General features: G+C 35.7%; 6 protein-coding genes, 2 long non-coding RNA genes and 3 pseudogenes across 17 annotated transcripts; 7 read left to right on the forward strand and 4 right to left on the reverse strand.

The window, feature by feature from the left end:
* Positions 1–8256: 8256 nt before the first annotated feature.
* Positions 8257–12299, forward strand: LOC108211364 (serine carboxypeptidase-like 42). The gene is made up of 10 exons (XM_017382949.2): positions 8257–8802; positions 9131–9238; positions 9356–9448; positions 9644–9736; positions 10159–10244; positions 10423–10701; positions 10800–10933; positions 11394–11486; positions 11581–11698; positions 11888–12299. The coding sequence occupies exons 1-10, from the start codon at positions 8571–8573 to the stop codon at positions 12053–12055; spliced, it is 1404 nt and encodes a 467-aa protein (XP_017238438.1). The 5' UTR covers positions 8257–8570; the 3' UTR covers positions 12056–12299.
* Positions 12300–12432: 133 nt separating this feature from the next.
* On the reverse strand, positions 12433–16767 carry LOC108199636 (probable inactive leucine-rich repeat receptor-like protein kinase At3g03770). 4 transcript variants are annotated; one of them, XR_010291330.1, is made up of 5 exons: positions 16639–16767; positions 15028–15258; positions 14698–14831; positions 14272–14511; positions 12433–13855 (listed from the first exon to the last, which is right to left on the reverse strand). XR_010291330.1 is itself a non-coding variant. In XM_064092117.1 (4 exons), the coding sequence occupies exons 2-4, from the start codon at positions 15041–15043 to the stop codon at positions 14425–14427; spliced, it is 237 nt and encodes a 78-aa protein (XP_063948187.1). In that variant the 5' UTR covers positions 15044–15258; positions 16639–16767; the 3' UTR covers positions 14178–14424. The 4 variants fall into 4 exon arrangements, 1 of the variants encoding a protein (XP_063948187.1); XR_010291329.1 differs by lacking the exon at positions 12433–13855 and adding an exon at positions 14120–14140; XR_010291331.1 differs by lacking the exons at positions 12433–13855; positions 16639–16767 and adding exons at positions 14120–14140; positions 15465–15934.
* A 322-nt stretch (positions 16768–17089) lies between these two features.
* Positions 17090–22297, reverse strand: LOC108199962 (uncharacterized). 7 transcript variants are annotated; one of them, XR_010291335.1, is made up of 5 exons: positions 21751–22164; positions 21168–21409; positions 20600–20918; positions 20138–20180; positions 17090–20065 (listed from the first exon to the last, which is right to left on the reverse strand). It is a non-coding gene; the product is annotated as an uncharacterized LOC108199962 (long non-coding RNA). The 7 variants fall into 7 exon arrangements; XR_010291334.1 differs by lacking the exon at positions 20138–20180 and adding an exon at positions 22174–22297 and having other exon boundaries at positions 17094–20065; positions 21751–21917; XR_010291333.1 differs by lacking the exon at positions 20138–20180 and adding an exon at positions 22174–22285 and having other exon boundaries at positions 17094–20065; positions 21751–21923.
* Positions 22298–29119: 6822 nt separating this feature from the next.
* Positions 29120–33114, forward strand: LOC108210970 (pentatricopeptide repeat-containing protein At3g09040, mitochondrial). The gene has a single exon (XM_017382439.2). The coding sequence runs from the start codon at positions 29216–29218 to the stop codon at positions 32294–32296; it is 3081 nt and encodes a 1026-aa protein (XP_017237928.1). The 5' UTR covers positions 29120–29215; the 3' UTR covers positions 32297–33114.
* Positions 33115–33853: 739 nt separating this feature from the next.
* LOC108198915 (putative transcription elongation factor SPT5 homolog 1) lies at positions 33854–45099 on the reverse strand (annotated as a pseudogene).
* A 1886-nt stretch (positions 45100–46985) lies between these two features.
* On the forward strand, positions 46986–47996 carry LOC108218285 (zinc finger BED domain-containing protein RICESLEEPER 2-like). The gene has a single exon (XM_017391189.2). It carries the CDS (start codon positions 46986–46988, stop codon positions 47994–47996), a length of 1011 nt encoding a protein of 336 aa, XP_017246678.2.
* Positions 47997–67284: 19288 nt separating this feature from the next.
* Positions 67285–68691, reverse strand: LOC108199304 (uncharacterized). The gene is made up of 3 exons (XR_001802375.2): positions 68480–68691; positions 68139–68367; positions 67285–68043 (listed from the first exon to the last, which is right to left on the reverse strand). It is a non-coding gene; the product is annotated as an uncharacterized LOC108199304 (long non-coding RNA).
* A 12926-nt stretch (positions 68692–81617) lies between these two features.
* On the forward strand, positions 81618–82073 carry LOC135153017 (uncharacterized). Its single transcript, XM_064094606.1, has one exon. It carries the CDS (start codon positions 81618–81620, stop codon positions 82071–82073), a length of 456 nt encoding a protein of 151 aa, XP_063950676.1.
* A 3897-nt stretch (positions 82074–85970) lies between these two features.
* Positions 85971–86825, forward strand: LOC135153031 (uncharacterized). Its single transcript, XM_064094670.1, has one exon. It carries the CDS (start codon positions 85971–85973, stop codon positions 86823–86825), a length of 855 nt encoding a protein of 284 aa, XP_063950740.1.
* A 27106-nt stretch (positions 86826–113931) lies between these two features.
* Positions 113932–118156, forward strand: LOC108199148 (subtilisin-like protease SBT1.1; annotated as a pseudogene).
* A 218-nt stretch (positions 118157–118374) lies between these two features.
* Positions 118375–124767, forward strand: LOC108203789 (subtilisin-like protease SBT1.1; annotated as a pseudogene).
* Positions 124768–144179: the final 19412 nt, after the last annotated feature.

A 144179-nucleotide genomic window follows, 5' to 3' on the forward strand; every position in this document is an offset into this window, starting at 1 on the left:
AGGTGGACGTGAAGGTCCAGCTACAGGTGGGGGTGTAGGTGCCGTGGGTGGGGATATAGGTACAACTCCAGGACGGGGTGGAAGTCCCTCAACCGTCGACTCAGAATGATCGGAATGAATCGGGGTACTGGGGTCTGACATACCTGATAGTCTGAAAATCAAAATAAACAAAACACGTATAAGAATCTGTATCCACTACCAAAATCAATCCTAAATCTATTACGAATTATCCTCAACCTCTCGACGTTCGATCTACCTATCACTCATTTCTAATCCTAATCTTCTACCCAACCTAACAATCTAGGCTTGTTTCATTGACTTATAACCTGTCGCTCTGATACCAACCTGTGGCGCCTGATACCAACCTGTGGCGCCCTCCAAACCTGGGTCAGAAGTTTGGGGTCCACAACATAATATAAACCTGTAATTAACATAATATGTGCAATGACCCTTAACCATCCACGGATCGCAACAGGTTAAAGTATAAAACAAGCCACAACATAACTTAATTATTACAAACCCAAATCCCAAATATAAACTTAAATCTTACAAAGTATCGTTCTTACAAAGCTTACACGTCACAAGTGTCCCATTACTCAAACTAGTTTATATATATATATATATATATATAGCCAAGTGCTGCTGATAGCTCCCTCCGTCTCTCAGCCTGGAATCCTGGCCTTACCACTAGTCTGAGGGTCATCATTACCAATCTTCTCTGCCTTCACTGGAAAGAACATAAAGTATCGCAAGAGTGAGCTAACTAGCTCAGCAAGTATATCAATAACAATTTTAATATGAATTATAAGCTGATGATAACCAGTGTCAAAAGGATCAAACCAAGGTATCAACTTCATTCTGAGATATCAGTTAGAATTGGATATTCAGTTTTATTTTTAAAAACAAAAGGTTAGGCTGCTGATCAGTCAGACACTAACCCCGAGCAGGCCCCGCCATGCTCTATCACTGGATCCAAGGCACACATTGGCCTAATGCGACCACTCATCTGGTCTGACCACTCATTTGGTCCACATTTAGAAAACTATCCAATTCTATAACAATTTAGATGATTAGCAATAAAATTCCATAAAACAGAATTATTGACATCATAAATAAACTTAGAAGCAGAATGCTATTCAAGAGTATCTCCAAGATATTTCAAAATGGGAATGAGGAATAACTTCATGGGTTGTCAAAGAATCAGATATAGCATGATTGGATTGTAAAGTATATCAAAGGTCATTGTTTATATGAAAAAGGGTTCTAGTTTTACAAAATGATTCAAGTGTAAATGGATATCTTCAAGATCAAAGAAATTTAGGTTACTAGAAGGAAATAAACAATTGTAAGGTATATGTCATATCAGGTATCACTGGGTCTTGATCAACTGGTTGAGGTATCGAGGGTATGTCATTGAAATGAAATGAGGTTCAAATGGTAATCATTTAGAAGTTTTGAGAATTGAAGGTTTACAATTGAAATAGGTTGCGTAGCAAGTCTCAGCGAATCTGGTCGAAGGCTCAAGAATCAATAGAGTAAACAATTCATGCCATAGTTCAAAGATTCTGGTTGAAGGTTCAAGAATCAATAGGGGAAACAATCTATGCTATAACTCAATGGGTCACAAGGCTTAATCAGAAAGCTCACTAAGTAATCACAACAAATACAATATATAATTGAAGGAAAGTCTCAGGGAACTTGCCTTATATTGATGATCTCAAGTTTCAACTACACTTGCTCGATATACTATTCTATTGCCACTTGCTTTCCCTTTCTACGTCTTGCTTCCTCTGCTAATCACAACAATTATCTATCAATAAGTGATCTCATACTATTCTCATCATCACACACTCGAAACGAGCTTCAATCTACCCTTCGTTTTACCCAAATCCGATTTACGGATTGAAAAATATGCCCAAAACAATCATATAATGTTCACATAGATACGTAACACATTAATCAGATAGCACATAACACATATCACATAAGATATTCAATAAAATTTATCTTTCAAAGAAGGTTTGAAGTCAAAAGGAGTTTTCTGGCATTTAATATGGATTTTTAAACATTTTTCGGAATTAAAACGAATAAGAGAATCATTTTATAAATAATAATCAAATTTGAATACTCGAAATCAAGTCCGAAATCATTTGAAATTAATTAACGGACCTCAAACATATTTTAGAAAAATATTTCAAAACTCGAAACTATTTTTCGGAATTTTAAAATCAATTAAAATAATTAAATCTAATCAATTAAAATTAATTAATAAATAATTTAAACAATTAATCAATTAATGTTTAAATTAATTGACTAATTATAATAATTAATTACTAATTAAAATTAATTGATAAATTAAATCAGATTTATTTTTGAATTAATAAATAGTTAAAAACTATTTATGAAATTAAAATAAATGATTTTCGAAATTAAAATTAAATAAATAAAACCTTTTAAAATATTTTGAAAGTCCAGGGTTTAAAACGTAAGAAACGAAACCGCAGTACTAACAGTGTATCGTTTTCAAAAATCAGGGTACTAAACTATAATTCGGCCGTCGGCCAACTTCCACCCGCCGGAGACGGCGTTTGAGGCCACCTCCGGCCACCATCTTCTCCAGATCGACATACCAGACCACCAAGAACATGAATCAACAACTACAGTTGCCAATAATTGCCGGAATCAGCCGGACTTCGGCGAAGAAACTCGCCGGCGGCGGCGAGTTTTCTTGCCGTCGCTCTGGCCGATTCCCGACTTCTCCACACTCAAGCAACACTGCAATCGACTCCTTTAAGCTTGAGGAACCCTATGGTACCGTCAGAACTTACCCAGATTCACTAAAACGAAAAGCCCTAAATTCAATTAAGAACATTCATGCGACTTATAAACCCTAACTTTGAAATTCGAAAATTAACCACAACTTTGAGCATGTTATTGAACTCTAAATAGCACATATGATATACCAAAATGATCAAAATTCAATTATCCACAACATGGAATCATCAAATCACATAAACAGTATCAAAATCAAAAAGCCCTAATTTAATATAATTAAATTCGAATTTAAAATCCCAAATCCGAACCTACCTGATGTTTCTGCACTAAAACTGATGCTGGATTATGATTCTACACCTAGAAACCTTCGATTCGAGTACTTGAACGCCAAAATCCGAGTCTGATAACGCCTTCAAATCTTTGTTTGAATCCCAAGAACACGAAGAACACTCTCTGGATAAACCCGTATTTAACTGATATTATGATTTCCCGAATGAAATAAAATACGGTTAAGACTATTTATAGTTACGAAAAATTAATACCCTCTTGGATCATATATGACACGAAAATACGATGTTTAATAGCTTAATACTAATAAAGCGGGTCCAATCGGTACCGGTTTTCGAGATAATTATTAAAACGGAGCTTTTTAAATCAATCATTAGTATGCGGGTCCCATTTACACGTATTACGATAAAAGAAATAATATAATAATCAAAATATCTGGCTTTCACGTATATCGAGACAACCAGATAATTATCGGTAATTAAAATGCCCGAAAAGCTCCGCCGGACCGACTCCGGGGAAAACCGTACTCCGGATCGAAAAAGTCAAAACATGAAAAGTGTCCGGAATATTCAAATTAGGCTAAAGGTGAGTTTTGTTGAAATTTTCATGAAGTAAAATCTCGATACTGTTGCGGGTTGACGGTTTTCGAAAAATCAATATAATTAATAATTAAATATGATATACGTAATTAAATCCATAAACCAAGTATAAAATCATACAACAATACATAAATCAATATGAAAATATCTAAATAAACTATATTTTGTACTGAGCATATTAAAAATTAATATTCCTCAAATTTGATCGTATACAAGCAGCCATATTAATAGGACAAGAAACAATTAATTCACAAAATTCATATAATATTTACATAATATTCATTAATCATTAAAATAATTACACGGATAATCCCAGATGTTACAGAAACCCTAGGGTAAGAAATGTGCAACAATTTGAATGAACAGTTTTGAACTTCACATATGGTGAAAATGCCTGAATGCCTGAATGCCTAAGCTAGTAAAAGTTCGTTTCATTACATAAAAACCCTTAGTCTCTACAAGGAGCATCACATGATTTTGAATACAGAAATATAAACAAGTTGATATGCCAACATTATGCACCTGCACACAATAAGTTATGCAACATATAGAATAAAAAAAAGAAGCAGAAAAGACATACTCATGACTAATGGGATATGAGTACTGGCAATGACCCTTAATGAAGTGTCCAGGTTAATGTAGATCAATTCATGTGCTTTTAAGAGTCACTTCTAAACTCGCTTATAAAGTTTTGAGGAAAAGATCAAACAGTGATTTGCTCATATCTTTCTGTCTAATCAACTAAAACATAAAGTCATGGCTTTGCATATGCACCAGGACCATGTAGACTTTTTATTATTTGACATGTTTTTTTGCTCAGGGAACTATATATACTCAGACCTCAGTCTAATAAATCAAAGAAAAAGAAGTAGATCAGTTTTGAGGCCTGGTTCGGCTGTCGGAATCAGTACAACTGATCTCTAGATTTCTGTAACTCAATTTAGCTAAATATTAAAAAAAACAAAGAAACTTTAATATTTGAGCCATAGTTATAAAGACATCTAAATAGATAATAGATAAATAGATAGGGTACTAATAGATAATAGATAATTAGACAATTGAATCATGACACCGGAAGGGATCTGATGATGAAAATGATGACGATCTGAAACTTTGGGCTTTGCTTGAACTAGACATAAAAGGAGAAGCTTCATTAGATGCAGAAAGAAGCTTGCTTTTTTGCTCCAAAGTAGCTATATTGGACTGAAAAAGGCTTCCTGGCAAAGTGCCCATTCTTTTAAAAAATAAATGAGAGTAACAAGTAATGTGACAGATTGTAGAGTTAAGTACAGGCGTTATAGGTGGGTGTATATATACTAAAGGCTCTGAAACTGATGCATGCTAGCAGGCAGTAGTTCACATATATTTTGAAATCTATCTACAATCTACACAAATAACAATAATAACTCATATTTGAAATTGAGTACTACCATGCAACATTAGTTTATTATAAATGGATAGATAAATCTAGACAGAGTCGATTTGCATAATTTGTGTTTTTAACTGTCTAATTTTATTGTTATCATGTTAATTTACTTCTGCAAAAATGTGATTGTAGCAGTTGCGTCGGAATCTCTTTCCAATACTTGTAAATCTAAATAGGTATATGGAATTTGACAAATGTGTTATATGTTATGTGCTTGTATTTTCTTCTATCTTCATGAATGTAGTTTGTGTCTTAGAAAATTCTGATCGAAAATATATTGTCTTACATTTTTTTTCATCTTTAATGGCTTGAAATGATTGTATGTTGAAAAGTTAAAGCCTTTGGAAGTTGCTTACAGTTTTAATGAGTTTGGATTGCCCTTATTGTTGAGTACACTATAAAAGAAATACATTAATGTCGACACATGCATGGAAGACTTTTGTTATGAATATATATGTTGTTGAATCTTTATCTGCTTCATGTCTTTGTAGACATGTAGTGATTTCAATGTCAAACCAATGGTCATGCTCCTGGGTGAGTACTCAGCTGGCAAAACTACATTTATCAAACATTCCTTACATTTGATTGTGTTCCGCTAGCCATTCGATTCTTAATATTCTTGTATAATTTTCAATAATCATTTAGCTCATCATCAGAATTCTCAAGATCTTCACTCACATTTTCACTCTCACTACCGGTGCACTCAGCATCAAGTTCATCTGCAAAGTCAGATTCTTCACTCCCTACATCACTACCCTCCAACCGAAGCTCATCCCTATCATAATTTTTAGCTGCAGTTTCAAGTGGGATTTTCGTGTGTTTCACTAGGAACCTCAATAGAATGATCCACATATAATTCAATCAGCCTAAAAGGTAAACACAAATTAACCATGTCTTTTATAGATGCATCATCAAACAACAACCTAAACCTATTTTTTAGACTATGACCAATTGACATTCTGAAAATAAAGAACACTAATTAGGGTTTTAAGTTTTAACATGATCAACTACCATCATTCTACAACCACACAACAAAATAACAATGATGTAAAACATGCAGATAAAACACATATAAGCCACAAAAACATTTCCCTACAGCATAAATAAACAAAGATACGACACAAAAATGCAAAGAAGATTAGGGTTTTCAACCTGGTTATGATTTGGTATTGATGAGGCTTGATTTGGATTAGGGTTTATATACGATTCGCTCGGAATGTTCTTGACGCTTCGTCTCTTCTCCGGTATGAATCAGCAGTGTGTATGTAGCTACTGTGTATTGACGTATGTTTTTATCCTTGTTGTTTACTTTCTTTCTTTCTATTTTCTACTTTTTTTCTTTCATTTGTTTTTCTTCGGTCTTTTTTATTAATGTGCCACGTCAACATCCAATTTGTCATTCCGTCAATACTCCTGTTAGTTTTAATTTAAAAATTAACAGCAATGATGAGTTTGATACCAGTAAGCGAGTTTAATGAGCCACTTGAAACCCCGTGGAGATCACGTGGAGATCAGTGACGAAGTTGATATCATTTGTCTACTTTAGTGATGAGTTTGATAATTAACCCATTTTATAATAGATATTATTTATATATAATATATTTAAATTTGTAAAATAAAATAAAATAATATAAATACTATTGTGGTTCGGTTCGAGTTGATTCAATTTTAAAAAATTTAGAAAACAAAACCAAACCAAAATATGGGTGCGATTTTTATTTGGTCTGGTTTCTTTGAGGTGTGGTTTTTACTTGGTACTGTTTCGTACGATTTTTATGATCTCTGATTTTGGTTTTCGATTCATTTCCTTTTTTTCGTTTTGATTTCAGTTTTTAGTTCTGTTTTTACTCATCCCCACTTACTTTTTGTTTCGTGTATATAATTATAAATGAAAACCTGAGATTACAATATTAGTTGCCACATGCGAATTATTAACAATAAATGTATAATATTTCTTAGATTATCTCAAGATGCTTATTTGAAGTTTAAATAATATACATTTTCATATTTTTATATTAGAGAAATTCATTTGGCATTGTTGTATATTTGACTTTTCCGTTTGCTTAGTATCAAATCGTTTTGACATTCATGTGATATTATTTAATTGTTGACACTGTATCGTAAATGTCCTTTGACTGAAGTGAATAAAGTCAGATAGTAATAAGCGAAAAAGCCAAACATATATTAATATCAAATAAAATCTCATTTCAAGAATATCAAATGAAATTTTCCTTTGTATTATGACAAATAAAAATAAAAATATGTTGAAAAAACATCATGTTTAATACAAGAAATATTAAATCAATTATTTTATTTAGTTCTCGGGGATATAATCTAAATTAATTTAATATTTCAAAAATTATTTATTTTATTCGTGAGTATTAAATACATTTTTTTATCGTATTCATTATCGGCCATTGTTGCAATCTACTAGGAACCCGGACATAGTTGTATAATAACGGGAACAAATTTATTTTATATAATAATATATTTTATTTGAGTTAAATTTTATAGGGTTCATATTTATTCTGGAGTCTTGAAATATTAGTCATAATCTTTTAATTTCATATATTATTTATCATTTATAGATATTCTTGAATATCATTATCAATTAACCATTCACCACTTTCAACTTTAATAATTAATCTTTAAGATCATTATTTTGTTTATTAATTATATTGTAGAACATAGCATCGTTCGATATATAAATGTGATTGCTGTGCATGTTGATTTTGTTGTAGAACATTATTTTTCAAATTGTCAAATATCTAAAAATATTCTATAAAAAATATTAAAATTGGAACCACTATCATATTTCATTTAATTTTAAAGAACGAGGACTCCAATATTCTCACTTTTAATAGACTCCATGTAAATTTACTTTATTTTACAATTTTTTGAACTTATATCATCAAACAGCTCTCCATCCCCTTAATTATATATATTGGGAAATGAGGACACAATACGTATTTTAATATTATGTATAAATTTTTAACTTAATTTTTAAAAAATTGAATAAAAATATAATATTTAAACTTTTATTCATAAAATTAAAAATATATAAAAAACCATATCTTACAAAAATATTAAAATACATGCCGAAAATGGAAACAATTAGTATAAAACTAGCGGAGGGGAGTATAACTTTACTTTATTCATAGTCTATGCAAAAATTTAAAAAGGCCCGGAATACAGCCGAAGTTAAGGCTCCATTTATGACAAATCTCACTCATCTCGCCTGCAACAAACCTGTCACACTCCTTAACGGCTCTCTTTTTTCTTGAACTGCCATTGTTGCATGATTACATCACACTTAAACATATTACGTATTTGTATGTTTCTTTAACTTCTTAAAAGCAACTCCTTCACGTGTTCCCTCAGACTCTTTGAGACTCATTCTCACTACACTTTCAGTTAAAAAGGGCTAGTACTGAAATTCTGAGAATTTATTGTTAGACTTCATTTTCTTGGATTTTGAGAACATGGGTCGTCTTATTTTGTGGTTTGTTGTGTTGGGTTTTCTTGTGTTAGGTAGTTATGGATACCCCGAAGAGGATCTAGTGGTGAGTTTACCTGGTCAGCCTAGAGTTGGGTTTAAGCAGTATGCAGGGTATGTTGATGTGGATGCTAAGAATGGGAGGAGCTTGTTTTACTATTTTGTTGAAGCTGAAGCTGATCCTCATCTTAAGCCTCTTACTCTTTGGCTCAATGGAGGTGAGTTCAATGTCTTTTTGTAGTATAGATTTAAGGTTCCTATATGGGTATATATTTGCCATAGACAGTGACGGAACCAGAGGGGCTAGCATAGGCCTTTTAGTACATTTCTTATTTTTTGAATGATTTTTGTTTGAAATTATGTAAAGTTTTTGATAAGCCTATATATATTTGATTCAAGTTTAAACTCGTTGTCTAATTTTCATGATTAGTGATAGTAGTTAGGATTTCAGTTACTCAATTGTCTCTGAATTTGGCTTTGGACCATGAGTTCATTTAGTTCATCCTTGATTGTTGCTGTGAACTAGTTTGTAAATTTTGTTCACAGGCCCAGGTTGTTCCTCGATTGGTGGTGGTGCCTTCACAGAATTGGGTCCATTTTATCCTACAGGGGATGGGAGAGGCCTTCAAAGAAATTCAAAATCATGGAACAGGGGTATAATTTAGCCAATATATATCGAGAAACAAGACCCAGATTATTCAATTCCTAAGCTAATGTCCTCAGACTAGATAATGTTGATTTGCTTATATAGATTGTTTATGCTTGCTGTAGCATCAAATCTTCTGTTTGTTGAGTCTCCAGTCGGTGTAGGATGGTCGTACTCAAACAACACTGCAGATTATACTCGTGGGGATGCTGCTACTGGTAAGAAAACTATCAGCAAGCTAGTTTCTCTCATTTTATCAGTCTGATTGATGTTTCTTCGGTATATTAGCATGAGAAAAAATTTTGGTCACACTAACCATATATATAAGTATAATTGTGACAACTTTTAGTTGCTCGTTCGTGTGGCTCACTTAGAGGCACATATTTTTAACATTATTTGATTGACTTTTGCAGCCATGGATATGCACATGTTCATGATGAAATGGTTGGAGAAGTTTCCAGCTTTTAAAACCAGGGATTTATTTTTGACAGGAGAAAGTTATGCAGGTATGATCTCGAAAAGGGTACTCAAGTCATAGAATTTTTCATTGAATATAAGTAGCATTAGTTGCAATTTATGGAAGTAGATATTGACCATTTTAGCATTAATAGCTGGCTTCACCTGTATTTCCATGTTAACTCATATCAGAAATTCATGATATAATCTACTAGTTATTTTATGTTGGTATGATCTTGAAAAGGGTCAATTTATTGCACCTGTTCTTATTATTTTCTTTCATGCTTTAAAGGGGCAGATGGAGAAGTAACACTGTGTAACTTGTTTAATCAATAATATTGAACTGCCTATTAGTTTTCCATCTATTCCCCTTGCTAGAAGAACAGTCTCTGAGGATCTGAATGTATTAATTTACCAAGTTACAGTTGACTGTGTAAGAAGTTTGATCAATACATCTCACCCCCCATTGCAGGGCATTACATTCCACAGTTGGCTATTGCTCTTCTGGATCACAATGAACATTCAAAAGATTACAAGTTCAACATTAAAGGAGTGGCTGTAAGGAAAACACAAAACCCAAATATCTATGTTTATTGTTTCCTATTTAATACGACTTCCAACAATACTTCTGTAAAATAAGATTCCTTTGTTCCCTCCAATTTTTTGTCATATTTCTATCTTATAATTTGAAGTATGGCTTGCATTTCCCTAACATATATAATGTGCTATTGGTTAGATTGGCAATCCCCTCCTCAGATTAGATCGCGATGTACCATCGACATATGAATTCTTCTGGTCACATGGTATGATCTCAGATGAAGCTGGTCTCGCTATCATGAACGAGTGTGACTTTGATGATTATACCTTTGGCAGTCCGCATAACGTAACAGATGCATGCAACCATGCTATATCTGAAGCAAATGATATGATTAGTGATTATATAAACAATTATGATGTGATTCTTGATGTGTGTTACCCATCAATAGTACAGCAGGAGCTGAGACTAAGGAAACTGGTAAACCTCTCCTTCCCTCCATTCCCCACAATCCTTCGAATAATTCTTATCGGCAGGAATTTATTGATAGATTCTGACAATGGATTATGCTACTGCAGGCTACCAAAATTAGCATCGGTGTAGATGTCTGCATTACCTATGAAAGAAGCTTCTATTTCAACCTTCCTCAGGTTCAGAAAGCTCTTCATGCAAATCGGACCAGTTTACCATATCGCTGGTCTATGTGCAGCAAGTAAGTTCACTGGGACAGCATATACAATTAAAAAATTATGCAATTTGAGTGGTAAAAACATGTAAGATGCCCGCAGCAAATGCCTTCCATATTCTAACAATTGTTTGGGTGCTTTAAGAATCAACACATTGTGATTAACATTCTGGCTCTGAATCATATCAGCTAAGTTAACTTGTTTAAATTACATCAATACAGAATTATAAGAAATATGTTTTGTGGTCCTGCATTATAAAGCTGATAGTTCTGTTTTAAGCAAACGTCTTATTGGTATAATCAAGTGTTAAACTGGCACAAGGCTCAATATGTGTGTATCCATATTTTGTGTACAATTTTAACCTTTAAGCATGCGTAGCCCGAGCTATATTCGTTGTTGAGTTGTTTAAAATTTGCATGCATAGCCTGTAGGGCTCTGTTTATATATAATAAGATATTTACTTCGTCGAGATGTTATCCTGTGTAGTCGGCTGAACTACGACGACAAAGATGGCAACATTAACATTCTCCCATTGCTTAAAAGAATAATCGAAAACCACATTCCTGTTTGGATTTTTAGGTAAATTCTTAACTGCTTCAGTAAAAAAGGATCAAGGTTGTATATTTATATGAGTTTATTATTATTGATAACACCATGATTGGATTATTTGTAGTGGTGATCAGGATTCTGTTGTACCACTACTTGGCTCCCGGACACTGGTTCGTGAACTGGCTCACGACTTAAAGTTCAATATTACCGTGCCATATGGAGCTTGGTTTCACCAGAAACAGGTAAAGTTTGTTCAACTTCGTGTAGCTAAGCCTTTATTAAGAACTTGTTTAAATGGATTGCCTAGGATCTTTGTTTTGCCATATGGTATATCAGTCTCAGTTTTGAACACTAAATTAAGTGTGGAGGCACGGATTTGCAACTAAACCATCGTATCTGTTAAATTGTTTACTCTCTTCGTTGTGGTATAGGTGGGAGGCTGGGCAACTGAATACGGAAATATGTTAACCTTTGCAACAGTAAGAGGTGCAGCCCATATGGTACCCTATGCCCAACCATCACGAGCTCTGCATCTCTTCAGCTCTTTTGTAAGAGGCCGGAGACTGCCAAATAAGACACGTCCTTCAATTGATGACTAAACGCAAGCTGAGAAGATCAAGGCAGATAGCATTCTGGACTTAAACAACACAGTTGAGTTATCTATAGTGATAAAGGCAGTATAAATAGTGATGACAGGAAAAGAAAGAACAAAATAAAGAACCTTTGTAGTTCATGAAGTAGAACTAAGAGGTTGCACGCTTATCTGGTAAAATGTAGACCAATGCTTTCTTAATTTACAGATAATGTTATTATGAAAGAGGTTTAACATCTCCTTAAAAGGCAGTTAAGTGTCATTGTTATTTTTTGTATCAAACTTGGGAGAAAAAGGATATTCATCAATATACAGAGTGGAAGAAAATAATTCTGGTGAAGCATTTGAAGTAATTAAGATTGATAAATAGATGTCAAAAACTTGAATCCTGATAGATCAGCTGCTTCAGATAGTGCAAATTGCCAAGTTTTTATCTTTTGCTTCTCCATTGTCGATATGAATATCACCTTGCAAAAATATCTGCGAAACTTCCCCTCTGATAACGTAAATGCAAAGGATTCACATGATAGGATATAGGACACACAATGTTTCTGGCAATCAAGAATTTCCACAAGCTTGATGAAGCGTAGTTGTTTGAGAAAACAAGTATACAGATACAAATACTTGATCCGTGCATTGCTTTCCATAGCCGTGGTGATATTTCTTCACCTCTAGGTAATTCATCCTCGTCTGTCTGCAATGAGATGGCCTGTAAAGGGGTTGCGAGTATCCTTGCCTTTGAAACTCACAAAAACATGACAGTTCCAACCCTGACTAGTAGTAGATGTATGTGGTCAAGTAATACTGGAAACTTGATAGTGGTTACTTGAAGCTCCGAGGCAATGAGAGCCTCGGAGCTGACTACATGCATTAAGGAGTATGCTGCCAGAATGGGACAATAGATTAATCCAAGTTTGACATGCCTGATTAACTGCAACAACCGATCATCAATGTAATCATACAAATGATTGCTATAGTAGTATTGCCCAATGATTGCTGTACTGAATGGCTGGATGTGCAAGGAAGGAGTTTGGACTATTTCATGAGTTTGTGCCCCAATCATAAAAGAGGATCGCGATTTCATTGATTACATGTTATCGTTGTTTCCGGATTCTCACAATTTCATACATGGACATAGGGCCATAAAATGACCCACGTGATACCGGGTACTAAACTTTGCTCATATTTTCTGTGCTTATTGTCTAAACTTTGTTGTTAGAGAATTGAGCATAACTGGTAATCTGGTATCAACTATCGACCACCATATCCTCTTTCACCTTTAGACCCCTCCAATCCTGATGAAGAAGAACCTGCTGCTGTATCTTGTTAGAAAATTAGTGCGTAAAATATATTAATAACTAGCTTTATAGCCCGTGCGAGGCACGGGCATGTTCTAGCAACGCTTCTGGTTAAAATTTAGATACTAGTCTAACCATATTTTTTCCACAGTAACATTTGCCTACTTTGCTTCCGCAGAATTACAAAGAGCTCTAGGTACATATATAAATGCACACTAACTTATCCATCATCTTAAGAAGATCAAAAAGACTTAATAAGTAATACAAAACAAGATATAATGGTCTCATATCATAACCTAATGAACATCTACTTGTTTCTCTTCATTGGGCGAACCAAATTAGACAACTTACTGACCATCTTATCACCTTGCCCCAGACCTTGAAAGTTACACTTTTATGTTCGCCAAGGGAAAACTAAAAACCAAGCAAACATTGAATGCTTGGATTTCTCTGTACTAAATTACTCCTACAGTTGCTTCATGTTCTGCCAGTGCATTCTTCATCACCTCCTACAAATTTAATGTTTTACAACAAATGTTATACACCAGAAGCTCGTAGCAATAAAACTAAACATTTTGTAAGTGGCCCCTAGTAGTTGCAGAAGTGATGTGCAGTGTAATCTAGAATTATCATTTGTCAGTTTATCTGCAGTCACTAACAATCAGTTAATTTCGGCTTTAAATGTCATATTTTCAAGTGTCTATTTTCAATTCTTCACCCTCTGCTTCTGAGAATTTTTCTAAAAAAAATGATACCAGGATTTAATATGCAATAGGTTTTCTTATACTTCCTCTCTGCAAAGAATAAGTTCTACTCAAATCAACAATATAACTGCTTAAATTTCACAGTAGCCCAAAGACAGGGTGATCGTTCAGTGCTCCACCCAAAGACTAATAACTCTGTAATATATAGCACAAGTACGTACCAGATATCCAGCCCCTTAGCGCCCCATTTTGCTCATATTCAAATACAGGAAATTTTCTGCTGAGAATGGAGTCATCCAAGCAATAATCAAAGCAGTGCCCAAGACCACTGACCAAATGTTGATGTCTTAATTTTGATTTAATTTCTATATGGTTCATAAAGCTATGATTCTTGTGTTTTTATTTATTTTAAGGCACCTAATAGCAATCAGGGAACCATCCTTCAGCTTCCCTATATACATCTGCAATCATAAAGAAAGTTATTCATACCCCACAGACAGAACAAGGATAGTGTAAATGCACTATTACATTATCATTGTGCAGAGGCTTTATAGAAAAATCATCGTAAAGATAATAGTTTTTGCGAGTCCATTTCATACTTAAAAAACCCTACAATGCTTCTATATGACACTCAACATCACACGCACCTGACTGTAAGATCCTTCAAGGACAAAAGTTGATGTATCAAAATTATTAGTTGCATCCTCAATGTCTTTCAGTGAAAAGGCTTGATAAGCTGGAGCACCAAGTGCTCCTAGCTTCATTGCTTGAGTTATGTTCCCTGTAGGAATGACAGGTAAAGCATTAATTTTCCCATTCGAAGTTATGTCTCTTTAACTGACAAGGAGTTCTATTTCCGAAAGGAAGAAAAAAGAGAAACTACTGTTAAATTCATAGAATGGCTTTAAGTTACTGGTGAGCAACATTATGTATAGTGAGTAATAATGAGTGAAAGTATTAGTAAATGTAACGCTTACTTGCATCTTGAAGCATTTTTTAAGGTGTAGCCCGTTGATGCATTCTCTTGTGGTAATCTTGTCGGATGTGATTTTACCATCCTTTTTTATATACTCTTTTTATTGTTAAGAAGACTATAACACTCGACCATCAGATACAAGGATCCGAGCATCGACAATCTTCTTTATGTCACGCTATAATCTTCTGTGGAAATCCCTAAACATCATTGATCCTCCAGACAGCACTATATTCTGAGGAAAAAAATCAGATATATATGAGTTAAGAAGTCAAAAATGGCATAAATAGTGATAGTAGACCTTCAGCGCAGCCTCATATAAACATGTAAAGAAATTTGATTACAACATGTACAATCATGGAGAATATGTTTAAAAAACAATAGTTTATATCTATATTACTTTCCAGGAGCCTCTTGATGATTGTTTCTACATATACATACCCATACATGTAAAATCCTGAACCAGCCCCCCTCCCTGATCTGCAAATAAATTGTTCATTAGCCTGACTTAATACTGATCAATATGAACAGACATGAATTACAGAAATAATGTGTCTTCTAACTCGCTTAACAGGTGATGAGGGATGACCGCACTTTCTTTTATCTGGTAAGTGGTCATACGCTCACTTTTGATTGGAATTAACAAAACGTTTTAACCACAATCCAGCTGGCATATAAATTACCCCCATATCTGGTATATATAGACCTCTGGATATTCACAGAATTTGAAGAACCTGCAGCTCTGCTGGCTTAGCTTATCTGGTTCCTGATACTCACACTCTTTAGATGTTGGCGAGCCATACACTCAATTTGTCCATTGTCAGTGTATTCCCTTGCTGACCAAAACAATCTAAGTTTTCTCAGCGATCTAAATTAGTAAAATATATGGATACTTTTCTCTTTTACAAAACTGCATTTTTTATTCACTTGAAAAGCAACTTTAGGTTTCCATGTGGTCTAATCATTCAAATTAGTTTATGTCAAGAAACAACTAAATCATGAAAACTATAGATACTACCTAAAATATAAAACCCAAAAACACATTTTCCATGAGAAAATACTGGAGTTTTTGGAACTGACGCACACTACAGGGCTTAACTTTGATGTGAAGTTGATTTTTTATTTTTTTTGGTGGCTACACATTTATATGATCAAGGAAACTTTACTGGTGATTCTTTTAGGTAGTGCCTGCTAATTGGAAATCCAATGCTCCGCATTTTAAATTCTGCAAGCAGTGTCTCACAAACATATACAGGGCAAGTGAATAATTTTTACTTTTGAGCCATATGCAAGAGCGTGCAAGTCTGGCAGCATATCTTAAACTTGATCAATTATCTGCCTATCATGTGGCTTTGAAGTTTCAAGTTGTTATGTTGGTAATGACTAGTCTAAACACCTAATTATCATCTTGTTAACTTGCCTGCTGCGGCATGCTTTCCCACAATACGGGGAGCAAACTAAAAAAACACCATGTGGGCTGCTTCCCACTAATAATTATATTAGAAAAAGGCAAGTAACTGGCTAGCGCAAAATTGCTTTCCTGATTTTGAAAATGCTAAGATCAAGCCTGTCATATTCCTGTTTTGGCAAGTCGATAAATATGTGTAAAACTTGCAGGATGAAATGATGAAACCCAAACCAGGAAGAACTACGGCACATAACGAGAGGACGAAGCTCGCGTAAGCCAATACCAGCCAGAACTTTATAACCGGCAGCAGAGCAAGCATAGCACGTTGAAAGATAATCTTTATACACTGTAAGAACACGCTGGCGCTGCACACAGGATCTGAGGCATGTCCGTAGGAATTCCCGCACGAAAACTGATGAGGGGCAAGAATGTAATCTGACACTGTTAAAAGAGGGGTAACAATGTAGCAGCATTATATATAATATATTATATATATAATAACTAGCGTAAAAGCCCGTACAAGGCACGGGTCTCTATTTCAAACTCGAGATTTCCATGATATTAAAAACTTTACAAGTCTGCTATGAAAATGTGGTTGACAAATTGTTGAAATGTATATAGTCGATCTAATTTTTTCTAGTAAGAATAGATCAACATTAAGCTTTTTTAATGAAAGTGAACTGATCTTGTAAAAAAAACTTTTGACCTTACAAAGACATGTTATTAATGCAAGTTCTTTGCCAAAAACATTTTAAACTTGTTCTCCAAAACAAGCTTCTAAGATGCAGAATATTCATACTGAGAATTTACATAAAGTCTTATGAGATTTTCGAGGTCTAGACATAGTAAACTACTAATACAAAAATGTTTAAAGCTAATCTTTCTCTATACTAAAACATCATCAGGTGCGTTGTTCCAAGGCTCCAACTTTTCAGCCTGTGCCAATTAACTTAGTAAACCTAAGCGATTATAGAGATTAAGCGTATTGGCTAGAATACAACCTCTATCAAAACATCTAGAAAATTAAATAAACGGCATATCTCCTCAGCAGATTCATCCTCAATCTTTCGCACAATAGCCAATAGCAGAACAGGTTTCTTTTATCCCAATGGTCTCAACTGCAAGTAGTGTGCAGCATTAACCAACTTGTAGAGGCTTAATGTGCTCGTCAAAACTCTTGCGCTTCTATCAAAAAAACAAAAAGATGTTAATTATAAAATACGTTGTATTACACTAAGGTTAATTTCAGGATAATGCAACTGAATAATAAAATACAATATAATGCAAATACAATTTAGATGGAAGAGAAACATATAACAAGTGCAAGTAAAAAGTTTAGAACGTGGTTAGCATTAAAAAGAAAAAACTGTGTGTTGCTAACTTCTTTCTACGATGAGATTTGAGCATGTTAGAATGATGAGATTGAAATCTAGTTCATATATGTAAAGTAGAATTGAGGAAGGAATCAGTATCATGTATAAATCTCCACATTGGTATTAATATTTTTATTTATTCTACACCCTTTTCCTCCCAATTGAATTCCTTGCAACAGAATACAAGATAATATACACTTGGTTCCTTATTTCTCAGACAATGGTTTTGAATCAGCCTGTAATTTATATAAAGCCTTTTTATTCATTTTAAGCAATTTGTAGATTAAATTCTAATGTTTAATTAATGTCTCTTCAAGTGGCAATATTTATAAACATACACATAGGGCTTAATATGAGACCTGGCAAACAGTTCGTGTCGTGTACTTTCGTGTTTTCGTGTACTTGAACCCAAACCCGAACCCAAACTGTTTCGGTTTCGTGTACCAGTTCTGGAACACGTACACGAACCGAATTATTTCGTGTCAACACGAACCGTACACGTAAGTACACGAAAAATTTCGTGTACCTTCCGTGTACCACGAACAGTCCGGATGAAATGTACACGAAATACACATTTGTACACGAAAGTACACGAATTTCACAATAAATCTATTATTTTTACGATTTTTCTGTGACAAACAATAGATTAGACATATAATAAATGCATAAGATAACAGAAATGAAATAACATAACTGAAATTGATTAAACAATATATATAAATAAGTATAATATATTTTTTAATTTATATTTATTTATTTATTTCGTGTACTTTCGTGTCGTTCGTGTACTTATATTAAAAACCGAACCCGACACTAATAGTAACATTTATTTTTCGTGTTCGTGTACCGAATATTGAAAACCAAACCCAAACTTTTCGTGTCGTGTTCGTGTCGTGTTTTCGTGTCGTGTACCGAATTGCCAGCATCATGCTGACAACAAGCAAAAGTAAAGATAAGTCTAACCTTGTTAGAGCTTGTGGGTAGTCTATGAAACTCAAAGAGTTATGTTTAACTCTGGAAGGCAGAGAAATGGGGTGGTATCCACCCCCTTTCATTTCATGAGCTATGTGCGGGCATAACATCGCAATTCCTTGTTCTACGTCTTGTACAGTACCATTCAAAGTTTAAATCTATATGTAAGACTTCATAGTCTAAATTGCAGAACAAAATAAAAAAACACGTAAAATCAAAAAATCATAAACTTAAACAACAAATAAATCATAAATAAAACAAGCAGACCTGTAAAACCGAAACGCAAACTAAGCTCAAACCAAGTACAATTTACGAAACCCGAAAACACAAGAGGTAATTACAATTTACACGCGCATTGATATAGATATATGCACATAAATAAACCCCATCAACTAATAATCACCGAAAATGAAGTTAAACATCAATGTAAAAACCCTTGATTACAATCAAATCAGAAACCCCAAATCCATCAAAATCAGACCCCATGAGTGAATTATAATTAATACACATAAACACATATACATTCGATGAATCAAAAACAGCTGACATGAAGACCTGAACTATTAGAAATGAGAACCAGCAAGATAAAAACACACACACACCAGTACAAACAAACACCATGAATTACAACAACGATACACACAGCTATACATTCAAGAGGGGAGTGAGAGTGCTTACTAAGTGGGGAATAATTTAGAGCAATGGAGATAAAAGAAAAGTGAGAATGGGATTTTAATTGAAGAAGAGAAGTTTATGAATCAGCTGTTTTTGTCGTTGCTGCTCTCTATTTCTTGAATTTCATTTCCTTTTATTGTATCATTTTTCTCTTTTTATTCTTTATATTATTTTGGATAATCCTTCCTAATCCCTGTTAACAATCTTACAACAAAAAACATGTACAGAGATCATATACCAGCAAGCACCATTGAGAAACCACAGATTTGAATTATCCAGTTCTTAGCCGTCTGTCGAAGTGTACTTTGACTTTGCCGCTGCCGATATCTACACTATGCTTACCACGCCCAGGAGGTCGTGCATGACAAGGAGAACTGAGCCAATAGCCATAGATTTGTGGATTTCCTCAGAAAGTGCGATCAATATTACATAACAATTAAATTTCAGAACACCTTCAATGTTGAAAATTTTCTAATATGACAACTCCTTCAGGATGCTGTTCATGTCTAGTTTGACACATTTACAAAACCAAACTTAAGTTACCTATGTGATGAAAAGCCCAAGAAATTCTTTCCTTGAGAAATACCCCAGCTAGGTTAGTCTAAGAAACATTTCTGCAATATACAAATAGATTAGATTAATCAAAGAACATTACTGTTAATTCATTACAAAAAATTTGCACTTACAGATTTGTAAGACTGAGACAGTTCACTAAAGACATCACATCTCCTGTTAAATTGTTGTTTTCAAGTCTCAGGAGAATATTTTGAATCAGAAATCAATAGCAGCACAACAGAGCAGTATTCAAAACAAGGTTATAAATAACTTTAAAATATATTTTATCTTAATTTTATCTGTGCGTGTGTGTTAATTAATTGATTAATTACTATTATCAATTAATTTTATCTGTGTAAAATAATTGATGAAAGAATTTTATAAATGAGGGGTCATAAGAAAGTGATAAGCGCAATTAACTTTAATAATTACTGTATAGACATTTAAATTAATGATATTTAACACTTAAACATAAAAGATGGATAAAATAATGATGTTTTGTAACTACATATTAAATAGGCATAATCAAAAATAATCAGCAATAGCGAGTAAATGTATGTTTGTCGGTAACAACACAGGCACAAACCATGTACCTCCGTTTCTCCAGGGAAAAATAGGTTGTCCTGCATATAACTCAGCAAGAATACAACCCAGAACTCCACATATCTAGCAGTGCCATAAGAATTGGCACCAAGCAAGAGCTCAGGTGGGCGGTAACAAAGGGCATCATTCATGATTTGTAAGTGGGCGAAATTGCTCTAGATCGCAATAGTTTGCCAAACCAAAGTCTGCTATCTTTTATTGTCCATTGTGGTCTAGCAAAAGGTTGGAACCTTTAACATCCCGATGCAATATGCCCTGACCATGACAATAGTGACAGCCACATAACAGTTGCTTCATGTAACATTTGATCTGCAAAAACTTTAAGTTTGTTATACATATAAAGATGATCTTACACTCACATCTCAATGATACACAATCTGAAATAAACCTATAATAAGGCACAACCTTACGCTAAATTTGTACAATATAAGAAATGAAAATTGAGGTATGTCTATACAGTATTACTGAACACACTGCCATAGACACACAAGTATAATGCATGTATACTTAATCACACACACTCTGGCATAGGCTATTGCACAAACTTTGAAACAGTACCTGAGGCTCTGTGAACTTTAGACCAGGCCGGGAAGCAAGTCCTGCAAGATCGTGTTCCATATACTCAAGAACAAGGAAGAAATATCGTGTTCTGATGGCTTAGCCTACTCAAGATGTTGATCTCCCTTGCCATGAAGCGGATATTTCCAGCCTCTAGATAGTTAAATTTTATTTTCTTCAAGGCGACAATCTTCCTTTGCTCTATATCCCCGGTAGACTGTGTTGTATTCCCCTTCACCAATCTGCGAAGGAAAATAAAGTTGATCAAACAAGATGTTTAGTCAGTTACTCAAAAAAATCAAAATATATCATCTGAATACAAATTTGTGGACAACATAATCATCCATAATGACAGCAAAGCATCACTAATCATAAGGAGACCAGTAGATGCTGTACCAGAGTTTTTTAATCTAATTTATCTTGGATAGCTCTTACAACAATTCATCTCATGCACACATGCCTCGACTAAAATTATAACTCGACAGGGTATCCATTAGGCTACAATACTAAGAATTATGTAATAATAAACTTGCCATTACTCTAAAATGCAATAATAAAAAACACGCAAGGAAAAGGAGTATACTTTCTCTGTAAAGTGAAAAGAATGCTCTTTTCTAGGCACCCATCCCCTGAAAGCTCCACCATCATCTCGAACCATCCATGAAGGCCACCCTGCCGCAACCAGCTCAGCTTCACCGCCTCTTAGAACTCCTCCAGAGCCCGGATGGAGCCCGCAAAAAGCGCGCTGAGCTGCAACTTCAGGTTGGCTAACAAGATTACTTTAGGAGTGTTTGGTTTTGTTTACTATGCAGAACTAAGAGGATAGGTTAGTGCCTATGCATTTGAATTCTAATATATTGTGCCCGGAACTGGGAAAAAGAATCTATATTTAATCACAAAACATATACCCTAGTATAAAAAGAGGAGTCTCTGTAATTAGTTGGTTTATATCGGTGTTTATGATCCTTAGAGTGATGAAAACATGAATAGAAGGAAAAAGATATACCTGCCGATCTTGAAGCATTTCAGCGTTCCATTTAGGAGAGGACACCAATACTAAATGCAAATTTTTGTGGGAGCGCTTTTCCGACCGGTTGGTAACGCCTGGTATGACTGTGCGACTCGGTGACTGTATATATGCTCCAGAGCTGAATATTTTTTGAGCCGAGAACTTATGATAGCCGAGGGTATTAGAGGAATTCTGTGTTAAATTGAGGGTATAAGCGTAATTTCATATGCATTTTCTTTGCTCTTTTTCCCCCGGTCCTGCTTTAATATATAGAAGTAGATATAATAATAGATTACGCAGAATCAAGGTCTCTGAAAGAAGACAAACAAGTGCTCAGACCTCTGCTAAAACTTATGAAACTGAGAAATATTGTGGAAACTATGCGCGATACCTCATGAATACGTGGTCATCGACATCGGATTATCATACAATTGAAGGTATGGAACTTAAATGACTTTCAAGAAACTGAAGGAAATGAACATCTTACCTCAATGGAATAGTTGAAGCAGAATTTTGAGAATCCTCCTCTAGCAAATGCATTGGAACAAGTAGCACTCAACATCATAACTACTAGGATTGTTGCGATTGAAAACAAGCACATATAGGTTTGAGAAGAAAGGGCTTCTAAGAAGAGAGCCGAAGAAGATGTAGTCAATGCAAGAGCCAAGAGATCAAGGAAGAATTAGTTCAGACTAGAGGAACAATGAAATGGCTCCTTGCATTTACTTTTGAGTTCTGGAAATTGTAAGATATAATCCAGACTGTACTTAATATTATTTCCTGCTTTGAGTATTATGCTATTTCTTGTGTCAGTTGAGTTATCCTCTTATAGGATTTGCTTGTCGAACTCTAAAAAATCAATATGGGGAGATTGTATAACATAATGTAACCCATAATATAATAGAGATAACTCAACACAGTAAAGGATACAAACAGGTTGAAGATCCGGGACGAACAGACACAGACAATCCAGCTAACTGAAACGAACACCTGTCCACTGAAAGAGGTTCATTAATATATTCAAGCCTCAGTGAAGAATAAAGTTCAAGATGTTTCTGTTATCGAAAGTTGTCTGTCAATTTAGATTCAAAAACCAAAAGATTCCAGTATCCCTATACTGATTATTCGTAATCAGTTTATTGAAGCAACAATAACCAGGATGGACTGATCAAGTTATTGATCAAGAAAGGGTAAAAGATCAACTTCCGTATTAGTCGTTTGTGAGCCAGACCAATGCAATAAATGTCAATACGTACGAAATCGTTTGATGTATATATTCAACGGAGAATTGATCGAGTCAAGCAAAGTTGTTCCCAGAATAAATCAAGTCAAACGTTTTCAAACAAAGTCAAATCGAAAAGCGGCGCCAAAGATTCAAATTCAAATACTACACTATTATATATAAATATGCTTTATTTATTTGGCGCCACTAAATTTAATCTCTAAATATATTAGATTGGTGCTTGATAGAGAGGTATATATGTATATGTGTATTTGAAGCGCTTTTATTGTCTAAGTAAGGGGAGTGACGCCACATACATTCAATGTATAGGCACTATTGGAAGTTTAAGAAGTAATATGCTAAGTCAAGTGGAATTACTCCACCATGTACACTCTTTGGCGCCACTCAACACTTCCAACAGCCTTTCCCTTGTACTGGCGCCACTCATATGATGGATAAATCTTTCTAAGGTAAACTGGCACCACTACACTCCTTGTAGGGGCGCCACTTGCACTCCTGGCGCTACTAGACACCTCAGGTGCTACTAAAAGGTAAATCAGGCGCCATAAGAGTTAACCACGGAACCGCTTGGTATTTAACTTGGGATTACTCAATCTTGGAGCCACTCAAGTTAACCAAGGATCACTCGTTAACTAGGGATCACTTGGAGAGAACATGGATCACTTGGAGAGAACCGGGATCACTTGGAGAGAACCAGGATCACTTGCTAACCACCCTTGGTCAAAGTTGAAATCTATAAATAGAGCATTGTGTCTTAATTTGAAGACAACTACACACAATTATAAATGTCACACTTCACTTATACTCTTAAGAGCTGGGAAAGAAAATCTGTTAGACGAGCGTATTTGTGAGTTGTTGTAGTCTTGTAGCCAACCTTGTATTGGATTTGTAGCACCCCTCGAGAATTATATCTATAAAGATTATTCCCTGAACTTGCCGTGTCTATTTGATTACGATTGAAGACGAACACAATCTGAACTATTCCGCAATCAAACTGAAAAATTAATATTTGGTATAAGACGTATTCAACCCCCCTTTTACGTCCACTTAGGACTAACAGAATTTATTCCTAAAAAATATTATGAGCTCTACCTCTTTGTCTATTCTAAGAACATCTTCAACAAGGTTGACTAAAATTGATTGGATAAATTGGAGCTATAGGACATTGTGTATAAAAATTTGAACATGTCAAACATTGTACTTCGATGGTATTGAATATATTGGTTAACTATATTTTAAAAATAATATGTTATTAATAATTTAAGATGTTATAAATAGAACATATGACTTCAATATTATAATAATTGATGCGGATTTTTTTTACATGTATCTTACAGGCCCCGACAGAGGTTCGACAAATATAGTCGACATTACGAGCAATGTAGCATTGGAGTGTTTTTTTTTGCATAATTTATATATTTTTTTATTTATAGTATGTATTAATAATTTTCAGTTAGGGGTTCTAGATGGTTGGACATGCTCTTGTTAGATTGTATTTAATAATCTAATAATAATATCTGGGCATACAAATTAAAGATAATTATATTTATTATGTTTATTCTCTTTATTGGGCTAATTAAGTGGTCTAGAATAAAGAGCTCTTAAATCATCATATTTGGCATGGACTTTGTAATGTGTAATACCCAATAGTAAACCTTATTAGGGTTAATGAGGTCTAATAGGGCTACTATATAAAGAATAATATAGGGTTTTAGTCCCCAAATCTATTCCAACCTCTACTTCTCTATTCCCATCAGTTTGAGCGATATACGACTAAAGGCGAATCAAGTTTGTGAAAGATCAAGTCTCACAATCTGGTTGATATCTACAGCTATGGAATCAGGCACGCTTTTGATATACAGTTTTATTGTGACCTTGATAATGTCATATAAGATGATCCTTGGTTAGACATATTTAAATTTAAAAAGTGGCATCAGAGCCTATCTTTATATATGTTGAACACAATTACTTCATCTAACGAAAACTTGCACATAACATCAGTACAAAACACAAATTATTAAAGAAGGATCTTGCTATGTTATGACATAACGTTTAGGACATATCTCAAAAGTAAGACTTGAGATAGTGTGACATAAGGAATATATGAACCACTCCATTATACAGACCTTAATGTTTGTATTGAATGTAATAAGCAAAGATAGATAAACATAAAGAAATTTAATGCCAATAGGAATACCGAAGTCTTACAATCGATACATACTGATATATATGATCCATTTCCTACGGCTTCTTGGAATGGTCAACAGTATTTTATCACTTTTATAGACGATTATTCTCGTTATGAGTACTTATAATTAATATCTATATATTTAACAAATAACCGGTAAGTACAAACAACAACGAATTAGATTTCTAAGATATTCGTATCCAAATGCGAAATTTTCAACAAATTCATATTTGATTAAAATATAATAGGATTTTAAAATTCCAAATTGAGTTCAACGCTGTCTATTGACAAACAATTTAATTTTGTTGAACACGAACATAAACTTATTCAGTAATGATATGAGTAATGTAAAAATATAGTATAATCAATATTAATATATAAAATAATCGATATTTTATATTTCTTTAGGTATAGGGCTGTCAGTGGATCGAATTTAGATCGGATCAGGCATGATCCATATCCTGATCCATTTAATTAACTGTATTCGGATTGGATCGGATTTCAACCGGATTTTTTTGGACATGACCCATATCCTAATCCGCAGGATCACGAATTTTCGGATCGCAGCTCCGCTCTATATATATTTTGAAAAAAAGTTTTAAAAAAATCCATTTCTTTATATTTAGAACTTTTGGATCGCATGAAAATTCAAATATATATTGCAAAATTAAAATTAAAATATGAAGTAATATAAAAACACTATACACATTAATCTATCCTGAAATTTATAACATTACAGCTTCAAAGGAACGATTGGATATCCTAGCGGTTAATGGTTTATCCTCTGTTGTCCCAGGTCATGGGTTCGACTCTGACTCATCTAAAGAATATCTAAGAACAGATAATCATTCGTAAGACTATAAGCCACATTATTCAAAAAATGTATACAATGGAATGCAATCAATGCTTCCTGTTGGTTGAACAGGAACTAAGCAGGCTTAGCCAATCTTAATTCCCAACATTTAGTTTGTGGAGTGCAAGAATAAAAGAGTTTTATTATCCCAACTACTATGTGCAGAATGTGAATCCCTCTAAATTTTTTTAATATAGTATATTAGTTAAATATTATATATATAAATATAAATAAATAAATATAATTCGGATAAGATTATTTCCGAATCGAATCATATTAAATCCATATACTATACATATCGAATCAGATTTTTTTCAGATCAGATTTTTTCGGACCAAATTTTATTTTAGGTGATACATATCTGCTCCATTAGCTCCTGGATCGGACCGGATATCCGATCGATTGACAGCCCTAATTTGGTATGACGAATCTCAAAATTATAGTTGAAACATGAATATAATTTTTTCCAACACAATAATAACAATTGTTGAACCCCATAGTAAGCATGCGTTATACTAAATTATTACTTGGGATGAATCGAAGCGAGTGCGAATCGATAATCGTGGATGATTCGAGTCCAACAATTATAAATTTGACTCGATAAGTTTACTGAACAATTATTGTTCAAACATGAGTTTGTTACTGAATCGAGTCGAGGCAAGTTTCTTAATAATAGACTTGGTTCGACATATATACATGAATCATAAAAAATTAAAGAATAATATTTGAAAAAATGGATATAATTTATAATATTGGAAAAAATGGATAAGAATATAGTCAATAAATATATATTTTGAGATGGTGTAATTAATTATCCCAATTTAACAATTTTTAATATATATATATATATATATATATATATATATATATATATATATTTATAGAATTATCATGAAGTTATCTTTAATAAATCGTGATTGATAAACTTGTGATATAAAATTTACGTATTTATTAGAAAAAAACACATATATTCTAATATAAAATCATATGTATATTTATATAACATTTAATGAACATAACTTATATTTGTTGAATAGTACATGGATGAATCTGGGATGATAAAATAATCTGATTCGATAGATATCTAATCCGTTGTGACTTGATTGGATATTACTGAACCTGATATTCTGGATTTGGATATTATGCGTACTGAACTGAAATCTGATTCGAAATCCAAAACCCATTCCAAACCCTGTCCAAACCCGAAATCTGATCAAAACCAGATAACTTTAGTAAACATATAACAATTTATAAATGGTCGCGATCCACACCCATTGATAACTGTGAACGAATTTAGTGACCTATAGTTTTTGTACCTTCGGATGGATATCCAATGATTAGGATTATATCATTCAGTTTAATACGTCCGGCGCTTTTTGATTATTGTACGAGAAAAATGACCATGTATAGCGCTTAGCGCTTGACGTATTCTCATCCCGCGGTTAAAAAGCGCTGAACACATTAAAATTAATGTTATAATTCATTGCTGGGTTACCACCACATCCATGTATGGCTGTGGACCAGGTCCCTAATATAAATTGAAGACAAATAATATACATATGTCTATTTCATGATTTCATTATTACTTAATTTTTAAATCTTTTCATTCTTTTTTAATGTAAATAATTTATCATATTTTGGCTAATCTAAACATAAAACTAGTGGGTACCCAATATAAAAAATGTATATTAAACTAGTCTCTTCCTAGCTAATCAAAAAAAAAAATTCAAAAAAAAAAGTCCACTGCCACGTCATCAGTGATTTTTTTATTTTTGTTTTCGGCTAGCTAGGTGGAGACCTTAATGATATACATTTTTTGTGAAGGTGCCCCTGGCGGGGTCCTTCAAATAAATGAGATTTTGATAAATTAAAAAAGTTCCCACGAATCTCATTTTAAGAAAGTTCTCATTTGAGCACGTGCCTACATACATATATAAAATATTGTTTTTAATATTATTTATGCTAGTACGAGCATATTGGACTTTGCAACATTGTTTCAGAATTTAAATACCTAAAAATTCTGAATCAATGAATTTGAATTTATATTTAATTTTAACACCTAAAAGTATTAGATTTGATTTAGGTCGTTGTCGATTGCCATCCCGGAATGAGCTTATAAGTTTATTTTCTTAAAGATATAAGGACCGTTTTAGTTAATTTAAAATAAGTTTCTTCTTGCTTAAAGTAAAGAAGTGGAGTGGAAGTGAGAAGTAAATAAATTAATACACTATAAGCTGTGAGAGAGCTTCTTAAAAGTGTTTCTACTTATTTACACAAACAGGTCAAAAGAAGCAGAAGCCAAAAACAGTTTCTGCATTTGTCAAACAAACATCCCCATAAATTTTAAAAAGTTATACTCCCTCCGTCCCAGTCATTTGTATACAAATGGCTGGGACACGGAGACCAATAAATTATGTAAGAAATGAGTAAAGTTGGTTGAAAAGTAGGTAGAGTGGTGGGACCCATTAATATTTAATAATAGATTTGAGATAGTGGAGGAAAGTAGTGGGTGTAATAGTGTTTATATTATTATAGAATAGAGATAGTGAAGGAAAGTAGTTGGTGTAATGATATTTTATATTATAAAAGTTTACTATTTTTGGAATGTATACAATTGATGGGACGTCCTAAAAAGAAAACTGTATACAATTCACTGGGACGGAGGGAGTAAGTGTTAAAATTAGGAAAACTTGGCGCTAAAAACAGAAACACACAACACAATTCTACAAATGGTGAACTAAATCGTGTCCGAGTTATGCGTCACGTAGCTACGCACATAGTTTTATTACCTCAAAAGCTAAATATATTTCACCATCAGAAACGTTTATTCACAACTCACCACGATCCTCATTTAACAAATATCGAGTTTTTGTTACAGACATGCTTACAACATTGCAAGCAATTACAGACCCACGTAGCGTTCGACCAATTTCCTGAGAGAGTTAAAAATTCTTTACGAGTGTGTAAATTAGTACATTGTCAAACTTTGAAACTTGGGTATGGTTTAGCAGGGAAATTAGGAAATGCCCTTGTTAGTTTCTATGCGAAATGTGGCAATTTGGAGTTTGCCGAGAAGGCGTTTTTGCGGGTTGTGAATAGAGATACATTGGCTTGGAACTCGATTTTGTCGATGTATTCGAGGCGGGGAATGGTGGAAGATATTGTGTGCTCTTTTGGGTCAATGTGGAATTGTGGGATGGTGCCTGATCAGTTCACTTTTGCTATTGTTTTTTCGGGGTGTGGTAGATTAGGGAATGTGGAGTTGGGAAAGCAAGTGCATTGTAATGTTGTTAAGATGGGGTATGAGTTTAGTCAGTTTTGTGAAGGTTCTTTGATTGATATGTATGCGAAATGTGGTTGTGTTGTTGATGCACGGAGAATATTTGATGGTGCTGTTGACCCTGATACGGTTTCTTGGACTGCGATGATTGCAGGGTATGTTCAAAGTGGTTATCCTGATGAGGCATTGAGTGTATTTGACGATATGCAGAAATTGGGTCGTGAACCAGATCAGGTGGCGTTTGTTACTATTATCAATGCATGCATGAGCTTAGGAAGGATTGATGAAGCTTGCCGCCTTTTTGGCATGATGCCTAACCGGAATGATATCTCGTGGAATGTGATGATTTCAGGACATGCTAAAAGAGGTTACGAGGTAGAAGCTGTTACATATTTTAGAAATATGACAATATCTTGTATAAAACCCACAAGGTCAACCTTAGGAAGTGTTTTGAGTGCAATTGCGAACTTGTCGAATCTTGACCATGGTATGCAAGTTCATCCTCTGGCAACCAAACTGGGGCTGGATTCTAATGTTTTTGTGGGGAGTTCGATGATTAATATGTATGCAAAGTGCCGTAAAATGGAAGATGCAAGAGAGATATTTGACTCATTGGATGATAAAAATATAGTATTGTGGAATGCAATGCTTGGAGGTTATGTTCAAAATGGATATGTTTATGAAGTCGTGGAGTTGTTCATGAAGATGAGGAATTATGGTTTTCAAGCTGATGAGTTTACATATACTAGCATTCTTAGTGCATGTGCCATGTTGAAAAATATGAGACTGGGATGTCAGTTACATTCACTTATTATTAAGAACAAGTTGGGATCAAGCTTATATGCAGGAAATGCGTTAGTAGATATGTATGCAAAAACGAGTGCTCTAAATGATGCCAGAAAACAGTTTGAACTCATAAGAAACCGAGACCATGTTTCCTGGAATTCAATCATTGTGGGATATGTGCAAAATGAAGAGGAAGAAGAGGCTTTCAACTTGTTCTGGAAAATGAGGTCAGCAGGGGTTTCTCCTGATGAGGGGTCATTGGCTAGCATACTCAGTGCTTGCTCGAATATTCAGTCATATGAGAGAGGTGTGCAGATGCATTGTTTCCTGATCAAGTATGGACTAGAAACAAGTCTATTTGCTGGGAGCTCTCTTATTGACATGTACGTGAAGTGTGAGGAGACAATGGCTGCACATAAAGTTTACTCGCGGATGACTGAGAGAAGTGTTGTCTCTTTGAATGCCTTAATTTCAGGATATGCTCAAACAAATATTGAGGAAGCTGTTCGTATATTGTACACTATGCTAGATCAAGAACTGAAACCATCAGAAGTCACCTTTGCTTGTCTTTTGGATGCATGCAATGGACCTTCGAAGCTGCACTTTGGGAAGCAAATACATAATGCAATCATAAAGGTTGGCCATTCTTACGGGGATGAATACTTGGCTGTCTCTCTTTTAAGTATGTATATTAACTCCCAGGAAAAGGCAGATGCAGCTCGTCTGTTTTCAGAATTACCCAGTCCAAAGAGTACAGTTCTATGGACTGTTGCTATATCAGGGTACACCCAAAATGATTCTAGTGAGGAGGCGTTACTCTTATTCTATGAAATGCGTCATCATAATAGTATGCCAGACCAAGCAACATTTGTTAGTATCCTCAGAGCATGTGCAGTTTCTGTTTCTTTGAGTAATGGCAGAGAGATCCATTCTCTTGTATTTCATACTGGATTTGACTTGGATGAATTGACATGTAGTGCCCTCGTAGACATGTATGCAAAATGCGGAGATATCACAAGTTCAGCACAAGTTTTTGGTGAAATGCTCAGCAAGAGAGATGTTATTTCATGGAACTCTATGATTGTGGGATTTGCAAAGTATGGGCATGCTGAAAATGCGTTGGAAACTTTCTATGAGATGAAACAGGCTAATATAAAACCCGATGAAGTCACATTTCTCGGGGTCCTTGGTGCCTGTAGTCATGCAGGTTGGGTATCTGAAGGTCGCAGGATCTTTGACACGATGACCGACTATTACAAGATTAAGCCACGAGTAGATCATTGTGCTTGCATGATTGATCTCCTTGGGCGATGTGGGCTTCTGGAAGAATCGGAGGCCTTAATTGAGAAACTAGAGTTTCAAAACGAGCCAATGATATGGGCCGCATATCTTGGCTCTTGCAAATTACATGGGGATGACATAAGAGGAAAACTCGCCGCTGAGAAACTCTTTGAGTTGGAACCACAAAGTTCTTCCGCCTATGTTCTGCTTTCAAATATATATGCTGCCTCAGGTAATTGGGATGGGGTCAATTTAGTGAGGAGAGATATGAAAGAAAAGCAGGTAAGAAAGTTTCCCGGATGTAGTTGGATTGCATTGGGGAAGAAAACAAATTTATTTCTTGCGGGAGATGATTGTCATCCTGATTCGGATAAAATACACGAGTTTCTGAAGGATTTGACAGCAATGATGAAAGAAGATAGTTATGCTGCTGAGGTTGGATCTTGTATGCAGATTGAAGGCGAAAACTCTAGCTCTACTCTCATGTGAGAAGAAACAGCCTATGAAGAGAATAGTTAACATACCGGAATGTTGTGCTTTCTATTTCAAAATCAATCCTGTAAAAAGGCTGGGCTTCTAATACGTATATTTTTAAACCTGGAAAGCAAATGCATGCAAACCAAGAAAATGTTTACTAAAAATATACGTAAAGATGTGAAGTTGAAGTGATACTTGATTTACAAGTTTCACATGATAGCGATATCTAGATTCACGGATCTTTAACAAAATATATCTATCTTTGATATCCTTTCCTAGTACCTGTTCTCTTTACCTGTTGGAGGCAGGAGTCCAGTTCCGAGACTTGGTTGTTGAGGACAATTTTTCATCAGGCATCTGCCTTTTTTTTTTTTTCTTTCTGAAAAAGTGAGTTAGGAATCGGGATTTGAGCTGGTGGAGATGTACGCAGTAGTTGTACTGAAGCTATGATTTAGCCATAGACATGGTGAACAGAATGTAGACACTTGACCGCTATCATGCCAAAGACGACCTTGCGGCAAATGAAGAAATATGCAGGTATATGGAGGTGGATGTAAAAAAGCAGCAGTTTGTTTTATTCTTGTCTTTAAGCTGTACTCTGTAGTCGACCCTGATCATATGCCTCTTAAGCTGGGGGCTCTGATACTGTATAGGCTACTTATTCTTCTCCAGGGTTCTCTCAGCACTACTGCTAGTGGTATATTTTTGACTTATGGTAGACTCGAACCATTGCATTCGTTAGTCTTTTACTCTTGATTTAGCTAAACCAGGAAACCAGTAAATTTTGATTAAATATTTCAAAGTACAAAAGTAGGAAAAATTCTCATTCATAGACTGTCACTTAAAGCAACACTCACTTTGGCGTATTTATCATCTGTTGTAAAATCTTTTCATAACGGCTTTTTCCCCCAACTTTTTCTCTCATATTGATATGTTGTTATGTGATTATTTTCAATGATAGCACTAATATAAATCCCGAAAAATCCAATTTTGAGGAAAATAGTATCATTAAAAAAAGTCAAAATCACATGGAGATGGTTAAAGATTTTCAAAATTTTTATTTGCTCTTTCGTGATCTCGGGATTAAGTGAGATTTGTTTATACAACTCAGAATATATAAACAAATACAAAAAGAGAAATGAATATGTAATAGAATTAGTGTTCTTAAAATCCCGTTTATTTCTTTAAAAAAACTTCACCGATTACATTTTGATTTCACAAACCCGATTTATCCAAAAATCTTCGATAAACACTCTATAAATCTTCAATCGGCAGGTCAATCGATTAAATCCTGTTACCGATATCTACAAACATGCATGGAATATATGAACAAATATAAGAGGGGTGAACATCATATAGAAAACACAATGTAAGGGAAAAAGTTAAAACAGAAGGAAAATAAGAGTGTTGTCTAATGTAACGAATGACAACAAATCTTAACATGCGAGACAAGTCTGTGGAAACTTAAAAGCATACTCTTACTGCAACACAATCAAACTCTCACTGTAAATAAGCTCCAAGAAACACCCACATATTCAACATCTAACCAATCTTCATTTTCTCACAAAACAATCAAATGGCCATTTCAACCGTCGTAGTAGTTGTATTTGTATCACTGGTAGGCCTTTGCCTCCTTGCATTTGTTCCGTTTGCAGTATTTTGCTTCCTCAAGTGCAGGAAGAAGAAAACAAGTCAAGAAGCTGATCACGTACACGTAGATGAACATATGAATATCAAGGAGAAGATCGTACAAGGACCTCTCGGAGGGAAAGCTGTGGTTGTAACAATAGAGGATGATGTTCATGTCGAAGAAGAGATGCGGAAAAATGAACAGATTGCACAGGCAATGCACATGAAATCAGCAGGTGCAGAGTCATCTTTCAGCTCAGGTCATCATCAGGTCTGAGTAGTTAAAACGATTGGAAGATTTGTGTACATTTATGTTTATTGGGAATGTATCATATGCTAAGTTAACATTTTCAGTTTCAGACATAAATGTTGTAATAAAAAGTAATGAATAACATCTATTTTCTGTTATTCACAAACCATCTGAAATTATGAGCACCGTTGAATATTTATATAAATCATCTAAAACATTACGCTTGTTTAGCCAAAATGGCCATGTCTAATATTTTGACCTCAAGATTATCATCAAGCTTCACAATTCCATCAGTCCCATCTACACCAATAAGCTTCCCTGTTGCCCCTTGATGAATGCCACCCATGATCTTTATTTTGTCCGACTTCCTTGGAACCACCACTTCAACTTCATCAGGGAAAACAGTAACTGCCTCTCCGCTGCCACTCGGGCCCAGAACCACCTTACAGGAACCATCCTGCAAGCACATGCACCGATGCTTTGTTAGGTTTTGCAAGAATGATAAATTTTAAATAGAAACTTGATAAGAAGAGTAAGCAATCGCCAGTGTAAGAATTACTGACAACTAAAAATTCATAATATGCTTATTACCAGTAAAAAAATGTTCCAAATCATTCACATGGAATATTATTATCTACTCCCTCCGTCCTTTTTTATCTGTCCATTTTGGAAAAAAAAACACATACCAAGGAATAATTGATTGTATGAACTTTTTCATTAAATACCTCTAATTAATATCTTGAAAATGGTGGAATACCCCTACTTTATGTCTTGAAAACATGAATTCAACCAAATTTTAAATAAGTCAAGCCTTGAAAATTGAAATTATGGAGATATATTTGAAAAACTATCATTAAATTAGTTTTGAAAGTATAAATGGACAGATAAATAGGGACAAATTTTTACTTCCAAAGTGGACAGATAAATAGGGACGGAGGGAGTACATCTCTTGGTCTTATTCATCTTATAATATTTTAAGTAATTTATCTATATTGCTTTCTTTAGTCTTTGGTCTGATTTCAGTGTTCTTAATTCATCCTCAAATGGATCTCATTTTGCTTCATGAGATACTGCTGTAGTGCTTGAAGTTTAAATCCATAATCCCTTTCAGACTTTCACTGAATAATAATCCACAACAAAATAACCAGTTGAAGGCACTTGTTAGTACAAGAAAAAGGAAAAAGAGATTTGATATGAGCGTTGGTGTTGATTTTGAAGACGATTCAAATATAAACATTAAAACGATTCAAATATAAACATTAAAATTATACTGCATATACAACGTAATAATATAAGAGATGCTGCTACACAATATATTCGTTGATATTTTTGCATTCATTGAAAGGAACCACCTATATCCAACTTCATATTGTTATTTTCACAGTAATCCTTAAGCATAGGATTGTAATTTAAAACCTAAAAAATTGTGATGTAAGCATGTACTGGAAGAGGTGCGTAATATTATACACAGTAACAACACATCATTTTGTATCATAACCAAAACAAGGACTAATAATTAATAGATCACATGAAAAGCCCATACCGAAAGCAGCTCTCGAACAACTCCTAGTGAAGTTTCATCAGCCAACCTCCGTACATTGACCAATATATTGGGCAAAATACGAGGGCCTTCCTGGTCGCCACCTGCCATATTTAACCTTTATAAACAATCTTGCACTTCCGACTATAAGAAAGTACATTTTACAGTACGTTCGGATTTACACAGGTAAACTAATTCGACTATATCCATGTCATTCTGATAGAGAGATTTCTTTACCAGTGCAGGGGCCTCTTTGTTTAACCTTACAAGTATTTATTAGCCAAAATAAGTTTAAAAGTGAGTCGGGGAGGGAGGGAGGGAGGGAGGGAGATCACCTAACACAGGCGACAACAGATTCAAACCACCACCTCCAGGTGTCATCGGTTGCCCACCAGGTGTACCAGGTAGGTATGCTGAACTTGGTGTCATAGGTGGTTGACCGCCTGGAGTTGACGGCAAGTATGGGCTTGGGGCATTGGCTGCAATGACATGTGAAAATAAATAAAAAAATATGAAGCGGAGTCACTTTCTTAAGCTTTATTACACCAAGTGAATAATCAGGCAATCTTATCTGATTACCATATGATAAGCTGCTTTCCCTTGGGGTTCCAGCTTCAGTATAACTGCCACTCGGAGTGTTGGCCCAACTTGAACCAGGTGTAGGTGCTTCATATGTTTTTGAAGGACTTCCTGGCTGTACATATAGCATGCACCGGGGGTATTACTGCTTAATGACAATTTAAAGAAAATTTCACTAATCTAACCACTGAATAATTAAACAAAAAACCTGATAGTGCGGACTTGTTCCCCAAGAAGCAGGATTTCCTTCTTCCCAATTATCCCTATTGTGTTTTAATACCAATCAGCAATTATTAGTAGAAAAAAAAAAAGACTTAAATTCTTTCACCGTTCACACAATAACATGGGCAAATATACGTGTAAGAGAATTACTTTAATGTATATCTATACATGAACATTAGAATTTGAAGGCACTAACAGAATTCAGAACTACAACCCTCATTTTCATCATTATCAGCCAGTAAAGCAATGAGTAGCTACTCAATTCTCCTTATTTCTAAACATCTACCTATCTTCTCTTTATTTGATTATCCTAATGTGTCTCACTAATCACTTCATTCAGTAACATAATCCTGACAATGAACTCTGTCCATACCATGCCAGCGTCTAGAAATTTATTATGAAAATCATAATGTAAATATGTCGCAAGAAATCAAGTACAAACCGTGGTGGACTCATTGGTGTGTAGGGATTCCAAGCTCTATCTCTCATTGGGGTCCTCATACCATCATGTATAGGTGTAACTGAGACCAAATTATATATGACGAAGTATACATTAGGAAATGATTCAAAATTCTTATTAAAAAAATATAATTGCAAACAGAATCAAACCTCCAGAATCTCTCATCGGAGTCATGTAAGGATGCATTGGTGTTCGTGAGGGATGCATAGGTGTCTCGCTCCCAGCACCATACCGTGGTGGTTCGCTGATAAATCATAATCAATAATAATTATAAACCTATACATTTTAAGAAATAATAACAAAGATGGGCTTTCATGTACCGGGGCGTCGAAGAAGTCACGATATCAACAATTGCATCACGATTAACTGCACATATAAACCGAGATATTAATTCCAAGAGCACAAGATAACCAAGCAAAACAAAATTTAATCTAGTAAGTATTAGTAACTAGCCTGTTACAATCTTCATTTGAGCCTCTAATTCAACGAGGACTGTTTGTCCTTTAACCTCCTTAATAATTCCTTTGCACCCCTTGAAGCTACCCACGTGAACTTTTATGGTAGTACCAATTAGAGACTGATGCCCTCGTCCACGACCAAACCTACCCCCAGCTGCAGAATAAAGTATTTTTTAGTAACAACTATCTACCAGCTTAATAATTGAAGATACACAAAAGCTATAGATAGGGCACCGCTCAACCGCAACAGTTCTGGCACCAATTTATATGAATTTAATTTCAATGCTAAGGAAAATATAGCAACATACAGTTCATCTGGTGGCCACCTCTAGGCATTTTACAAGGTGATTGCGGAACAAAGTGGTGAGTTTTAGGTGCAAATCTCGACGCTGGGTTCCCCTACAAACATGATATTAGAAAATAAGAACTAAACAACATACTCAAATATAGCTTACTGTAGATTTTATTGTCAACTAAACTTATAAGTTGCATACATTTCTATCGACATTTGCGCGTCCCCCCAACTACCATACAAGATTGGGACTTAGCAAAAAAATATAACCAGCATGCTCAAGATGGTGACGATCATATATAAACAAGATGCCTTTATAAATATGTTCAACAGGTCCTTGCTTCCCCTGCACAGAAGCAAAACTATGAGCATCAAAGGAAATTAGACATAGTATGACTATATATGTACAGGACTTGAGTCCGCTGTCTCACTTCAAAAGGTCCATCAAGAATTTTCACGATATCTTTAACTGCTATTATGTTTCTTGACGGATCCAGTGCTGAATTCTTTCTTTCAATCTTGTACTTGATATCTCTGAGTCTAACTAGTACAATTTTAGGTCTATGATACCCTCCCTTGAGAACCTGAAAATTTATAAATTATATACAAGAGCATTCTATCCCTCGTATACTTCCAGTACCTTTACATTATAATATGGTCACCTGAAAAGTTTCATTATCAACACGTATGATCACACCGAAGCTCATGTCACTGCAGGAAGATAAAATCGATATTTAAGCACTGTTTATGAATTAAATTTCATATTTTTTTTCTTTGTTGCAATATCTTACCCCAGCATCACTGGATCATGAAGCTCATAGTCTCCAATTCTGGTTTTACCCGATGTGACTTCAGAACTTGCCACGACATTATCAGAGAATACTTGAATCTGTAATTGAACTATATTGTTAAGTATCTCATTATTCATTCATAGGCAAAAGGACAACAATTAACAACAAATACCAATCGGACAATATCTAACACGTACCACTTCTTTAGTTGTGTCTGACACTATGTTGACCAGATGCCTCTCAACTGTCACAACCATGCCAGTGGCACCTTCAGTTGCACCAGATACAACCTTTACATGATTACCAGGTTGGAAGTACTTGCATAGTTCCTTTTCACTAACAGCTAGTGTTTTCTTCAAAATTAGAGATGTAGATCAATGACTCTGAACCCTCTAATATGATAAACTCATACTCAATTGTAAATACATGCCTATGGGCCATTTTTTATCTTTGTGCTAAAAACATATATTAAAATTAAATTTGTTTGAATAAAGATGTTCTGTTTTATCTATACCGGAAGTCCTTCGTCATATGGTTTGATATGAACGGTGCCTTCGTCAACTTTTTCAACCACCCCCTTCAAATTTTTGAGATCACCTTTTACAATTATAACTCTGTCCAGAGCCGTGCCTGAGATTTTATGTGCCCTGTACAAAATTTTAGACAGATGCCCTATAATTAAAATAAAATAATAAAGTAAATAAAATACAAAAATTAACTAAATATCTTCTTTTATATTATAATTTAAATATATCGAAAATCAAGAGATAAATTACAAGTACATAATTAATAAGATGTAATCATTATAAACAAAAAAACAATGACATAAACCTAATTTATATGTAAACCTATTTAAATTTTATATAAATATATAATTTAATCAATGTAATTTTATAAGTTAATATTTTTCATTTAATATGTAAACATTGCATGTAGTTATAAAATAAAATAAATTAATCACCTATGAACTGAATTACTAAAAAAATGATAAAATGTAGAAGTTGTCTACAAAACCCTAGTGTTCACGGTTGTATTATATTTTAATGAAATAAGTAAGACTAGCAGTCTATATTAAATTATTACGATTAATTTTAATCTTTAAGATCAATATAACATGTTTTAAGTTTACTTATAACTAGCTTATAACCCGTGCAATGCACGGGCGGTTAATATATTTGTTATTTTATTGTATATATTATAAATTTAATTAATTTTATAATATGTTTTAGTTAAAAAATTAAATACTATATTACTCGATGTTATTGAGAATATTGAGTTTTTTTAGTTAGAAAATATAAAAAGATAATATTTTAGTTAAAAGGAACAATTGGTTATATAAATAGACCCGTATCTCGGCCCACATATCGACCGACTGACCAAACTTTTAATGTTTCGGTATTATTGTGATGTCAATAGAGTATTTAAAAATATTTTAATTTTAGTTGAAAAATATTATCCATAATTTATTTATAATTATATATAATAATGTTATCTTTTTATATTATGTTGCCCGTATTATTTTAGAAGATCAGCGTTTTAGTTTGAAAACCTAAAAAGATGATGTGTTTTAGTTAAAAAATGTAATTGATATGTTGCTCGGTGTTAATTTAGAAGATTGAGTTGTTTTGGTTAGAACATATTGAAAAGATAATATGTTTGGGTTAAAAAGGATAATTGATTGTATAGATAGGCCCATAATTCGGCCCAAGTACCGACCGACCAAACTTTTAATGTTTATTATAATTTAAAGAGGCGCATGAAACCAAATACCGACCCATCGTACTAACCTAAATTTAATGTTTCGGTTTAATAGATAATAAAAATATACTATAACATGTTATAAATTCAAGAGCTCCGTGAGTCGAATACCAACCGATCAGCGTTTTAGTTTGAAAACCTAAAAAGATGATGTGTTTTAGTTAAAAAATGTAATTGATATGTTGCTCGGTGTTAATTTAGAATATTGAGTTGTTTTGGTTAGAACATATTGAAAAGATAATATGTTTGGGTTAAAAAGGATAATTGATTGTATAGATAGGCCCATAATTCGGCCCAAGTACCGAACGACCAAACTTTTAATGTTTATTATAATTTAAAGAGGCACATGAAACCAAATACCGACCCATCGTACTAACCTAAATTTAATGTTTCGGTTTAATAGATAATAAAAATATACTATAACATGTTATAAATTCAAGAGCTCCGTGAGTCGAATACCAACCGATTCACCAAATTCAACTAACTGACCTACCAAGTGAACTTTTTATTCTTGACTTTAATAGTGTAATAATATATAGTATATGATAGATTTGTAATATTTCTTTTAATGTAAGATCATTAGAGTATTTAAAAATAATGTTATTAATGTAGTTCGGTTGAATAATATCACATGTTATTTATTAATAATTATATTTAATGATATTATATTTTTATATATATGGCGCCCATGTTAATTGTAAAAACTCGGTTTTTTTAGTTAGAAAATCTAAAAAAGATAATGCGTTTTGGTTAAAAAGGCAATTACTATGTTGCCCGATATTATTTTAGAAGATCGAGTTTTTTTAGCTAAAAAATATATAAAAGATAATTTATTTTAGTTAAAAAGAATAATTGGTTATATATATAGAATTATAGATAGACCCGTAATTCGGCCCAAGTACCAACCGCCCGACCAATATAATAATACTCCTTCTATTTTTTATTATTTGACGTTTAGACTTTTGGCACACATCTTTACGTATAAATATGTCGCCCATGTATGTATTAATAAAAAATTAATTATTTAGTTGGAAAATTTATAAAAAGATAATATATTTTAGTTAAAAAAAGTACTTACCATGTTTCTCGTGTTATTTTAGAAAATTGAGTTTTTTAGTCAGAAATATAAAAAAAGTAATATATTTCAATTAAAAGGATTAATTGTTTATATAGATAGGTCCGTACTTTGGCCCAAATTAAAAAAAATAATTGGATATATAGATAGGCTCAGAATAATTGGTTATATAGATAGGCTCGTATTTTGGCCCAAGTACTGACCTACCAAACTTTTATAATATGTTATGAATTAGAGAGGTTCGGGGGTCGAATACCAACCGGCTCGCCAAACTCGACCGACCGACCAACTGAACTTTTCCTATTTCGACTTTAGTGATATAATAATATAAGTATAGTATAGATTTATAACATTACTTTTAAAGTGAGTAATGTTAATGTATTTTAATTGAAAAATATCACCGGTTATTTATTAATAATCATATATAATAATATTATAATTTTATGTATGTGTCGCCCGTGTTAATTGTAGAATATCTGTCTTTTTAAGTTAGAAAATCTAAAAAAGATAATGTGTTTTAGTTAGAAAGGTAATTACTATGTTTCTCTATGTTATTTTAGAAGATTAAGTTATTTTAGCTAGAAAATATAAAAAAAATAATTTATATTAGTTAAAAAGAATAATTTGTTATATATTATAATTATAATTATTTAAAAACAAAAAAATAAACAGGAAAAGGTTGCCTCAATCCGAAAGAAACCGGAAGAAGTAGTTGCGTAGTAAAAACCAAACACAGCCTAAAAAGTGTAATTTACAGAGAACAAAGCGAAGCTATTTGCAAGGTCATGTATTTGTTTTATGTTTGGACTTCTTTGTATATTTGGACTTGTCTATATTTTAAAGCCCACTAATTATAAAAATTCGTGTAAAAGCCCGCGTACCGACCGACCAAACTTTTAATGTTTCGGCTTTAATAGTATAGTATAGATTATAATCGATAAATAGTTAGCGTGTATTATTTTTTAAACTTTATTCTATCTGCACTTTTCTTTTTTGAAATGAAATTATAATTACTTTTTTTTCCAAGACTATATATTATGTGTATAAGGCACTAAAAAATGGGCCCTTCAAAATTTTGGGCCCTGTTCCGTTGAACACTTGGAACACCCTCAGGCACGGCTCTGACTCTGTCACCCTTCATAAAATGACCTTTCTTTAGATTTGCAAATAAGGTCGACAAACCAGCCATATCATCATCCCCATTTTCATCTGGTTGCCGAAATTTCTCAAGTTCATCAAAACTTGGTTGAATACTCGAGGTAGTTATACATTTCACTGATACAGTTTTGTATAAGAAACCTTCTTTAAACATCATGCCATTGATGTTTTCAAAATAGTCACCAGTCATTGGATCTCGCCTGCGCTCTACATGAATATGCATTTCTCTGTAGACAAAAGATAGCATTTTAAATATACAAAACTTGAGTAAAACCTGTGAGTTACTACTATGACTAACAGCAGTAAACTAACCTAGCTTCATCAACATTCATGAACCGTGGTGGAGGAGTAAACGTTTTCTTTTTTGGAACTTCTCTATTTTCCTAGAAAAGAAAAAAAAAACAATTGCTATATTATAACTACCAGGAACGACTTAGGGAAACATTTTCTAAAAAATTGAAATAATATATAAAAACATGTTTAAATTGGTAGTTTTTCAACACAGAAAATTTGAAGACAACATTTTCCAATCTACAACAACACGTTAAACAAATTAACAAAACAGCATATTGATGAAATTCATAGTTCTCCAGAGAAACTAGAAAATACTTTTTTTGAATTTAAGAAACTGGGAAACCTGTCACGGAGTTTAAGGAGCCATGTATCCATGTAGGTTGAACAAGTTACCTTCATATTGACTGTTATTTTAAGAAACGAACACAAGCTATCTCAGTCCTAAATATTCAATGATAAATGCCCTACCAATAGAAGCCTTTTGATCTGATCTTTTCCAATTAAACAAGGCTTTAACGTATGCTATTAATCTATCGAGTGACTGAAAGATTATTTAATTTATTATAAAAAATGGAAAGCACACACACCAATTTGTTTGCCAGAGCCTGTAGGTCGATCCTCGGAATTAATTTCACAGTAACCCTTTGCCGCACATTGTCCACTTCCACAACCTATGACCCAGAGAGTAAGCATACTATAGGTTATGGTAAAAAAAATAACAGTAACTATATAAAGGAAGGGCAGGGATGTTACTGGTACCTTTGCAAGGTCGCCCTTGTATGTACCAATCTTCATTCTAACCCAAGTGTCCTTAGAAAGTTCAATCGCTTTGCTTCTAACAGAAAGGACATCTGTCATCTCTTTGATGGGAACAAGAAGGATCTTACTACCAGTAAAAATATTGCGCATACCCTTGCAAGCCTGCAATGGGATGAATTTATTAAAAATTAGTTCATAATTATCATAAGGCCCCTAATACACTTCTGTACATACTGACATCGACCACTAGCAGCCTACCTCTGTAACATGCGCTTCTTTATCTACTTCAATATATATGTAATTTTTCAGGTGATCAAGTGCTATGGCAGATCTAATTTGCAAGTCAGGTCCTCTATCAATGCACTTTTGCATTAGACATACAGCTACCTCCCGCTCATGTCCAATCTAAGTAACCATAAACATAGACATCAATGAAACCATCATGCTGCAATGCATCATTTTAACCTGAAAATCATACAACCTTGTTAATCATACCGCACATTTAACCATCCATAACTTCGGGTCCCTGACAGATGGCAACAATGCTTGCTGCTCTACTTCCGTGGCCTCCTCATCGTATTCTGCCTGACTGGCCCTCGCATACCTTGCCTTAAGCTTTTCCATAATAGTATCAAGATCTTCTTGGTCATCCTCGCGGGGTAACAAAGGACGACGTTGTACCTGTCTAGAGTCCTCATCATACGGTAGATCAGTTCCATTATCCACAATGAAACCTATATATATATATATATATATTTATATATATTATTCGCCAACAATTAACAATAAGAAACAAAAACTTAAAAACACAAGGACACCTATCTTATTCTATACATACCTATCGACAACTTAATTCTATAGCCTCTCTACAACAATATTAAACTTCCCTTCTTTTCGAAACAATCCATATATACCACCATAAATCATGCATCGATTACAATCAATCAGTATCTAGCTAGCACTCGAGTCGAATCAAATAGCCATAATCCCTTATCAATTTCACCTAATTTAATTAGTAGCTAGGGTTAGATTAATTACGAATCCTTTAGTTATATTCGGGATCACATAAATAAATCCTACTCACTCACCAATCCAACCCTAGCTACCAATAAATCATGAAACTGAACCACATTGTGCATATAAATATAAAACAAGTCGGAAAAAGAAGCCTAACCATCATCATCAGGCCCCTCATCCTCAACTTCATCATCACTATCCACATCAGCATAAATGTCCAAAAAATCTTCCAAACCGGCATTCTTCTTCTTTTTCTTTTTCTTTTTCTTTGCACCGCCTTTACCGCGATCACCTCTCTTTCTTGCTTTGCCCTCATACTCCTCATCCTCATCATCATCATATTCTTCTTCTTCCTCCTCCTCATCATATCCATCTTCATCATCATCTTCCTCCGCTGCATCATCGATAAAATGTGATCGCGGACGCTTACGACTCGATTTGTGATCGTCGTACTCTTCTCCTTCTTCTTCCTCCCCCTCTTCGGGCTCAAGATCATCATTGTCATTGTCATCATCGTCGTGTCGCCGAGACATGATTCAATCACCAAGGTGGGTTTACGTGTAATGTGCACGAAGAAAGAAAATAGGAGTAGGTTAGGTTAGGGCACGTATAATATTAAACCCTAGCGTACCTGTTAATTAAATTTGAGGAATCAGAGAAATAAAATTTCATAGTATGGGGAGCGTCATTTGCGTTTTTGTATCAGGATGTGATGGAGGGAGTTTCGGTCTCGGATCACTCGTGGGCCTTGATACGTTCTCGAATTAATTTCGAGATTTGACTTCAAATTTTATTTGATAATTTTAAGTAAATTTTAGATATTTTAGATAAATTTAACAATCGTAAGAAAAGATTATCTTTTGACGAATGAGTGATTTTATTAAGACAAAACACTTGACAAAAAAAAGGTTATGAATCCGACAAAATCCTAAACTGTCAATTACAATCTGTGAATGAAATGACAAGTTAAACACACAGGGCGCGTTTGGATTAAGGTTGTAAATGAGAATCGGAAATGTGAATAGAGGGTATTAGAATGGGGGTTAATGGGAATAGGAATGCTATAGTAACCCAAGAGGTGGGAAGGGTATGATTTAACCAGGACTGTGCAAACGGTTCGGTTAACCGTTAACCGAACCGAAAAACCGAAAAAAATTCGGTTCGGTTAACCAAACTGAAAAATTCGGTTCGGTTTTCGGTAGGCTGATTTCGAAAATTCGGTAATTCGGTTTTTAAATGCGGTTAACCGAATAACCGATTAAATAACCGAAGTTTTTAACAGATATATATATATATATATATATATATATATATATATATATATATATATATATTTTATATATTAGTAATATAAGTAAATTATATCTGAGAAGCCCTTTGCTCATTTGCTCCGCCGCATCATTCGCTCGACCCTCATCTCATTGCTCACTCCTCAGCCATCGCACGTCCTCACGGCCTCACCCCTTCTCCGACGCCGACATCCGTAAGTCACTACTCGCCATCTGCCTTCAGCACTCAGCAGCTCGTCTCTGAAATTAAGGTACCCCTAAATTGATTTTGGTTTTGATTTCGATTTGCCCTAACCCCTAAATTGGTTTGGTTTTGATTTCGATTTGCCCTAACCCCTAAATTTCATTTATAAGCAGGCTATATATATAATCTGTATAAGCCTTCTTGATTTCGTATTTTCTTTAACCCCTTCTTGATTTGGTTAGTAATTTTGTTATTGTTTGTTTGTTTAGATGGAAGAGCATGATTACCAAGCCGAACTTGAAACCCTAACAGAAACAGTCGCGTCAAATCCGAAAAAAATAAAGGGGATGGAGAGGAGAAGTGGTGTATGGGAGCACTTCACCCGAATCAAAGATGAAACCGGAAATACAATTAAAGGTAAGTGCAATTACTGTACCAAGGAATTAAAAGCAAATACTTCAAGAAATGGTACGAGTAGTTTGCACAATCACTTGAAATCTTGCAAGTCATATAATGTTGAGGGTCATCAAACAAAACTAGCTTTTCAAAATAATAGCGGAAGTACATCATTGACTAGTTGGAGTTTTAACAAAGATTTGGCTAGAGAAAAATATATCAAGATGATTATTGTTGATGAGTTACCATTCAAGTTTGGGGAGAATTTGGGTTTTAGAGAATTTATGGCTACCGTGCAACCAATGTTTCAAATTCCATCTAGATGGACGGTTGCACGTGATTGTTTTGGAATGTTTGCTCTTAAAAGAAATGATTTGAAATTTTTGTTGCTTGAACCTACACAACGTCTTTGCCTAACTACGGACACATGGACAATCAAAGAATTAATTACATGTGTTTAACCGGGCACTTTATTGACAAAGATTGGAAGTTGCATAAGAAAATATTGAACTTTTGTCCAATTCTTAGTCATAAAGGTAAGGCAATTGCAATGGCAATCGAAGAGTGTTTGGTAGAGTGGGGAATTACCAAAGTGTTGTCTATCACGGTAGATAATACTAGCTCAAATGATGTTGCATTGCAAAAGTTAAAAGGTAAAATTGGTAATTGGGATACTAGTGTCTTGAATGGTGAACATTTGCATTTGAGATGTGTTGATCACATCTTAAATTTAATTGTTAAAGATGGATTGAGTATATTTGATGGATCAATTAGTAAGGTGAGAAGTGCCGTTAAGTATGTGAGACAATCTCCCGCTCGAGAGATGATGTTTATGGAATGTGCAAAATATGAGAGAATTGAGACTAAAAGATCTTTAATTCTTGACGTGGATACTAGATGGAATTCCACCTATCAAATGCTAGATGTGGCGGAGAAATATGAAAGAGCATTTGATAGGTATGATACACAAGATCCTGGGTATAAAAAACATCTCAAGTCGGGCAATGTTGATGGAAGGCCTACAAGTCAAGATTGGGTTACCATTAGGAAATTTGCATTGTTCTTGAAATTTTTTTATGATCTAACTTGCAAGATTTCGAGAACTCTTTATGTTACTTCTAACATTTTTTTGCATGAGATATATGCCGTTCATGCCATCTTGAATGAATGGACATATGGTGTTGATGGTCAAATGGTTAGTATTGGAAGGGAGATGTTGGCGAAGTTTAACAAGTATTGGGGTGATCCAACCAAAATGAACAATCTTTTATTCATTGCGGTGGTATTTGATCCAAAGCACAAGTTACAATTTATGGTGTATATGCTAAAGCACATGTATGGAAAAGAGGTAGGGGGAATGATTGGAAAGTCTTTGGAAGAAACATTGTATAAAATGTTTAATGAGTACAAAACTAAAATGTCTAAAAACAACGAAAGAGATGGGGCTATAGAGAAAAGAAGAGATGACAACATTGGCCAAGTGCATCCATCTCAATTGTTGAGGATGCAATTTGAGAAAGATATTGCAATGATTCAAGTGATGGGAGTGCATCGGATTTAAAAGAATATTTGAGTGAAAAACCAAAGACATTTGTGGCTTCCGATGAGTTTGATATTTTAGAGTGGTGGAAAAACAATTCGTCAAGATTTCCCGTTTTATCTCAAATGGCTCGGGATGTTTTAGCTTTTCCAATATCCACGGTAGCTTCGGAATCGGCATTTAGCACGGGTGGTAGAGTTCTTAATGATTTTAGGAGTTCTCTAACACCTAAAATGGTTGAAGCACTTATATGTGCTCAAGATTGGATGAGACACGCCGTAAAAGCTATAAGTGTTGAAGAGGATCCCGAGGAAATGAAACAACTTGATGAAGGTAAATTTTTATGATCTCTAGATACTAATATTCTGATATTCTGCATTAATTTTTATGATTTCTAGATACTAAATTAGAACTGTATTTGTAGAGATTAATGATGTTTTTTTCATGTTTAGCACTAGAGAAAATGAATGTTGATGCAAGTTCAACAACGGCATCAACCACTGGAGCAAGTTAGGCAACTTAAATGGTACATCTTTGCCTCTCTGTCACTTTGTGCAGTGTGTACTCTGGTCTCAGGTCTAAGTTCTGAGTCTTCTGACTACATTATATGAAAACAAACCACTGGTATTAAAACATCCTACATCCTGTTATGTATAGTACCAAGCATTAAACAGTTTGCCATATAAAACGATATGCACATGAGTCCCCTGTTAGGCTGTTACTGTGTGTCAACTTTTTTTTTTCCCCCGAGTGATTTTATGGCTTTTGTTCTGTTTCTTGTAAGTATAAACTAGCACCAGAAATCAACAACATAAGCAGCATTTAAAGTTAATGTATTTAATGACTGCTTTAGCTTCCTAATCTTTTATAAGAAGTTCGTGCATTCATTGTTTTTATTTGACTTGTAATATGATCAAATCAGGGTTAAATGTCATCTCTATATTGCTGTATCTTTTCTCCTGGAATAACACTGTTAATTGTTCGAACTCTAAAGGAGGCTTTTCTCTTCTGAGGATACTTTATTTGTTAAAAGCCCCTTACTGGTGAAAGATACTTCATGCAATAAAATCAGTTGGTAATGATTAATGGGAGTAGTCCTGTAATTATACAGAAGGAAAAAATCTAACCACTTTGGCAATGTGATATGTTTCTGCTGCTTCCTGATTGAGGTTTTGTGTCATTTCTCATTTGCCCCCTAAATTGCAAGATGCTATGATAGTTGATGTTATATGAAAATGAAATAACCATTAACCAGTTTATCTGATTCAGTGCAGAGCAGGCAGGCAACAAGCACGGCAGGGGACTGGAGAGTGGAGCCTGGACTTGGATGGAATTGGAGGACTTGGAGCAGTAGCATTCCAGACTTCCAGTGGAGTTTTTTAAATGCAAACTTAGACTTCCAGTAGAGTTGTTTAAATGCAAACTTGTGTAGTTGTGGTGAATGAATGTTTATCAGATGATTTTGGATTATTTAGTTTTTGAATTTGTTAATTTGTAACTTGTAATAACGATGCAATTCTGAATATTTTTCTATATTTTAAGCAACTTTTTTAAAATTCAGTTTAACAGTTCGGTTTTCGGTAAAAACCGAATATAAAAGTTCGGTTCGGTTAATAACCGAATAATTTTCGGTTCGGTTTTCGGTAGAGATTTTTACACTTTTTCGGTTTCGGTTAACCGAAAAAAATTTCGGTTTCGGTTAACCGATTGCACAGCCCTAGATTTAACCACATAAAAACATTCGGGTTCCCATTCCATAACATCAAATAACTAATCCAAACACTTGTTATAGGATTAAGGTTCCGATTCCCGTTAACCGGGCTCATTAATTATGAAACCAAACACCTACATAATCGTTTTGTTTTCAGATTTCTTAACATATAAAATATCAAAATTCTTTAATCTAAAAAAAATACTAAAATGACATATCGAGCAATCTAGCCTACATCATCTGTGAAACTAGTAGGATCGCAATTGGTTTTCACATAAGCACCATATGTAACCAAATATTCAAAAATATAAACACCATTACTTACACATTTTATGACTAAGAAACTAGCTGTAGTTCCTACTCCTTTCTTGCTTGCACATTTTAGGTAACATTTGTTTTCTTTGATTAAACAGCTCTGTAGAATGATTTCTTGTTGTTTAGCTTTCAAAACTGTTTGTACTTTTTATACTTTTTATTCAACCCATGTTACCATTGTCCTTTCACTGTATTGTTACTATCAGCTGATAATCTTCAAATATAGCAATTGATGAATCAATAAGTAGTTGTTGATAGCTCTATTGATTAGTCGTTGATGACTTCTTGAGATATCATTTTATAGTAAAATCTTCACTAGTCGTTGATGGGTTGCATAGCAGTTGATGAATCTTTTATTCTTTCTCCGTTATTAGTCTGATTTAGCCATTGATCTTCATTTCACTTGTGCAGTCTACATGACCTAGAATATCTACAATTTGACATCCTAATTACATATACATTGATAGAACAAAAACATTATCAGTTGATCAGTATATTCTACCAAATGTTAATACCGAAAATCACTAGTTTTGTTACAACACCTCATCCTCCGTTGATGGGTTATCTGATCAGCGGATACTACAAATAGTATGTTATTTGCATATCAACTACTTTTAAATACAAGTAGAATTACAATAAGTCACATATCATCAAGATTGACATATTACTAACAATATCTAGTAAGCTAAATAGAAACTCTCAACTAATGAACAAATGATTCAGATGTAGAAATATATATGATAAAATATTTAAGTTTTAGTGTCTTAAGTTTATAATGCAAATTTGAAAAAAGATGAGTTGAATAAAAATAGTTCTAGGGCTGAGTATTTGGTAAAAACCGAACCGAATTACCAAATACCGAAATAACCGAAATACCGAATAAGCTCGAAAACCATAACCGAATAGTGAACCGAATTTAATTCGGTTATTTTACCGAACCGAATTTTTTATTTCGGTTAAAACTGAATACCGAAATAAAAAATTGAAATTTTATAATAGGGAACAAAAACCACAAAAATAATGGGGAAAATTCACAAAAAAAATGGAGAAAAACATCACATCATTTAAAGTTTTAAACTAGTACATCAATAGCATCATTCCAGTAGTTTTGGAATTCTAGTACATTAGACTTGGAGAAAATATGCAAGTGGAAAACTAAAATCCAAGTATCCAACAAAAATAAAATGATTCTTTCATCCTTGTCGAAAGCAAGTCAGTGACAAAGCAATCCAAATCCTTGTTCAGTTGCCAAAGATGAATACCTGAACATGTCATTAAATAGTTAGAGCCATTTGCAGAATGAAAAAAGCAATAGTAAACTTATGACACTTGAATAGCTTAGCACCTGCAACCTATATACTCTGTGCCTGTTGAGGCATGTAGCAGAGCTATTAACATTAGCATAAACTAGCAAAGTGAATACAATTTATCTATAACCAAATCAAGATAATATAAGTCCATGTTATTGTTTGAAAAAACAAGTTGTATAAGAAAAAGTGAAAAAAAATAGATACAGGAAAAGAAGAGATCTACTTCATACAAAATATCAATATGCTAAGACAGTCCAATTTATTAACGCAATCAGTCCTATACCCAAACCTTGGTATGAAGATACGCCTCAGCTCAGCAATGACACGTTAATATAAAAATTAAAAGAAAGAACCACAACAATAGGTAATTGCAATTTAGGAAGCCAAATAAACCAAATGCAAACAGTAAGCTGATGAACATAACTTTATAGCAGCAGGTCTGCAGACTTTATAGCAGAAGAATGCCTCACATACCTCACTGCATTTCTTACTTTATCAATAGACTCATTGTACACTTGCAAGCCATCTTGAACAATCAAATTTAAAATATGTGCTACGCATCTCATATGAAGGTTTTCACAATCTAAGATTAAAGTAGGCCAAGTAGACATTTTTTTTCTTATAATTGTACTGTTCGCACAAAATCACGCAAGCGTACGTGGTCACAAGTAGTATAGAAATTCAATTCAGTTCGTACCCACAGAGACTGGTGTATTCAGAAATATGCACTTATGCACCAATGTATGATTATTATTCAATGCTCGGACAAATAACAATTTGGTTGGTTTTTTTTATCTAATTAACTAATTAAAGTCTAATTATACTAAGTGATTGAAATCGAATTACTAATGAGAATAAAACATGGGATTCTAACTTCATTATATACTTCATCCAGAGTTATGCCTTATCGATATGTGATGGTTGATAACTAATCAGATAACACGAAACTGATACACGCTAACTGTCGTTATACGTGCACCATACTGCTACACATCCACAATTAAGATAGACGGTAAACAGACACCAATTATGCTTAGACCCTAGATGTCTATAGAATTTGAAAACATAACGGTTGAAAAGCAAGTTATCTATCAAGATTACATAGGGCGATGCAAGATGGTTAAAATCACACCACTAATCATGTATATTAAATACATAATCCTATGTTCGCATGGCAAGTTCTAAATCAATATATCCACTGTCGCTTCAATAAAGATTAACACACAACTTAGATGTTAGCTACGCATCCAAGAAGAATAAGCACAACCAATACGAAGAAATCAAACATTCATCACACAATTATTTAAGGCAAATCAACTACTGAAATTCATATATAAATCCGCTAGAATCCCACGATAATGATTAGTTCATAATCGAACCACTCATCATCATGGGAATAAGAGTAAACATGGTATCGAATAGGAAAAACAAACTCAAAGTACTAGAATAAGAGTTAAGAAACAAATCCGAAATGAGCATCCAAAGTTACGCCTACTTCGAAGAATTACAAAGGTAAAAACTATGATATTCGATCTTGATCTTCTCCGTAGCCGTCACGTGCTCCTCAGAATGTTTTCTAGGTTATGTTTTAAGTCCCCCAAGCCTTTCTTTAACTTCCCCAGCGAACGGGCCTTCAAACGGATCAGGAACGGGCAAAACGGGCCTAAATTCGCGCCCAGATTGTGGGGCGGGTGCGCCACAGTGGGGCAGGTGCGCCAGTGGGATGGGTGCGCCACAGTGGGGCGGGTGCGCCAATTCAGCAGCCCGCTTCTTTGTCCATAACTTTTGACTCGCGCATCCGATTGCTTCGCCGTTTTTTTCAATGAAAGCTATGAATTCCCCCTTCGTCCTCCTCCCAAAAAACCTACACAACACGACACTAAAACACATCAAAAGCTTGAGGCCATTCCATCAATTTAAGCCAAAACGAAGGCTTCCAAGTGGATATAAAATCCACTTATCACACCCCCAAACTTAAACCGATGCTTGTCCTCAAGCATAAACACGCACACAAATACTAATAATGCAATGCATGAATGCAACTAAATGCCTACATCTACTCGAATCATGAAGTGTAATCCTTGTTAACATAGCATCCTCAGAAATATGCAACATTCTCGGCATTCATCTCTTTCACACATTCGCCATGTTCTATTCCACTACAAGTGTGAAGTGCATCGTGTGTGATAGCATGCTCTCTAGTGAAACAAAACAAAGACCATCAAACTTCAACAGAGTACTCACTATGAGCCGTTAATCAGAATCAGGTTTAAACACTTCTTTACAAAAGAGTCAACTACAAATTAGGGCCACTAAAGAATTCCTATGCCTCTCCTATTTTTTTTTCTTTTTCTTGCTAAGTCTAAGGTTGGGACGCTTCTCAGTGTAAGTAGGTCACGACCGCCATTCGACTTCGCTTATTCCCTTTTTTTTAATCAAGTAATTCTCTAGTAATCAAGGGTTGTGAAAAGTCACCAAGAATTTGCTTATTCTAATACATTTGCAGTTAATACCAGCACAAGTACATGGATCGTCCCTTTCACAAGACATTGCATTCTACCCATTGATCTCAAAGGAGTACCTGATAATTTTTGTTCTTTTATTCTTTTTTTAGAAAGGCATATTCATTCCTTAACTCCCCCAAACTTAAGATTTGCAAACTCTAAGTTCAAAAAGGGAATAACCCAAACTCTACGCCCGACTCAACGCAAAGACTCAAGAAATAAGTTAGTCTAAGTCTTATCTCTGGAGCATAAGTGTAATTACAATTTCCATACAAGTAGTTTCCAAGTAACAAGGCATCACATATAATCAAGACTACTAGCCAAGAAATTATGCACATAAAATCATCATCATAGGAAATCAACTTGGAAAACAACTTCAAGATTCATGCAAATTCAACTATATGAACTACTAACACATACTAAACACAAGCATATATATATAAAAAACTACTAACATGCATTATATGAGATAGATAATACTCTAACTATATGCATCATGCAATCTATATGAACACACACTACTACTAGTCCTTAGATTACCACCCACAAACTTAAAATCTTCAATGTCCTCATTGAAGGTGATAAAAAGGATCGAATGTGCCTAGATGGAGTCGGAACGATCACTCTTCTCACCCTCATCGGGTGAAGAGTCAGCCGGAGGATAAATCATGTTAGCACCGAACACAGGCAACTCAACGTCTACGCCCGTAGCACGAAAAGCAGTCCCCAAAGCCTGTGTCAAATCCCTAGCAAAACGGCTATGCATATCATGCATAGTATCCATACGCCTCGCAAGCCGCCTATACTGCGAATCACTGAAACCACTGCTCCCCATACCAGAGCGCTCCACGGGCCGAGAAGGGCCCGCTCTATCTCGAACTGGTGAAACCGGCGCTCGATCTGGTGAAGCTGGAGGTGGTGCCCTCATCCGTCTGCCACTAGCATCCCTATAACCCAATCCCCTAGAGCTGGGTATACCACCACCCCACTCAGGTAGCCGCTCTATAATAGCATGATCAATAGCAGCACCCGGCATCTACAACTGCTCATCAGCCGACCAACGAACACCCACTGCAGTACATAACTTAGTCACTATCGTCGCATGAGGTATGGCCACCCCAGTGCGACTCCTCGAAAATCTCATAATATTCTGATGGATGACATATGCAATATCCACATACTCCCCACTCAGAATTCCAAACAACAATATAGCCCGATCGACAGTGACATCGTGATGGTGTCCCGATGGCATAATACTATGGCAAATAAACAGGTTCCAAGCTCGAGCATACCTGTTCATAGCAGATGCAGGGAAAAAGACTCTCACATTAGTGGACGGATTGCGCTTCCACGTAGTACCCAGAATACACAACTCATAGACAATCTGATCCAAATCAATGTTCCTCTTTTCCTTGCGAACCCAATCATCCTGAGTTGGCTCCATCTCGGTACCCCCAATAAGCCCTTGGATTGTCTCCAAGGTGTAATCCACAGTCAACCCCCGAACTACCGAATACTCGTTCCGATCTGCTCGGGCATTGGCATAAAACTCCCGCACAATACTCATCGGCACCGGTCCCGGCACCTCACAAAACGACTCCCACCCCTATTTCGAATCATCTCCACCAACCCACCATCACCCGGTGAAGGCAAGAAACCCCTCTCCTTAGAAATTAGCTTACCCATAAGCCGAATAAACTCCATTTGAGCCTCCGGAGTTGTGAACTTAACAACCTCACTCCCCCAAACTTGATGAATCCGTGGATGTGGCTCGTGCACTACTACTTGCGGATCTCCTAGCTCTCTTGGGTGCCATGGGATTGAAGGTGTGTAGTGGTGGTAGAGAGGGTTGAGAGATTTGGTGAAAAGAGAGGAAAATGGTGTTGGATTGTGTATATAGGTGTATGTATATGGATGTAGTATTTGAATTAGAGTGGGAGCAAGTGGGTTTGTATAAAAGAGATGATTGGGGTTATAGGGGTGGATATAATTGTATGTATATGTATGTATTATGTGGAATTGGAAGAGATAGAGTTGGGGTATGAATGGGGTGATTTGGGGGTTTCAATTAGGGCTAGGGAAGGTATATAACTCCGCTGCCTTTTCCGCGTGCGTGCCCCACGCCGCTCACGCGGGTGCGCGAGTTTGGCAGAGATTTCGCGTAGCTTGCTCGTTCTTCCACTGGTGGTTTGGCGCGGGTGCCCTGCGTTGGCGCACCTGCCCCATTCCGTCAGTGGAATTTCACCCCAAAATTTTTTTAACTCCTTTTTTTTTACGAAGCAAAACATGAAAACGCGTGGGTTGCCTCCCACGAAGCGTTTGTTTAACGTCATTAGCTTGACGTGAAGTCCCAAGAATTAAATAATAGTGAGGATGGTGCTTACCGACTCGCGATTCACCGTTCCTCCGAAATATGGCTTCAATCTCTGTCCATTCACTTTAAATGATTCCTCCGGTATTGTCTCATAAATTTCAATTGCTCCATGTGGAAACACCGTTTTAATTGTGAAGGGACCAGACCATCTAGATTTCAACTTCCCTGGAAATAGTCTGAGACGAGAATTATAAAGTAGAACTTGTTGGCCAATGAAGAACTCATTTTGCACCAACTTCTTATCATGCCATCTCTTGACTTTTTCCTTGTAAAGTTTGTTGTTCTCATACGCCTGAAGCCTAAACTCGTCGAGTTCATTAATTTGAAGCATTCTTTTCTCACCAGCAGCTGTAATATCAAAGTTCAATTTCTTCAAAGCCCAATATGCTTTATGCTCTAACTCTGCCGGCAAATGACATGCCTTCCCATAAACCAACTGAAAAGGAGACATCCCCAATGGAGTCTTATAAGCCGTTCTATAGGCCCAGAAGGCCTCATCAAGTTTCAACGCCCAATCTTTCCTCGAAGGACTCACATCTTTCTCCAATATTCGCTTGATTTCACGATTAGAGACCTCAGCTTGCCCATTTGTTTGAGGATGATAAGCAGTGGCAACTCTATGATTAATACCAAACTGTTTCATCAGCGTTGTGAACTTGCGATTGCAAAAGTGTGATCCCTCATCACTAATTATAACTTGAGGAGTACCAAAGCGAGTGAATATGTTCTTCTGAAGAAAACAGATGACTACTGCAGCGGTGTTGGTTGGTAAAGCCTTGACTTCAACCCATTTAGACACGTAATCCATAGCGAGAAGAATGTAGAGATTATTGCAAGACGAGATAAAGGGTTCCATTAAGTCTATACCCCACACATCAAAGATTTCAACCTCAAGAAGTACATTCAGGGGCATCTCATCTCTACGAGAGATATTACCAACCCTTTGGCAACGATCGCACTTCAACACAAACTGATGAGCGTCCTTAAAGAGCGTAGGCCAAAAGAAACCCGCCTGCAGAATACGAGCAGCTGTCTTTTGTCCTCCATAGTGTCCTCCATAAGTAGAGTCGTGATAAGCTTGCAAAATTCCTTCAATCTCACTGTATGGAATGCACCTTCTGATAATTTGATCGGAATCTTGTCGAAACAAGAATGGCTCATCCCAACGATACCACTTCGCCTCATAAAGAAACTTTTTCTTTTGAGCATAAGACAAATCGGGAGGAATGACATTACTCACAAGATAATTCACTATATCCGCAAACCATGACTCTTCCTCTTAGACCCCAAATAGTTGCTCATCAGGAAATGACTCATTGATTAACATTGTGTCTTTGGATGCTCGCGCTTGATCTTCCAACCGAGAGAGATGATCAACCACCTGATTTTCAGTACCTTTTCTATCCTTGATCTCCAACTCGAATTCCTGAAGCAAGAGAACCCATCGAATCAAACGAGGTTTTGAGTCCTTCTTCGACACCAGATACCGAATGGCAGCATGATCGGTGTAAACCAACACTTTCGTCCCAAGCAAATAAGACCTGAAATTCTCGAATCCATAAATAATAATATCAAAGACTTGCTCGCACAAAATGCGTGGGTAAGCCAATTGCCTCCCACGCGTTTTCATGTTTACCCACGCGTCAAGAAATGTATATCAAAAACTTGTTCGCACAAAATCACGCAAGCGTACGTGGTCACAAGTAGTATAGAAATTCAATTCAGTTCGTACCCACAGAGACTGGTGTATTCAGAAATATGCACTTATGCACCAATGTATGATTATTATTCAATGCTCGGACAAATAACAATTTGGTTGGTTTTTTTAACTAATTAACTAATTAAAGTCTAATTATACTAAGTGATTAAAATCGAATTACTAATGAGAATAATACATGGGATTCTAACTTCATTATATACTTCATCTAGAGTTATGCCTTATCGATATGTGATGGTTGATAACTAATCAGATAACACGAAACTAATACACGCTAACTGTCGTTATATGTGCACCATACTGCTACACATCCACAATTAAGATAGACGGTAAACTGACACCAATTATGTTTAGACCCTAGATGTCTATAGAATTTGAAAACATAACGGTTGAAGAGCAAGTTATCTATCAAGATTACATAGGGCGATGCAAGATGGTTAAAATCACACCACTAATCATGTATATCAAATACATAATCCTATGTTCGCATGGCAAGTTCTAAATCAATATATCCACTGTCGCTTCAATAAAGATTAACACACAACTTAGATGTTAGCTACGCATCCAAGAAGAATAAGCACAACCAATACGAAGAAATCAAACATTCATCACACAATTATTTAAGGCAAATCAACTACTGAAATCCATATATAAATCCGCTAGAATCCCACGATAATGATTAGTTCATAATCGAACCACTCATCATCATGGGAATAAGAGTAAACATGGTACTGAATAGGAAAAACAAACTCAAAGTACTAGAATAAGAGTTAAGAAACAAATCCGAAATGAGCATCCAAAGTTACGCCTACTTCGAAGAATTACAAAGGTAAAAACTATGAAATTCGATCTTGATCTCCTCCGTAGCCGTTACGTGCTCCTTAGAATATTTTCTAGGTTATGTTTAAATTCCCCAAGCCTTTCTTTAACTTCCCCAGCGAACGGACCTTCAAACGGATCAGAAACGGGCAAAACGGGCCTAAATTCGTGCCCAGATTGTGGGGCGGGTGCACCAGTGGGGCGGGTGCGCCACAGTGGGGCGGGTGCGCCAATTCAGCAGCCCGCTTCTTTGTCCATAACTTTTGACTCGCGCATCCGATTGCTTCGCCGTTTTTTTTCAATGAAAGCTATGAATTCCCCCTTCGTCCTCCTCCCAAGAAACCTACACAACACGACACTAAAACACATCAAAAACATCAAAAGCTTGAGGCCATTCCATCAATTTAAGCCAAAACGAAGGCTTCCAAGTGAATATAAAGTCCACTTATCATTTACCAATGCAACATCATTAGAGCTAGCATTATCAACTGTGCAAGTTGACACCCTAGTTATAATATCCCAATCCCTTAAGCACAACTCAATTGCCAACCCGATTGATTCACCTTTATGACTATTATTTGGACAAAAATTTAGTATTCTTTTATGTATGTCCAATTTTTGTCTATAAAATGACCTGTCAAGCACATGTAATTGATTTTTTGATTAAATGTCCATGTATCCATTGTAAGACAAATACGTTGGGTTGGATCACACAATGCACTAATTAAAGCATCCCTCCTACTAACATACATACTAAAGCAATCACGTGCCACCTTGAATCTTGAAGGAATACGAAACATAGGACACACACCCTTCATAAAATCTTGAAATCCCATATTATCCCCAAACTTAAATGGCAACTCATCTACAATTATCATTTTGGTGTACAACTCATTGCATAAATCTTTGTCATATGTCCAATTTTGAATTGAAACCCCATCACCCTTACTAGCTTGAAATGAAATTTTAGCTTGATTGAAAGCAAGATTGTATGCCTTACAATGTCTCACATGAGTTGCTAAACCACTTGTACCATTTGATGTATCCCCGCTATAGTATCTTTTACAATACTTGCATTCACCAAGTTCATTCTGAATTTTGTCATAATGCTTCCAAACTTCACTCTTCGGTTTCATTGCTTTACTTTTCTTGTTAGTTGAAGCTGCACTGTCCACAGGAGGGTCAGTGCTAGTCCCTCCAGTAGGTTTAGTAGTTTGCATATCATTCTCTCCTTCCATTTTACTGCATAAACAGAGTGCTTCAGTGCTATGTGTATGTGTTATATAAAACACTAAAACAGAGTGGTCACTACTCAGTGCTTTAGATTGTGAGTCAAATTAAATAGAGTGATGCAACTGCTGCCTATACTTAATAAACCCGTCTAAAATCTAGATTAACAGTTTAACAAAACAAATTAAGACCGACCCATGAATCACTGAAAGATCAAGAATTGAAATCGAAGGTGAATCAACTGATTTCCCCAAAAATCGGAGGTGTAGTGCGATCGAATTGACAACATACCTTAATCGAAGATGAAGAAGACGCTGGTGAGTGCTGGTGAAGAAGAATTGAAGATGCTGATGAGTGACTGAGTGCTGATGAGTTGAGTCGGCAGTCGGGCCGTCGAGGTAAGCTTTAATTGAACTACCCAGTACCCAGCTAGGTTAGTCTGACTGTTTGAGTTGGTTTTAAGTTTTAAAATGGTATATATATCACATATAAGATATTAAGATCTATTAAAGAATAAATGTTTATGTGTATAATATATATATATATATATATATATAGAGTTGGGCTCCTTAGAGACCAAACTATTTAGAGGCATTGGAGACTTATGATCTAACCATTAAATCAGAATCTAATCCTACGGCCGGGAATAGACAACAATTTCTTTTTTTAATTTTTAATTTTTAAAAGAGCAAGACATGTGTATCTATCCTCTACGCAAATCCCACTTTCTTATGCATCGGTTACGCTTTTGAAAATCACCCTTCTTCTAAAGAATTTTCCCTTTCACGTGAATTTGGGAGGATTGTAGGCCAAGAGCAGTGCAAGACAATTGCGATAGAACAATCTTCTAGATTTCAACTCCTTCTACTAGGCATTCTGAAGGAATTAGGCATCGTTGTAAATCATGAGCGAAGGTAAAATGTATAGTTGTTCCTCATGTAATTGACTGTACTTTTGTTGTCCACCATTTCGAAAATGTGTAAATTAGTGGTCGGGTTATTGTTGTAGTATTTTACTTGTATGTAAGATTTGCGGAACAAAGATTGGGTTCTTGTTTATTGTGGAATTGAAGTTTTAGATTAACATTATATTGTATGTTATTGAGATATCTAGTCAACGATTTGCAAGATATTATCGTGAGTGATCGAGCAAATATTTTATTTGTTTTTTAATAATTTAACTTGTTGCTATTCTATGAATTAAAATATGGTATAATCATGTTCGATTAATTGTAGTAATTATGAATTTAGGAATTTGGTTGCAAGACATTGTTTTGCTAGTTTTTTTTTGGTGATCTGGATGACATTTTGTTACTTGATAATTTGCATATTGTTGCTTGATAAGTTGCATATATTAATTTTTAGTTAAGATTTTTTGTTGCAAGACAATATCTTACTTTTGTTGATCTACAGGACAATATCTTGCTTTTTAGATAAGATTCTTTCTTGCAAGACAGTATCTTGCTTTTGTTGATCTGCAGGACAGTATCTTGCTTTTGTTGATCTGCAGGACAGTATCTCTCTCTCTCTATATATATATATATATAGGATTGTGAAGCAATTCCTCATACTATTTTGAGGAAAAAAAATATTCACTTCTTTCTTTTTTCCCACTTTTTCCCTCCTTTCTCTCTCTTATTACAAGTTGAATATAATATTATAACAGTAATAGAGAATGTAAATAGAAAATGTTGTTGGAGTTCCCATTCACTAAAATGTAGTAATCCCTTAAAAGGTACATATTTTACTATATATTTAGAGAACCGGTTATGCTGGAGATGCTCTTACACTAATCTTTATATTTAGATTTCCTTCATGATGATTGTTATTTATGTCTAACATATTTATCACGCATAATATTTGTTTGGTCACAAGATTATCATATTCATGCTTTATAATAACAAAGACCTGGAATGCATTCACCACAGTATTACTTGAAGGCAAAATATACGAGATGTCTGATTTCTGGGTGAAAGAGGCTATGGGAACCCCTAGGCCAGTCTCATCTAACATGCGCATTTATTTTAAAGATTCAACCAGTGTCAAGAGAATAATGGTTGACGATATGAGTATAACAATGCATTAATTTTAGTAGTTAGATAGTACACAAATTTACGAGACTAAAGAGATAGAATCTCAGTACAAAAGATTGGACGATCCAATAGGTATCACGGACTTTTTCTTCCGATTAATCATTTCTAAACGAGATATTTTAATCATGCAAAGAATGTCTTTCTTATTTTCCAGATATTATTGGTGTTGTTAAAGATGTAACACCCCAGTCCCACATCTGGGAGTGTGTGGACTTTAGTTCAGTTTATAAGCATAAGTACTACTACTAATTGCACAAACAAATCATGATCTTTTGAGGGGCCTGTGGTGGGCCTGTGGGTTACCCAAGTTGTTGCAATTGGGCCAGTTTATTCGGCTTATTTTCGGATTCGGATTTCGGGACTTGACCTGATTTTCGTTAAAGACTTGGGATTTCACCTGAGTTGTCACTTATGGTATCAGAGCGACGTTCTCGAAAGCTTCATTCGTCAAGTTGCTACGATCTGGGCCTATGGGCTATCCATTTCGGCCTGACGAGGACGTCAGGAATTTAAGTGGGGGAGTTTTTAACACCCTAGTCCCACATCTAGGAGTGTGTGGACTTTAGTTCATTTTATAAGCATAAGTACTACTACTAATTGCACCAACAAATCATGATCTTTGGGGGCCTGTGGTGGGCTTGTGGATTACCCAAGTTGTTGCAGTTGGGCCAGTTTATTCGGCTTATTTTCGGATTCGGATTTCGGGACTTGTGCCCATAACTTGATGCATATCGGACCCAACAACCCACAACAGGTCGGCCCAAAGGTGCTAGCAAATTGGTATACATTACTTATTTGCTTGTACTTATAAAGGACCCAAATACTCATTATCAAATCGATGTGGGATTTTACAAACACCCCCTCTTATATGCTCGACGTCCTCGTTGAGACCGCAATCAAACTTACGAAACCCGGGCAGTGCCTTTGCACTTCCGGCCGAGTAGAGCTCTGATACCATTTATAACATCCCAAGCCCATAACTTGATGCATACCGGACCCAACAACCCACCACAGGTCGGCCCAAAAGTGTTAGGAAATTGGTATACATTAGTTATTTGCTTGTGCTTATAAAGGGCCCAAATACTCATTATCAAATCGATGTGGGATGTTACAGAAGATCTACATCCAGTTCAATGTGTACGGACAAGTTGTGGACACTCCCGTTTCATATGCTTCACCATTAGAGATAAAAGGTACTTCAAGAAGCAATAACTTTTTGCATTAGCTCGAATGAATCATCTTACATGTGTATTATATATACAATAATCTGTCTTTGTGTACTTGTCAGTCACAAGATGAATGTTACCTTCTGGAACGAGCAAATTTCAAGTCTGTATCCACTTAGTGAACATAAATTAATCACTCCGACCATTGTTATTTTGACAAGTATTAAGGCTGGGTTAAGTGACGGTGAGTTTGGCATGATACAATCTTACATTCATTCACTCATAAGCACTAACATTGTATGCTCATCTCTGTATACACTAATATCGAAATATAGTGATTTCTTCATTTCAAATAGGCATTATTAAGCTCGATACCATGCAATGCATCAAATTTTCTTTAATCTCGAACGTGATGCAGTAATTTCCATGAGGTAATAATAAGAAATTCACTTCACCATAATATTTTATTCCATATCATTAGATTAATCTCTATTATTGTTACATCGACATAGTTAATAAATTGAATCCATTTCAGGCTCTACGTCAAGGAATCAGTCTAAATGGGTTGTTTCATGATGAAGATCGTCCATATTGAATTGATTAGCATTTTGGAGTTTAATTTAGATTATGATATTATTAGATCTTTTAGATAAAGTTTTTGCAATGATTAAACATTTTAATTACTATCAGTATTAAATGACTTACATTCTATATCTTATATAAAAGACAGTAGAAAGAACTATTAAACTATAGATCCAAACCTCACTAACTAAAAAAAATTTTAATACTTTTTTTACAGAAAAAAAAGAAGAAGAGATTTTTATGGCCTCTTGTATTAACAACAAAAATTGATACCTGTACGCAGAGCGCGGACAAAAAATAGTGGTTCACGAAAAGAGAATCAAATCTTCATATACAAGATATACATGATTTTAAATAACTTTCCTAAAACCATTTTAGAACCGCTTTTCTCAAATATATATACCTAAGGCCAACAACAATCAATATATATATATATAAAGGAGGAAGCGAGCATTTGTAGGATTGTTCGATTCAGTCTTCTAAATTTTCTTGAATTTCGGAGATAAAATATAATTATAATTCAAAGAATCAGGTCCAAGAATTCTAAAAGTAATACAATTCTTTTCTTATTTAATTCTAAAGATGATACAGTTCTTTTCTTATTTGGTATTTCTTATTAAATTCTAAAGATGATACAATTCTTATAGAATTCTAACGATGATACAATTCTTATAGAATTCTAACGATGATACAATTATTTTCTTATTTAGTAATCCTAAAAGAAATAGGATTATATTTATTCAAACTAATAATAATAGATAAAATACAATTTATATTTAAGTTATGTAAAGTAATATATACAATTCTTATTTTCGATAATATATAATATATTGAAGATATGTTTAACGGGAACACGACTGAAAATAACTTTTATGGAATTATAATATTATTTCGTATCAAAATTTATAAAAAGATTATTTATTAGTATTGTGTTTAAGGGGAGTACGGCCCAAATTAATTTTTACCTAAATAATAATATTTTTTTATTAGTATTATGTTTGACGGGAAAGTAGCTAAAACAATATTTTATCTAAATTTATAAAAAATTCATAACGCCGCCGCGAAGCGCGACTTTTTCACTAGTTACAATGAAAAACTGTAGGGGACATATTGTTTTTAAATAAATAAAATAATTCGGTTAAAAAGGAAGTACTCTGGACTAAATTTAAAATTTATTCAAAAATGTAAATGTACATCGAACTTTTCTTACCCACTTCCTCTCTGGTTTTCAAAATTTATATCTCAAAAGTTTGAAATATGGATAAGGGAATAAAAATAAAAAATGGTACAATCAAACAGGAGGTATATGTGTGGGGGGTTGATTTTATGTGCAATTCTTATGCCATCAATCAAGCGACCCTAAATCTTTCTCATCCCATTTTATATAAATTACTTTTACTTTTCTGATGTTAAAAAAAATGACCTAATATTTTTAACATTCATTTAAGATCATTATAACACATTTATATATCATTTTTTTTCCAGCATCTGTTGTTTTACTTTTTAGATAGAAATTAAAATTAAATATTCAACTCTCTTTTTTTTTTCTGAAAATATTCAACTCTCTTTAAAAAATATGTCAACCAAACCAATTAACATATAAAATGAGAGAGAGTAACTAAGGGTGTGTTTGGACAAATTCTTTTTTGTTCCAAATTTAAGGATATGTTTTTTAAAAATATGTATGGTTATATAATTTTTCTATATAAATGTTAACGAGGTATTTATATTCATTATTTAATAAAATAATTAAAAATTTATTTCAGAAAAAGATAAATTATATATATATTTGCAAAAATGAGTTCATATTTGTGAAAATAAGATTTCTTAAACGCCACTAAAATTTAAAACAACTGAACGAAGTGTTACATATCGATCCCCGTTACTAACGAATGTGGCATGGCTGGCCAAAACTTCGGTCATACATGGGTGTGGGCTGTGGCTTCTTGTTGTAGTGCATTCATAAATAGTACTCCCTCCGTCCCAGTCAATTGTATACAGATCCTTTTTTGGATGTCCCATCATTTCTATACATTTCCAAAATAGCAATTTTTTATAATATAAAACACTATTACACCCACTACCTTCTTCCACTATCTTCATTCTATAATAATAAAAACATTATTACACCCACTACTTTCCTCCACTATCTCAAATCTATTATTAAAAATAAGTGGGACCCACCACTTCACCCACTTTCCATCTAACTTTACTCATTTTTTACCCTTTTTCTTGATCTCCGTGTCCAATCCCAATGTAACGTTTTTCAAAATCCTAACGGAATAATTTTATGAATTTCATTTTCATTAATAATAAAAAAGAATCCTATGAAAATAAATTATCATTTAATATTTTTGAAATTTGTTTGAAAATGTTGACGTGCTCATTCCGTATTGGTCTTTAAGGTACCCGTTTTATCATGTAACGTCCGTATAACAATTTTGCTCCGAACAGAACTGAAACCGTTGTGTGCGTATTTAAAAAGGGATAGAAGGGGATCATTATCTGATATCTACATCATTTTATTTCCCTAGGTATGCGAAGCGTTAATTGTAACAACAAATATGATTAAACTAGTGAAAAAAACGCGCTACGCGCGATTAAAAGAAAAATAAAATGTGAAATATTTTAAAAGATCTTTATGATATATAATTTTTGGATCTTTTTATTTTGTATTTGGTTTTTCATATAATTTTTGGATCCTTTTATTTGTTGTTGAAATATAAGAAGATATAGTTTTTTTTAAAAACCGTAACCCTTAGCACTTTGAAGAAACAAAAATGAACTTATTATCTTTTGCAATAAAAACATTTCGTTATTGATTTCTATCCAACTACATCCATATCCAGGTTACTTCTTCGCTCCCTTTTCTCTCATCTGATACCATATTTTTTTCGAATCTCTTTCCTTACCCATGTAAATAGTTCTGGCGAGGGGAGCTAAATGCGTGCATTTGCATGAATCATGTTCATTCGCTAGCCTTAAAGCAAGGCAGTGGAGATGATTAGTTATGTTACTGGATGCGTCATTTCTTCAAGCATCCTAAAGGTGTTAAGAGACTGTTTCATCTGAGTAAAATTAATCATGTTGTAGATGAGAATATACAGTAGAGAGATTGATTTTCCAGTTTAAATAGTCAAAGACAATTAAACTTCAAACTGATGTGCTCCACTCTACTATCTCTTACTTAAAATATTTTATAGAATGATGTTTTGATGTAGGAAAATAGGTAAAAAGCCAAAATAAACCATTTGGGAAGAATATAGGAGGCTTTGGAAGCCCAAGTATACAGTTTAGTAAGTTTAATATTAATAATCTAGGATGATATTCCCTAACTATATTAGTTATTAGAATTTGATCTGTATTAGGAAGTACCTAAGATTTATTTTTTAATATGTATATAGGATATTATCTTGTAATTTATTCAGAGTTTATTATATCGGAATATTATATTATTGTTCGCAAGAACTCTTGCGGGAGTTTTCTGCCCTTAAATCCTATTTTCCCCTGCCTCTCTTCATGTTTGTTATAGAAAATATGATTCAACAATAAGCCTCGACAACCTGCCACTTATATAGTTCGTAATCACTAACTCCAAATAAAACACCAATATGTCGACCACATTTCGTGAAAAAAATGTATAGAGGTTATCACAAGCCTCGCGAAGAGATAGCTTACAGCAGATCTCAAGGCATCATGTGAAAGCAAGGCAACATCGACCAACATGAAACATACACGAAGAGCTATCCAGTGTGATTAAAAACCAGACTTAACTATTTAGATTCAGAACACTACGGCCGCTGCTCAAGTATCCCACAAAACAATAATGTTGTGTTTGGTTGGGGAGAATGGAATGAGTAAAAAATACTTGAAACTAATAGAGATAGGAAGAAAGTTTTGAAAAAATTTGAAAGAGTGCAAAATTGCTATGATGAGATTTGAGAAGAAATTGAGTATGTGGGAGAATGGAGCATTCCATCTCAAATGGAAGGGGTGATATCTAGCATATGATGTAGGGAATGGAATGGAGGAATGAATGAAATTTCTTAAAAATCATCCATAAAATAGTTCATTTTTCATTCCATTCCTTCCGATATCATTCATCCCAACCAAATACAACATAAATCAATAAACAACACTGCTGCCATTAGTAATACCTTACTTATAGGTGCAACTTTTCGATAAACCGGTTCCGGAATATATAGAAAACGACTTTGAATACTCGCAAAGGGTAAACCAAGTGACTGCCTGCATAACATCAAATAAAAAGGAAAATGTCAATCTTAAGTAACATACTTATAAAATAAAAAAATGCACCTCACGCCAATACCACATGAACTTACTATGTTGAAAGATGCCACATGGGTAGAAAATACAGCAAACTGGACAATTTTGGAACTACGCGCAATGGAGGATTTGGGCACCAAAGTAGTACTTCCATTAGATCAACATTACCTTTTGCATTTAGCAAAAGAAAAAAAAACATTACCTTCTGCATTGCTCTAAATTTTCCACAGGTGCACTTGCAAACTCTTCACTTCGTTTCTGGAAACCAAATTACCAGATCACAGACTGCAAAATGAGAAAGTAAAAAAAGAAAGTAAGCAGAGAAACATTTTGAAAATATCTGCCGAAGCACGTGAAGATTTACAAGTATGAAGATAGAGTTAGCTGCTGTACATACAACTTTCAATCGCATTTGTCTCGAAATTTTATTTTGATATGGACCATACACCAGGCTAGATGCACACAGACAATAAGAGTCAATCACCAACTCCACAATGAACAAAGGTAGTACACACACGACAAACCAAATGTTCGAAAATCTAAATTGAAATCCTATGCATTGCTCAACCTTATATAAGATTAGGTATACAAGCAGAGAGAACCTTTTAGTTGTCGAGTGAAAAAGCTGAAAATACCGAAACAAAGCAAAAGCAACAGCTGTATGATCATAGTCATTAATAGTGTATATATGATCATAGGTTTGAGGTTTGATGTGAAGAGACAAAAGAAGGGAAACTAAAAAGATACAAACATATATGACCATTATTAACCCTTAAACTAAAAAGATACAAACATATATGACCATTATTAACCCTTAAGATTTCTCAGCTCTAAGAAAAAAATTTCTAAAATACAGAAATCTAGAAAATGAGAGAATTTGAAAGGAAGGATTTTGGAGCATGCCACATCACCTTTCCCAGGAACCTTATATAAGATTAGGTATACAAGCAGAGAGAACCTTTTAGTTGTCGAGTGAAAAAGCTGAAAATACCGAAACAAAGCAAAAGCAACAGTTGTATGATCATAGTCATTAATAGTGTATATATGATCATAGGTTTGAGGTTTGATGTGAAGAGACAAAACTAACTACCTATTAAAGAAGGGAAACTAAAAAGATACAAACATATATGACCATTATTAACCCTTAAACTAAAAAGATACAAACATATATGACCATTATTAACCCTTAAGATTTCTCAGCTCTAAGAAAAAAATTTCTAAAATACAGAAATCTAGAAAATGAGAGAATTTGAAAGGAAGGATTCTGGAGCATGCCACATCACCTTTCCCAGGAACCTCCTTTATATAAATATAAGATGAGTCATTTTTTGATAATTTATAATTGGAAGTGTTATGGATCAAAAATCGAGGGGTGAGCTTCGTGCTTTTTGACTGATCTCGCGAGTCGGAACTCAGACGGGTCCTCACGAGGTGCCTACGTATCTTCAGCTGGGTGAAGAATCAAGTCAAAAAACGTAGTTCTATTTTGGAGGGGTAGAGCCCTTTATATAGATGTCTCAGGGTTAGAGACTGATTAGAAGTAGGATCCCTGGTGTTAAAGTCCTAGTAGAATTAGGTATTTGAGTCAGAGATAGGATAGGACTGATCTCTGATCCTTATCTTGAGCTACTGGAGGTTATCTAGGACTCTAGATAGTTATCCACGAAATTCAGAGTTCTTGTAGGACTCTTGGAGTCCTGGACTCGTCAGTCAGACTCCTAGTAGGACTAGGATTCGAGTTCTGGGCCCTGACCGGGCTGGGGCTCGTGCCTTGAGTTTGGGCAGCCCATGTTTCTCAAACATGAATGCCCAACGGGCCTTTTATAACCTCAATCTGCTAGCCACGAATTTTGGGTGACAAACCCAGAATCCGGGCCTTATATTCTGGCCTTTAATCAGACCCGGGCTCAAAATTACCCAATAATTTTTAGGGCCAATTTCAGACCCATATCATTTGCCCCCCAACTTTGGATAAGTTTCGTAGAAACTTTTCTAAAGTTTTAGAGCATTTTCAATCACTTCTCGAGCCTATTCTGAGTAAGGTCAGCCATCTAGGCCGATTCTGGACTTTCCTTAGTCGATCCGAGGCATTTTGGGGGTACATCAAGTATTCTGGGGCGCTTTTTAAGCGTTTTCCGGGCGCTTCCAGGGCGCTAGACCTCGCCCAGGTCGATTTAGGGCGCTCAGGGCGTCCAGGTCGACGCTGGCGCGCAACTCGGGCGCACCTCGGACGCTCAGGGGCGCTCGACCTCGCCCAGGTCGATTTAGGGCGCTCAGGGCGTCCAGGTCGACGCTGGCGCGCAGCTCGGGAGCAGCTCGGGCGCTCAGGGGCGCTCGACCTCGCCCAGGTCGATTTAGGGCGGATTGGACGCCCAGGTCGATGCTGGCGCGCAGCTCGGGCGCACCTCGGGAGCTCAGGGGCGCTCGACCTCGCCCAGGTCGATTTAGGGCGGATTGGACGCCCAGGTCGATGCTGGCGCGCAGCTCGGGCGCACCTCGGGCGCTCAGGGGCGCTCGACCTCGCCCAGGTCGATTTAGGGCGGATTGGACGCCCAGGTCGATGCTGGCGCGCAGCTCGGGCGTTCATGGGCACTCGACCTCGCCCAGGTCGAGGCTCGCGCGCACCTTGGGCGCTTATGGGCGCTCAAGGGCGTTAAGTGTTTTTTGACACCCAAGTCAGTTGTCGATCTCACCCAGGTCGATTTAAGGCATCCTTGGTGCCCAAGTCGACGCTGGTGAGGTCCTCAGGCGCACCTCGGGCGCTCTTGGCGCTCCAGGGGCGCTCCCTGGGTGCTTCTCGGGCGCTCTCGGGCGTTGGGGGTTTTTTAACACCCAAGTCGATTGTCGACCTCACCCAGGTCGATTTAGGGCGTTTTGGGTGCCCAGGTCGACGGTGGTGAGGTCCTCAGGCGCACCTCGGGCGCTTTTGGCGCTCTTGGCGCTCCTGGGGCGCTCATAGGGCGCTCCCAGGGCGCTTCTCGGGCGCTCTCGAGCGTTTCGGGACTAAACATAGTTTAAACATGGATTATGCAACCATTAAGTGTAATCTTGCTTGATTATGACTTGTTAATGGTATGAGATAAGATTAGGCCTTAATCTAGGTTTTAGGGGCCTTTTCTAGGCTAATCCCTTGATTAGGGTTTTATAAGGTTTTATACATATTTTATACATGAAAATATGTATAAATATTGTATTTCCATTTATTTTTAGGCTCTAGGAAAATCTAGATCCTTCCAAAACCTTCTAGATTATGGGCTTTTTCTTGGGCTTGGGCTAGTTGACCTGTAATAGCAGGTCACTTGGCCTGTTGACCTGTTAGATGACCTGTTGGCCATCCTATAAATAAGTGAGCATCCTCATTTCTCACTTCTCACTTCTCACTCTACAAGTTTACAACATCTCTCTAGAATTCTCTCAAGCTTCAAGCTTTCACCACCAAGGTTCTTTCGAGCTCAAATGGCTGATCGGGAAGCATCACGCTTGGCCAAGATTTCCAAGGCCATGGGCACCTCCTCCAAGTCCAAGAGAGGTACTCCTATAATCATAAACTCTTCTTGTTCATCTTTACTTGATTTGATCAATATTATGCGGGATGAATACCCCTCCCTAGCTGAGCTAGGTTCTTATGGCTATGCTGCCGATTGTTCGCCTTCGTTGGCCAAGGCCTATCATAGATTGCTTAACTTTCCCAAGGCTTATTCCCTGGTCCGTGCCGAACCCGGGGATAGGACCTGTCATTGGGACTCGCAGCACTTGTTTGTATACAAGCATGCTCTACTAGCCGGGCTTAGGTTTCCCCTGCATCCCTTCATCCCTAAGCTCTTAGCTGATGTGGGACTCAATCCTTGCCAATTGACGCCCAATGCTTGGCGCATAATCCATTGTTTCATGGTTCAGTGCCTATCTAAAGGCCTTTCCATGTCTGTCTCATTGTTTCGTAAGATTTTCCAATTCAAGAACTACCCGATGGGCTCCACGGGTTGGGTTCTTATTAGTCATCGGCCTGACCAGCCTCATATTCTCAACAACTCCTCTATTCCGGATAACAACCCTCGTTGGAAGAAAGAGTTCTTCAAGCTACACTGGGAAGGGGGAGATTGGGGAACTCTATTCAGATCCAAGTTTTGTAAGGTCGTTGATGGGAGTGTCGACTCCATCCACCTATCGGATGTCGAGAAGGCAGCCTATGCTGAATTGGTCAAAGACAATGGCCAATCCAAATGCTGGGATCTCCTTGATGAATTCAATCTTAGAAAGCTTGGTCTTTCAAGGGTTAGTGATGAAGGTATAAACCTTTTTTTTTTTTTACACCTAGGACTTTTCTCGGGTCTACCCCATTATTCACGACTTAACTTATTTCTTGTTTTTGTTTTGCAGCTGCCACAAGAATCAATGAGCAGAATGCGCCTCTCCAAGAGGAGACGGGTCGGATGAAGCGGCATAGGTTGGCTAAAGACCCTCGGGTCCCTCGGGAGTTGCCTGCCTTCCTTCAACCCCATTCGGCAGAGGGAGGATCATCTAGTCAGCCTCGGGCTTCCAAGTCTGAAGCCTTTAAACCGGCCTGGGGTTTTCGAAGGACTGATTCGGTGCTGGGATCGACTGTTCGTGCTTCTGATTGGTCCCTTCACTCTATTACCCCTGCCGACTACCAGGGTGTGGTGCTACAGTCGGAGATCGAGGGGATTGATGGCTTTGGCTCTCAAGCCCTTGCTAGTGTGAGTGTTCTTACAAACTTATTGTTTAGGTTCTCCGAGTCTTTCTTAACCTGTTTATCTACTTGTCTCAGGCCAATGCTCAATTCCAGGCTGCCCTCCATCAGGCTAAAGCTTGGAAAAAACAAGCTGAGAGCCACAAGAAGGCTAAGGAATCCTTGGAGGAGGGCATGGAGGCCCTTCAAATCAAGGATGCGGAAAAAGACGAGATTGTGGCTAAGACTCAATCGGAGCTAGTGGAAGCTTGAAGCGAGCTAGTCGAGGCTCGAAAGGGAAAGGATGCTATCATCGACGACTATATGGACTCTGATGAGTTCAAGAATCTGCTGGAGAAGCACAATGAGACCATGCCGAGGATTACAGTAACGGGTGGAATGAGGCTGTTCATTTCATTCATGAGGATCATCCAGACCTATTCCATCCTAAATGGGATTACCTCTGTCCCATGAGGATTGTTCTTGACTCTCCTAGTCCTATTGAAGAGGAAGTCGAAGATTTGGGTGTCATTGAAAAGCATCCGGCTGGGGAGTCCGGGTCTGCAGATAGCTCGGAGGCTGATTCCGAGTCTGATGAGTAGGATTTATTAAGGACCCTGCGTGGTCTACTTATTTAGACTTATCTAGCCTTAACTTGTAGTATTAGACTTGTTTAGCCTTAACTCGTAGTATCGGACTTATCAAGCCTTAGCTTGTAATTTTCACTCAATCAATGTTAATCGTAACTTATTTATGGTTGAATTCATGTTCCGGGTTGATCCGTTCACGGTAAGTAAACAAAAACTCAAGGAAAACATTAGAAGCATGAGATATGGAGCAATCCATAAGAAATTTTATTGAAACTATAGTAGAAGAGATAAACAACTAAAATCAACTAAGTTATAAACTAACTGGCAGTGGTCTATCTGACCTTATTCAATGGTCATCTACTTGCTAAGATAATTAAATATAATAAATCTTCAAGTTGGTGGCATGCCAACTCCTTGGAAACTCAACTCCATCCAGGGTCTGAAGCTTGTACGAGCCGCGACCAATAACATCCTTCACCTGATACGGACCTTCCCAGTTTGGGGCCATCTTTCCCTTGGGACCAACTCCTGAGGCCTCAGCTTTCCTTAGGACTAAATCCCCTTTTCTGAAGAATCGTTCCTTGACTCGGAGATTATAGTAATAGGAAGCTCGTTTTTGGCTCTCAACGATCCTGGCGTTAGCCTCATCACGGACCTCATCGATCATGTCGAGTGCGAGTCTCATTCCTTCCTCATTGGCTTCGGGCTCATACTGCTGGACCCTGGGGGAGGTATGAGTTATCTCAAGTGGCACCACGGCTTCAGCCCCGTAAGCTAACTGGAACGGGGTTGCTCCTGTGGAGACCTTGCAGGTTGTTCGATATGCCCATAGTATAGGGAGAATCTCTTCAGCCCAAGACCCATGCGCTTTCTCGACTCTTTTCTTTAGCCCATCAAGGATTATCCTGTTGGCTACTTCAGCTTGCCCATTGGCTTGAGGATGGGCAACCGAAGTGAATCGTAGCTCAATGCTATAGTCGTTACAGTATCCCACAAACTCTGGATTGTTGAACTGGGCTCCATTGTCAGTAACCAAGACTCGGGGTATGCCATACCTGCATATGACGTTTTCCCAGAAGAACTGAGCAACTTGCTTGGTGGTTATCTTGGCCAGGGGTTTGGCCTCAATCCACTTGGTAAAGTAGTCAATAGCCACTATCAAAAACTTCCTTTGAGCACTGGCGAGTGGAAACGGCCCTAGGATGTCCATCCCCCACATAGCAAAAGGAATCGGGGAGTTAATGGATGTCAGCATCTCTGGGGGCTGGCGCACAACAGGTGCAAATCTCTGACAACGATCGCATCTCTTAACATAATCCTTCGCATCCTTCAGCATATTTGGCCAAAAGAACCCAAGGCGAGTAATTTTGTGAGCCAAGGCTCTCCCGCCTAGGTGCTGGCCACAGATTCCTTCATGGACCTCTTTCAAGGCCTCCCGGGCCTCATCCGGCCTTAAACACTTCAAATAAGGTATAACAAAAGATTTCTTATAGAGAATCCCTTCAACGAGTGCATACTTTAAAGCTCTTACTTGTAGTTTTCGTGCTTCCCCAGCATCAGGTGGTAGATGTCCAGTTTCGAGATACGTTTTGACCTCATCGATCCAAGTGGCCCCCGTGTCGATTGGGGCTACCAGCTTGGCATTGATACTTGGGGTTTTCAAAACCTGATAGTAAACACTTCCCGAGCACACCTCATTCTCTGAGGATGCAAACTGGGATAAGGCATCAGCCTTTGTATTCTCTTCCCTATGTATATGTTCTACCAAACATTCTTTAAATTGCGTCATCTGGGCTTTCACAATCCTTAAGTATTTCAGCATTGTTTCTTCTCGTGCCTCAAATTCTCCATTAACCTGTGACACCACAAGTCTTGAGTCCCCACATACTTTCAGGTTTTTAACCCTCAGGGTTCTCGCCAATCCCAATCCAGCTATAAGGGCCTCATACTCAGCTTCATTGTTGGTAGTTGGAAAGTCTAACTTGATCGCGTACTCGACCGTGAAGCCATCCGGGCTTCGGAGCACTAGCCCAGCCCCACTATTTTTTGTTTTTGAAGCTCCGTCAAAAAATAGTAACCAATACTCTTTAGGTTTCTCCTCTTCTTTGGGTTCCTCAACCATACTCTCCTGCCCCCCGACTTCCTTGTTGTCAATGGTGCATTCAACGAGGAAGTCAGCTAGAGCTTAAGCCTTGATTGCCACCCGTGGTTTGTATCGAATTTCAAATTCCCCAAGCTCTACTGCCCATTTGATTAATCTCCCACTAGCCTTCGGGCTATGCATTATGTTCCTAAGGGGCTGGTCTGTCAAGACTTCAATTTTGTGAGCCTGGAAGTAAGGCCTCAGCTTTCTTGAAGCTGTAATCATGGCTAAGGCAAACTTTTCAATCACAGAATAGTTGAGCTCCGCTCCATGCAAAATCTTACTAACATAGTAGACGGGTTTCTGGATTTTTCGATCCTCACGAACCAAGACCGCACTCAGTGCTTTCTCAGAGACAGCCAAGTAGACATATAATGTTTCTCCATCCACGGGCTTTGATAAGAGTGGTGGCTCTGCCATATACTTCTTCAACTGCTCAAAGGCCTCTTGGCTCTCACTTGTCCATTCAAAATCTTTAACTTTCTTCAAAGCCTTAAAGAAGGGCAAGCACTTATCCCCGGACTTCGAGATGAAACGTCCTAGTGCCGCGATTCTTCCTGTTAGCTTTTGAACATCCTTTATAGACTTAGGCGGCTCCATATCAAGGATGGCCTTTATCTTGTCGGGGTTGGCCTCAATTCCACGTTTTGAGACCATCAGACCCAAAAATTTTCCAGACCCAACTCCAAAGGCACACTTCGCTGGATTCAACATCATCTTATGTGTCCTCAGGACTTCAAAAGCCTCTCTCAGGTGTTCAAGGTGATCAGCTTTGTTCAAGCTCTTCACTAGCATATCATCAACATAGACCTCCATGGTTTTTCCAATCAGATGTTTGAACATCTTATTTGCCAGGCGTTGATATGTGGCTCCTGCATTCTTTAAACCAAAGGCCATAACCAAATAACAAAAGATACCAAAATCAGTGATGAATGATACCTTAGGAATGTCGTCCTTATTCATTCGGATCTGGTTGTATCCACTAAAGCCATCCATAAAGCTCAACATCTCGTGCCCAGCTGTAGCATCGATCAGAGTATCTATTCTTGGGAGAGGAAAACAGTCCTTAGGACAAGCATCATTCAAATCTGTGAAGTCTACACACATCCTCCACTTTCCATTAGCTTTCTTGACCATGACTGGGTTGGCTAGCCATTCTGGGAATTGGATTTCCTCTATAAAACCTGCTTCCAAAAGCTTATCGACCTCCTGTTTTATGGCTTCCTGCCTCTCAGGGGCAAAACTTCTCTTCTTTTGTTTCACGGGTTTTCTATCTGGGCTTACGTTAAGCGTGTGTGTCATAAAGAGGGGATCAATCCCTGGCATATCGGCTGCGGTCCAAGCAAACACATCCCGGTTGTTCCTCAAGAATTTCACAAATTCGGATTTCATATCCTCGGGGAGCGACGCCCCTACATAGGTCACCTTCTCGGGCTCATCTGGATATAGGGAGAAGGGAACCAAGTCCTCAGCTGGCTTTCCTCTCCTTTCCTCTTCCTCTCGGACATCCAAGTCCTCAATTGGGAGAACTTGCCCCCCGGTCCCTCCAGATTTAGAGCCCCCACATAACAACTTCTAGCCATTTTTTGATCTCCTATCTCTTCTCCCACCCCATTCTTGGTAGGGAATTTGATCTTCAAGTGGTAGGTGGATGGGATTGCTTTAAAAGCATGTATCCCAGTCCTCCCAAGGATAGCATTGTAGGTTGATGAAGCCTTAACGACCAGAAAATTCAGCATACATGTGGCCTGTCTAGGCTCGGTGCCCATTGTCACGGGTAGTTGGATCATACCTTCAATCTTTGTCTCCACGTTATTAAAGCCGTATATAGGCATATCTGAAGGTGTCAATTGTGAATCAGAATATCCCATCTTCTCATATGCATCATGAAATAAGATATCTACTGAGGCTCCACTGTCAACGAGTATCCTTTTTACAGAAGAGTTTCCAATCACCGGGGTGATTACCAAGGGATCATCATGGGGAAATTTAACTCTGTCAAGATCTAAATTGTCGAATGCTAAAGCAAACTCAATTTTTGCCCTCTTCGGGGGCTCTCCAACAATGTACATCACTTCACGAGCATAAGCTTTTCGTGAGTTACTAGATAGGCCAGCTGCGGTCGGTCCTCCAGAAATTACATTGATCACAGGCCCTCTAGGCTGGTTTCTCTTATTCCTATCATCGTTGTCTCTTCCACGATTGTCATTGTCACGGGGATTCTTGTCCGTATCCCTAGTATACCTGGACAGCTTGCCTTTTCGGATCAAAAACTCGATCTCATCCTTCAACTGCCGACAATCATCGGTCTTATGTCCTGTATCCTTATGAAACCTGCAGTATAAGTCCTTGTTTCTCTTTTCGGGGTCAGTCCTGATAGGCTTCGGCCATCGAACACTTTCATCTTTCTCAATTTCCATCAGGATCTGACTCCTAGGGGCATTCAGCCTTGCATACTCAGTGAACCTCGGTCCTGCTTTCTTTTTGGTGGGGGACTTATCACCATCCCCTGTCTTTGAATACTTACTATCCGCGTTGTACTCGGTGTCGTTTCCACGTTTCTTTGGGTTCGGGGTCGGTCCCTGGTTATTCTGAGATTTCTTCAGGCTTTCCTCAGCCTTGATATACTTCCCGGCCCTCTCTTGGAGCTCATTCATATTTTCAGGGGCCCTCTTGGCTAGTGATCGGCGGAAATTATCATCCGTGGTTCCTTGCTGTAGGGCAATCATGGCTACTTTCTGGTCTAAATCCGGGACCTTGAGCGCCTCCTTAGTGAACCTATTCATATAGTCTCTTAGGGATTCGTTCCTGCCTTGATGAAGGTTCATCAACGAGGCTGAACTCTTAGCGTGGGTCTTGCTTCCAATAAACTGGCCTATGAAAGCTCGGCTCAAATCTCCAAACGAGGATATAGAGTTAGGGGGTAGTCGACTATACCAGTGTTGTGCCATCCTACTCAAAGTTTGGGGAAAGGCTCGACACTTAATGGCCTCCGTGACTGGTTGCAACAGCAATGCATTCATGAAAGTTCGTACATGATTCGCGGGGTCACCCGTTCCATCATACGCCTTAATTGTGGGCAACTTGAACTTTCGAGAAATCCTTGCTGCCATGATCTCCTCGGTGAATGGGGGGATCGGGTTATCTAGATCACCTGCAGCCAACAAGTGAATTCTATTCATACCTGCGTTCTGAGGGTTTTCAGTTTGTTGCCGAGGTTCGGGTGGTGGCTGCCTGGTCTGGTGTGCCGCCCTGTCTCTTCTCAACTGAGCTATCTCCTGTTCATAAGCTCGAATCCTGGCTTCGTACTCCTGGTCCGTGGGTCGACGGGACTCGGGGTTATTCGGCCTGGTGTTGTGCTGGGAGCCTCGGCTCTGGTTTCCGTCTCTCCTCCTTCGTGGGGGAATATCATAGTCCCTCTCCGAATCTTCAGAAGAGTCGTCCGTATAAACTACATACTCATCTGTTGGTCCTCTTGTGGTCGTCACAACGGTTGAGTAATGAGTCCCATGATCAGTGGCTGTGGCCACAACATTAGTCATAGGGGGCAGCGTGCCAAAAATCATAGGAATCGAGGTTTGAGCAGCGGTGGTTGTGCCACTGCTAGCAAGGGTCAACGTGACTGGTGGTGTGGTGGTGACGGGATTTGAGGTTCCAGCGGTGACCTGAGACAAGGGTGGATCCTGGGTTGCGGTGTTGTCTCCGTTTGAAGGTGCATGAATTTCTGAGCGTAATCTGGTGGACACCATGGTTGTTGTCTTCTTCCCACAGACGGCGCCAAATGTTATGGATCAAAAATCGAGGGGTGAGCTTCGTGCTTTTTGACTGATCTCGCGAGTCGGAACTCAGACGGGTCCTCACGAGGTGCCTACGTATCTTCAGCTGGGTGAAGAATCAAGTCAAAAAACGTAGTTCTATTTTGGAGGGGTAGAGCCCTTTATATAGATGTCTCAGGGTTAGAGACTGATTAGAAGTAGGATCCCTGGTGTTAGAGTCCTAGTAGAAATAGGTATTTGAGTCAGAGATAGGATAGGACTGATTTCTGATCCTTATCTTGAGCTACTGGAGGTTATCTAGGACTCTAGATAGTTATCCACGAAATTCAGAGTTCTTGTAGGACTCTTGGAGTCCTGGACTCGTCAGTCAGACTCCTAGTAGGACTAGGATTCGAGTTCTGGGCCCTGACCGGGCTGGGGCTCGTGCCTTGAGTTTGGGCAGCCCATGTTTCTCAAACATGAATGCCCAACGGGCCTTTTATAACCTCAATCTGCTAGCCACGAATTTTGGGTGACAAACCCAGAATCCGGGCCTTAGATTCTGGCCTTTAATCAGACCCGGGCTCAAAATTACCCATTAATTTTTAGGGCCAATTTCAGACCCATATCAGGAAGAGCAATTTCTTTACATATGATCGTTTTAACTGAAATAAAAAGTATATAAATAATATAATTACAAGTGAATATAATCTAACCAAGATATCATAATAAAATCTGTTTAATCCTCTGAAAAACCTAGCCACCCAATGATTATCTCCACAAAATATAACTTCCGTCAAATCTATAAATTTTACTGAATTTTGTTGAACTTGGAAAAAATGAGAAATTTTGAATTATAAATTGACAATTACATATATATAACTTGACAATTTTGTGCAATATCAATTTTTTAATCAAATCTTGAATTTCCAAGTGAAAAAATTTGCGAAAATCAAGTTGATAAATGACTTAATTTGACTTATGATTTAACGTGACCTATTTGATAAATTGAAAACTTAAAAAGTATATTTGGGTAATTTAGACTTAATAATGACTTATGGGTTATTAAAAATATAGTAATACAAATAAAAGTCATTAATGACTTATGGTTAATTTTTACCAAAATAAAAGTTCAAAAAATATTAAAATCATTGAAAAAAAATATCTCAAATTAACTTCTGATTTTAAGTCACTTCTTACTTCAAATAACAATACTAGCATATGGAGGGAGAGCATGAGGTTGAAAATAAGAATCGATGCTCGGAAACCGTTGAAGCGGAAGAAGAAAATTTGTAAAAAAGATGGTACGGAGTGTTTCGTGCATTGTAAGTATGAGCGCCTAGGAGACTTTTGTTTCATTTGTGGGTTAGTTTCTCACACGGAAAGGTTCTGCAATTTAAAACATGATCTGGGTGTGGCTGAGCATGACAGAGAATGGGGTGGGTGGCTTCGAGCACCTTCACGGAGGATGGCGGGGCAAGAAAGGAGTAAGTGGCTGCGTGATGAACGTGACGAAGAATGGGGCAAAAATTTAGGGAAGGATAACTACTATGCTGATTTTTCGGGGAGGCAGATAGTGGGAAAAGGCAAGGAGAAATATCAGGAAGTAACTGTCCACACTAACGTGCATGGGAGTGTATGTTTGGTGGAGGAGGGAGGGTTGGCAGGCAATTCAAATCTTTCGAAGGCAAAACTTATAATGGGGAATTCTACTGGGCCTACAGAAGAAGAATTAATTGGACTGAGCTTTGAAGAAAGAAAACGGCGGCGTAGCGGACCTGTTGCCAAAGAATACATGGATACAGATGGAGGCATCGTATCTGTGTTCCCAGAAACTGCTCTTTCTAAAGTGGATTGTGCAGATTCTATACCTACTGAATTGGCTGGGCTTGCTAGGCAAGTCAGCCAGCTCCAATGAATCTTCTTAGTTGGAACTGTCGAGGGTTGGGGAACCCTCGTACAGTTTGCGTCCTGGGTGACTTGTTAAAGTCACGTAAACCCGACTTCTTGTTCCTTTCTGAGACAATTTCAACAGCAAATAAAATAGAAGACCTTCGTATTCGGTTTGGATTTGCCCAATGCTTTGCAGTTAATCGAGTTGGTAATAGTGGTGGGCTAGCAGTTTTCTGGAAACATCATGTTAGATGTGAGGTAATGGGTTATTCTAGAAATCATATCGATATTTGTTTTCTTAACAGTAGCAATGTAGCTTCTTGGCGTTTATCATGTTTTTATGGTTTTCCTGAGAGGAGTAGGCGCATGCAATCTTGGGATTTCATTCGTAGTTTATATAATAAGTCGCCTTTGCCGTGGTGTATCTCTTTGGGGATTTCAATGACATGCTCTATAGAAATGACAAAATGGGAACAGTTCTCCATCCTCAAAGTCTGCTGGATGGCTTTCGTAGAGTTATTGATGATTGTTTGCTCTTAGAGCTGGATTTAAGTGGAGGCAAATATACCTGGGAGAAAAGCCGTGGCACTAGCAACTGGGTTAGAGAGAGATTGGACAGGGCGTTTGTGTCTCGATCTTGGTTAAGTCAATTCCCCATGTGTCATCTATCTGTCCATCATACTTCATGTTCTGATCATGATCCTATAAACCTTGATCTCCTGAATGTGACATGCTCTATGAAGCGTTTTCGTTTTAGGTTTGAGAATACCTGGCTCGAGGAACCAAGTTTCCGTAAAGAAGTAACCGAATATTGGCTTGAGCTTCCTCCAACTCATATTCTTCCAAAGCTCATTGATAAGTGGTATTTATACACACTTATAGGCCTTCATTTCCACTTAAATTGGTTGGTTGTACTTAAGTGATTAGTGTCTTTTGATGTGTTTTTAGTGTTTTTCTGTGCAGGTCACGAGTTGAGGTGATGAAGTGATTTTCTATCATTTTAGGTTGTTTTTGGTGCATTATTTGCAAGAATAGAGAATTGTGGATTCATCGCGACTTGGGATTTTGTGGGTATATCTTCTACAAACCCTCACGAGAGCACACTCGTCCACTAGAGCTATCTAGGGGTTTAAATGGCTTGTTGCATGTGCTAAATGCAACCGTGATCACCTACGGAAGTGGTACTAGAGCGAGGAAGGACATGCACGCGAGAACGAGCTGAAAACGAAGAATCAGGGCTGCCAGGGCAGACAGTAGCGCGCCCGCGCTAACCTCTAGCGCGCCCGCGCTACCTACTGCTGCCACTAGCGCGCCTGCGCTAGTTTAGCGCGGTCGCGCCCAGCAGAAGTGCCCCGGGCCGATTTTTACAGCTTTTCTGACGGATTTTAGCAGCGGTCGAGGCCCGGTTGACTTGGTCAATTTATTTTAATTTCTCGTGTGTAAAACCCTAGCCTCCAAGTAGTTTTAGTATCGTAGAATATCGTAAAAATAGTTTTATCAGTTTTTCTCTTGTAATCAAGCACATTATCAGTTTTGTATTGGATCGTTCTTCGCGAGGAAGTGACAGTTTCGAGCGAGATCGTGAACATCAATTCTGTAACGTTGTGATATTTATTATTAATTCAAGTACTTTTATTCCGTTTAATTCTCGTCTTTTATTTATCATGTTTTCGTTAGAACCCATGATGTCGATTAGTTCGATTATGAACTAACCGCCTTCATGGGATTCTAATGGATTTATCGATGTAGTCTAGTAACGAATATTAATTACTTGATTTTGCGACGTACATTGATTTCTTTGCATGAGCCGTGCTTATTCTTCTTAGGAGCGTAGCTAACTTCTAAGTTGTTTGTTAATTCTTTCTGAAGCGAGAGTGGATGATTGAATTTAGAACTATGCCATGTAAACATAGGATTATGTGAATGAAACATAATTTGTGGTAAACTTGAACTATTTTTATCACCCTGTGTAATCACAATAGACGACCTGTTATTAAACCTCTCTGCTTACACTACCGCTATAGAGATATAGGGTCTGAGCTTTGTTGGTGTCCATGAGATTTCTGTCTTAATTGCGGATTTTGATTGGTATGATATGTGTGCAACGAGAGTTGGCATGTATTACTTTCGTGTTGTCTGATTAGGATCAACAGTCGCATGTTAATCAGTAATTTCAATTCTAGATGAATTCGATAATGAAGTTAGAATCCCATGTGTTTTCCTATTCTGAATTTGATTAGTAAATTTAGCTATTAGTATAAAAGAACCCATCTTTGTTAATTGTCTTAGCAGTGATAATTGATCATACATTGTTGCATAGGTGCGTATTCTTAATTCACCAGTCTCTGTGGGATCGAACTTAATATATTACTTGTGATCACGTGCGCTTGCGTGTAGATTTTTGCGAACACTCATCTCAGTGTCTTCCTTTATGGCTAAATGGGGGAGGAATTTCTTCCACAAATTCCGAGATAAGATAAAGAAACAGAAGGAGGTCCTCTCTAATCTAGTGGATCGTACTGACGAGATCAGTCTGCAACAATACTTTATTGAGCAAGATAAACTCAATGAGCTGTTACTACATGAGGAAATTTATTGGAAACAACGAGCAAAAACCATGTGGTTAGCAGAAGGAGATGCCAACACGAAATTCTTTCATGCCAATGCCTCAGCTCGTCGAAAAAAGAATCACATCTCTCATCTTGTTACAGAAGAGGGGATTCATGTCGATAATCACGATGCAATGTGTGAGATAGTAGTTGACTATTTTAAGACGATTTTCACCGAGGATGCTACTGTTGTCATAGACCAGCCAGGATCTGTTCATAGTCGTGTTACAGCAGAACAGAACAAACGTCTCATAACAGATGTGAGTTTTGAGGAGTTCTCTCTAGCTGTCAAACAGATGCATCCGGATAAGGCCTCCGGCCCCGATGGCTTAAATCCAGCATTTTTTCAGCAATTTTGGTCAATTCCTGGTCAAGATGTGTTTACCTGTTGTAAAGATTGGCTGAGTATGAGCTCATTTCCTGCAAATCTTAATGACACAAATGTGGTCCTCATCCCAAAAAAAGACAATGCCTGCAGAATGACAGATTTACGACCAATAGCTCTGTGCAACGTCCTTTATAAAATTCTTGCAAAGGTTTTGGCTAATCGTCTTAAACTTATTCTCCCTGATCTAATCTCAGAGAACCAATCTGCTTTCGTTCCGGGGAGAAATATTACGGATAATGTTTTGGTGGCATTTGAAGTCATTCATTATATGAACAGGAAGACTCATGGTCACGAAGGTGAAGTGGCTCTAAAGCTCGACGTTAGTAAAGCTTATGACAGAGTAAGTTGGTCGTACCTACAATTCAGAATGCAAGCGATGGGTTTTTCGAGCAAGTGGATAGACTGGGTTATGCTGTGTGTCAAGACTGTTTCCTACAAGATTTGTTTTAATGGCACATCCATAGGACCTATTATCCCCACAAGGGGGCTTCGCCAAGGGGATCCCCTATCCCCGTACTTGTTCTTGTTTTGTGTAGAGGGCTTATCTGCGTCTTTGAACAAGGCAGTGGCTGACAACATTATTACCGGTACTCGGATCACTCCAGCTGCTCCTGTTATTTCCCATCTTCTGTTTGCAGATGCTAGTTTCTTATTTTTTAAAGCAAACCACAGTGAGGCAAACAATGTTCGTGCTCTGTTGAATGATTATGCAGCTATTTCAGGCCAATCAGTTAATTACCAGAAGTCGGGCATATTCTTTAGTTCAAATGTTAACCAGACAACTCGTGATGAAATTTTTGAAGTCTTAGGGGTTCATAATGAGTTGACGGAAGGCAAGTATCTGGGTCTCCCTTCTCTAGTGGTACGTTCTAAGAAGCGTGTTTTTGGTTACATAAAAGACAAGGTTTGGAGGAAAGTTCAAGGGTGGCAAGCAAAACCAATTTCTAGAGCTGGTAAGGCCGTTTTAATTAAAAATGTTGCTCAGTCTATACCTTCGTATTGTATGTCATGCTTTTTATTGCCTATATCACTGTGCCAAGAGATTGAAAGAATGCTGAATAATTTTTGGTGGAGTTCGGGGTCAAGTGATCTTAAAGGAATTCATTGGCTTTCTTGGAATGCCATGAGCATGTCTAAGAGCAAAGGAGGTTTGGGCTTTCGAAATTTGAATGGGTTTAATATAGCTCTCATTGGTAAATTATGCTGGAACTTTGTTAAAAACCCTCTATCTCTGGTGGCCCGCGTTTACAAAGCTCAGTATTTTCCGAATACACACTTTCTGAAGGCCTCTGCAAAACCCAATCAAAGTTTCATATGGCATGGTATTATCAAGGCAAAAGATACCTTGAGTGAGGGATTTCGTTGGGTGTTAGGTGATGGCAAAGAGATCAACGCTATTCAGGATCCATGGCTAGTAAGTAAACCTGATCATAAGGTAGATCAAAATTTCTCGTACACCAGCAGAGATGCAGTGCTCATTTCTGAGTTCATGGAGCCAGGCTCTAGAAGTTGGGACGTGGACAAGGTAAGGAATTTTTTCTCAGAGGAGGATTCTAAAGCGATTCTCGCCACACGCATTCCTCAAATTGAAGTTAATTAAGGAAAGAGTTGCCTGGACTAGAACCACTAATGGCCAGTATAACGTAAAAACTGGTTATCATCTATGGCACGATAAAAAGGTGGGGACTCTCAATGTGGTGCAATCAGGAGGCTGGAACAAAATATGGAGACTCAGTGTCCCTCATAAAGTGAAAGTATTTTTATGGCGATTTTGCAGGAATAATATACCAGTTAGAAGGAGATTGAGCTCGAAAGGGGTCTATATGGATATAAGTTGTCCTATGTGTGATTTGGACGTAGAACACTTGCTACATGTTTTCTTCGACTGTCCTTTTGCTCGTCTTTGCTGGCACTATGCAGGTTGTGATTATGACATGAGTAATGTCGAGTTTGCTCCAGATTGGCTTATCCAGAAACTTGCTTCAGCGAATAACGACGAGATGATGACCATATGTAGAGTGCTGTGGGGAATTTGGTTCTTTAGGAACAAGAAAGTGTGGGAGAACAAGGTGGTTAATCACTTTACAGCAATGGATTGGAGCCTCAAATGTTTCTCAGACTGGAGAGCAGCTAAAGCTAGTCGAGCAACAGTGCAAAGTGCTAATTCAAGCAGTGTGCCCCGCAATAATCACAAGTGGCAGGCCCCTGAAGCTGGTGGGTTCAAATTGAATGTGGATGCTTCTTTTTATGCTGGTTCTGAATCATTTTCAATTGGGATGGTTATTCGTGATCATACGGGGTCTTTCTTAGGAGGGCAAGTTGCTCGGTATCCAAATGTTAACACTGTCTTTGAAGCTGAAGCGATGGCCATAGCAGAAACTCTGAGTTGGTTAATGACTTTGCCATATCAAGGTGTAATCGTGGAGTCCGATTCTCTCTTGTCTGTTCAAGCCATCCGCTGCTGCCATGTTAATTCTCTTGAAGTTGGTCATGTTCTGGATAGGTGTCATAGTTTACTTTGTTCAAGACCTGATCTATCTGTTTCTTTTGTCAAACGGCAATCAAATAAGTTAGCCCATGAAATGGCTTGTATCCCTTGTTTGCTTCATTGCCATAATTTGTTTACGTCGCCCCCTGCTTCTCTGGTGGAGACTATCTTGTATGATTCAACATTTTAATGAGAATTTGCTTTTGTTCAAAAAAAAAAAGTCACTTCTTACTTATTATTAATTTTAAAACGACTTAAAATTAATAATAAGTAAATAATTTTAGACGCCAGCTTCAAGTTTAAGCGAAAATGCTCATAGACAGTCAAATATATATTTGTCAACTTTATTTCATCAAATTTAGCTATTCGCGGGGATGTTAAATCCTACTACACTATTTTCCACAGAATCTTTACTAATCTGATGAAATTGTTCCTCACCTAACCTGTATACAGGGTTAAATATCATTTTGTCCATCCATCTTAACGGGATATCATTTGATTAACGGGATATCATTTGAATCACTAAAGTCACAAGAAGTATTACACAAATACCTACGAATTCAAGCAGTAAATAAATTATTCATAAAATTTTACACCTTGAATATTACCACGACCAAGAAAAAAGTTATGACGTCTAGTATTAATGGTAATATATTCAGATTTTACTTGATAGTGGTAACATTCGAAAATAATGTATACAATTCTATAAATAATATTTTTACATCTTGAACTCATATTTAGAGATATTTGTTTGATATTTATTGATACTTTGATGATTTAAATGATACACGTTAAGATCGGTGAATGAAGTGATATATGACACTACAAAAAAGGAAAAAATCGACCGTAAAAAATGGTCGGTTACGTCTGAAAACGATCGGTTTTAGGCTTCAACCGACGAACTATGGTGGTCGGTTTTAACCTGGTTGGTTATGACACATTAGTCGTGTTTAAGACATAAAACCTACCGTCCTGGTGGTCGGTTTTCTCAGCTGCAAAAAAATCGCTACACAGCTCAGCAAGTAACAATTTGACTGTAAATAAATCTCAAAATCAATGGGCGGTTTTATAAAACATTGTTTCTGAAAAACAATAACAATTTGTAAAATATTTGTATAAACAATTCCAACCCAAAGTTTATGCTTTAAAAACAATTTTAGAATTTAAACAGAACGGAGCTGAACAAAATAAAACGAAACAAAAATCTTTTAAATATCACAGTCTTGCTCTACGGCCACACTTTCACAGTGACCGGGATCTTATTCTTATTCTTTTGCCACACTTACCCAGTGACCGGGATCTAATGTTCAATAATCACGCGCCCTTAGTAGGTATCTAAAGTTGCACACTTGTGCGCCTACTAAGGAACTATAGCGCCCTTAGTAGGTATCTACGACTAGTTCCGGAACTATAGCGTAGACTACGAACGGGTTCGAAACGTAGAGACTGTGTTCTAAAATTCACAAATACTTATGTCTTATAAATTTGAAATCAAAGCTCTTATATCTCATACGAATTAAAAACAGAATCGAAATATCTTTTCAAAATTTAAAAGCGAGTCAAAAGTACTTACCTCAAAGTCGACACTTAAAATCCGAAATTAATAACACGAACAAAGTCTATACATCTATACTATACTATAAAAAGCCAACATGGGTATAATTTGTAGTCGTACAAAATTTTGGTTTGGTACTCTCCTCTAAAACTAAAACTCTACAACATGTAGATATCTATTAAACAGTTTCATATACTAAAAACACTCCTTATGAATATTAATATCAATAAACTGTCACATATTAATATCAGAAAAATATTTATAGATAGATAATAAATTGTGAAAGCTAAATTTCCGTTAGAAGATATAATCAGTTGGTTAATATAATTTAACTAAAATTCAATTCATTAATACTAAAATACAAATAAAATGGTGTTAAGATTTAAATTATAATTAATAAATTACGAATTATATACCCGCCCGTGCTTTGCACGGGTTAAAGGCTAGTTTAATTAATAAACAAAACATAATTAACATGTAGTACTCCTTAAACAATCAAGAGCAAGGCACATAACAAGTCTTAACAAAATTCAAACTTCAACAACTAATAACAAATAACACAATGCAATTATCGAATAAGACAAATAACATAGATGTTGTTACAAATCTCAATATTAACCAAAGATAGCTTCTGATGAATATGAGAAAATAATCAACTGGAGAATTAAAGTAAATTCAACAAATATTTCAGAATGACCAGATTCATAATAAATGGACAGATAACGAATTAGTTATGAATTTTATAAGTTCAAGTAACACAGCAGAATTCAACGAGTACCAGATTACATACAAAGCTGATTTTGACGATGCAAACAAACTAATCTCAATTAGACTATAACTAAACACTTAAAGAGCATTCTCAGAGGTTTCAGAATTGGTAAAGATCACAAATTTTATGGCAAATAACGAGGGATATATGAATTTTTAAACACGGAACAACTCAGAAGAAAAGTATAAACAGCTCTGAATCTTTGTAAGTCAGTTTAGACAATTAAATCAATTTAAACAACAAATGGGTATGACTGATAACGAAAGATTATATCTCAAGCTTTCTAGATTGGTATCATGAGTAAATTTTTGACATACGATCAATTCATTTATAACATCCCAAGCCTACAACTAGATGCATACCGGATCCAACAACCCACCACAGGTCGGCCCAAAAGTGCTAGCAAATTGGTAAACATTAGTTATTTGCTTGTGCTTATAAAGTACCAAATACTCTTTTATCTACCCGATATGCTCGACGTCCTCGTCGAGCCGACAATCAAATTTACGAAACCCGGGCAGTGCCTTGGAACTTCCGGCCGGTTAGAGCTCTGATACCATTTATAACATCCCAACCCACAACTAGATGCATACCGGACCAAACAACCCACCACAGGTCGGCCCAAAAGTGCTAGCCAATTGGTAGACATTAGTTATTTGCTTGTGCTTATAAAGGCCCAAATACTCTTTTATCCAACCAATGTGGGATGTTATTATAGCCGACCGACGGTGGTCTGTTATAAAGGTTTGACTAGAAAAGTCAACTTTCTGGAGCTCAATAGAACCAACCGATGGTGGTCGGTTATGATAGTTTGACCAAAAACGGGTCAATTTCGGAGCATATCAAAACTGACCGCATTCATGGTTGGCTTAAAATGTTGGTCGGGTTTAGAGAAGTACGCCTCGCAGGTGTGTAAAACTGACCACACATAATCGACCGTCATTTGTGGTCGGTTTTACAACAGAACGCCTGTATTGGTCGGGTTTATAGCAGAATGCCTTGCAGGGATTAAAATCGACTAGTCGTAACCGACCGTTATCGGTCGGTATTTTGTGTTGTCATATGGTCATAGTGGTCGTTTATGTGCGTATCGGTCGGTTTTCCTGGCGTTTTTAATGGTAACACATGTCGACTTTGTCTCTTGGCGGTCGGTATTCTTGAATATGCAATGGTATTAACGATCGGTTTTGTCATTTGCCGGTCGGTGTTCTGGGTTTTATCCAAAAAAAAAAGTTTTGCTATTTCTCTTTAGTGCCATTACCTGCGACCAAAAACCAACAAAATTAAATAAAACCAAAAGAAAGAACATCATCAATTACAATAAACATTAACTCAAACCATTTCCATACATAAACATTAAACATACAATTGTCTACAAGGGCAAACCAAAAGCCCTTCACAGTCAATAACCAAAGTTCAAAATCCAAAACACATATATAACAATATTCAAAATCCAAACTAATCTAGTGAAACCGTCGAATCGGAACCAGCTCCATCCGCAGCAAAACTAGCACCGGCTTCAGAACTACCGCCACCGCCTTCCTCCTCCGACAGCTCCCCTGGATCAGTATAATCCTTCTCTGCTACGAGTCTGCGTACCTTTTCCTAATTGCACATATAATAGACAATGAAAACCAATAAGACAATAAGCATACTCAATTAATACAAGTAGATAACAAATATATATTCGTACCTCTTCAACCTTCCTTTCCATTTTGATGAGTATATCCTCGACCCTCGACCCCATAATGTGTACCATCTCCCCTCCAATCATAGAATTCCATTGAACCCTCGCACTTGGGTCGGCAGCTGGATTGGAGGCCTCTAGTGTGGACCTTGCAAAATTTGCAATCTCTTCTTCAGACATTTATTGCTGAAATTGAAGGGGGTTCGCATGGACCTCATTGAGCACAGTGCGCACTACAGAGAGGTGCACATTGTTGGGAATGATGGCTTCTTGTCTACAACGTGAGGCGAGAGTTGGAATAAGTTGACTAGCACGACCCTCGAGGAATCCAACAAGGTAGTCCTTCTTAGGCCTTTTGCCTTCGAGAACTCCGGTAGCTGACAACTACCATTCCAAGGGCTTGTCTCTATCCCCTGTTTGTGTAACCGACACCGGCATGCTTTGTAGAATAGAAGCATATCGTGTCTACAGCGAAATGTACATCAATTAGTACATTAAACAACTTAAAAAGTACAATGGACATTGAAAGTTTAAAAAAAATTATAAGTCAATAATTTAATTACCGCTACGGCCATTGCAGCCGGCGTGGTATACACGGGGTGCTCAAAATCACTTCCAACCCTTGTATGCGTCCGGTTCCATACTTCGAGGCGAGTTGGATTTTTTCCTCCTTTCCTTTTCATTTCCTTCCAAAAACAATTTAAATCATGAATGAAATATATATGTGAATTAAATCTTAATTAGAAAATTAAGGTGCGTATGACAAATATTTATATATACCTCCTTTACTTTATTAAAAGACCGGGCACTGGCACTATGCAACCGCTCGACGTTGTTGCGGTTTGTAGATCCAACGGATGATCTATGCAAGTGTCCTTCATTCTTTTCCCAATAATTTAATAATTCCTTCCAAAAAGGTTCGGACCAATATTGAGGTTTTAAACTCAATTTTTGAAACTCCGCTTTCCTTTGATTTTAGCTCAATGTTTGTCTTGAGCTCATTCATTGTCCTCTTTATTGTGTTCTTAATATGCGTCTCGATTATTTTTGTTGCTTCGGACCGGCTTTGTCCCTGTTGTTGCTTATAATATTCCTACAATTATAATAAAGACATGATAAATAAACATACATATGGTTAGACTATTTACTTAATCCAACTCCGATCAATATTTGTCATCTACAAATACCTACAAATATATATATATATATATATATATATATATATTTATATATATATATATATAGAGAGAGAGAGAGAGAGAGTCTTACTCCAATAGAAACCTCCTTATCCTAGAAACTAAAAACCAAGCTGAAATATCACTAAATCCTAAAACAAATACCACTAAATTCTTAAACAACCCCATCTCCACCTCCATATTCACCAACCCCACCTCCATCTTCATCAACCCCACCTCCATATCCGCCACTGCCACCACCTCTGTTGTCACCTCCTCCACAACCACCACCACCTCTATGCCGCCCGCCCCTTCCATATCCACCTCCATTATTTCTCTAACAACACAATCTCCACCTCCATCTTCACCAACTCCATCTTGTCACTGCTTCAACCTCTTTCAGCCATGTTCATACTTCTTTCTCCACCTCGGCTCAACTTCAAAACGCGGCAGAGCCGCCACTATTCCGGCAACGCTCCAACCCCCTACTTCAAGCCGCCCACACCTTCGCTACAATCATCTTTCCTCCATCTCCACCTCCATCTCCACCATCTCCACCACCGTCACAACCATCTGAATCGAAAACGTGAACAGATCTGGAGATTTTGAGCAGTTTTTCGAACATATATAGAGATTCTGGGCGGTTTCTGCAAGTTTTCACTAATTCTTGTAACACAGATCACTAAATCCTAAAGAGAATATCACTAAATTATACTGAGAATATCACTAACTTGTATTGGTTTCTAGTTTTTATTTTAAGAGTGGTTTCTATTTGATCATGAGCCTGTATATATATATATAGAGAGAGAGAGAGTAAGAGAGAGAGAGAGAGAGACACACACATGTACATATGTATGAACATATATAACATTCATATTACAAATTAACCAAAAAATTATATAAAAAACATGCATACAAATTATTCTCAAAAACATAAATGAAATAACATGCATACAAATTACAATGTGATCATAAGAAGAATAGCTTGCTTTAAATTCATCACTACATTTTTTTAGCCATTCGGGATTAGCTTCATCGATGTCGGTGAACATGTAACGTCCAACCGGCCACCTTTCACGAATAATAGCAAGCAAAGTCTTCTTCTCTTGATCATCTTCTTCTCTTGCGTATATATATATATATATATATATATATATATATATATATATATATATATATATATATGTATATGTATATGTATATGTATATCAACAAAATTCTAACAAGTGGAATATACATATACATATATATATATATATATATATATATATATCATGTGAAATTAAATTTAAATCATTTATATAAATGGAGTGCAAGAAATAACTACAAGTAGACTTACTGTCCTCCCGAAATATTGATACGGATTGGTTTCTGAGGGAATTTTCCAAACAAACCGGCTGAACGGGATCATTGCCTCCTAACTACCCTCCTTGGAACCTCCTCTCTCGGGTTGCCTTCATTCGGATTCTCCCCTTCAACCGAATCAGTTGGTTCATCACGTATAGCCAAAGTGCTAGACTTTCCTTTACCCTTCCAGGTGAAAGCTGTCTCCTTGGCTTGCCTTTGCCTTTGCCCTTTCCCTTTCCAGTATCCTTTCCCGTATCCTTGGCCTTCCCTTTGTCTTTTCTTGCCATTAAGGAAATCATCATGATCGCAAGTATGACAAACCACCACAAGGTGCCTTAATCAAACACCATAAACACCATTGGTTAGAATATGAATCAAAAAACAATCGACTTTAAATGCAAACCACGCCCCTTATGAATCAAAATGCCAAATGCAAACCACAACCCTTAATTATATCACATAAATTTGTATCACAACCAATTATGCAAACCACAACACCTTATGAATCGACTCATTTTGAACATAGAAACGCCAAAATGCAAACCACAACCCCTTATGAATCAAGATGCCAAATGGAAATCACAACCCTTAATTATATTGAATAAAATTTGTATCACAACCAATTATGAAAACCACAACACCTTATGAATCGACTCCTTTTTGAACATAGAAACGCCAAAATGCAAACCACAACCCCTTAATTATGAATCAAAATACCAAATAGAATCAAAATGAACAACCCTACAAATTTAAAATACAACCACAAAACCAACAAAAAAACCAAATTTCAAGCCCTCCTTATGAATGTGATTACCAATTTTAAACAAATTTACCAATTGAGCAACAAATATATACAAACTTGAAAATACAAATACAAATAAAAAATGGGTTATATATCAAACGGGCCACCCATTACGTCAAAATGTCTCACTTTACCCACTCATCTCATCGGGGACTCGTTTAAGCCACTATAAACCAAATATATATCATTTTACTCACATTCCTATTTATACCTATTTACTTAATCATTTATGAAAAATCAACCGTTTGTTTTTTAACTACAAAACCACCTTGAGTACCTTCATAATTGTCTCTATTATTTATCAAAATAATTTAGAAATTTCTAAGGCAACATACTTAGGGTGATCACATAAATATATATATTTATTTCTTAATATTTTTTTTAATAAATAGCTGATGTGCTCAAAATATGATTTTAATCGCAAGTGCACGATCCCGTTTTAGTAATATAAGATTCGTTCCAAGGACTAAATTTATTTTCGCGAAAACTTTAATTTCTAATTTAGGCGGATTAGACAAATTAGTTTTTTAAAGGTGTTTTTTTATATGCTAAATGACAAAATAAGAACAAGAAAACAATGAACTTAATTTTTCATAAAAAAAGGACAAGCTAATACGATTAACGGAAAAACAAATTACATATAAACAGATGTACGTGAACATGTCGCGGCTTAGCTAAACGAAACAAAAACAAAGTATTTCACTACGGCTAAACCAATTGACTGGGCAAAAGGAAAAGGGAGGAAGTCACGCGCGTGTATTTAGAATAGTAGAAAAAGAAAGAATCCAAGCAGATCACGACGTGAACTCAAAAATAAGAAAAACAAAGCATAATCTTAAAAACAAAATGAAACCGCCGGAAAGAATGGTGGTCGCCGGAATAGGCAAAATTTCGCCGGAAAATTGATTTGACGGGAAAATAAAGCCATTTCAAATATAACAAATAAAAGCCCACTAGCCTCTAAACCAAATTCAACAATAAATTCTACACTAAAAAGCCCCTAAACTATCCATTTCTTGACCAAAACGAGATCCAAATCAAACCATAACAACTCCAAACTACACCAAACTTCAAATCTAACCTAAACAAAATATTTCTAACATAAACCCACTAACCTCAATTCAAAATCACAAACTAAAATTTACACCAAAAAGTCCCTAAAAATACTAAAAACCAAGAACAAGAACAATACCAAATCCTACCAAACTAACTCCAAATCAAACAAAACTTCAAAACTAGCTTATCTACCATGTATCTAACAAAACCCCCATCAAACTACAAGCTAAAATCAAAATCTAGAATACTAAACCATTGAACCCACTAATAATATTGAGAATTAAAAGGGGCTCAATCTAAATACTAAAAAATGCAAGCTTAAAACACATAATTAGGCTCCTTTCAATCCACAAGTAATTTTGAGTCTCATGTGGTTAGAGAAAAATTTCATAGCCTAGAAGTAAAAGTAAAGAGCAAGATTTAAGAACAAAAATGAATACTTGTATTGATATAATAAAAGTGTTTACAAATTTAGAGTGCTACTACTAGATCTACTACATAAAAGAGAGGCTACTAAAAATATGAAATCCTAGGTAGGTTGAAACATGATGGGGGGGTGTGTATTTATAGGGGAAATTAGGGTAGAAGGGGGTGTAAGTGTCCCATCTAGATGCTTACTTGAGAATATTCCCCTATGATCCTTTTCTTCCATCTTTTTCTCTTTTTTGCTTTATTCTTTTATTTCTTCAAGCATTTGCAATATTCCTACAAAAAAGACAAATAAACAAATAAATAAGTGAGAACAAGCAATAATTAGGCATTTAAAATATACAAAAATATGCACTTATCAATAGCTATGTTGCTTTATTAATTTCCAAATTATTTTGATAAATAATAGAGACAATTATGAAGGTACTCGAGGTGGTTTTGTAGCAAAAAAACAAATGGTTAATTTTTGATAAATGATTAAATAAAAATGTATGAATAGTATTGTGGGTAAAATGATATATATTTTGTTTACAGTGGCTTAAACGAGTCCCCGATGAGATGGGTGGGTAAAGTGAGACATTTTGACGTAATGAGTGGCCAGTTTGATATAAAACCCAATAAAAAACAAGGAATCCACCATTTTCATTCTCATGACATAACCGACGACAAGAAATTGCATGTAATACAAATTATATATACACAGAATGCATACATATAAAAGCTTGAAAACTAAACAAATTAAACAAATTTAAGTTGAATAGGATTCCATACTAACACATAAGCCAAGCACTTGAAAAGAGTTTGGATACTTACCATTGAAAACGGGTTTGGAGAGGGTTTGCGATATTTGATTCGTGCCTCCATTGCTGTTAATTTGCACTAGAAGTTGAAGTAATAGCCTTGAAATCGAGTTGAAGTTGAAGTTGGTTTGAGAGAGTTCGAAGTCATCCGAGAATTAAGAGGAAAGGGGGCGGTTTTTTTGTTTATATACTAACGCAGCAAAACCGACCGCACACTCGGTCTGTTTTGACTTCGATTACTGTGCAGAACCCTGGAACGACGTCATTTCTGTCGCGCGGGTGATTTAGTTTTTCACGAAAAATTTGCATTTTATGCGTAAAATTAGCGTTCGTCGATTTTATCTCTAAATTCTATCGGTATTAGCGTAAAAAATATTAAAAAAATTATTTAGAAAATCAATGAAAATTGGAATACTATAATTTATATTTATATTTTTCATTTAAATTTGATTTGTACACTTTATTATTTACATAAAAGTTGTAATTCTGATTTTTAAACATGAAAAATTAGGCGAATTTTAATTTTTAAAAAATATTTTGTTGATTTAATATTTTATTTATATATTGTTACAATATAAAAAGGTTATAAAACTATATTTTGATTTATCGAAATCATCTGATTCTTTGCCTCTACATTGATGAGATTATTTTATTAACATCCGTATGGATGGATCGTTTAAATAATATAACATCCAATTTTGAATAATTAAGAGTGAATAACGTAATTCAAAATAAGACTTCTGGTATATGATCAGTCTTCTGTTTAGGGGATCCGTACATATAACAATGTTTTTGAAAGTGTCTAAAAAATTTAAACATCTTAGTCAAGTTTATAAATAACATGTGTGACTTCGGAATGTGAAAAATTAGGCGAATTTTATTTTTCAAAAAATATTTTCTTAATTTAAAATTTTATTTATATATTGTTACAATATAGAAAGGTTATAAAACTATATTTCAATTTATCGAAATCTTCTGATTCTTTGCCTCCACGTTGATGAGATTATTTTATGAACATCCGTACGGTCGGATCGTTCAAATAATATAACATCTAATTTTTAATAATTAAGAGTGAATAACCTAATTCAAAATAAGAATTCTGGTATATGATTAGTCTTCTGTTAAGGGGATCCGTACATAGAACAATGTTTTGGAAAGTGTTCAAAAAATTTAAACATCCTAGTGAAGTTTATAAGCAACATGTGTGACTTCGGAATGTGAAAATTAGGCGAATTGTTTTCTTAAAAAAAATATTTTCTTGATTTAATATTTGATTTATATATAAAACCGACCGACGTGTCGGTCGGTTTTCTGCGTCACTAAATGGTAACAACGGTTGGTTTTCTACGTTACCAAATGGTAAAAACGGTCGGTTATATATGAATGCGGTTTGTTTTCTGCTTTGTAAATGGTTAAAGCGGCCGGTTAAGCTTAATATCGGTCGGTAATCTGTGTTCTGAATGGTAAAAGCGGTCGGTTATGAACATTGCCGGTCAGTTTTCTGCGATTTTTTTAAAACAAGATTGTGCTGTTTCTTTTCTCTGCCTTTACCTGCGACCGACAACCAACCAACAAATCAATAACTTCATAAAAGTTCAAGTACTAAATTCAATAACATTATAAAATTTGCAATTACATTAATCAATTTCATCATCATCATCATCCTCTCCATCCCCATTATTTTCATTCTTGTCATCATCATCATCATCATCATCATCATCATCATCATCATCATCATCATCTTCTTCTTCTTCTTCTTCTTCTTCTTCTTCTTCTTCTTCTTCTTCTTCTTCTTCTTCTTGTTCTTCTTCTTCGTCTTCTTCCTCTTCTTCTTCATCTTTTTCATTTTTGTCTTCTTCTTCTTGTTCATCTTCTTCGAGTCGAACGAACGGTAAGGAACCATATTATGCAAAATCAACAAATATAGAGAATACACTGGTGGAATTTGATCTATCTTCTTGATAAGCTTCTTCAATATCATTTGATATTTTGATGGATTCGCTTATCGGACGACTTTTAGACTTGACGACCGTAAACCATTTGCTATATGGATTCAATACACGAGGAGCATAGTAAACCTGAGAAACTTGACTAGCCAAAATAAAAATCTCATCTGACTTCAATCTGGAAGTAATATCCATGGTCATGACCCTATTTTTTTCAATCACAACACCATTTCCGACACTATCAAACCATATACATTTGAATAAATATACATAATTTCCTCCTCGATAAATAAGCTTGACAATATCCACCAATTATCCATAATAATCAAGATTATTATCATGTGAAGTGCCCTTAACGATGACACCGAACCTGGAAGTTATTCTCGTACAAAATTTGTATCCATTGAATTTAAAAGACTCAGATGTCATTACCTACATAGCCAGTCCCTCAAGCAAATATTGAATACGAGGTCGGTTTACATCATCTCGTCCAACCTAAAGATTAACCAATAATCATTCAAAATATATTGATGAAATAAATTAAAATTTCAAAGAATATTGAAAAAAAAAAATACCTTTTTTAATAACCACTCTTCAAATCGGGTCTTTATGAAATAATCTAATTGTTGAGGTGCTGTCTCCGGATGTTGACTCATTACACGATCTGTATACAACCTGAAATAATAAATTATCAATAAATTATAATAAATTATAAATAAATTATAAATGATACCTTACATAAGGTTGAATTTCTGGAGAGTTAAGAAGTACATATTGTTCTGCTAACTTTCGCTCCTTATAGGTCAAATAACGAGTTCCTTCTTTACCAAGACATTCAATTGGATATCCAAAAACTTCTACTGTTTTGGAGCCATCACCATTAAAAAGAGCTTGATTGCGAATTATGAATTGAGTCCGTGGCAAAGTAGATTGAATAAAAATTAAGAATATCCTCTTCCATATATCGTTCGGCAATTGAACCCTCAACTCGCGCTTTCTTATCAACCTTCTGTTTCAATTTCCCTAATAACCGTTCAATTGGATACATCCAATACCAATAGTCTAATTTCTTCTGCTAAATGTATCACCAAATGCTCCATTGAATCAAACCAAGTCTGAGGAAAAATTGTTCCCAATAAACACAATGCTCTAATAACCGATTTCGTCAATAGTTCCAAGTCGGATCTCGTAATCACAGATGAGCATAAATATTGAAAAAAATTGGAAATCGTTGTCCTGGTAGAATCTCGCGGATTGCTAGAGCCAACCATTTTTGAAGGAAAATATGACAATCATGCGATTTAAATCCAAAAAACTTACATGCCTTAGCATTGCAACAACGAGATATATTTGAGACAACCGTTTGGAAATTTCAACGACTCAATCCACTAACATAGAAGTTTGAGTTGTTTCCTATTAAGAGAGTACAATGCTTTCGGTTTTTTGCCATTTTCATCAATCCACAAATGAGGCAACACAACAAAGAGTTTGCAATCCGACCTTGTCTTGTGGTGATATTTTGACTTCTTACCATTCACAATGGTAAAAAATATGTTGTCAAACACATTTTTTTTGGTATGAATAATATCAATGGAATGTCGCAAACTATGTAAAGACCAATAAGGGAGCTCATGGAACAATGGGGCATGAGTCCAATGATGCTCAACCCCATATCAAACACTTTTTATCTTTTTGTTAGTCTTTCCAGGTGGTGAAATCTATGCTATCACTCCAAGTTTTAACTTCCTCCTTGGATAAGCGTCCACGAAACAACCTTCTTTCTGAATGGTCAAACAAGCAACTCTTTTTACGCAATGGATCATTAGGTTCAAGAAAAATTCAGTTAGTGCCATGAAAAGAACATTTTCCAGAATGTTTTAACTGAAACCCTTGTACACTTCCCAGACACACTAGACATGCCAGCTTTCCTTTTCCCAACCAACCACTTACCATAGTCATGGCAGGGAAATCACTGATGGTCCACATAAGAGCCGCTCTCATGGTAAAATTTTGTTTCAGATATTGGTCATATCTTTGAACTCTGGTATATCATAATGTCTTCAATTCATCAATGAGAGGTCTAAAATATATATTAATATTTTTTCCAATACTCTCCGGACCCGAACATCATCTACCTCTAACCAATTCAAATTTTGCAAAGATTACAAGGACATTTAATCATACATCCCTCCATTTTCAAGCTTGCAAATTTCAAAAATTCCTCTACACCTACCCTATATTCTAGATTTAGAGTACTTTTATCTCGTTGCAACCGGTTACTAATCCAACTCCGATCAATATTTGTCATCTACATAAATACACACACACACACACACACACACACATATGTATGAACATAACATATACATATTACAAATTATTCAAAAAAAACTATATAAACAACATGCATTCTGTTAGGATTTATGGGTGGTAGACAGCAGTCAACTTAACATTTTCACTTTCCTAGATTTATCTAAGTAGAACATACTGTCACAGCCAGAGTATGTCTTTGTAGTGTCTTTTTTGTTATTGTCAAGTGTAATACATGTATACTTGGAAGAAGTTCAATTCACATTGTTCATGCCCCAACGACCCGATTTTCAGAAATTATTTTATAATTTTTATTCATAATATTTCGAGAAAAATGAGAAATAAAATTTAATATTTTATTCTAGTTGGTAATTTTCAAAAATATTTATTTAAATTATTTCTTGTTATTTGGGTATGAGAAAATATTTATTGATCGTGCAGTTATTTGTTATGAGATTTAATCGATTTATATGTGCACCGATTATGTCTATTTGTGCATTTATTTCTGCTTTTATTATATTATTTTATTATAATTTGTTATGCTTTTTGTTGTGAGAGGAATTGATACAACACCCCCAGAACTATATAGCACAATAATAGAGATATTTGTTACAACTACGAGAATCACGGCTAGCTTATAGGGGCTACCGTTAGGATGAAATATAGAGAAACAAGTGTGTTTAAGGGCTGAGCTTGCAAATATCCGAACAAGGAGGCCGGAATGTGGGAATTCCGTCCTGCAGTTGCCCGGAGATAGTGTCACGAATGTTACACGTGCCTCTCTTTAGAGTGTAGAACTTGTGAATCTGAATCCCTTTGCAAGGTGCCTACATACCCTATTTATAGGGATAAAGCCCATGTAGTTCTTGATAAGAATTGGTAAAAGATAAGCTCTTATCCCCTCTAGTTTAGGATATATAAATCAGCCTTCTTTAGTAGTTATCCAGCGGAATCCCACTCTAAGTAGGTCACTTGAAGCCTTCATCTTCAATGTTTATCTGATTTTATATGAGAATTATCCCCATTCGTTGTAATTATCTCCAAAATAGATGTAATTATCCCTTAATTCGTGTATAAATAACAGCCGGAATACTCCAAGTCCATCTCCAATACGTCCTCCTAGAAACAAGAAAGAAGAGTCCTCCTAGAAGTAATATTGATTGCATGCCTTGTAAGATTATTGCCATAAGTACTGTTTTTAATCTTCCTATTTTATCAACTGCTAAATGCTCTCACTTATATGATGTTAAGACTCCCGAGCCTACTGAAGTCAATTTCCAGGCTACACCTACTAAGAAAAAGGCCATGCCATTTACGAAGACACAGTGGGAGAAAAGGGATGTCAAAAATCTTGTTGTTGATAATCTTGATGTGGTTGATGAAACTGTGATAATTGAAGCAAATGATGATGCTAGTTTTAGCAATGATGTAACTGCAGGACCCAACAAAATTGGTACCAAATGCAACTTAATCTCATTTGATGTGCAGAAAAAAAGAATAAACAGGTCATTTGGATCATCGATAGTGGATGATCCAGGCACATGACTGGTGACAAGGCCCTGCTTTCACAGTTTGTGGAAAAGACTGGTCCAACTATAACTTTTGGAGACAACAGCAAAGGTTACACAGTCGGATATGGTCGTTTGGAAATCCGGAATGTTGTCATAGATGATATTGCTCTTGTTGATGGACATCAACACAATCTATTGAGTGTCAGCCAATTCAATGATATAGGATTCAAGATTGATTTCGATGCATTGAACTGCAAATCTATCACAATAAGAATGGAAGCCTCTCTCTCAGAGGAGTGAGGAAAGGAAGCCTATTTGTTGCTGACTCGGATTCAACAAAGAAGGATAAAACCTATTTCTTTTATAGCAAGGCCACTGTTGGTGATAACATGATGTGGCATAGGAAATTCTCTCATTTAAACTTCAAAACAATGAATTTGTTAATGAAGAAGGAGCTCGTTAGAGGACTTCCTCAATAAAAATTTTGTCAAGAAGGGTTGTGTGAGAATTGTCAAATGGAAAAATTGAAGAGAGCTATCTACAAATCCAAGCATGTCAACACCAATATGGAACCATTGAAGCTCATCCACATGGATCTTTTTGGTCCAGTTAATGTGCCATCTTTGGCAAGGAAGAGATACGCTTTAGTCATGGTGGATGATTACTCTAGATATACATGGGTAAAATTCCTAGAGACTAAAGATGAAGCTGCTCAGGAGATCATTGATCTTATCATAGTTCTTGACAGAACTCCAGATGCCAAGGTCAGATTTCTGAGGAGTGACAATGGTACTGAATTCAGAATCTCTCTACTTGAAGGTTTCTGCAAGGATGAAGGAATTGTACAGCAATTCTCAGCTGCTCGAACTCCACAACAAAATAGAGTTGTGGAAAGAAAGAATAGGAATCCTATTGAAGCTGTAAGAACTATGTTGCATGAGGCCAAGCTACCAACATATTTCTGGGTAGAAGCCATCAATGCTGCTTGTTATACTCAGAACAGAACTATGATCAACAAAACTCATGGGAACACGCCTTAATATCTTTTGACAGAAAAGAACCCTACTGTCAAGTACTTCCATGTCTTTGGCAGTAAGTGTTTCTTGATGAAGGAGAATCATGAGAAGAAAGAAAAGTTTGACAGCAAGGATGAAGGCATTTTTGTGGGCTACGGAATTGAAAGGATTACCTATAGGGTGTTCATTCTTGAACACAAGATCATAGATGAAAGTGTGAATGTCACTTTCGATGAGACAAAATTTTCAGAACTTCATGATGAAGGCCAGATGGAGCTACTAAGATTTGAAAATCAAGGATTTCTTGACGATAAGGAAATTGTCAATGATGAACCTACTTATACCCATACTGTGAATGATGGAGAAGTTGCTGTCAAAAACTTGAATGAACATGCTGCTCAATTACATGAAGTTTCCACTAATCATCCAACCACTGATGATTCCGGAAACATGGACAATGGAAATGAAGGCACCTCTCATTCAGAAGATACAAACTCAACTGATCAAGTTAGAGATCTTCCTAGAGTTACCAAGTGGAACAGAGACCATACCAATGATCTTATAATTGGTAATCCTTCCACTGGAGTAAAGACAAGGAGGAACATTTCGGTTGACAGCATGTTCTCATGTTTCTTATCACAGAATGAAAGTAGGAGTGTGACAAGAAACAAAGCAAGACTTGTAGCCAAAGGATACTGGTCAATAGGAAGGAATTGATAATAATGAAACCTTTGCACCTGTTGCCAAACTGGAGGCGATAAGAATCTTTCTTGCTATTGCAGCTCATTGTAATTTTAAGGTATTCCAGATGGATGTTGAAAGTGCTTTTCTAAATGGAGAGTTGGAAGAAGAAGTGTATGTTGAACATCCCCCTGGCTTTGAAGACTCAGAAATGACTGATGTTTTTTATGCTAAATCTTTGTGTTAAATTTTGTGTTATATTTTTGCTTGTTTGTTGTTTGAGACAATTCTACTGTTCATATTCTCATATCTTCTACACTGTTCAAGCATGCATGATAGTAACTGTTCTTAAAACTAAGTTAAAACGACTTAAACATTTAAATGAATTTAATCCATAAATTTAAAATAGACAGTCGGATATATGTTATTGAAAATTACTGTCAGCCATATTGTGTCTGTTCATTTCATGCATAACAGTCGTATGCATGACAGCAAATTTTAAAGGTACTGTCAAAGGAAATTTAAAGGAATTAACATTTAAAGGTACTTTCTATGACCCTTGCACTATCATGAAAACATGCTGTCAAACCCGTGTGTTACTAATGCTTTAACGAAGTGTGCAGGAAGTTTTGTAAATATATGGGAGACTGTCAAAAAGCAAAAAGAAATATCTTTATATGAGGACTGACAAGTTACCATCCCCATGTACCAGCCGTATTTTTCTCTCTTTAACAAAAAGTAACCAATCACATTTTCCCATCCAGCTGTTACAATAAATACTACACATATAGCAAAACAAAAACGTCTTTCACAACTTCCCTCCTAATTCCAATCGACGTTCTTGCTTATTCTCTTTAAAATTTAAATCTCTATCTCCTAAAAATTTTTGAAGCTTAAAATCAACACGCAAATGGCACCCAAAGTTGCTTATGTTCCAACTAACTACGCCGGTATTCAAAGTGCTGAAGAAGCGATTGGATGCTTTCAACCAATAGTGTTATTCATGAATAACTCTAACCTAAAAATCCCAATCACTACGAAGCCACTTATTGACAAGGATAGATTGGAGCAAATCTGGAAATGCTAAGAACAAAGGCACTGATGAGGATTCCAGTGTTGAATTCGAGATCGACGGTAAAGTACACATCCTAAACGTTGAGAAAATCAATGAAGCTTTTGGACTACCATTGCAGATGATGATTCCTATAGAGATCTTGCAGATGATGCAACTCTGACAAAGTTCTTCCAAAAGATCGGGTATGCTGGTCCAGTTCTTAATGAAAACTCAATCGAGTGGTATCCTACTAGTGAGATGGACAGAAAACACCTTGGGAAAGAGTGGAACATGCTATTTGATGCCATGGTGAAGATCTTCTCTACCAAGACATCTGGTTGGAATGGCATTCCCTCTTACATAAGGAAGCTTACATACTCAATGGTTCACGGGTACAAGGTGAACATGGGTAAGATGATCATGGCTTAACTTCGTTCTGCCATAATCTGAAAGGTATCAATCTACCCTCGCTTTGTCACTATGTTTAATAATGTTTGTAGTATTGCTTCAAATGCTCCTAACACAAAGGAGTGTTTTGTTCTAAAAAAGAATACACACACACTACACTCATTAATTCAGATCCACACAGTGACATGATACTGCACTACACAAAGCACATGAGTGACCAAGTGTCCAACCTTGGTTCCCCATTTACCGATAACCCGGTTATCTTTTCTCTCGAGGATGAAGCTAGAGTAGACCAACTCAAGCTAACCCGTATTCTTTCCCATACATTCAACCCAGACATTCAAGACTACCTAAATCCCTTCAAAAGGCCTAACCAGTTCCTAAGAAAAGAACCATAGAAGCCGGTGAAGAGGATAGTGAGAATGTAGAGGGAGAAACTACACAATATGGAGCAAATAAGGATGTCAATATCAAAGAACCAACAGTAACTGTCAGCCATGCTGCATCCTCCAAAAATTTGTAGACTACTATTGTCAAGATGGTTGACATCAATACTACACAAGGTAGACAGTTGCAAGGTCATGACAGCAACTCTGTATTTGACAACAACATTGGCTGAAGGTCTGCATAAAAAAAGTTTCCGCTCGCATGACAGCAGAACACTGGCTTTCCTACCTAAAGCATACTCAGGAAGCCACTGTTATCCCAATCATCGTTTGACAACAAGTTCTGGTGTCCCTACGTCACTGTCGTCGGAGATCTTGGATTAGATTTGAATCCACATCAAGTCAATCCTGTGGCAGATTAAGATGTTCAACTTTAGGATTGCTGCAGAAAAGATGTTCAGAAGAAGACCTATCAAGCCTACAGCTTGAAGCTCAAGGATACACAAAAGTCGTGGATAGCTACCTGGAAAGGAGACAAGTCACTATTCATTCACTTCTGTTATACTCAAAATAGTATGTTCCTAGGTTGCTTTTCATACAATGTAACAACTGTTGATTAGCATTTTAGGAATGTCACATGGGTTGTAATCTGTCAAGTAGCCGTAAAAGCAAAAGTCTACTTTATAGATCTGCAGAACCCGTGGTGGCAAAGTTAGGTTAAACTCTGATATATGTATAGGAACCATAACTTGAGCTAAAGTGTGATTGCAAGAAGATCAAACAGAGAGAACACCAAAGGAGTGAAACACAAGTGTATTCCTTGAGATAACTGAAGCTCGAGAAACTTTTTCTTGAGGTTGTAGCAAAACAACAAAATAAATAAACCATTTATTTTGTGAAGTTAAACTACAAGTGTTCATAACTTTGTTTGCATCTTTCTCTACTGATCCATTTGAATCTTTAATTAGTTGTGGAATTATGATTTGAATTTATCAGTATTGCAGTCAACCCCACCCCCCTCTTTCTGCAATACATTTGAGGACCAACACATTAAATTTTTCTAGAAAAATAAATAAAAAAACATGCATACAAATTACAATGTGATAATAAGAAGAATAGCTTACTTTGTTTTTGATAATTGATTTTCATTCCTTTCTTCTCCTTTTTCTTCTTCATCCTCCCTTTTTATAAGCTTTTTTGTAAAACGAAAGTGAGGAATGGTTTTGTAATTTTAGCCAGGACAAAACCGACTGGCTGTCAAAGTCCAGCGGTCGGTTATGTCTTTATTAACAAAATGGCGTCATATGCTAGCTGCAACGCACCTACCCGCCGTTTTTTAAATAATAAAATAATCAGATTCTGCAAAAATAATTTGTTAAAACCGACCACGTGGTGGTCGGTTTTAGTTAGCGTACACAAAAAACCGTTGTTTTTGTCACATAACAAAACCGACCATATCAAGTGGTCGGTCTTCTAGCAGAAGGGTGTTGCCCAATCGATAAAACCGACCAGTGGCGGTCGATTTTCTGGGTTATAATCTCTACATAAAACGCCGTCGGTCCTATGCAACATATAGAATTCTCATGACTTAGAAAAATAAAAATGGTGAAAAAAATTAAAAAACCTTAAAACCGGCCGTTCAATGGTCGGTTATACAATAGAACGCTTGTTTTGGTCAGGTTTATAGCAGAACGCCTTGGAGGGATTAAAACTGACAAGGCATAACCGACCGTTTTCAGTCGGTTTTCTGCATTGTCATATGGTCATAGTGGTCGGTTATATGTTTATCGGTCGGTTTTCTGGGGAGTGCAATAGTCATAGGGGTCGGTTATGATGATTGAGGTTCGGCTTTATATCATACTTTTTTTAAAAAAAAATACACTACGCGCTAATTCTTTTCGTGACCATTACCATATTTTTATTACCATCTTCCTAAATGTATTTGGCTGTGTATTTGCAATGACGGAACATGTTTTATATCAGAAAACTTGAAACAAATGGAACTATTTATTTACAAGTCGTCTGATAAAAACAAGCCCCGTCAACGATACCTTTCAAAATATCGGAAACTACATCTTTGCATCAGCTCCACAACACCCAATGCTATCATTCTAACCAGTTAAAAAAATTGTGGTTAGTGATCTTCACAAATAAATTAAAGTAGCAGAGTAATATCAATATTCAAATAAAATTAATCTTAATAATATTTCAATTTCAAAATTTTGTCAATTCCCTAAGCAGTGAAGGAGTATGAATATTTGGAATAACTCTTAGAATTAAATGGAAGGGTGACTCCTGGGATTGGTTTACAGCAATTAATAATAGACTTTTCACTTGCTTGACTCTTGTGCTATAAAAAAGGGCACTAAGTCACCACAAATTAACCACAACAACAACTACAATTACAAGCAAAATTGCAATGGCAATCCAATCAACTACAACAAGAAAACGGTCACAATTTATGGAGTCTCCTATGGCATTTTCGACATCCCCGATGAAATTTGGGTGGAAATGGATTTGGATTACAAAATCCCTATCATGTTCATGCATATGGATCACTATCTCGAAGAGGAGCGGCTAGAGGAAGAAAGGTGGGCAGCGATACGCAAGTAGGAGGGCGTCATCAAGTTCGCGGGGATAATGGCTACGAAGTTGAAGAACTAGAAGGAGGAGGAGGACAAGGACAAGGCTGGCCCTTCGGGACTTTAAGATGTTTTTCTTAAGTTTTTTACGAATGTGAATTTTATTTCAAAGTTTTAATGAAATGATTGTGTCTTATGCTTGTTAATTCGACTCATAAATATATGTTTATAATCATGATTCTTCTAAAATGGACCTAAAATCTAACTCAAAAAATGAATAAATATCAAACTCAAACTCAAAATCACAGACACACACACACACACAAAGACAAACATATGTAACAATACACAAACATAATCAAAGATACACAAACATGTGAAGAGAAACTAAGGGAGAGATTGATACCAGCAAATTGAGATTACGAAGATCCAAAACCCTAATTGAGATTCAAATCTGAAACCAAATCGAGCCCCAGCCCTAATTATGATCCGTGATTTTAATGTAAATAGAGGGATAGGTTTTAGGTAGAGAGAGAATTTTGTAGACAGGGACAAAAAACTGAGGGAGATTTTTGTGGAGAGAAAGAAAATGAGATGGTGGGGAAAAAGAAAGAGACTTGTGAGGAATAAAGGGATTTAGCAAAAAAAAAAAACGGGTTAAAACCGACCAGCGCCGGTCGGTTATGATTTTTAACATAAAATGGCGTCATTGCCCCTCTTTGACGCGCCTATTTTATCCATTTTCCAATTAAATAAACATTTAAAAGATATAAATCAGGTTAAAACCGACCGCCGACGGTCGATTATGCAGTTTTAACATAAAACGGCATCATAGCCCGTCTTTGACGCGTATATGTTATCCATTTTCCAATTAAATAAACATTTATAAAAAATAAAATCGGGTTATAATCGACGATATGCAGTCGGTTTTGTTTTCAGAAATAAAACGACATCGTTTTTGTCTGACAATTTATTCAAAAATTGATAAAATATACACAAAGACTTAACCGACCGATATTGTGGTCGGTTATAATCCGGACACGTCAGCACTAAAACCGACCATGTGCTTGTCGGTCAGGTGAAATATTTAGATGCCCTGCCAGCAAGGCAGAACGACGTCGTTCTGTGTAAAACCGACTGGTTTCGTGCGGTCGGTTTTATCCCAACACTTTTTTGTTGCCGGTCGATTTTAGGCGGTCGATTTTTTGTAGTGTGACCTCACTGTTTTGATATTTGACCCCAATTATAAATATAATCAATAAATGTAATGTATTATTTGTTCACTCTCAGCTTAAACATTATAAATATATGCTTTTATGATATTACATATAAGTAATGTAATATATTGATATAAAGGTTTAGAAAAATAATTTAAAATTTGATTTTCGAACTCTTCCAGAAACACTAGTTCTCTGTTTTAGAATTCTTTTATGATGGAAAGAAAGAAAGAAACAGATTTAATTTCTTCAACATATTTATGAAGAATTGGGCTCTTTGGAGTCTTGTTTTTTTGGAGTACTTGGAGACTTAGGTTTCATTTGATAACAGGTGAATGAGAGGGGTACTGGTCTCGTTCAAAAAATTTTCATGTTAAGCACGTTTGATAGTTTTCCATTTGAACTGGACGACACTGAAAACCTACTGGACGACAGATGCTAATTTTTTTCCTCTCAATCGTCCAGATGAACTACCTTGTTGTTCAGTTAATAATAGTAATATTGAGTATCTAATCTCTTTAAATTATTTTATATATTTATATATAATTGTTTTATAAATTGGAAATATTGAAGATTTTGACATTTAAGAATACTTATTTTTAAATATACGTTAATGAGCCGAATTATCAAAAATATTCAATATTTATAATTTAAAATTATATATTTAAAAATGTATTACATTATTGAAAAATATTAAATTTTAAAATAAATAAATCTACCAGGAACAATGTGACAAAAAAAATAAAAAAATCTACCGGGAACAAGTATATGGGTGGCAAAAAAATAGTTTATTTTTAAATATTATCCGGCTAAAATTAATTTTATAATATAAATTTTAAAAATAAAAATACATTAATAATTCCAACAATCATATTATATTATATTTTAAAATTATTTAAAAAATATAAAATACATAATAGTAACAATAATTTAATAAAATAATATATTTAATAATAATTTATGCTATAAACTAGTCATCCAGATTATAAATTAGAAAAAAAAGACAAACAAGAGCATTTATACTCATCCAGATTAATCAATCATTTAGAAATTCAACTCATCCAGATATAACGGTTCATATTTAACAAATGGCCCCTTACTCTAGAACCATTGGATTATAAGATGAATGGATGGTAGATCTGAGTGACAACTGGCATTTTCTTTTTTAAATTAAAAATACTAGATACAGCAGCGTGCAAATCGTATATCTTCAGAATGTATCATCGTCTACTACGTCATTCAAGTGACAGTTACTACACCATTGTTTCCCCTAAAAATCACTCCCCTAAAATCAAAACCGACATCCTAATCAGATAAACACGGACGCGAAGATCGCTCGAGGAACACAGCGGAACCATTGTGATAAATGTCCACCACTATAATATTGCTCCGAAACCGAGGGATGAGTTCAGGTTAGTTTCGTTCAAATCGAGTTATATACAAGTAAAATGTTAATCCATCCTATTGATGCGAAACCATTGTGTCCCTCAATTTGTACTAAAAATGTCATTTATACAATGATAAATCGTTGGGTGATTGTTATTTTGTTTGTCCCTGATCAATTTGTAGACAATATGACTGTTAATTTGTTTATAGGTTTTGTTCTGTAGTTTGATTTGAATGCTGTAGACATGAGGACTATATGAAAATGTGTCGTGGGTGTTTATTGTTACCCGTTTATTGGGTTATATCTTCAATGTATCATTGTCACCCATTTCTTGTTTTGATTTGAGATTTGGGAGACAAAGTTATGGGTTAGTCTATATTGACATGCCTTTTTAAATCAAGTTATAGTTTCCTAGCTTTTAGTGGTTTCGTACTAAATTGGGAAGTGTCCACCAGTTTGCTAAAATTGATTATGTGTGTTGTACTTTATGCCATAAATCTTTTGTGCTGTTTGGAAATGAACTAGTAAGTAGCAGTACGGCTTTTAGTGGTTGTTTTGCATCTTATGATTCACGATGCTCTTGCTAGTTATTCACATATGGTAAACATAAAAAGAATGATGATATATGTCTTGATCAGTAGGTCTATGAATTTCGAAAAAGGGTGACTTTATGTACTTGGAGACTATGTAATTTGTTGTTTGGGGTTTCTTACTAAATTGGAGAGCGACCCCGATTTGGCTAAATATATTTATGTGACAAGAATTTATAAAGTATCTAGGGGTTGGTTGGAAAATAACTAATGACAAAGAGTTGTAAGTGTGTTCTGACTAATTTATTGTTGTTGTATAATTTTGCAGCACGAAGGAGGAGTACAAGACTCATTGAGAGTCCCTGGGTATACAATTGGCCCAAAAAAGCACCAGTTTATATTAATCTAGACTCCGAAGAAAGCAACCTGGTTGATAGACAAACCAAAAATCTGAACAAAAAGGGAACTGATAAAGGAAGCACAATGCAAAATAGGAAGACAAAGCCTATTCGAATGCAGAGTAAGGGGGAGAAAAATCTGAATGCTAAATTCGTTCGTTTAGTGAATGAAGAGGTACATAAGACGACCAGAAAAAGGAACAGAGATACGAAGGTAATTACATTGTGATGTATGTCAAGAACTGTGTCTATTCAATGGCTAATATATCTTAATTTGTGCCAGGAAACAAAATTCAACACGGATGCTGCAGTTGCCGAGGGTAGCCGAAGAAGACATGTGAACAGGGGCATAGGAAAAAAAAAGAAACAAGCTGTTGGTGTTGATGTTGGGAAGTTGGTAATATCGAAATGCCCTGTCAAAGTTAGACAGGTGGTGAAAGTTAGATGGAGCACCTGACTAAGGACGGAGAATGTATGTCTTGTTTTCTAATAAGTTATTGTAGATACTTGCTCGGTTAAGTTCATACTTGCAAGTCTGTTTGTTGGCTAAGTACGCTAATTTAAATTGTGCAGGACAATCAGAAGAGTTTGCTGAACAAGTTACGTGTGGTGTACGGTCATAAAATCCTAACTTGAAATCACAACAGTAAAATGGATTATGTGATGCGAGGGTCGAAATACTTGGCCAAGGGGAAGAAAGTTGCAGCATAGTTAAACAATTAAAGTTTTCTTTAGTTGTATTTGAGGACTTTAATTAAACTATCCTTTAGATGTTCTATGTGTACTTTGTAGAGAAGAATATTATGGAAACTACATCATTAGTTTAGTTGTTGTATGTCGGCTGAACATGAAAAGACGATCGCTATTCTAAGACAAATTTATCGTCTCCTTTTGCAGTAATATATTAATCCAGTTATGTTGCATTTGTGCACCAAAGAGTATATAATTGTAGTGACGAGAATATGTCAACTGTATTATGTCGTTTGTTATTGTGCCTCGAAGATTATAGAACTTTGTTGAATCTTTGTCCACTGGAATTTTCTAATTTTGCTTGTTCACTTGTCACACTATATCTTACAGATTTATTTTAGTTTTGGTTGATTTTGCTAAACAACTCTAGTTTTTTGGGTGATTATGATGATACTAGACAGGCATCGCTTAAGAACATAATTTTTGAACACTTTTTGTCAATGGACCGATACTTTAGTATCACGTGGCAAATATTTGCTAAATTTTATTTGGACTAATACTCTTCTTTGTTTTAATATCATAAGGTTTCAACAGAAGAAAGCAAGTGAAGCCTAGACAATAGCTGGAAACAACAATAAATACTAAGCTACAAGAGGACGAACATAAAACTAAAATAAAACAAGTAGTCTTAGAAGTGAACATGGACGTTGTTTATATTCCACAGACTAGGGGTGTGCATTCGGTTAACCGAAACCGAAACCGAATTTTTTTTCGGTTAACCGAAACTATAAAAAATCTCTACCGAAAACCGAACCGAAATATATTCGGTTTTAAACCGAAACCGAAATAAATAATTCGGTTGTTACCGAAAACGGAAATTTGAAACCGAATTTTAAGAAAAATTTCAAAATTGCAAAAAACATTCAAATAGTTTAAGTTTAGTTTGATCAGCAATTTAATAAATTAAGAAATCTAAGTTTTTGGGTGCTCAAATGCTTGGATTTCTGCTTCTTGAATGTCTATTCCAGCTGGTTTGTTGCTCCAGACTCCAGCATCCAGTTCTAGAGTGATGCAGTGCTTCAGCCTTCAGTGAATCAAATGGGTTAATGAATCGCATGGTATAAGTCAGTTGACTGATGAATTCCTTGAATTGAATCCGAGGCTGGAGATGGAGAAGTAGAGAGTCGCACATGCTAGCAGGAGTATATTAATTCAACCAGGGAATCAATATTTTATAAAATACAGAAAAGTTCGGTTATTATTTCGGTTTTTCGGTTAACCGCGGTTAAAAATCGAAATACCGAAAAACCGAATTTCAGAAATTTTCCTACCGAAAACCGAACCGAAATTTGTAATTTGGTTAACCGAACCGAATTTTTTTCGGTTATTCGGTTCGGTTTCCGGTTAACCGAACCGAATGCACACCCCTACCACAGACTACATACCACAGAGTTAAAACTGTACATCTATTATATATATAATACTGCAACATGGGTTTTTGAGGAGCCATTTTAATCCATGTCATCAGCCTCGTGTATCCAACTAGACAGGCACGTTACAGCCACATCAGATCTGTTCTACCTCAATTATCCAGAGCTATTCTATTTCCGGCTTTTAACATTCCCTTCCTGCACTCTTTTCGAGCCGTTAATCAAATTACAGACATTTGATATCTTCATCTTCTCCCCACTCGTCAGAATATCCTCAGGTGATTTGTGTTTAGTATATGTATTTGTTATGGATGTTTTGTTGATTTTGGCACATCACCGCCGCACAACACCCCCGTCTCGTCCTCCCCTCCATCAATCTCCTTCAATCAACCCCGCCTAACGTTTTCTCAAGATTCCTTACCAACCACGCAGATTCCGCACTCTTTCATCATTTTCTTTCGCTAGAACTTCTGTCGAACATATTGGCTGCAATACTCAAGTTGAAAAAAATATAGGCTTTCCCAACCCAGGTGACAAAGGTATGTTCAATTTTGATCCGGGGTTTGGTTTGACTGAGATGAACAAGCTGGGTTCGAGTTTTTTATGTTTCTTAAATGTAGTGTCCCCACTATACCAAGTGCTAACATTAAAGATTTGTATGGGTTTTAGTTGAGTTCACTTCTGTATGAGAGTGTTATGTTACGTATTGTGGTTGCAATTCTTGTTATTTGTAGAAAAAAGATTATCGGTTTGTCTAAAATTGTTTAGGTGTGAGTTTAGAAAGCTATAGACTAAAGGTGATGTTTTCATCTTAATTCAGGTTCTATGCTCTCCAATATGTATGCCTGCAGTTGCAGCGATTAGATCGCTAATGAAAAACAAGAAAGTTAAAAAGTTTGCAGCCTGCAATTGGATTGAGAGTGGTGGTAAGTTTTATAAGTTTGTATCAGAAGATCGAAGTCATCCTGAATCAAAAGCCATTTATCTGCGGTTGAACAAAATGGTACGCAAGCTACAAGAATCTAGCTTTATTCCTGATAAAAGCTTGGTTCTGCACAATTGGCGAAGATGAGAAACTCGAAGCAATATGCTACCAAAGTGAGAAATTAGCTCTTGCATTTCGATTGATTAAAAATCCCCAAGGAAAACGACCTATAAGGATATTGAAGAATATATGTGCTTGCAATGATTTCCATGCCTTTATGAAGTTTGTGTCTAACATTATTGAACAACCAATCATTTTGAGGGATTCCAATCGATTTCATCATTTTGTTGGAGGACACTGCTCTTGCAAGGACCTATTATGTTTTCTCTTCACTGTTTTGTGTATCTATTACACGATTGTCTAGATAATCGAGATTGGACATATATTACTTATTTCTGTTCCCATTCAAGATCAAGGGGACCCTAACAGGAGCTTTTCTTGTTATTAATTTATTAGGGTGAGGTTTTTAATTGACTGATAGGCGCCATGCAGAGGCGTTAACTCAGGCTGAAATTGCAGAAAGAGCAAGAAAACCTGCGGTTTCTGGGCAACATTGTCCCGGAGGTATTTTACCTTATTGCATCTTGTTATATACTTAATTCTCTCATATGTCTGCATGTGGTTCAGACTTTAGAGACGGGTGTCTCCAGGTATTAAATCTAAAATATGGATGTGATAAAAATAAAAAGGTAAGAAGGTTGGCTAAAAGTTAAGGCTTATGCGTCAATATCGCGCATGCAATTTAAGATCTCAAAGCAACAGGCCTTGTACCTCAGTTTAATATCTGGGTTTATCTCGTGTGGGGGTACTGTATTTGGTGCATGGTTCAGTTGATATATAGAATGTTTTCATTTTAACATGTATTCAAAATTAAATGAGTATTCTGGAATCTGTGTCAGGTTAGGCAGCACAGTATAAGTATATGCTTATTTTTTTGTTCAAAAGTTATTGACCTATATATTATTGGCGTGAAGTAAGTCTCTGCTCCTCAATCCAGTTCTATAAATGTATTATCCTTGGCATTTGGCTGGCACCGAGTCTTCGCATATGGCCTTTGTAGCATATGGTCTTTGTATCATCTGACAACTACAGTTCAGGGTAGCTAATAATATATTTTATTTTGCAGCTGATGCATCTCAACCACTTTTGCATGACCAAAGGTACTGATCACCTATGGCAGCTACTGTATCAGGTGACAATGTATACAACATCTAGAATATTTTTGTTTTTTGGAATCATGAAAACTTACTGTCGTAACAGAGACAAGTGGTGTTATATATAGTGGCTGAGATAACTAAAATTTTAGTTATAATCCATGTATACATGGATTATAACTAAAATTTCTTTTAAAGGTCGTAACTTTTGATTTAAATTGAGGTTTTATTAATCTTACATTTATTTTAGAGCTAGATTGGGGATGAAATTGGATTAGTGAAATGTTGCTTTTGACGATAAATTTCATAATCAGCTTGGATTCAAGTGAGGCACCAGTTTTTATACATGTTATGTATGAGACCTCTACTTAAGTGATTTTCCTCATTTTTTTATCCATTGATTTTTTTTTAAATTTATTGATTGCGATATAATTTTATGTTGAAGATGATTATTGAAAGATGATTTAATTTACATGTTCTGAGCAAATTTTACTTAGAGATGAAAATAAAATAGAAAATGCTGCATTTTATTTAAATTTAAGCTTGGTTATGGTATAAACTTGCTGGATGTTTCTGACTATATATATGTGTTTTTGGCAGTATGCATGCATCAGCAACCATGAGCTTAAGGACAGCCATGTTGTTACTAGCCTTGATGGTTTCAGTAACTTCATCTGTTCCAAAAGATAGAGGTGCATACATAGTTCACATGTACAAGTCGAAGATCAAAAGTCTGCGGACAATAAAAAAATGGCATGAATATGTCATGGACTCTATCCATAGATTGTCAATTCAAGAAAATAATGAAGAAGAAGCATATCCACCCAATCTTCTATACGTTTACGGAACAACCATATTTGCTTTTTCTGCAGCACTCACTAAATCAAACCTAAGATCATTAGACAAAATCAACGGTTTTCTTTATGCCATTCCTGATGAAATGCTAAGCATCCACACCACTCATTCACCAGGTTTTCTCAGCCTAAATCCTGGCAGGGGACTATGACATCCCAAGAACTTGACTTCTGATGTCATAATCGCTATTCGGTATTCTAGACACTGAAATATGGCCAGGACACATCAGTTTCTTCGACACTGGCATGCCTCCAGTGCCCTACAATTGGAAAGCCAAATGCGAAGAGGGCACAAACTTTACAATTTCAGATTGTAACAGAAAGCTAATCGGAGCAAGAGCTTTCTTCAAGGGTTATGAATCTGTTAGAGGAACAGATTAATCAAACAGAGGATTGCAGATCTCCCCTTGATGCAGAAGGCCATGGTACACATGCTGCATCAACTGCAGCTGGTAATCTTGTACCAGGTGCAAGCTTTCTTGGTAATGCTAAAGGCGCAGCTACTGGAATGATGTTCACAGCAAGAATTGCAGCATATAAAGTTTGTTATGCTTTCGGTTGTTCAAGCTTAGATATTTTAGCTGCCATGATACAGCTGTTAGTGATGGGGTCAATATATTGTCACTCTCTTTGGGTGGCATTGCAAAGCCTTATTATGAACATAGCATAGCTATTGCATCACTTGGTGCATTTCAACAAGGGGTCTTTGTTTTATGCTCAGCTGGACAGGAGCTTTCCAACCACATTTAAACTCAGGAATGGTCAACTATTTAAAGGGCCTTCATTGTGTTCCGGGAAAAATATTAAAAGCTTGCAACTTGTATATGGTGCAACTGCAGGTATACAAGGGGCTCAGTACTGTTCTAATGGCTCTCTTACACCGGAGCTTGTGAAGGGAAAGATTGTAGTTTGTCAAAGAGGAGGGAGTAGCCGAGCCAAAAAAGCAGAACAGGTACTGTTTGCAGGGGGTGCTGCAATGCTGCTTGTAAACACTGATAATGAAGGTGAGGACATCTTTGCTGATCCACATATAATCCCTGCAACACCTTTGGGAGCTTTAGCTGCAAGTGCTTTAGATGCTCTATGTCGGTCAAGGGGCTTATTATCTTTTTTTGATTTGGTATCGACACTATTTGGTACCTTCTTTACAACTCTCAACTTATACGATTATTATTTGATTTGTTGTTTGATGCCTTTTTATCAGTATATACAGGTACATTTATGAGAAAAAAAATATGTTAATATGTGATTTTTTTTCCCACGAATTATAGGTATTAACGTGTTATGTTATTAGCGATAAAATTTGTAATAGATTGCTCATTTATAGACATATTAGTGAAAAAACTGCAACATAGAGATCTTACCAGGATTCCAGACTACAAACTATTTCTTATGATCTAAACACTCAGCAATCCAAAATTGCCAACTTTGACATGGCAAGATTATTCAGTTTAGTCGGGACTTGAGGAATACAAGAAGAATCCTGGGAACATATATATAATAATGCAACATGGGTTTTTGAGGAGCCATTTTAATCCATGTCATCAGCCTCGTGTATCCAACTAGACAGGCACGTTACAGCCACATCAGATCTGTTCTACCTCAATTATCCAGAGCTATTCTATTTCCGGCTTTTAACATTCCCTTCCTGCACTCTTTTCGAGCCGTTAATCAAATTACAGACATTTGATATCTTCATCTTCTCCCCACTCGTCAGAATATCCCCAGGTGATTTGTGTTTAGTATATGTATTTGTTATGGATGTTTTGTTGATTTTGGCACATCACCGCCGCACAACACCCCCGTCTCGTCCTCCCCTCCATCAATCTCCTTCAATCAACCCCGCCTAACGTTTTCTCAAGATTCCTTACCAACCACGCAGATTCCGCACTCTTTCATCATTTTCTTTCGCTAGAACTTCTGTCGAACATATTGGCTGCAATACTCAAGTTGAAAAAAATATAGGCTTTCCCAACCCAGGTGACAAAGGTATGTTCAATTTTGATCCGGGGTTTGGTTTGACTGAGATGAACAAGCCGGGTTCGAGTTTTTTATGTTTCTTAAATGTAGTGTCCCCACTATACCAAGTGCTAACATTAAAGATTTGTATGGGTTTTAGTTGAGTTCACTTCTGTATGAGAGTGTTATGTTACGTATTGTGGTTGCAATTCTTGTTATTTGTAGAAAAAAGATTATCGGTTTGTCTAAAATTGTTTAGGTGTGAGTTTAGAAAGCTATAGACTAAAGGTGATGTTTTCATCTTAATTCAGGATCTATGCTCTCCAATATGTATGCCTGCAGTTGCAGCGATTAGATCGCTAATGAAAAACAAGAAAGTTAAAAAGTTTGCAGCCTGCAATTGGATTGAGAGTGGTGGTAAGTTTTATAAGTTTGTATCAGAAGATCGAAGTCATCCTGAATCAAAAGCCATTTATCTGCGGTTGAACAAAATGGTACGCAAGCTACAAGAATCTAGCTTTATTCCTGATAAAAGCTTGGTTCTGCACAATTGGCGAAGATGAGAAACTCGAAGCAATATGCTACCAAAGTGAGAAATTAGCTCTTGCATTTCGATTGATTAAAAATCCCCAAGGAAAACGACCTATAAGGATATTGAAGAATATATGTGCTTGCAATGACTGCCATGCCTTTATGAAGTTTGTGTCTAACATTATTGAACAACCAATCATTTTGAGGGATTCCAATCGATTTCATCATTTTGTTGGAGGACACTGCTCTTGCAAGGACCTATTATGTTTTCTCTTCACTGTTTTGTGTATCTATTACACGATTGTCTAGATAATCGAGATTGGACATATATTACTTATTTCTGTTCCCATTCAAGATCAAGGGGACCCTAACAGGAGCTTTTCTTGTTATTAATTTATTAGGGTGAGGTTTTTAATTGACTGATAGGCGCCATGCAGAGGCGTTAACTCAGGCTGAAATTGCAGAAAGAGCAAGAAAACCTGCGGTTTCTGGGCAACATTGTCCCGGAGGTATTTTACCTTATTGCATCTTGTTATATACTTAATTCTCTCATATGTCTGCATGTGGTTCAGACTTTAGAGACGGGTGTCTCCAGGTATTAAATCTTAAATATGGATGTGATAAAAATAAAAAGGTAAGAAGGTTGGCTAAAAGTTAAGGCCTATGCGTCAATATCGCGCATGCCATTTAAGATCTCAAAGCAACAGGCCTTGTACCTCAGTTTAATATCTGGGTTTATCTCGTGTGGGGGTACTGTATTTGGTGTATGGTTCAGTTGATATATAGAATGTTTTCATTTTAACATGTATTCAAAATTGAATGAGTATTCTGGAATCTGTGTCAGGTTAGGCAGCACACTATAAGTATATGCTTATTTTTTTGTTCAAAAGTTATTGACCTATATATTATTGGCGTGAAGTAAGTCTCTGCTCCTCAATCCAGTTCTATAAATGTATTATCCTTGGCATTTGGCTGGCACCGAGTCTTCGCATATGGCCTTTGTAGCATATGGTCTTTGTATCATCTGACAGCTACAGTTCAGGGTAGCTAATAATATATTTTATTTTGCAGCTGATGCATCTCAACCACTTTTGCATGACCAAAGGTACTGATCACCTATGGCAGCTACTGTATCAGGTGACAATGTATACAACATCTAGAATAATTTTGTTTTTTGGAATCATGAAAACTTACTGTCGTAACAGAGACAAGTGGTGTTATATACAGTGGCTGAGATAACTAAAATTTTAGTTATAATCCATGTATACATGGATTATAACTAAAATTTCTTTTAAAGGTCGTAACTTTTGATTTAAATTGAGGTTTTATTAATCTTACATTTATTTTAGAGCTAGATTGGGGATGAAATTGGATTAGTGAAATGTTGCTTTTGACGATAAATTTCATAATCAGCTTGGATTCAAGGGAGGCACCAGTTTTTATACATGTTATGTATGAGACCTCTACTTAAGTGATTTTCCTCATCTTTTTATCCATTGATTTTTTTTAAATTTATTGATTGCGATATAATTTTATGTTGAAGATGATTATTGAAAGATGATTTAATTTACATGTTCTGAGCAAATTTTACTTAGAGATGAAAATAAAATAGAAAATGCTGCATTTTATTTAAATTTAAGCTTGGTTATGGTATAAACTTGCTGGATGTTTCTGACTATATATATGTGTTTTTGGCAGTATGCATGCATCAGCAACCATGAGCTTAAGAACAGCCTTGTTGTTACTAGCCTTGATGGTTTCAGTAACTTCATCTGTTCCAAAAGATAGAGGTGCATACATAGTTCACATGTACAAGTCGAAGATCAAAAGTCTGCGGACAATAAAAAAATGGCATGAATATGTCATGGACTCTATCCATAGATTGTCAATTCAAGAAAATAATGAAGAAGAAGCATATCCACCCAATCTTCTATACGTTTACGGAACAACCATATTTGCTTTTTCTGCAGCACTCACTAAATCAAACCTAAGATCATTAGACAAAATCAACGGTTTTCTTTATGCCATTCCTGATGAAATGCTAAGCATCCACACCACTCATTCACCAGGTTTTCTCAGCCTAAATCCTGGCAGGGGACTCTGACATCCCAAGAACTTGACTTCTGATGTCATAATCGCTATTCGGTATTCTAGACACTGAAATATGGCCAGGACACATCAGTTTCTTCGACACTGGCATGCCTCCAGTGCCCTACAATTGGAAAGCCAAATGCGAAGAGGGCACAAACTTTACAATTTCAGATTGTAACAGAAAGCTAATCGGAGCAAGAGCTTTCTTCAAGGGTTATGAATCTGTTAGAGGAACAGATTAATCAAACAGAGGATTGCAGATCTCCCCTTGATGCAGAAGGCCATGGTACACATGCTGCATCAACTGCAGCTGGTAATCTTGTACCAGGTGCAAGCTTTCTTGGTAATGCTAAAGGCGCAGCTACTGGAATGATGTTCACAGCAAGAATTGCAGCATATAAAGTTTGTTATGCTTTCGGTGGTTCAAGCTTAGATAATTTAGCTGCCATGATACAGCTATTAGTGATGGGGTCAATATATTGTCACTCTCTTTGGGTGGCATTGCAAAGCCTTATTATGAACATAGCATAGCTATTGCATCACTTGGTGCATTTCAACAAGGGGTCTTTGTTTTATGCTCAGCTGGACAGGAGCTTTCCAACCACATTTAAACTCAGGAATGGTCAACTATTTAAAGGGCCTTCATTGTGTTCCGGGAAAAATATTAAAAGCTTGCAACTTGTATATGGTGCAACTGCAGGTATACAAGGGGCTCAGTACTGTTCTAATGGCTCTCTTACACCGGAGCTTGTGAAGGGAAAGATTGTAGTTTGTCAAAGAGGAGGGAGTAGCCGAGCCAAAAAAGCAGAACAGGTACTGTTTGCAGGGGGTGCTGCAATGCTGCTTGTAAACACTGATAATGAAGGTGAGGACATCTTTGCTGATCCACATATAATCCCTGCAACACCTTTGGGAGCTTTAGCTGCAAGTGCTTTAGATGCTCTATGTCGGTCAAGGGGCTTATTATCTTTTTTTGATTTGGTATCGACACTATTTGGTACCTTCTTTACAACTCTCAACTTATACGATTATTATTTGATTTGTTGTTTGATGCCTTTTTATCAGTATATACAGGTACATTTATGAGAAAAAAAATATGTTAATATGTGATTTTTTTCCCACGAATTATAGGTATTAACGTATTATGTTATTAGCGATAAAATTTGTAATAGATTGCTCATTTATAGACATATTAGTGAAAAAACTGCAACATAGAGATCTTACCAGGATTCCAGACTACAAACTACTTGTTATGATCTAAACACTCAGCAATCCAAAATTGCCAACTTTGACATGGCAAGATTATTCAGTTTAGTCGGGACTTGAGGAATACAAGAAGAATCCTGGGAACATATTAACTCTCCATCCATTGAAGACCGCTTATGGTCAAAAGGATATAAAACACCTGTAAAAAGAACACATATTTTTTAAGCACTATAATAAGATTGGATTTGATTTTGCCTAGCAAGGCAGTTTATCTGGTCTTTGTGGTTATCTAGGCCAAAATTATATACCCCGAGCATTATTTTTGCTCAGGGATTTTACCATGATTTTTTAATTTTTATGTTGCTTATGTTTTGGCAAAATTAAATAACTGTGTTAAGTAATTTTAATTAGCATCTGATGATTGTAGCGTCAAAATCACAATTGAGAATGATGAATGTATTACTGAAACATTAAGAAAGGACGATATTTTACTAATTTTTGAGGTGATGTCGGTTCCTGGGTTTTGGTGTGCTATTGTAATTTTATGTTTTCTCTTTACTACTAGAGTTTTTAAAAAAAACCAGTAAAGTTTTTTACCTTGATAAACATATCATTGTATGCTTGTGTTATTGTTTGATTTTTATGTTTGTCCAAAACTTAATCACAGCGAAAACTGCTGGTAGATGATGATATTGTTAGCTAGAGACAGAATTGTGCTCTGGCGGACTATCTTAATTGTCGAAGCATATTACATCTTTCAGTTAGGCATTTCTATTTTTATTTCTGAACCTCTGACATTTTATCTTATTCTTACATCCTCTGATCCTCATATAATAGTTGCATCTTGCATTATATTAATTCTGTCAGTTCACAGTTGTGCAAAAGTTTACTCAGATAGCCTTTCATTCTATATTGTATTTAATATTGTAAATTATTTACCACTGGCACTATATATAATTTTTCAACACCTTATTGTTGACTCAGATCGTTAGTGTTTATTATCTTTGTTCAGTTCTAGAACCTTAAAAGAGCTTAAACTTACAATGCAGTTTGAATATGAGGATTTTATGAAAGCGGATTTATGGACTCTACCCCACTTAACAACGATCAATATTGAATATCGTTCTTATAAAAGACTCAAGGTTCACAAATCATGTTGGAGGCTGCCTGTCTTGACAACTCTATGGTCTTTCCTCAGAATATGATTGACTACTTTCTCGCACTTACCGGTCTAAGGAATCTTGTCATTGATTTTTGCCAACACTATATCAGACGTCTTGTCATTTGGTGAACCTAAAAATTAAGGTCAGCTTATCTTCTGTACATATACTTAGGCTCAAAAATTGTGGTATGGCCACAAAAACTGTGTAATTTTCAAGCTATTGGTTTCTATCGGGTGTCTTATGAAGGTTCTAAGTTGGAGATTGCAGCTATTAAATTTTGGGATCTTCTATTAAGCTCGACGGTCTGGAGACACTATCAAGATGTGATTGAAACTATGTTCTCCCAACTTGGCAGCGCCAAGATTCTTAGTATTGACTTGGTGACCATTCAGGTAGCTTTATATCCTTTTTGTTTGTTATTGTGGAATTTGCATTACCAATATCTTTATTTTATTCAGTTGGCTTGCTCTTAAAATTATTTTCTGGCATATTCTCTCTCATAGTCTCATGTGTTGATGACAGGATAAAATATCTGGAAAATTTGAATATAAAATCCCATCAAAATTAGTCAAGAATGCAACAAAATGTTGAGATGAATGCTGAGGTGCTTTCTGAGTATCGGGCTCTTTTTACTGACTTGCAGGGATGGGGATTCAAGTTAAATTGGCTGATAAACCATCTCACCTTTATTGAACCGCTCTTGTTTTCAAAGACTAAACTTAACGAACTTCATGCAATTGACTTTCACATTAATGATGCCAAACGTAAATTACACGATTTGCAAACTCTTCATGTCGAGAAAATGACACATTCAGAAAGCTCTCCAAGTAAGAGTACTAGCCTTGCGGTTATTTCTGGCTACCTTGGAGATGTTATACTGTAAGAACAAAAAAAAAACTTGACAGAATGTTACTATATATCTGTGTTTGATCCTCGGTAATTTCTATGTAATTTATGATATTTATTCAAGAATTTCAAGAACACTTTTCCTTTGGAGAGGGTAATAGTTGATTTAAGTTATGCCTCCAGTCCAACAAGTTATCAGTGGCCTACTTTTTCCTATGATATTGGAATGTCCAAAAAATTTAGATATTAGATTCGTCCTAAGTATTCTTATTCCATTCTTAATAGTTTTTTTTGAAAGTGAACATGTAGGATAATGTTGACTCCTCTCGGGTTTTCTCTGCAGTATTAACGGGATCATCCTTGTCATGGAAAAAATACAAAGGTGGTTATGTATTTTTGGACTTAGTACAACACAATATATACGTAAATTAGAGTATGCCCGTGCCTCGCACGGGCTATAAAGCTAGTTGTAATGAATTAGTCAACAACTGTTTAGCTGGACAAAATAAATGGAGCATCAGGAGCCAGAAACAACATATTGTCTCCAATCAAATTAATCTAAATTATTATAATTAAAAAATTTACCAGGTAGCATAAGATGAACTCAATAAAAGGGTACATCAGCAAACAATATTTATTACAGATGATTATCCAATACATTAAGTTTTGTAGAATTTATGCCTTCTGGTGATGCTTCACTTTCTTGTTATATAATGTAGTAGTGGCTCTACTGCAGGCACAAATCACTCGCGGACAGCTGACGGGAGAACAGAGAGGCCATAGCCTTATTCAAAACACAGTCCAGGCATTCTAGTCAGATAAGGGCAACTTATTGTCTACACTATATTGTACAAAAAAAAAATATTCATAAGGACTCATTCTAGATTGTAGGAAAAAAGGTTAAAAATCATAAGCAAGAAGGAAACGAACACTTTAATGTGTTATAAATTTACCTGTAGACTGGAATTAGACTTCATTTGCCTTTCTCGGTTCAGGACACGTACGTGCATTCAGTATAATTTCTAAAACTGTAATGAGTTATAAACACGAAATCACGGATAAATGGGTCCTAATTTCAGTATTTAATCAGGATAATCATGCGGTAAAAATGTTCCTCGGACATGTTCTTGTAATTGGGATAATAGAAACTGAAAGTACACTGCTAATAACATCTTAACAGTAATCAATTCATAATCCAAACTAAAACAAACAAAGAAATTCATCACAATAATTTACCGAAAACATTTAATTAGAATAAAACAACAGAACAACTAGCGATTTAATTCACATACAGAAAAAAAACAAAACATCATAACCATATGTGGATGTATGCCTCCAATAACCATTTGCAGATCAACCACAAGATAAAAGCTTGGAAAGAAAAAGGTTAAGAAACCAGCCAATACTAGACAGCGGAACAACGGCTAGAAGAAGAGGGGAACAACGAACAGAACAACAGAACAACTAATCATCGAATTCACATACATACACAAACAGTACATAAAAACCACACCTGGATGTATGTCTCCACCAAACATTTACAGATCAGCCACAGGATAATAGCTTAGAAAGAAAACAGTTAATAAACCGGACGAAAGTGCACAGCGGAACAACGACCATAAGAAGAGGGGAACAACTCTTTAATATAATGACTGATTGAGAAAAGATCAACGAGGACAACGCTATCCGGAAATGGCGCACCTCTATAACTGCCGGCCCTTGTGATTAATATAAATAAAATGCAAATACTACAAAAATCCTGTATAGATACGGTTGTAGATACGGGCTTATGGGCAGTTTTATTTTTAATTATAAAACATAATTATAATAACCGTTGGATTAGAACCTGATTAATGGTCAGGATGGAGATCTCCCATTCCCCAAGAAAATGTAGTCTCCGCTGAACTCAAACCTATTTATGAGTGATATCTTGAGAAGAAAGGGGGAAAAGATTAAAATTTTCAAAATACACTATTATATTTCTTCAACAAATTTTCTTAGAAGAATTGGAATGAAAAAAAATAATCAAATTTTTTTTCTTTCTTTTTTTCTCATATATTTTTACTAGCTCAGAAGCCGCGAGTTGCGGCGGCCTATAAAAATTATATTAATGAACCAATATTAATATTTGTAGAGTGCAATAATTTTGTGGCTGATTATAAAAACTATATTAATGATTAAAAATTAATATTTGTAGGATAAAATAAATTTTATATTATAAAAATCTTGATGTAATACCAATACTAATATATAAAATAGTAAAATTGGACTATAATTCATGGTGAAAAAATGAAAATAAAATTTTCCACACGTAATTAACAATTTAGAGCACGATGAAACTTAATTTTATTTGTGTTTTTTTAAAAGTAATCATGTTCTTACGTTGTCACATTCCTCCAATATTTTTGGATTGATTGTGCACAAAAACATCTAACTTAAATCCGTGCGAAAGCAGTCTATAACTACCCTTGCGTGTAACAACCTTTATTTTTTAATACTGTATAAACAACCTTCACTTAAAAGTTGCTTGAACGGAGCAAACAGATAATGCATGAATAATATTTTCATGTATACAAAGTAAATCATATAAATAAAACCAACAACAACAAACATGTCCGATGAACAAAACAAATATTATAAAAGAATAACCAACAAGCATACATCACTAATAGTTAATTTATTGATATCATCCATCAATATCATGTCAAGACTATATTCTTCTCTCGTGTTTGGATTTGTCGACTCCCACATAGCGGTCTATAACTACCTTTGCTTGCAACAACCTTTATTTTTTTTAATACCGTATAAAGAGCCTTCACTTATCGTTGCAGAAAAATTGCACCACCGAGTTAGAAATCGAGCAAAAGAACTATCAACATATCAACAGAGAGAGATAAGGTTGTGGTATTAAGAGAGAGTAGGTTATGTTTAAATGATCCAAAACCCTACAACCTATAGGGGTATTTATAAGTGCAGAGAGACTTGTGTGCTACTCTTTCCCATAATTATATAATTTGAAACAAAATCAGATTAAAACTTTCAAGCTGCTATATTCCATAAATAATCTGAAACAAAATCAGAATTCTGAAACTTGCTTTTAATATATCCGAAACTAAAAAAGGTAGTTCTAATTTTTGATATTTTTCATCCGAAAATTCCAAAAAATTAGAAAAATAGAACAGAGCGATGTGAGAGGCGCCATCTACATGCTCCTCGCTTCTCCTTTATATAGAAACGAAATTAGATTAAAACTTTCAAGCTATTATATTCCATAAATAATCTAAAACAAAATCAGATTCTGAAAATTGCTTCTAATATATCCGAAACTAAAAAAGGTGGTTCTATCGGTTACCCTTTATATAGAAACAAAATCAGATTAAAACTTTCAAACTACTATATTCCGTAAATAATCTGAAACAAAATCAGATTCTGAAACTTCTTTCTAATATATCCGAAACTAAAAAAGGTAGTTCTAATTTTTGATATTTTTCATCCAAAAATTCCAGAAAATTAGAAAAATAGAACGGAGCGATGTGAGAGGTGCCACCTACACGCCCCTCGCTTCTCCTTTATATAAGTATACTAGTTGAGAAGCCGCGCGTTGCGGCGGCCTATAAAAATTATATTAATGATTCAATATTAATATTTGTCGAATGTAATAATTTTGTGGTTGTCTATAAAAATTATATTAATGATTAAATATTTATATTTGTAGGATAAGATAAATTTTATATCATAAAAATCTTGATGTAATACCAATACTACTATATAAAATTGCAAAATTGGACTATAATTCATGTTAAAAAAAATAAAAATAAATTTGTGCACGTAATTAACAATTTAAAACACGACGAATCTTAATTTTATTTGTGTTTTTTTTTTTGAAAAGTAATCATGTTCTTACATTGTCACCTTCCTCCAATTTTTTTGGATTGATTGTGCACAAAAACGTCTAACTTAAATCCGCGAGAAAGCGATCTATAACTACCATTGCTTGTAACAACTTTTACTTTTTAATACTATATGAACAGTCTTCACTTAAAAGTTGTTTGAACGGAGCAAACAAATAATGCAATATTTTCCTGTGTACAAAGTAAATCATATAAAAATTAACAACAAACATGTCCGATGAACAAAACAAATATTATAAAAGAATAACCAACAAACATACATCACTAATAGTTAATTTATTGATGTTATCCATCAATATCATGTCAAGACTATATTCTTCTCCCGTGTTTTGGATTTGTCGACTCTCACATAGCGGTCTATGACTATCATTGCTTGTAACAACCTTTATGTTTTTTAATACCGTATAAACAGCCTTCACTTATTGTTGTAGAAGAACGGCACCATCGAGTTAGAAACAACCTTCACTTATTGTTGTAGAAGAACGGCACCATCGACTTAGAAATCGAGCAAGAGAACTATCACCAGAGAGAGGTAGGGTTGTGGTATTGAGAGAGAATAGGCTGTGTTTAGATGATCCAAAACCCTACAACCTATAGGGATATTTATAGATGCAGAGAGACTTGTGTGCTACTCTTTCCCATAATTAAATAATCTGAAACAAAATCAGATTAAAACTTTCAAGCTGCTATATTCCATAAATAATCTGAAACAAAATCAGATTCTGAAACTTGCTTCCAATACATCCGAAACTAAAAAAGATAGTTCTAATTTTTGATATTTTTCATCCAAAAATTCGAGAAAAATTAGAAAAATAGAACGGAGCGATGCGAGAGGCGCCACTAAACGCCTCATGCTTCTCCTTTATATAATATAAGTATATTGATGATTGATTGATGATTGAACTCGGAAACACAGCAACAGCGCATATTGCATCGCTAGAATTATAACGTACATTCTTCATGTAACATTCAAATCGCAGAAATTGTAGAAAGAATCAGAAGAAATTGTCATAATCACATTGATAGCAAATCTAAATTAACATCAATAGTCCAATAGTCTGCTCATTATAAAAAAAATTAGCGACCATTCAGAAGTGGCAAATATGAAAGCAATATATATACATAGGATACCCATATAAATACGTCGACGTTAATATTGATACGCATGTCTATCTTTATTTGCGCACACTTTAATTACTTGGCTAACACGACGCTTTAAATAGTAGCAGCCAAGAAGCCTCGTAGTATAATGGTAGGAAAAACCAGTGTCCACCAACTAAAACCTATCCATGCAGTGGTGTAATTAAACATATCTGCTGCAGAATATGAGCGTCTGTTTGCATACTAGAAGCATGAGCTTAAAATAGCTTCTTCTAATCTTTAAAAAATCGTGAGTAAGAAATTGAAAGTAGAAAATGTTAATTTTTCTTTACAACTTATACCTCTTTTCCAAACAATTTAATAATTTAGAATTATTGATTTATTTCTCACTTTTCTTTATTTTAAGTAAGAAGCCACTTCTTTTAAGTCATTCTAAATGACCCTTAGACTTTTTCACTAATTTTTGGAAAAATGTCTTTGTGATACCTACCAGAATATGGATTTTATAATATTTTAATAATTCAAATCGAGAATTCAAAGAAAAAGTGATGTATTTTGTGGCCATATATTATCCAAATCATCGTCATCAATGTCTGAGCATAGCATTCAGTTGGGAGTTTGAAACAAGACAGTAGCTAGCTACAAGTTGGGCTCTGTCCGATCACTTAGGGCAATGTTCTCTGAATTTAATGCGTTAATGGCTTAACCGCCATTGTCAATTCACAATTCTTATAAATACAAGTGACATGCAATCTCTCACTTGTACGATCCTGATATTTGTCAAGGACCCATACTCACCCATATGTAAGGTGGAATTTGGATCGCGGCTTATTTTCGACCCGTCTTAAATCTCAACACCATGATTTAAGTTAAAGTTAGTATCTGAATTTTGTTTCCAAACTTTTTTCTCAAATGACATGATAAATAAAGCTAATTTTAGTTCAATGATTAATACTACCTCCGTCCCAATTCATGTGAACGGGTTTGACTTTCACAGAGATTAAGAAAAAAGTAGTAGGTGTAGTTGAAAAGTGGGTAAAGTGGTGGGACCTATCAATATTTAATAATAGATTTGAGATAGTGGAGAAAAGTAGTGGGTGTAATAGTGTTTATTTAATGATAAAAGAGTATAAAATATAGAGTTAGTGGGTGTAATAGTGAAAAGTAGTGTTAAAAAATAGTAAGTATTCTAGGTTCATTCTTTTTGGGACGTCCCAAAATGGAAATGAGGTCACATAAAATGGGACAGTAGCTGCCTGTGTTAATGAGATTTAGAGAAAAAAATTTGGAACACTTTTTAAGATAACTTCTGATTTCATCGATTTTCGATTATCATGAGTTACCTTTTTTATAGTTTACTAGACTTGAACTCATGCTAAGCACGGACGACTGCATAATTTTAAATTTATTATTTGTAATTTAAATTTTACATTTAACATTATTTTAGTATTGATGAATTAGAATTTAATTAAATTATACACGACTGTATAGTTTTAAATTTATCATTTGTAATTTAAATTTTAATATCATTTTATTATTATTTTTGTGGTGATGAATTAAAATTTCATCAAATTATGTTAACTGTATGATTATATTTTTTTAAAACATTCTGGCCAATATTTTTTATATTATAAATCATTGGGATAAACAATAAATATATTTATTATCTATATGTCAATGTTTTTCTAATATTAATACGTGCTAATATGTTTTTTGATTAAATTTAAATCATATTTTTAATATTTCATATATTTTCATTTATAAGGAAAAAGTTATAGTGTATGTCTTTCTAAGTTTTTACAATATTTATCAAAATATTATAAATGGGTTGTAGAAATAGCGTGTGTGTGTTTATATATATATATATATATATATATATATATATATATATATATATAATATTATATATATATTATCATCTATTTATAAATATTTTTTAGTAATAATATATGTTATTAATAGTAGTTTATTTTAACTATTTATAAATTGTAATGATATAAGTGATTGTCAAAAAAGTTATGCACATATTTTGAGAATACTCAAGTATTAAATTAGTATTACTCCCTCTGTCCAATATTAAGTGACCTTATTTGACTTTCACGGAGATTAAGAAAAAAGTAGTGAAAGAGAGTAAGTTTAGTTGAAAAGTGGGTAAAGTGGTGGGACCTATCAATATTTTAATAGATAGGGAGGAAAGTAGTGGGTGTAATAGTGTTTGTTTAATAAAAAAGAGTATAAAACAGAGAGGTAGTTGGTGTAATATTAAAAAGTAGTGTTCAAAAATAGTAAGCATATATGATAGGTTCATTCTTTTTGGGACGTCTTAAAAAAAAATGAGGTCACATAAAATGGGACGGAGGGAGTAAGTTATATACGTACTTCGAGAAAATTTAAAAGCCAAGTCTTGCATGTTTATTACTCCCTCCGTCCCACCAGATTCTTTACGGTTTCCTTATTTGGCCGTCCCACCCATTTCTTTACATCACAAAACTTTCCTAAAATAGTTAATGGGTCCCACCAATTTCTAACTTTTTCTTCCTTTTCACACTACTTTTACTCCACCAACTCCCTTTTATATATTAAAAATCAATGGGTCCCACCACTTCACCCACTTTTCCTTCTCTTTTCCACTACTTTATACATATTTCTTAACCTCCGTGCCCACACCCAATGTAAAGAATTGGGTGGGACGGAGGGAGTAAGATTTTACTTATGCTTAAGCTGTAAATCACCTTTATTTAGTTGTACTAGATATCAAAATCACAGTCAATATCGATGTTCCCTCTCTTTTTTTTTTTTTTTTTTTGAAAGGAAATTAACTTCATTAAACAAATATTAGTTACAAAGAGGTAGGCCAGTCTTGTGCTAAAGCTTGACCGGCAACTAAGGGAAGAACCCCACCCCAAAGAGCACTAACTTTGGCATGCAAAGCATAATTGGCTAAACTATGAGCCACACCATTAGTGTTTCTCGGCTTAAATATAAAACCCTCAAAACCTATACTAGGCAGAAGATTGATAATACTTGACAAGAGGGGATCTAAGTCACTGCAATACCTCGGAAAGTTGTGTAGTGCAGCTATTGCATTTTGGCTATCAGACACTATACAAAATTTGTTCCAGCCTTTACTAGTAGCCAAGATGACCCCTTCCTTGATTGCATTTAGTTCAGCCAACAACACATTAGGTACAAATGACATAAACTTAGTGGATGCATCGAGAACCTTACCATCATGATCACGAGCCACCACGCCAACTCCTCCAGAATTGTTACAACTTAAGAAACTAGCATCAACATTCAACATTATGCTACCATTATTTGGAGGAGACCATCGTTCTTCAGTTTTAATTACTCGACTCCCTTGAAAACAACAAGCTTTCTTGAAGTCCTCAAGCAATGAACAACACCATTCAACCAATGAAGATCCCATAGGCAGTACCTTTCCATGAACCCAGCTATTTCTGACATTCCAAATCTGCCATGAAATGGTAATAAACAACTCAAACTCATCAATAGATAAAATATCAGCAAGCTTGACTAAAAAATCTCTGACATTTAGAGTGAAACAATGTTTAATTTTATGCCAGAAGTCACAAACTTTCCATGTGGACGTTGCTTTGGAACAACCCCACAAGGAATGAAAAACATCTTCTTTGACATTTGCTGAACACCTTCTACAATTCCTGTCAATGGATACCCCTCTATCAGCTAGAATATTATTTGTAGGAAGCCAAGAGTTGCTAAGTTTAAACAAAAAGAATTTTATTTTATGAGGGATCCTTAATTTCCATATAAATTTCCACCAATTTTCAGATTTTTTCATATCAGAAGCCTCATCTTCATTACTGATATCAAACGCAACCTTGTATCCACTTTTAACATTATACTCACCATTTTTGGAATAATGCCACATGATTTTATCCTCTAAATCTGTGTCACCACTTGTGAGGCTCAAAATCAGATTTGCATCCTCCTCTGTAAAATTACTTCTTATAAAATTAGTATCCCAACTTCCATCACCCAACTTAAGATCACTAACATATAGATCCGGTGGAATTTCAGGCTTGTCAAAAATTTTAAAAGTAAGAGGTCTGGGCACCCATGGATCAGATAAAATTTTTACAGAATTTCCATTACCAATTCTCCATCGGATCCCTCTCATAATAATTTCTTTGCCCCATATTAGACTTCTCCATATATATGAGGCATTAGAACTACTTTTTGCCTCTAGTATATTGCCTCTCCGATAATAACTTTCTTTTAAAACCTTCGCACAAAGTAAATGCGGATTTCTCATAAGTCTCCATACTTGCTTTGCCAATAGCGCTTGATTAAATAATTCTAAGTTTCTAAAACCTAAACCCCCCCTCTCTTTAGGCTTGCACAGAGTTTCCCACTTGCACCAATGAATTTTTCTCTTTCGTTCAGAAGAGCCCCACCAAAATTTAGCTGCTAAGCTGTGCAAATTTTTTATTAAACTTTTAGGAAAACGGAAGCAGCTCATAGAATAAGTAGGAATAGCTTGAATGATGGATTTTATGAGGGTCTCTCTCCCTGCAGATGAGAAAAAGGATATTTTCCATCCCTTAAGTTTATTCCATACCCTATTTCGAATAGCCTCAAATAAGTCTTTTTTCCTTCTACCAGCAAAAGCAGGGAGTCCTAAATATTTTCCATAATTATCAACCACTCTCACTCCTAAGCAGCCTGCTAGATACTCCTGCTTAGTTCTGTTGATTTCCCTCCCAAAACATATCTCAGACTTATCAAAATTAACCACCTGTCCAGAAATCTTACTGTACATGCGAATGATATTTTTTACCGTTAAACATTCATTTTCATTAGCCTCACAAAATATGATGCTATCATCAGCAAAAAACAGATGGGAGACTAATCCTTTAGAATCACCAAAATTCAACCCATTAATCAAATTATTCTTCTCAGCCTTATTTATCAAAAAAGAAAAAACTTCTGCGCTAAAAAGGAATAGAAAAGGCGATAAAGGGTCTCCTTGCCGAAGCCCTCTTTCCGGAGTAAATTTGCACTTTGATTCCCCATTGATTAAAATAGAAAATCTTACTGAAGTAATACAATTCATTATTTTGTCAACCCATCCTTTATCATATCCAAGTTTACTCATAACTCTCTCAATAAAAGCCCACTCCACCCTATCATATGCCTTAGCCATATCAAGTTTCAGGGCAGCTTTGTAACCATTTTTAAACCTGTTTTTTTTCATACAATGAATACCTTCAAACCCAACAATTGCATTATCATGAATAATCCTACCCGACACGAAAGCACTTTGAGTCTCTGTTATAACGTGTTCAAGGGTTGATTTCATTCTATTTGCCAGACACTTCGATATAATTTTATAAATAACATTACAGAGGCTAATTGGACGAAAATCCTCTACTTTAACAGGTTTTTCTTTTTTGGGAACTAAAGCAATAAGGGTATCATTTAAGCACTGAACGGACTTGTTATTGTTCAAAATATTAAGACAGACAGGAATTACCTCATTCTTCAGGGAGGTCCAAAATTTCTGATAAAACAACGCTGGCAACCCATCTTCACCTGGAGCTTTGGTTGGGTTCATATCTTTTACCGCATTTAGCACATCATCACTAGTGAAAGGACTTAGCAGCTTCATATTATCTTCTCTTGAAATTTTTTCCTCTAACTCATCAATAGCCTCATCAATAGAGTTGATATCTGGGTGCGAAGATGTGAATAATTTAGAGAAATACTTATAAAAGCACTGATGAACCACTTCCTCATCCTCTTGCCAAATTCCAGCTTCATCCGTAATCCCTCTCACCTCATTCTTCTTTCTTCTCGTTGTTGCTTTACGGTGAAAATATTTTGTATTTTTATCACCCCACTTAAGCCATAGTGAGCGGCTTCTTTGCCTCCAATATATCTCATCCTTCTGCATAAGGCCCTTCACTCTGTCTTCTTCTTTCTTTATACATTCCCATAACATTGGATCATTTTCCTTTGATAAATCAGCAAGCCTTTGCCTAGCTTCTTTCAGCTCTCTTCCAAATTCTGCTCTTTGTCTTTTGTTCCAATCAGATAGAGAATCTCCGCACTTCCTGATCTTTTTCTTTAACTCCCAACTATTTCTACAATGGCCACTATTCTCCCAAAGATTTTCAACAATATTTTTGCATTCAGGCTCATCACACCATGCCTCCTCAAAATGAAACCTGGTGTTTCTTTTTTTAGCCCCAATTTTGACATTCTGCTTTTGAGAGAAGAGATTAATTAGCATAGGTCTATGATCTGATCCTCCCCACTCCAACAAGGAAGTAGATACCTCTGGGAATAAATTTAACCATTCATCATCGCAGAGGCACCTATCAAGTCTTTCCATTACCAAATGGCGACCATGCCCTTTGTACCAAGTAAATTCACTCTTGATATTCGAAAAATCAATGAGCTTGCAATTATCCATAGCTTCCCTAAATCTACGCATTGCTGCAGGATTTCTATCACACCCTCCATATTTCTCATTTGCACTTGCAATCTCATTGAAATCCCCTACAACCAACCAAGCACCATTAATGCTTCTTCTAATTCTGCAAAGTAGCTCCCATGAGTGTTTTCTTTGTTTGGGATCTGGATTCCCATAAAAACCAGTAAAGACCCATGGTCTGAATCCTTTACCAGCTACCACTGCTGTTATGTTCCCTAAATTCCAGTTAAGGACCTTTACAGCCAATTTATCAGACCACATCAAAAGCAAACCTCCTCCAAGTCCCTTTCTTTCAACAACCCAGAAATTATTAAAATTTAAATTACGAGCTACAACTTCAGCCTGATGATACAATGCCTTCGTCTCCGATAAAAAAACCAAATCAGGATTAAATTTCTTAATATGGGATTTTAACATATTGAATGTCCAGGTTCTCCCAACCCCCTGGACATTCCAACATAAGCAATTCATGGCTCCCGGCGCCCTTGACTAGCAAGGGACGCCGATACAATTTCTGACAAAGGAGAAGAACCATCTAATTCTTTAGAAAAGTCCACTCCTATATAAGAATTATCATCAACTGGGTATATTACTAATTCCATTTGCTTATTACCTTCAGATGCATGTTGATGTTTCGAGCCATCTCTTTCTTTTCTTGCAAGACTCTGCATTCTTCCTCTAGCCATTTTCTTAATCGAAATATTACATTTCTGCTGCAAAATTGGATCATGCTTACCAATGACAAATGCATGCTCTTCACTTTTATTCTGGTCCTCCTTGTTACTTTGCCCGGCATCTTCAAACTTGCTCTTAATCTTTTTCTTTAATTCATGATCTTCTTTGTTTGGCTGGTCTTTACTTTCTTCCGTATTGACTACACCTTTTCTTTTTTTTCCTTCACTACCTTTAGAAGTGGATGAAGTTTCCACTTTCTCCGGCATAATGTTTTCTCTATTTTGTTCTGCTACATTATTTAGGACCTCTTCTTCCCCAAATGACTCTCTCTCTTGACAATTAAATATTTTATCCAATCCCCCTGATTGAACAGAACCAGCTATCATCTCTGCATCCATCACACGCATGTTGTTATCCTTTGTTTTGACAATCTGATTTTTTGTATTTTCCTCAGTTAGCTGCGATTCTCCGGTAAACACTAAATTTCCCTTGGACTTTTCTTTTATCTGGTTCTCTTTTCTCACTACATCTCCCTTATTAGCATTCAACATTCCCCTTGTTTCAAGAACTTGTTCCTTGCTCCCATCTTCCTCTGCACTACTATTGATTGAAAAACAATTTTCTCTACTATCAGCTTCCTTTAGCCATCCACCATATAAATCATATAATTTTCCATCAATGTTTTCCACCTTAACTGATGGCTCATTACATTCAGATCTATCATGGCCCCATATTCCGCACTTAAAACAAAGAAGGGGCAACCTCTCAAATTTAAATTGCACCCATTCTTTTTTGCCTTCCACCAAGATATATTTTCCCACAAAAATAGATTTGTTTATTGGAAATTTGATTCTTACCCTTGCATAATTGTGTAGAAGATTTCTAGCACCATCTTTCCACCTCAGATCTAGAATCTCCCCAGCTAAACCGCCCATTTTCCTTGCATTAGTGAGATTTAATACTTTCCAAGGAAAGCCTCGCATTCTGATCCAACATGGAACACCATCTAGTTTAGCATCTTGCCACTTACCGCTTTTTGGCCACTCTTCTAGTATCAACAGTCCCCCACCAAAGTTCCATGGCATTTTTTCTTTTACCCATTTCATATCTTCAATTTCTTGAAAAGTAAATCCAACATAAGTACTTCTATTGTCATGCTTTAGTATTTTAACCTCCCATTTTCCCTTAGTTCTCCACATCCCTTCAAATACTTGGTGAATGAACTTCCTATTACATTGTTTCTTCGCTAAAATTCTTCCCACGAGAGCTTTTTCGCTTGGATCTTCAATATCATCATTGATCACCCACTCTTCTTCATTATCAACTACAAGATTATTAGTCTTAAAGACTATCTCCTCTATTAAATCAGCCATGCAACCCAGAAAACTATTAGAGAGAGAAAGGGTTTTAGAGAGAGAAAGAAATATAGAAGTTGAAAAGTCTAGAAACTTAGAGAGAAACCTCACTCACTTACAGGACTAACCCAATACAATTTATGCCGATGTTCCCTCTCTTACTCTTTCATGTATATCTTTAACTCTTTTACATACAATAAATAATTGAAGATTTACAATATGGGACTATAACCGAGCTTTACATGCTATAAGCACAAGCATTTCTTCAAAATTTACTAACCATATAAGGTACGATCTAACTCTCCACATTTTCATTGTCTATAAAGTTATCATTGCTTGATTCGATAAAGATGGCGGCTATGTTTTTAAAATTTTTTAGTTTTTTCATACTATATAGATATTTAATTGTTTGTGTATTAACTTGAAATATTGATGTGTCATGTTTTAAATATTTATTTTACATTCAGAATGACGAAACTTGTAAAATTAGAGTTTGTTATCATGGATGTTTCTGAGAATAATTATTTATCTTCGGTCATTGATGCGGAATTACATCTTAGTGCTAACGATTTAGAGGTTAATATTGACTTATAAAAAATCTCCATTGTTGAACAAAATGTCAAAACAATAATCTTTCTTAGGCATCAAATCCACGAAGAACTAAAATCTGACTATCTCACTATCAAAAATTCACTCGCCCTTTGAAATAATCTCAAGGATAGATTTGATCACAAGAAACTTCTGTTGGGTTTCGGGGCAACAAACGCAGCGAAAAAAGACGTAGAATCAAAAAATTTCCGAAACCCTAACCTGAGGATCTATCTATAATGCATGGCTGATCATGGAGAAACGAGATAATACCTTTTGAAGCTTCACGTTAACGAAAGATGGAGGTCCGGAAGAAGCAATCACCACTCAGCGCTCGATCTAGGGATTGCGTCTCTAAACAGTCCACACAAACGTCTGATCGCCGAATGATCACCGGAGCCGGTACTAGCCGAATCGTGCCTCTCTCTTTCTCTCTCTCTAGCCTCTCTTGATGTATAAAGCTGCTAGTGTTTTGTCAAAAACCAATTTTTAACACACATAACCCTAAAACAATACATCATTATGTATTTACAGGGAAGAGATAGAGATGGGCCAATCTCTAATTGGTTTTTGACTTCTCCAAACCCAATACAATTTTGGTTTTAATATTAAATTCGAAATTCTAATTACTTAATTAAGACCAGCTCAATTAAACAATTTATTTCGAACTTAATCATTTAATTTAAATTGGGAATTTAAATTAAAACTCCTTTAAACGTTTTAAGTCTGTGACCCTTTAGGTTATTATTACGTTGGCAATAATTTTAATATCCAATAATAAAATAATAAACAATGAGCGGCATCTAGTAATATATCATTGCTACCCATGTAATAATAATAATTGGTGATTCAATTAAACCTTTTTGTGAATAATGTACGATGTAATATAATACCTTTAACCTCATATTATATATCAAACTGAAGGCATGCATTGTGTCATCCTCTTCAACGTTTAATCCGAATTTTCTTGATCAATGAGTAGACTATTAAACAAATCAATATATTTGAGCACGACCATGCATTTTATAGTCTCACTCAATCATCAAGAGGCCAATAATATCACTCCTAAAATAGGAGGGTTAAATCCTTTCTAGATCATTCATATTTCTCATTTGATTCATAATATACTCAATATACATTTTATCATCACGCGGTCAAAGGTAACTTTTAATGCAACCAAAGTATATTAATTCTCATATAGAAGTATGATGATATCAAGTCAGAGGATCATTACATCATTATCACAGTGAGAATTTCTAATGACACTTATTAACATGTAAAATCTCACGGTGGGTCATTCCAGTGCCATGTGTCGATACATGCACTTATGTTCTTGACTTTAGTATCACTATACTAATGATCAATGAGGTGTGATCATCAGTCAATAAACACACTAATCTTAATGCATTTTAATTGTCCCTTAATAATACTTGACTAGGGACCTTTAGGAATATCGATACTATTCTCATAATCTCATTTCTAACTCACGTACTTAGAGATATAGAATTTCATACATTTATTATGCTTTCAATTTATTACGCAGTAAATAAAGACACAATAAATATTTATTCAATAATCAATAAAACATAATCCATAACTGTTTACAATAAAACATAATTGTATTGTCTCTAGGAAACCAATACTAACAACTTGTTCATGTGTCATCTACCCGTTATTATGACTGGACTAATTCTGTCATTTCTCAATATTAATTTGTGTGGTAAAAAATGTTAATGATTCCAAAATGATTAAAAGGTACCTATCGACTTTCACCCCAATACTATGATTTTGGTACAACAACATATAGGGGTGAGCAAAACCGAACCGAAACCGTAAAACCGAACCGAACCGTAAAATTTCGGTTCGGTTCGGTTTCATTTTTTCCGGAATTTCGGTTAATTCGGTTTTTCGGTTTGAACCGAAAATAATATCGGTTCGGTTCGGTTCTTGATATAATATTTTGGTTTAAACCGAAATAACCGAACTTTTTATTACAATATAAAATAAATATATAATATGTATATTATTCCTTTCTTTCCTGTGTATTTCCAAATTAGCATTCCGTTCACATACCCCTCCTTTCATCCTTCCCAGACCCCATCAAATATCACCTCTGTCTCACCCCCAACACATATTTAGTTATTCACCCCATCACCCAAAAAGCCCCAAGCACACTTCCCCCTCATCAGATCCACTCACTTAAGACCCCAACAGCAGTAGTGCATCTTAAGAAGCCACAAGAAAGCGACGATTTTTGCGTGGGTGAAGAGATTGAGTGGCCTGCTTTGAGTAAAATAGTGAGTACCGCTGAGATTGTGTTGGGTGTTATTGCAGAGTCTACTGTTGTTTTGTTGACTGTTAATGGTATTCTGGCTGTGCTCTGTGATGTGTCTCTGAGGGTTTCAAGATTTTTTTGGATGAAATCAGTGTGTTTAAAAATTTCGGTTTTTTAAAACCGAAACCGAAACCGAACCAAAATATTTCGGTTGGTTCGGTTCGGTTCAGAATAATAATTCGGTTCGGTTCGGTTTCGAGAAAAAGTCTAATTCGGTTTTCGGTTTTTTCGGTTCGGTTCGGTTTTGAACCGAACCGACCGAATGCTCAGCCCTAACAACATAGGTAGCGGTTCCAAAAATATGGCGAGCTGATATTTCTACTTTTTTGTGACCGAAAAAAATAATGAGTTATTAGTGAAAAATCATCATATACATCCCACAAGCTCTGCCCAGTTACCTGAAGTACATAACACGTAGTTCCTGAAGAATGAACGTGGGAAAGGGCAGAGAGGAGGATGAGTTTATGGACGAAACCGTGGACACGAAAATTTTCATGGCCGGTTTTGAAATCATTATAGTTCTGACCACTTGAAGTGGCAACGTGATGATTACAACCACCCCGGCCAACAAAAATGGCAATTTGAAGTGGCAAACAAAAGAAAGGAACCTCAAAAAAGAGAGCCATAAATAATGGTAAGAAAATAGTAACAAACTTTGCTAATTATAACCTAGTTAATGAAACAATCAGTAAGACCTCAAATATTTGAAATATACACCGGTACTAATCTTCATTATAGTTTAAACGACTCGATTTCATGTATATTGTCTTATTTTCTTAATGTACTCGTATTATATATTTGTTTTATGTTGGTATGTTATTTAATAAAGATATTTTTCATTTATGTATATATAAGGAAGATATATGCATTAGTGATAGTGAAGTAAAACTGATCAAAAACATACCATGTAAACTAAAATTCACCAATTGGCTGGAGAAATGAAATTAAAAGTAGAGAGAAAAATGTGAGATCATGTGTGAGAGAATATATTTTACTTATATTTGATGAATTTGAAAAATCGTTTAATATAGATTGATTCTTATCAAATTTGTAGCTTGTATTTTGATTCGTACTTCAAGAATTATTTGTGTATATACTATATAGTAAGTTAAAATTACATTATCTTAACTCAATAAATAATGAGGGAAAATCATCGCGTCATTCAACAAATTAGAATTTATTATGTGTACATAATGCGCTTTGTCGGATAATTCTAAAATAATAATTTATAATTTAAAAGGGATAATTTTAAAATGGAAGTAATAATCATTGGTTCAGATAATCTTTTATTAAGAGTAATTTATGGGTTATATAAAGTTTAATAATATAAAAATGAAATTGATTTATTAATTTAGATGATGATATTAATTTTAATCATATAAAATTAAAAAAAATTTATAAAAATACCTCTGGATAACTTCGGTCTTTTAAGTCAATTTCTTGATTAATTTTAATTATAAATTATTTTTTAATATATTACGTATAAATTCTAAACAAAGAAGCTTAGGATCTAACTATCGTAACTTATATATAAATATATTTTGAAAAAAAATACCTTCATCATTTTTAGTGATTTTTTTACAACAATAATAATTTAAATATAATAAATCAAAATTTTATGTTATACAAACATCCCACAAAAAAATTTGGAAGTATCTTGGGCTAGTAAAAATGTGTCTAACCTCTAATAAATAATATAAATTAAGAACTACTCACTTTTTCATTCTCCTTCCATATCATATTTGTTATGTTTGCTGAATTTATAGACATGCAATGATATTTTACATTTATCTATTTCTATACTAAAATTATTACTTTATTTGTAAAACTTGAAATATTCATATTTAATCTTTAAATCTTAAATTAATATAAAAATAATATTATGAAAATATAACTAATTATTAGTTATTATATTCAATCTTTCCATTTCCTAGTTATTAAATTTATTATTTTTTAATTATTAATTTAGCCGAGCCATGGGATCAAATTAGAAAACAAAATGGAAGAAAGTGCGAGTTAACTCAAAAAATGACATATATCTAAAGTTGCAAGCACTTCTGCACCAGAAGGGTCCAACAGGCTAGAGATCAATTAAAAAATTGTTTATGTATGACTCAGGAATGAATCATACACATGCATGCATCTAAATCATCGCAGCATTGACACCTGCCACTTTATGTATACACGTGTCCCATTTCTCCGTATGATTGCTCGTCGTAATAGTAGCCATTTTTGGATATGCTATTTACCTTTTGTCAGTGTTGTAAAAAGCGGGAATCGGACTTAATCGGTGAAGTCACAGAACAGGGATTAATTGGTGATTCATTGAATTGATCGGGGATTAATCGGATTAATCAGTGATTAATCGGAGATTTAATCAGTTCGGCGAGTTACAGAACAGGGATTAATCGGTGACTAATCGTGATTAATCATCGATTTTTAGAACAGAGCCTTTTGGGAATAATGGTAATATCTAGATAAGTATAACGATTACTCCCTCCGTCCCTAAATACTTTTCCCGTTTGCCTTTATCACGTTTGCCAACACACACTTTCTATCAGTAATATCTTTAATTTCGTATTAGTATTAAATATAAAAATTTCACCGTATTAAAGTACCCGTAAATACGAATCCAACAAGATCACTCATGACTATATTTCGTCTTATAGATTAGACGTAAATAAGTAATTTGTCTCATGTCATGAACAGTCCCGACATATGAAACGGGAAACGTTTAAAGAAACAGAGGGAGTAACATTTAATAACATAATTCAGATCCCTATCTTTTCGAGATGAATATACCGTCATCTTTATGACTCATTTGATTAATAGAATAAAAAATATTTTTATATAATTTTTCTCATAAAATTTACTTCTTATAAAATATATTACATAAAAATTATTATTTTATTAAAAAACACAAATAGTGATCTTTCTAATAAATATTTTATAATATAAAATAATTTATAGTATTGTCCATGCAGAATAAAGAGAACAAACATGATCTCCGGGATTCCCGATAAAAAACGATCTTTGTAAATTTTAACTCTTTATTAGAATAGATTGTAAGAAGGCACCGAACATGTAAGTTTTTTTCCCTTTTTCATAGGGAAAAACACTAGGGGTGCCCGCGGGTCGGGTTG

The sequence above is a fragment of the Daucus carota genome, chromosome 1 (genome assembly GCF_001625215.2).
Source record: "Daucus carota subsp. sativus chromosome 1, DH1 v3.0, whole genome shotgun sequence".
Lineage (NCBI taxonomy): Eukaryota > Viridiplantae > Streptophyta > Magnoliopsida > Apiales > Apiaceae > Daucus > Daucus carota.

Excerpts from the sequence above, each read along its gene's own strand:
- LOC108211364 (XM_017382949.2), top strand. The coding sequence starts at position 8,571 with ATGGGTCGTCTTATTTTGTGGTTTGTTGTGTTGGGTTTTCTTGTGTTA. Across the intron at positions 8,803-9,130 it reads TACTCTTTGGCTCAATGGAG|GCCCAGGTTGTTCCTCGATT; the intron begins GTGAGTTCAATG and ends TTTTGTTCACAG. Across the intron at positions 11,487-11,580 it reads ATTCCTGTTTGGATTTTTAG|TGGTGATCAGGATTCTGTTG; the intron begins GTAAATTCTTAA and ends GATTATTTGTAG.
- LOC108199636 (XM_064092117.1), bottom strand. Across the intron at positions 14,512-14,697 it reads TTGAAGGATCTTACAGTCAG|ATGTATATAGGGAAGCTGAA; the intron begins GTGCGTGTGATG and ends TTATGATTGCAG.
- LOC108210970 (XM_017382439.2), top strand. The coding sequence starts at position 29,216 with ATGCGTCACGTAGCTACGCACATAGTTTTATTACCTCAAAAGCTAAAT.
- LOC108218285 (XM_017391189.2), top strand. The coding sequence starts at position 46,986 with ATGGCAATCGAAGAGTGTTTGGTAGAGTGGGGAATTACCAAAGTGTTG.
- LOC135153017 (XM_064094606.1), top strand. The coding sequence starts at position 81,618 with ATGGGAACAGTTCTCCATCCTCAAAGTCTGCTGGATGGCTTTCGTAGA.
- LOC135153031 (XM_064094670.1), top strand. The coding sequence starts at position 85,971 with ATGGATATAAGTTGTCCTATGTGTGATTTGGACGTAGAACACTTGCTA.